We start from the raw sequence: 121,896 nt of genomic DNA on the forward strand, positions 1-121,896 counted from the left end.
ACAATTGGCAATCAGTAAGTAAGTTAATAGTGTTGTATTAAATATTAGTTTTCTGGTTTTGCTCATCTATTATAGTTTTATAAAATATAAATATTTGGGATGCTGGGTAAAAGACATGAGAATCTTTAAAACTCTTTTTATCTCCTTTTTTCTTTTATTGGCAGCACTGAGGACTGACTTTGCTAGTGAAGTACTCTATCACTTGAGCCACATGCCTAGCCTTTTTGCTTTAGATGTTTTTCAGTAGGTTTCTGCCCAGGACTAGTGATCCACCTATTTGTACTTCCTACATAGCTGCAATTATAGACATCAATTTCGCTATCTTTTTCTGCCCAGACTGGTCTCAAATGAAGATCCTTCGACTTTCTGTAGCTGCAATTATAGGCATGAGGTCATCTACTTAGAATCTTTTTATGAGCTCAAATTTTTTTTTTGAAAGGGCTGGGAATATGGCTTAGCAGTAGAGTTCTTGCCTTGTGTGCATGAAGCCCTAGGTTTGATTCCTCAGCACCACAGAAAAGGCCAGAAGTGGCGCTGTGGCTCAAGAAGCTCAGTGACAGTGTTCAGACCCTGAGTCCAAAAAAAAAATTTTTTTTTAAGATAAAAAGTTAAAAGTTTTCAAAAAAACACTATATACATTTGTTGACTTAGAAATAAATAGGAAGAAAGGAAGGAAGGAAGGAAGGGAGGGAGGAAGGGAGGAAGGGAGGAAGGGAGGAAGGGAGGAAGGGAGGAAGGAAGGGGGAGGGAGGGAGGGAGGGAGGGAGGGAGGGAGGGAGGGAGGGAGGGAGGGAGGGAGGGAGGGAGGGATTAGTATTTGCCTGCCTCAGGTCCTCAACTCCTCCCATTAACCCCCCAGATCCACCCACACCTAAACTCCCTGCCCTAGAGCTATAATGGGCCACTCCCACTCACCATTAAGACCAACCTACTGCCCCCTTTAGCCCCAGAGAAGCTACCACCTGGATAAGGTGCAGCCACCAGCCACCATGTTGCTCCCTCTCCCGTGGGAGATATGGCCCCGCTAATAAACCTCCTTATAAACCTTCCTGACCATGACTATCTCCACATGGTCCCCCGGGATGGCTGGGACATATTCTTTCAGAAGGAAAGAAGGAAGGGAGGGAAGGAGGGAGGGAGGGAGGGAGGGAGGGAGGGGGAAGGGATGTAAAGGAAAAGGAATATCAAAAAGGGATGGAAAAAGCTAGCCAGGTGCAAGTGACTCATACCTATAATGCTAGCTGGTCAGAAGGCTGAGATCTGAGTATTGGGGTTCAAAGCCAGCTCAGGCAGGAAAGTCGGTGAGATACTTACCAAGTAGCCAGAAGTAGATCTATGACTCAAGCAGTAGAAGACCAACCTTTAGTGAAAAAGCCAAGCTTGAGGCCCTGAATTCAAGGCTCAAAAAAAAGTTTTAAGAATATAATAAATTAAATTCATCAAATAAAAGTCAAGTCAGACTTTCAGGTTCCAGTTGAGTATGTAAGAGGCTTGAAAAATAATGACTTGTTAATGAGTATTTATGTGCTGAATGATATCCCATTATCTGGGTAAGTACTGTTACCAGGTAAATGTAAATTGAAGCAATGAGATAACCACCACATATCTATTAGAATAGTTGCAATCCAGAACACCAGAAGCTGGTAAGGTTATGGATAACAAGCACGTTCATCCTAGATGGACCCTGACACCTGTAATCCTAGCTATTTAGGAGGCTGAGATCTGAGGATCATGGTTCAAAGCCAGCCCTGGGAAGGAAAGTCCATGATACTCTTATCTCCAATTAATCACCAGAAAGCCAGAATTGGTGCTGTAACTCAAAGTGGTAGAGCACTAACCTTGAGCAAAGGAATCACCAGAACAGTGCCCAGGCCCAGAGTTCAAGCCCCATGACCAACCTTCCCCCCCCCCACAAAAAAAAGTCATCCATTTCTCATGACAATGAAAAATAGCAAAGCCATTTTGGAACACAGTTTAAAGGTTGCAAAACTTAATAGTCCAGTAATTATGCTTCTCGGTATTTCCCCAAAGCAATTAAAAATTAAATCCACACAAAACCTGCACATGGATATTCACAAAACCTTTATTACTGACCAAACGTGGAAACAACCAAATGTCTTTTAGTAGATGAGTGGATGTACAAACTTTGAAACATGCAAATAACCAATGAATAGGATATTCTTCACATACAAAAAAGTAAAATAAAATGAGCTGTCAAGCAATGAAAGAAAGTTAAATGTATATCAATAAATGCATTACTATATGGAATTATGGAAAAGGCAAACCATAGAGATAGCAATAAGATCAAGGATTGAAAGGAAGAAAGGGGGGACTAACACAATACAGAAGACTTTGGGGTGGTAAAACTACTCTGTATGATACTAGAATGAATATGGTATTATATATTCTATGAGTTAGTCCAAACTCATAGAATAGATAGCAGTAAAAGCATATTGAAATGTAAACTATAGCGTTTGGGTGATGGTGCCATTCTAGCATAGGTCCATTGGCTGCATAGATGCATCACAGCAGTAGGGAATGACAATGATAGAGGAAGCTGCAACATATGATGTAGATGGGAAATCTTTGTTCTTTCTACTGGGTTTTGCAATGAATCTAAAAAATGTATAATTTTTTAAAAATATATAAAACATTTTATAAAGTCTTAATCAGAGAAGACCTTAGATAACTGGTGGTAACCAGGAAGAAAATGTAGCTCAAAAATAATGAAAGACTAAATAAAAGAAAGCAAAGCCTGGTAACACCATTTTCAATGGAACAAATGCTGCAGATCCAATTCGTGCAGCTTTAACGCATTACATGAGTTTGGTCCTTTAGAATGGCTTCCAGCTCACCAAAGAGAGAGTACTTCTCTACATGCCAAATTAGAATGCTAAAGCAAGTTGGGGGAGAAATATAATCAACCATTTGTTGATTATTTATTTTTTAATCATGTCCTCAAACACCTACAGATGTAAGGAAGCATGTTGCCTCAAACTGAAGCTGTTTGCAAACAGCAGGATTGCCTGGCCTAAGAAATGATGCTTGCTGTGTGATGAAAGCTACCCCTTCTAAAACCATGTTTGGTTAGCACCTATGCCCTGCTGAAATTGGCAGAGCACATCCTCTGTGGGCATGCTGCCAGCCTAACAGATGGGCTTCAATGTAAGCCTGCCAGAGAATCAGTGTGTGCAATGAGTTCACAACTGTGGTTAGATTCCTTTCCAAGGATGCTGCATCTACTTAGGATGCCTGGCCAAAAAAGAAAAAAATTATGACTTTCATGTGTTCAAATGGCCTAATCAATATGTAAATAATTCTTTTTTATCAGTGCTTCTCAAAGTGTGGTTCCCTAGACCAGGAACACAGGTGTCATCTGGGAAATTATGAGAGATACAAATTCTCAGGCCTCACCCCTAATCTATGAATCAGAAATTCTGGGGTGGCACACAGCAGTGTACAGCTTAACAGTCCTAACGAATGACTCTAATGTGGTTACAGTATAAGAACTTCTGCTCAGTCGTTCCCAGATGTTACTTGAGAATTTTTTCAATACTGATGTCCAAGTCTCAACACCAGAGATTCTGGTTTAATCAGAGCAGGATGCAGCCTGAGCAGCCTATTTAAATCTCCCCAGGTCATCCTAATGTGCAGCAAAGTCTGAGAAGCACAAGTTTAAGTCATCAGAATATCTAGGACCAGCTTCCGGGATAAATGCCTTAGACCTTTTGTAAATATAGATGGGTGTCTATTGAAAGAAATTGTGTATGGATCTTTGCTCAAATAATTCTTCTAAGGCCTTAAGATGGAAGCTACTACTTCTGGCTTTCAGCAAAGCCTTGTGTGCTCTGCAAATCATTTTCCTCCAGCTCCCTCTTTCTCACAAGCACCATATTTAAGTTTCCATCTGATTTCACTGTACTTTTATAATCACATTGAACTGAACACCTTCCAATGTAAACTACTGTTCTCCTGGTGACTCACTCCTCTGTCTCTCAGGGACACCCACTTCACCCCCTTCCTAGCTTGGGAGAGCACTGATACCAGAAAAATTAAACTTCAAACAATCCAAACGGAAACAATGAAAAGCAAAAAAAAAAAAAAAAAAAAAGCTCTTTAGGACACAAAGTTAAGCGGAAGAGACTTCTGATCACCTTTAAAGGCAAGAGATCAAGAACTCATTTATCAGGTTCTCTGCTAGGAAGATCTGAATTGCTAAAAACACAGATACACAGATATAGTGATGAAATCTTAATATGATCCTATAGAAAATGAAGATTAAAAATAAATTTTCATTTCCTTTCACTTTTTCAGTAACTAATCAATTACAACATGGCAATGATGGCCATTTTTTATGCTACTAATACAACTTAACTTGCTAAGAAACAATGTGAGGACAGTTGTGACTAGATGGACATCCTAGCAATGGAAATCATTCAACTGGATCATTTTCCAGCTTTGTGGCCATATGCAAGTAATCTAGTTGTGCCTGGGACTATCTTCCCTAAATATAAAGCAGAGAAATGATAGTACCTGTCTCATAGACTTGATATAAAATTTAGATGGACTAATGTATAGGAGCGTAGTAAACCATACATGGCCACTATTCCCATTAACAGTGGTACACATAATCATGCTATTGAGTTAAACTTATTACTAGCTCACAGCCACTTTTCCTTGTCTCCATCTCCCCTGACCCCCTTACTGAAGAAATTGGCATTCAATCATTCTAATAGATAGAAAATGGCACAGAGAAGTCCAGGAAAGTTGGGAGGCACTATTTACCTTTGTCAAGGGACTTCAGGCTCAGTTTAGCACACTATCTCTAAGCTTGGAGGAGAGATGACTTTGGGTCTACTAGCTAAATGCTGAAGGGGATGAAAGGTGGAAGTTATATACCCATAGCCCATCTAGCAGCTAACAGAGGCTCATTTTAAAAGGATCTGGGCATTTCATCTGAGGAGTGGACAAAGTATGTAGAAGAATGAAACCTCAGTGATCAGTGCTATTCTCTTTGAGAGGAGGCTTATAAGTCAGACCACTCTTACCTGTATTTGAGCTCCCTCTAGTCTGATCTGTCTTATGAAAGGCAGGTTTATATGATACTGAAAAAAATCCACCCCAAGTACATGTGATAACCACATCCAGCATGAACTCATTTTCCATATCTTCTCTCCATGTGTTCTAGAATAATACTAGGCAAAGTCATAGCAATTACATCTGGTGGTGACATCACTGATATCATCTCTCACCAGAATCTCTACTCTCATGGGATGCTGATGATCCCATGGCTGACCTGGAGATGACATCAGCATCAATCCCAGCAGAAGCCTTCCTTGCTCTGGAGACCACCAACATATACCCTTATCAGAGAATGTCCTTCAGGTAGCAATAAAATGCAAGAGCAACTTGAAACATCTATCTTGGCCAGGCGCTAGTGGCTCCTGTCTGTAATCCTAGCTACTCAGGAGGCTGACACCTGAGGATTGCAACTTAAAGCAAGCCTGGGCAGGAAAGTCCATGAGACTCTTGTCTCCAATTAACCAGCAAAAAGCTGGACGTGGAACTATGGCTCAAATGTTAGAGTACAAGTCTTGAGCACAAAAAACCCAGGGACAGCGCCCAGGCCCTTAGTTCAAGCCCAGGTCTCTCTCTCTCTCTCTCTCTCTCTCTCTCACACACACACACACACACACACACACACACAGTCTCTCTCCTCTCTGTCTCTCTCTGTATGTCTGTCTGTCTCTCTCACTCTCTCTCTCTCTCTCACACACACACACACAAATACACACACACAACTACTTAGCTTGATTTCATGGCACCTTTCTTTCCCTTGTTGGCAAACTATTTTGCTCTTAATTATTGCACAAGTTAGACCCAAATTATTTGTAGTTCTTGATCATTAAAGCCTAACAACATACTTAACACTTTTGGCTTGTAGCAAAATGTACTAATTATTAATGTTTTGAGCAGTTAGTTACGTAATAGCTTGTTACATGGGCAGGAAACTAAGATATTCCTCAGACTTGGAGGTAGAGGGGAGCAACTCACTGAGACACGGGACCTGGGTGTGTAAGTCCTCTAGAGGAGACTGAACTGGTAGGCTGGCTTAACACCAGCTCTGTGGGGCCTGAAGCTTCAAGGCATAACAGGCTGAAAAGCTGCATTGTGGGTGCCCCCCAGTGGGTACACTTTGATGTGCATGCTGAGGATTTTCAGTCAGTACCTCTAGCATTAGGCCATGTTTACACAGTGTTCTTGAAAATGAGGAATAGCTAAAAACTTGTATGAGTTTTAGAGTGTACATTTCTCAATATCATATATTAACTAAAACAATATTTAAGGTCTCAGTTACTACAAATAATTTATTTTCTAGCAAATTTTTAACTGGAAGGGTTTTAAGTGAGGCTGCCTATGAACACAAGTAGAAAAAAAGATAAACATGGCTCTAAAAAAAATATAAAGCCTGCTTTAAACATTCATTTGAGAACTTATTAGTTGTATGATCTTGGGAAATCTACTTAACCTTTTTAGATGATTATCTAATTGCTCACTTTTTAATAAAGTAGCAATGTTATTATAGGATAATATTATTGTAGAAGACCCTAACTTGGTAATGATATACATTTATTTTTGTTTGATTCTTTTTAGTCAACTGGATAGGATTAAGGGTCTTCATCACATAAGGTTGTGGGGTTTTTTTGTTTTTTTTGTTTTTTTTTTGGTTTTTTTTGCCAGTCCTGGGGCCTGAGCACTGTCCATGGCTTCTTTTTGCTCAAGGCAAGAAATCTACCTCTTGAGCCACAGAGTCATTTCTGGCACTTTTTCTATTTATGTGGTGCTGAGGAATCAAACCCAGGGCTTCATGCATGCTAGGCAAGAATTCTGCTGCTAAGCCACATTCCCAGCTTCACATAAGGTGTTTATTAAAGCATATGTTAGTTGCACACAGGGACTTCACTGTGATGTTCCCATACATGCATTCAATGTACTCTATCAAACCCATCCCATATATCACCCCTCTGTACCCCATCCCCTTCTTAGAACAATGTCAGCAGGTTTCACTGTTTTATTTTCATATATGCATATCAAATACTTCAACTAAATTCATCTGTTCTTCTGTAATGTACTTAGGAATATCTCATGATGTTATATATTGTATGTGACAACATGTTTAATATAATAGGACAGCATCAAAAATATTACTAATGCTCAGTGAATATCAATAATGATTATTATTTGTAAGTAATACTGTTATACACATATATAAATCCCTACTCCTGGCACAAGTTTAATTTGTAAGATATCATCTCACAAAATAGCTAGCACAGATTTCTTTCAAAGGTGAAAAATGATGCAAATTCCATTAAGTAAAAATTGCCCACTGTTACTTTATGGGATGGATCTTTCTGTCATTTCCCGATGATTCAAAATTATATATCACTCACTTTGAAAACTGGTAAATAGAGAAAATAACCTGCAAGTTATCATGCCTTTTTCTGTTCTAGTGGTAATTATCAGGTAACATAACTAGTTAACAAGGGAAAATTCTTTGTGCAATAATTCCAGCTGATAAGTGAAAAAGACATGATAGAAAAAGAATATTGCAAAAGTTCCAAAACTATATGAAAACATGGTTTCTTCAACTAATGAATTCAAAAGTGTGATGAGGCATTCCTAGACCAGTTAGGCAAATGTCACTCCATCTTGCACCCCCAATCATGGGAATGAGTTTCCAATGTTTTGAGATTTCAAATGTACTACCACTATTCAAGGCTATATCTTGGCCTTGGTTCCTAAGTAACGGTCATGCTGCCCTGCCTCAAGACTATGTTTTGCTTCTGTAACTTCCCACTTGGCTTACATCTGCAGAAAAGAACCATATGCGGCTTTGGGTATATAAGGAGCCCTGAGAACTGGCTCAGGACTGCACCTAGGTGTCCTGAAAGCCTAGTGTAGTTGACCGGCTAATAGAGACTTTCCATTGGCTGTACTCTGTGTCTGTATGGTCTCTCCCGGTGGGTCACCTCATAATTAAGAGGAAGAAAAGAGAAACTATATATTAAAGGACAATTGAGGGGCTAGGAATATGGCCTAGTGGTAGAATGCTTGCCTTGCATACATGAAGCCCTGGGTTGGATTCCTCAGCACCACATATATAGAAAAGGCCAGAAGTGGCGCTGTGGCTCAAGAGGTAGTGTGCTAGTCTTGAGCAAAAAGAAGCTAGGAACAATGCTCAGGCCCTGAGTCCAAGCCCCAGGACTGGCAAAAAATAAAAATAAAAAATAAATTGAAAGACATATAAACCAAAAAAATAGGTTGTCCACACCTATAATCCTAGCTACTCAGAAAGTTGAAATCTGAAGATCGTGGTTCAAAGCCAGTCCTAGCAAGAAAGTCTGTGAGCTACTTACCTCCATCTAACCACCAAAAAATAAAGCTGAAAGTGGAGCTGGGGCTCAACTGGTAGAGCCCCAGCCTTGAGTGAAAAGTGCAGGGATGGTACCCAGGCCCCAAGTTAGCTATACGTTTACTGAGACTGAAAGTAGACCCTGAGTATCTGGGTATATGGTTCCAAGGAGACGCCTTGAGTAAAAATCACAAACTCTCAGTACAGTGTTGCTGTTGCTGATGTTTGATTCATTTTTTTCCCATCATGCCACCCAACTTCTACCAAAGACAAAAAGTCTGAAATTTTCACTATATCACTTATATGAAGTGCATTAATTTTATCTTGTTTTTGGAGCACCGTTTGCTTTTGGGGAGCTATATTTTTTACAAAATTAAGGGTCAAGGCTAGCTTCAAACAAGAATCCTCAGTTCTCAACCTCCTGATTTTTTTTAAAGATCTGAAGAGTGCCTGTTTGTTGGTTTGGAGTTGCTTTGTTTTGTTTTGTTACAGTTTGACTATGTTATCCAGGCTGGCTTCCAACTTCTGGTGGCTTGATGGTACACATTTGTAATTCTGGCTTCTTAGGAGGCAGAGACAGAAAGATTGCCAGATTTGAGCCTAGAAGGAGGAAAATTAAGACTGTGTCTCAAGAGACAAGAAAAAGGAAAGGAAAGGAAGGAAGGAAGGAAGAAGGAAGGAAGGAAGGAAGGAAGGAAGGAAGGAAGGAAGGAAGGAAGGAAGGAAGGAAGGAAGGAAGGAAGGAAGGAAGGAAGGAATCAAAGGCCTTTATAAAGTTTCGCTGGTACTTTAAGGATTTACTCTGACAGGAAATCTGTCTATGCTCCTATGCAGGTAGTTTTCTAGTAGAACATATTGAAAGAACTCCCTTAATCAGTCAAGAAGAGCAGAACAGACAGAATCTGACCAGAAACAACTGATAGAATCTGCAACTTGAAGAGTTAAAGTAAACCCCATTTTCAGGTAGCCCCCGTTTTGTTGTCTGTTTAAACTATGAGTAACCCAGGCCACCAATTATCCCGGCTAGCAGGACAAGCTTATTAGGGCCCAGCTGGTCAGGAAATTCCCTGCTTAACTCTAACCGCCCCGGAATGCCTCGAGCCCTGAGCCAATCAGATTTGTACCTGTATCCTAATCTTGCTTGAACACCTAAAATAGCTGTAACTTGGTTTTTTTGCCTTTATAAGCTTTGTGAAATCTCATCTCGGGCCTTCCTCCTAACCTCCACTGTGTCGATGGGTAGGACCGTGGCATGATCTGCAGCTCGCCTGAATAAAGCCTTGCTTTTGCATTATGGAACGTCTGGCTCTCGGTGGTCTTCTTGGTGGTCTTCTCGTAACTTGGGCATAACACAACTATCATGTGGTCACCCTGCATAAAGAACCACTCCCCTGAAATCATGACCTGCTGGCTAAAATTGTATGAGGCTGAGTAGAAGTATAACCTGATAGAACAAGCACTTTTCAGATGGTAATTTTCTTAACTCAGATCAAACCTGCTAAATTAAAGCCTTTAATTTCTAAATGTTTTCTTTGCTGTAGTTATTGATTGTGGATATTGCTCTGTTCATGTTTCTGCATCAAGCTCAAATATGTTTGTATACTTAAAACTTGCAGCATATTCTTAGTTCTAAACAAGGAAGGCAATCTCAGTACCACCTAATTTAGCCCATAAACAAAACTTAATGATTCCACTTACAGACCTTATTTTGTAGACTGATCCCTTTATTGCTTTACCTCCAAAAGCACATTTTCCTTAAAATTATCAGATAGCCATTATCACTTTAAGCCAAGTTAACTGGCTTGAGGACATGGCATAGGAATCTAGTCTAATTATTGAATTATTGAAGTCCATAGATCAGAGAATCTTATAAAGGTGAGATGAGTAAGGAAAGGTAGAATAAAATCAGTCACAGAAAACGGTAACAAGTGAGGCATGATTTGTGCTGTGTAACCATGTTTACTACTTTCCATGATGACCCAAAAGTGGATAATCACTTTTATAATGTGGAAACTCTAAAAATTCTCTAATTAATGTAGCAGCCTCATATATCATATAGCCCAAGGCCTCCAAACACAGCCCTCAAATACCTCACTGGGACTAATCCTGGGGGAAAAACTGGTATCAGAAGTGCTCTGAAATGTTTTTTTTACTGCTATAAAACTCCTTATCTCTTAGCCAGAAGTCATACTTACCATTGGTTAAATAATTTAACCAAAGGTTGCAAGCGATATCATATAGCCCAAGGCCTCCAAACACAGCCCTCAAATACCTCACTGGGACTAGTGTTGAGGGAAAAACTGGTATCAGGAGTGCTCTGAAATGTTTCTTTTTTACTGCTATAAAACTCCTTATCTCTTATCCAGAAGTCATACTTACCTTTGGATAACCAAAGGTTGCAAGCAAGGTTGCATTATAAATCTTATGCATTATTATGCATTACTAAAATGTTTCCACACATAATTTTTAGTAATATGCATTACTAAAACAATTCCACACACAATTATGTGTGTGCCAGTCCTGAGGCTTGAACTCAGGGCCTGGGCACTGCCCCTGAGCTTTTTTTTGCCCAAGGCTAGTGCTTTACCACTTGAGCCACAGCTCCACTTCTGGCTTTTTGTGGTAATTGAAGATGAGTCTAGCAGAATTTTCAACCATGATCCTTAGATCTCAGCCTCCTGATTAGCTAGGATTACAGGCATGAGCCAACAGCATCCACTTAAAATACTATTTCTTAAAATGTTCAATAATATGTACTTACTGTAATGCATCAAGTAATACAGTGGTGTTAGCAACTACTCCTTTCCTTCTCAAACCTCATTTCTGAGAAAATTATTGATTGCCTACAAAATAAATCCCTGTTCTCATGGACTAATAGTCTAATGTGAAAACCAACTAAATAATAAATAAATGATGCCCTGTAGCAATGAGAGCTATGAGGGGAGATAACAATGAGTAATGGAGCCACAACAGCCTCTCTCTTTTTGACATTTGAGCAAAGACCTGAATAATGTGGGTTGCCACCAAACTACCCAAGTAGACAGTTGGGGGGCAGGTTTTTAAGCTAAAAGAATAAAAGTACAGTTCTCTGAGTTGGAGTGTGGTTGGCATGTTTGAGGAATAGCAAAGAAGCAACTGTTGAGGCAGAATGAGCAGTTTTCTTTCTATACTTTTGTGCAAACTCTGCATTCTCTCTGTAGAATATGCTACCAACTGCATATGGTTAAATCCCTTTTTTTTGTACCAGTCCTGGGGCTTCAACTCAGGGCCTGGGCACCATATCCAGCTCTTTCTGTTTATGTCATACTGAGGAATCAAACCCAGGGTTTCATGCATACTAGAAAGCACTCTACCACTAAGTTACATTCCTAACCCCCTTTATTTTCAAGTTTTAGAGATTGTAAAGTTTTAGTTTCTTCCTTGTTCACTTGCCCTCAGCCTTAGAGAGTAGTTCTTCCCATAGTACTATGATTGTACCCATTAGAGTCTACTCTATGCCTTTTAATAGACACCTCTCAATGGTTAGCAATGTTTTATATCAAATTGCCCCTATTTTAATTTCAATGGTTTCTGTCTCTTGATTGGTCCCTATCACTGAAAAGGGAAGAATAATATAAAATAATATAGTTCTGTGGGGGATAGACCATTCCAGCTGTGATCACACCCCAAGACCAAACAGCTGCAAGGACAAAAACCTACAGAATTATTTGAATTTATATTTGGTTGCATATAACAGAACTGAGCTCAGAAGCTTAGCCAATAGAATATGTTTCATGTACTATTAAATCCATTAGTTTGAGCTGCTATAGCTACTCAAAAGGAAAAAGAGTTAAGACCTTTAGTTTCCAGCTTTTCCATACTTAGTGTGTGGCTATTGCCTTTGTAGTAGCAGAATTATTGTTTCACTTCCAATGTTTGGATCCATATTCCAGGTAGGAAAAAAGAAAGGGTAGTAGAAAAAATGTGCTCCATTTGAATCAATCTCCTTTATAACATTTCACCAAAGAATTCAACTCATATCATTTGCAATTTGTAAATGTTAAGGAATCTTAAAAGTTCAACATTTTTGAAGTGGGAATAGGACTCTATGTTAGTTACCTATTATTTTCTGACAAACTACCTTAAAAGTCACTTCAAACAACTCTTTCATTGCTCTTGATTCTTTTGATTCAGGAATCTAGGACAAGTTTACTAAAGATGGGATAATTCTGTTCCCATGTTATTGACTGGGAAGGCTTGAATAGAGCTAGAGACTCCAAGATGGCTTCACCAACACGTTTGAAATCCCAGCTTTCTTTTATGAGGCCTTTGTGAGATTTTTGTCCATTGTGGTTCCTTAACATTCAGCAATCTTACTCATAACTCTAAACATAGTGGCTGTATTACACAAAGGAAAGAATGAAAGCCATAAGACCTCTTGAGGCCTAGGCCTAGAGTTAACCTTGTCACTGCCAATGTAGCCTCTGGCTCAAAGCAAGTCACATGACCAGCCTAGCTCTAACGAGAAAAGAAATAGATTTTATTGCTTGATGAAATGAGTGGCAGAGACACATTGTAAAAAGGTATAATGGATAAAACAGACTGATGGAATTGTATTTGGAAGATATCAAACTTCTTTTTATTGAACCAATCTTTTCTTCTTTATGACATCATCATTTGGGCCTATCACATATTAACAAATTATGAGGTATCACAATTTATGACTGTCCGTATTGTCCAAGAAAAAAGAAACAGAAAATCAGATACTTCTCAGGCAGCCACCATGATCCTCAGCTCTCATACTACTGAGTAGCTAGGATTGCAGGTGCGAGTCATTGGCATTCAGCTAAAATTTATTTTTTCCAAGCACTGGTGGCTCATGCCTGTAATCCTAGCTACTCAGGAGGCTGATCTGAGGACCACAGTTTGAAGCTAGCTGAGACAGGAAAGTCCATGAGACTCTTATCTCCAATTAACCACTAGAAAACCAGAAGTGGCACTGTGGCTCAGTGTTAGAGTGCTAACCTTGAGCAAAAGAGCTCAGGAAGAGTGCCCAGGACCTGAGTCCTAGCCCCCTGACTACGCGTGCACACACACACACACACACACACAAACACACACACACATTTTTATTGTCTTTAAATAGCTGTGCAAACGGATTTTAATTCAACAAGTCGATTTATGAGTATAATTAATCTTGATCACTGTTACCTCTTCCGTCATTTTCCTTCCCCATCTATCCCACCCATCTACTGAAGTTATCTAGTTCCATTTCCACGTATGTACATATTCATTCATATATGTATATATTCATTCACCTATGTACATAAACTGCATTCATCCACCGTTCCTCTCTCCATTCATCTGCCCCTTCCCTTTAAGCCTACTTCCTTCAGATGACTGCTTTCTTCAAAATTTTTAGTGCACCTATCCACTCTCTAACAGCATGGGATGGTATCACTCCAAGATCCAGTAAGCATGCTAGTGAACCTATAAACCTAGCAAATGAGAGGCTACAGCAGAGGGATCTCAAGTTTGAGGCCAGTTTGGGCTATTCAGTGATATCCTGTCAAAAAAAAAAAAGAACAAACAAACTACTTAACGATACCATAACAGAAAGAGAAAAATCCACTCCCCACTTTCTAATAATGCAAATCTTAGAATTAAACCAAGCAAAGTTTTATTTAATCGATCGAGAACTGTACATGGAACCATGGTTCCATGTTCAAGGTTCTCAACATAACAAGTAAGCTGGGCTTCAGACCCCTAAATTGGTTCCTGTCAAAGGCATCTAGTCTATACTTAACCCGATGAGATCCAAGCTCTTTCCTGCCTTCTCAACAGTTATTGACTTTGTGCTGAAGATAGTAATGCCATTTAAACTAAGTCTGCACTCCAATGTAGAATAATTGAGAAGATCTATTGTTTAAGTATAAAGCCTAACTTCTATAGTAGACACCTTAGGATACTACATACTGTACATTTGAATTAAGTACTTGAGAAATTATGGTAATAATCTTTTGTCCAACTGTATGTGTGAATTATTTCTATTTTGTGGGCTATAGATTGTGTCTAAACTATTAGCATTGGGTGTTATTTTGAACCATTGCAGCTGAAGGTGGCTCAATAAAGTATTCTTTTTAAAATTTTTGTTCTAAAGGTTTCTCCCTAGGGTTGCTGCTAGATAATATTCTACCTTTGTGCTAACCAGGTAAGATCTTCTGGGCTGATGTTTTATACTAGTAAAACAACATTCTAGGTAAAGTTTAGCCTCCTACCATCTCCTGAGCTAGACATTCTGGATGTTTTCCTATTGTTTGGTTTCTTGTTTTTTGGCACTGGGGATCAAACATGAGTTGGAGAAGCATGTTGGTACATCTCAGGCAAGCATTCTACCACTGAGTTATATCCCCAGCCTTGGCATGCTTAATCTTTTGAGTTGACTTGTATCAAAGGAGTTATTTGTTAAAGCCACTCAATTCAATGTACAGCAGGATTTAAGAATATTTACAGGGTTCAATAAGAGCTATTTTTTTCCTGAGACATAACTGCAATTATCTGCAATAATGGTTTGTCCCAAATTAGCAAAAACAAAGTTGGGTAGGCTCTGCAAACACCCAGACATTTTTTTCAGTCTAACATTCTACATAAAAAATATTTACTTATATATTATCTTTAAGTAGTTGTACAAAGGAGTTGCCGTTTAACAAAGCAGTTAATCATTACAATCCATCTTGACCAGTGTCATTCCTTTCCACATTTTCACACCTCTCCCCTCCCCAATATAATACCGTAATTCTTCCAGTTCCAGAAGTGAATGAAAAGTTTACCAAGCTCACTTTGCCAAGAGACAAAGCTTAGATTTAGTCATTTGCTCATACTTCTGTCCTAGCACTTCCAGGTAAGGTCCTCATTTAGCTAAAAGGGCTAGTCATTATCATGACTCTTTTCCCGGTTGGTTCCTTAAAAGAAAACATGTTGGGGGTGCTAATTCTTGTCAAGTATTAAAGTCTGCCCTCCAATGATCAAGAAAGGGGCCGTCAGGTTAACAGCAGCGACAATCTAAAAGACCACAAATCACAAAGTGTGAAAATAAAGAAAACGGATCTCCATTGTCTAATCCAGCTCAGATATGAAAGGCGAAAGACACTCGCCCCGGCTTCCCCGCACCGGCTAGTCTGTCTGTCCGTGTCATCTCGGCAGGTTACCAATAAAGTTATTACAAAGTGACCTTGAGCGTCTTCGCAGCGTACTCAACACCCCGCCTTCTCCATCCGGGTGCTGCGGCGCGGATAAGAGCCGGACTGCGCTTGCGCGCCCAGCCCCTCTGCTTCGACCTCTGCCGCCGACGCTGCCGCCGCCATCTCCCAGGAAGGTAAGTGGAGGGCGCGAGAGTCGGGCCTGGCCGGGGCGGAGCAGCGGTCTAGAGGGACCATTCATTCGGCTGGCGTGTCGCTGGGCACGGGGCCCGGGCTGACGGGGCTTGCACGGGAGCCCTTGGGGCCTGGGTGGGAAGGACAGGCCCCTGGAGGGCACTTGACCTTAAGCCTCTTTACCTCCGCAGAGGGGAAGCGGGAGAGGAGCCCACGTTGCCTGTCACCCACATCCAGCCGCCGCGCCACCCGAGAGCCGAAGATGTTCGCCTGCGCCAAGCTCGCCTGCACCCCCGCTCTGGTGCGTGACCTGGGCCGGGCCTGGGGACTGAGGGCTGGGCCTCTGGGCCAAGGCGTCCACGTTGTTGAATGGGCCGCCAGAGAGCGGGCGGAGCGACCTGTCCTCTTTCGGGCCCGGCTCTCCCCTCACCCTTAGCCCATGCACTTTCCCTCCCTTTCTCCTAGTCCCGGGGCACCTCGGATCGCCCCTTTCCCCGCTTAGGCGGCAGAGTGCAGCCGAGGCCTAGCTGTCAGGCCCCAATCCGGTTGGACAAATCCTCCTCGCTCCTCAGCCGGAAGCGGCTCCTCCCCCACCTTATCTGTCAGAGCGTCTCATGGGTTGGGGGGGGGGGGTCGAAGCAAAGATTGGGGTGTTGGGTGAGAGGGAGAAGGCCGCTGAGGCCTAGTTCATTGCAGCTGTGCTCTCCATGGTCTATCTGTAGGTCAAACTCGCTGCTGCAGAGGGAGGGACTTTGGCTCATACGTGGGCGGAGGAAGATGGGGGAGCAGCCCCAGGCTTCTCCCCGTCTCTGGGGTATTGTTTCCATAACCATTTTTGGAGGGTTTAGGTGAACCTACATCTGGAGGATTTGTACTAGGAAATCAGATTTGGGTTCTGAAGGGATTTCCTGTGACCTTAGTGTAGTAGACACTCAAGGGCAGAGAAGCCACACTGGACTATGTCTTTATGAGAGTGTTTCACTGATAATTCTTAAATAGATGTACAATTGCTTAAGCTCCTTTTTAAATTTTATGATTAATGGGTTTAGAGGAAGATATGGGAATTCCTATTAACTGATGGGCCATTTTTAATGCAGTGTTCATATTGACATTCCTAATATACTTAATGATCCACAGTAACCAAAGTATGTGGGGTGACAAACTGCATTGTGGCACTACAGTAATTAAGATGTTAAGAGCAATATTGGTATGTGAATTTTTGTTCAGAGTATTACAAATAGTTTATAAAGCAAGCTTTGGATTTCATTAGAATGAAGCTTTATTAAAATTGCTTCATGTATTGAAAAAATGGCCAAACATGATTAAAGTTAATACGTAATAAGTCTCAGATCCATTTTTTGCTGCTTGCTGTTTTAGAGCTCATGGTACAAGAAAGGTTATTGAAGTGTTCTCTGTATTCTTAATACTCAAGAACGTTTTTTATTAATAGATCCGAGCTGGATCCAGAATGGCGTACAGACCAATTTCTGCATCGGTGTTAACTCGACCAGATACTAGGACTGGAGAGGTAAGAACCCCATAATAATAGAAATTAGGTAACACTAACCAGTACGTTTTACCACAATTTTGACTGGGGGAGAGGGAGTGGCTAGGAGCTCATTAGTAAATAGTTTCAGGGGAGTTTTCTCCACTCATTTGTAAAATAAAAATATGTAGAGAATGACTCAATGAGAGAAACATATACTCAAAACTTCAGCCGCCTGAGTAGTCCAATAAATAATTATTCTCAGTATTTAAGCTTATACTTTTGAGTTGCTTGTATTAAGATTAGAATAGCCAGTATTGAAAGCCCTACTCTATTGAAAAACATTTTTCTTCATTTTTAAGTCATACAAAATATACACACCATATACTGCAGAATCGAATTATTCTAAACTGATTTTTCTAGTATGTTGTTTAATTACCTATTCACACTCACCTATGATACAGAGTAGCTATTTTGACAGTACAGTCATTACAGTAGCTGTATTTGCTGATTTGACCTTTGCTTTTATTTCCTGTTCCCTAGGGCTCTACCGTATTTAATGGGGCCCAGAATGCTGTGTGCCATCTTATCTCAAGGGAATTTCAGACCAGTGCAATCAGCAGGGACATTGATACTGCTGCCAAATTTATTGGTGCAGGTGCTGCCACAGTAGGAGTTGCTGGTTCTGGTGCTGGTATTGGAACAGTCTTTGGCAGTCTTATCATTGGTTATGCCAGGTAATCACTTCCTGAGTAAGTTAAAGAAACAGTTGGCAATGGTGCTTATAATAATTGGAAACAGAAAACTATTGAAATAGCCATTTTGTATTAAGTGCCCCACTGTGCCTTGCATTGTATTTGGGGGGATTTATGTGCATTATCAATCAGCAATAAGAAGACTATCAGCAGGTATAGTAGTAAACCCCTGTAATCCTAGCTACCCAAAACACTTGACATGAGGACTACAAGTTTGAGGTCAGCCTTGAGGGAGGTCGGGACCTCTCAAAGTGGATGTAATGTAGATACATGTACATACAAGTACATACCAGGTAGCTCCCCACCTCAATTCCATATGGTTAGCAAGAGGTAAAAGCAAAAGAGATCTATGAAAATAATCTTCTAGTATACTTCCCAGTTTACAAAGATCCTACTAGTAATCTGGTTCTTTAACATTTACCAAAGAAGTTGAAATTATTTTAAAGTAACAGTCCTGTGTTATATCTTTTTTAGAAACCCTTCGCTGAAGCAGCAGCTGTTCTCATATGCTATCCTGGGATTTGCCTTGTCTGAAGCCATGGGGCTCTTTTGTTTGATGGTTGCTTTCTTGATCTTGTTTGCCATGTAATAGAAATTACTGTTTGAAATATTGGCATTCATGACAATTACGGATGTAATTCTGTGTATCTTACTGTGACTCCCAAAACTGTAGTGTTGGTGTCATGGAAATGTACGTTATTTCCAAAGTCATTTCATTAAAGATGAAAAGTTTAATTTTTTGCTGTGATTTGTGCTTGTCTAAATTTGGATCATCACAAAGACAATTCATTCAGGTAGATGCTGTCCAATTCAGATGACACTATAACAGTTGCCCTAGAACCTAATGTAATTCTCATGACAATTCTTTTTATGGTATTCTGCACATTGTAATTTCTGGGGCTTTTGTTTATTCTTATAGAATATTTTCATTCTGTAAAATATGATTTAAAACAGTTGCTCAAGATAGTTTGTGTTTTTAAGAATCAACATTAGAATACTTATAAATACCTTCCAGGTTGATTTGGCTGAGCTTACACAGCTGGATCCAAAAAATCATGTCAGCTTTTTAGGACTTGAGACCTTAAACTGAGAGGAAATGGGATTTGTTGTTTTTCAGTAAGTTGCATTAAGCAATTGTGTTTGCAATGAATTACCGTCTGTCTTCTAAGAATGGATTTACACTAACTGGCAGCTAGTTTCTTAAACTGAATTGGCTACATTTTTTTAAGTGAAAAGTTGTCCAAACAATGCTTATAGCTGCAGCTAACATATTTATAGTTGGAGTCTTAGGAATATGGTGGTTTGTTCAACAGTATTTCGTTCCTAATAGTGCATGTTGCTTCTTAGTCATATTTTTCCTTTTCTAAAGAAGAGAATGGTGCTAGAAAGATTGCATTTTTCCTCTAGCAAAAAGAAATTTTTTTAATGTACCATTAGGTTGTCACCTATGGTTAAGGTTTATAGGACAGTTAAGAGAATTAGGCATAGGACAATATGAACATTACATTTTTTACTCCTTTAGTGCTGCTGCCTCATTTACTTCAACTGAGAAAGAGTAACCATAAGAAAATCTGAAATCTAGTAAGAAGGCCACCTCAGTCAGAATCACTTACGAGCCAAATACCAATATGATTATAATCCTCGCTACTCAGAAGGCTGAGATATGAGAATCGAGGTTCAAAGCCAGCCAGCTGTTCTCATATGCTATCTTCAGCCCTGAGATTTCAGAATGTGCACTTCAACAAAGGTTTCCCAGGTGATTCTGCATAAGAGTTTGAGAATGACTACATATGTTGCTACTTTCTACAAAGTTCAAAAGAACTACAACTACTTTCAGTTAACTCTATAGTCTAAATCAAATATAAAACTCCTGTAGTGTAAATTATTTTCTTGAATACTACCCAGTATTAGAACAGCGAACTGTAATATTTAACCTAACAAATTCCATGCCAGGATATAAATGAAAGTATTCAAGGGGCTGGGAATATGGCCTAGTGATAGAGTGCTTCCCTTGTACACATGAGGCCCTGGGTTTGATTACTCAGCACTACATAAACAGAAATGGCACTGTGGCTCAAGTGGTAGAGTGCTAGCCTTGAGGAAAAAGAAGCCAGGGACAGTGCTTAGGCCCCGAGTCCAAGCCCCAGGACTGGCAAAAAAAAAAAAGGTAAGTAAACAAAAGCATATATACAAGCATTCATCACAGCACTGTTCATAGAAGCCAAAAGATGAAAACCCTCAAATGTCTAATGGAAAAGCAAAATGTGGTAGATCCATATGATGGACTATTACTGAGTCATAAAAGGGAATGAAGTACTAATACATGCTAAAGATGTGAATCTTGAGTAATGGAAGACACAAAGGCTAAATATGTCTCATTCCCTTTGTTAACTTACATAACCCAAAACAAGCAAAGCCAATTAGGGTTAGGAGGAAGGGGAAATGAGTGGATGTTTTATGGGTTTCATACTTAGTTCCGGAATTATGTAGTGGTGATGCTTGCACAACACTGCACATAACTGTCCAATCTAAAATGTTTAAAATGTTAAACTTGTATTTTACTACCATTGAAAATTGCCGTGCTGTGTAATAAAGTACATAGTAAAATCAGAACAAATTTTTAAAGTCATAGAGAAATACCTAGATTAACTAGTCTTCTGTTTTGGTTCACATTAAATAAAATCATTCTTCATAAAGACCTATTCCTAATATTGCTTTGGTTGAAAAAACCCTCAAAACATTTATTATGGAACAGGTTGCTTGCAGGAGATGCCCCCAATGAGAGTATGTTGATTATGAAAAAGTAATAATTAAATAGGACTCTAATCCTAGCTACACAGGAGGCTGAGATCTGAGGAGCATGGTTTGAAACCAGCTTGAGCAAACATCCACAACATTCAACTCCACAACCAGCAAAAAGCCAAAGAGGGGGCTGGGGATATGGCCTAGTGGCAAGAGCACTTGCCTCGTATACTTGAAGCCCTGGGTTTGATTCCCCAGCACCACATATACTGAAAATGGCCAGAAGTGGCGCTGTGACTCAAGTGGCAGAGTGCTAGCCTTGAGCAAAAAGAAGCCAGGGACAGTGCTCAGGCCCTGAGTCCAAGGCCCAGGACTGGCAAAAAAAAAAAAAAAAAAAAAAAAAAAGCCAAAGAGGAGGTATGGATCAAGTAGTACCAGCTTTGGACAAAAAAGTCAAGAACACAAACCCCTGAATTCTAGCCCAGGACAAACCGGAGATGGGGGAAAAGAAACACTGCAGCAAATTCTGGAATATATCATTCTGTTTTGTTTTTTATTTTTAACAGACTTCTGACATTGAAAGTATGCCACAAAAAAATGTATCAACTGTTGGCAGAAATGCTATTATGTTCCACTTTACCATTTTTATAGCAATTATCACCTTTAGTTTATGAGCTTTAAAAATAACGGTAGTAAATGGTTTTTGCTAAGTTACCTTCTGAACAGAGGCTCATAGAGATACACCAAGCAAATATGAAATGAGTTCTATTGATAGTAGTTGGCCTATTTAAAAACTTTACCAGGGACTGGTAATATGGCCTACTGGTAAAGTGTACATGAAGCCCTGGGTTCGATTCCTCAGCACCACATATATAGAAAAAGCCAGAAGTGGTGCTGTGGCTCAAGTGGTAGAGTGCTAGCCTTGAGCAAAAAAAAAAAGCCAGGGACAGTGTTCAGGCCCTGAGTTCAAGCCCCAGGACTGCCAAAAAACAAAACAAAAACTTTACCAGGCAAAAAAAAGTACCCTACAGCCATAAGTACTGATTCTACTATGTTTGAACATACTTCTAAATGTTAAGGTATTCCAGATTTCCAGGCATACTTTTTACTTGGCAGTATGTTTCCTTACTATGGAAATGATTTCTACCACCCTTTATCCCCCTAGAACTGAGGATCAAACCCAGGTCCTCATCCATGCTAGGCAAGTAGTGTATCAATGAGCTACATTGCCAGTCTAGAAATGGGATGTTTTTAAAGTTGCAGAGATTAACTCAAAATAGATTTGAATGTAAAATTATCGTTGAACTAATGAAAAGCTCTTGTCATCTCCTTACAAACACTAGATGTGTATGTGCATAATTCAAAACCAAATAATAAATTTCATGAGTTGCAAGCAGTAAGTTTTGCCAGACATGAATGTGGCAGCCATTCATAGTTCAAAGCTGTGGTTTAGAAAGATGAATATGAGACGAGCATGTAGGATGGAACATTGGCTACTATAATAGCTTTCCTAATGGATAAAAGGCCCAAATGGCAATGTGTACTTTAAAGAAGCTGCGAAAGAAGTGTCAGTGGGATTTGTTGCCACTATCTCAAGGACCAGCCAAGAGAGGAGAGAATGTGTACATCTAGTGAGTGCTATTCCTTATGCTAAAGGTTTCACATATAGTGCCATTTAGCCCTCATGACAAGCCTGCACAACTGGGACTTATTTCCAAGATGCAAAGGAAAGAAAGCCCAGAGAACAGAAACAGTTCCCAGAATTGCATTGCCAATTTTGACTCAAATTCAGATTTTCCTTACTTTAAAATCCATGCTTTGATTTCTAATGTGACTATGGTAGGGATACTAAGAGAAAAACTAATTTCAGGGAATGATGCATTTTGTTTTCTGTAAAGATTTAAATGTAAAAGGTATAATCTTCCAAGTGAGGTTGTAGAATTGTAATGAAGAGCCAGACACCAGTGGATCGCCCCCCCCCCCCCGCCCCAAATCTTACTCAGAGGGCTGAGACCTCTAGGATCATAGCTTGAAGCCAAACCAGGCAGAAGTTTGCAACACCCCATCTTCAGTTAACCAGCAAAATTCCAGGCTTGAGACATGACTCAAGTGGTACATCAGTAGCTGTGAGCAAGAAAGCCAGTGACCTTGAGTTCAAGCTCAGACACTGGCATCCACACACATGCACACACAAAAGGAAAGGAAAGGAAAGGAAGAAGGAAAAGAAAGGATGTGGTATACACTGTAAAGTACATGCAAATAAAAGTTCATAACAGCCATGTGCTGGTGACTCACACCTGTACTCCTAGCTACTCAGGCTGAGGTCTAAGGATCATGGTTTGAAGCCAGCCCTAGCAGAAAATAACTTTTCTGAACCTCTTATCTCCAATTTAGACAGCAAAAATGTAGAAGTGGAGCTATGGCTCAAGTGGCAGAGAACCATCCTTGAGCAATAAAGTGAAGTGATAGTGCCCAAACACTGAGTTCAAGCCCCAGTGCCAGCACACATACACAAAAAAATGTTCACAGCACTGGTAAGGATGCTGTTCTACATAATGACAAATCTGTATTGAACCTTACTAGTCTAGCTTTGTGATTTTCTGGCAGTGTTGTAAAGTTTGTTAACACAAACTGATAGAAGAAGCAGTTATCTGGGATGGGTACTAGCAAAAGGAGGTAACAGGTAGAAGAGACTGTAGTCAAAAAACAAACAAGTATATTGTTCAACAAATTGGTATAAAAGAGAAGAGTCAAATACCCAGAGTTCTCTGTAAGGTTCAAGACTCTTTCAAGAATGACATTGCCCCATTTGTAAGGAAATGGAAGGACTTGGAAAAAATTATACCAAGTGAAGTGAGCCAGACCCAAAGAAACATAGACTCTATGGTCTCCCTTATTGGGAATAATTAGCACAGGTTTAGGCAAGTCACAGCAGAGGATCATAAGAACCCAATAGCTATACCCTTATGATCACATAAGATGATGCTAAGTGAAATGAACTCCATGTTATGGAAACGATTGTTATATCACAGTTGTAACTACTTTCAACATCCCATGTGTATCTGTAGCTTCTACTATTGATGATGTTCTTGTATCACCTTCCTGTGGTTGTATCTACACTATCTCTGTAATCTTATCTGAGTATATTGGAAACCGTGTATACTGGTATTAGAACTAGGAAATTGAAAGGGAATACCAAAATTGAGAGACACAGGGTAAAAAAAAGACAAACAACTACAAAAGCAATACTTGCAAAACTGTTTGGTGTAAGTGAACTGAACACCTCATGGGGGGAAAGGGAAAGGGGGAGGAGAGAGGGGGGAATGAGGGATGAGGTAACAAACAGTACAAGAAATGTATCCAATGCCTAATGTATGAAACTGTAACCTCTCTGTACATCAGTTTGATAATAAAAATTTGGAAAAAAAAAAGAACTCTTTCAATAAGCTAAAATGTGACCAAAAAGTTCAAAGGATTTCAGAGTTGAAGATCTTAGACTTAATGTAAATTCAACAAAGGAGCACAATTTGTGGCCAAATTGATGTGGTACTAAAGCTGGGTATAAAAACATGTCATTTCAGTTCATCTTAATGAAGGATTGTATATAATATGGTTTGGTTTGGATATTAGGTGTTTCATACCAAAAAAAGTTAATTGTACGAAGCCTTTAAATATGTGATTGATACATAGGAAATTATAACAAACTGTTAAATTCTCTACATGATGAGCATAACAATTTGATAATTTCATGTTATTACTCTACTGGTAACATGATGTCCATAAGACCTAAAAACATGGTCCATTGATTACTTGTCCAATTCTTTACATTATTAAGGACAACCTTTCTTTTGTTTTTCAGATTTAATACCAGCCTCCTCTCCCTCAAGAAATGTCAGTTGCATTCTGTGTCTGCCACCAGCAACATTATTCCTTGGTTTGCTTTGATTTGAAGATAGTTGTAACAGCCAAACTTTGTCATAGTACAGTATTTAGGTTCTTTAAAATATATAATTTTAATAAAATTTTAGATAGTAGGCAACATGAGTTTATCCTCCTCTCTTTTCTTATGTATCCCTACTCTTCCTACCCTTTCACATGCTTACTATTCCACACCTCTACCCCCATTTCAGCCTCACTTCCACATTCTTCCTATTATGTAAATAGGAAATAACTTTTAAGAACAAAATATACTTTCGGTAATGTATATTTCATACTATACTAGAGATTACTAATCCAAGAAAGATCCATGAATTAGGAAGCATTGGCATCATTTGACAGCTTGCTAGAAATGCCAGTTTTAGAGCTTCATGCCAAATCTACTTACTCCATTTGAACAAAGATCTCAGAATTTTTGTATAGTTATTAAGCTTAGTGACATACTGTACTGGAATATTACTTCTCAGCATGCCATGACCCAGACTCCTCTCTTTCAGAACACAGTTAACTCATTCATGGGTAGATTTATTTTTCTTTTGCATTAGAATGTACTACTAGCCTAATGATGCTCAGACTAGAGTCTGATGACTTCTGGAGGCCTTAAGACCTTTTCAGAGGGTTCATGAGGCTCATTCTTTTCCACCTAAATAGATTGAATTATATACTTCAGAATATCATATCACAACAGATTTTAAACATAAGAGGAGCTACAACAAAAGCAACTATCTTCTAAGCATTATATAAAAACTTACAAAAATGGAAATGCCATTCTATTTTTGTTTTTAGAAAATATAGGTTTTTTAGAAAATATAGTTAAAATACGTTAAGGGGTCCAAGATCTCAAAATCAGTTGAGAACCATTATGAGAACCATATAGTTGAGAACCATTATGAGAAAATGGGCTCTAATATATGACATTTCACTTATAACTCCAGAGAAATGTCAATTTTGTAAACTAATGGTAACCTTAGCTCCCTAGTTCACATTCTTTAAAGTATCAATCTGTTAATACTCTCTAAAATTTGGCTCTACTTTCTAGCAAGATTTTATAATTTTTGTTCCTGAATGACGTAATGTTGCTGAGTGACATAAATAATGTAATATAGACTTTTTTTTCCTCCAGGGAACTTACTTATTGAAGAGAAGAATTGATGTAACACTGAGAAGGTCTGATAAATCCAAGGGCTCGGGCTGGGGATATGGCCTAGTGGCAAGAGAGCTTGCCTCGTATACATGAGGCCCTGGGTTCAATTCCCAGCACCACATATACAGAAAACAGCCAGAAGTGCCGCTGTGGCTCAAGTGGCAGAGTGTTAGCCTTGAGCAAAAGGAAGCCAGGGACAGTGCTCAGGCCCTGAGTCCAAGGCCCAGGACTGGCCAAAAAAACAGAAAAAAAACCAAAATAAATCCAAGGGCTCTTGATTGTTCCTTCTCTTTTCATAAGTTAACATCCTATAGCTAATCTTGTCAGAGAATCCTGGGAGGACCTGTGGTTGTTAGTAGTGGCTGCTTTTCATTTGGTCTGCACTTTCCAACCGTGGAGATTCCACTTGTTATAATTGAGTTCCAAAGTTTACTTTCTCAAATAGCTACATAGGTTGTCTGGGTTTCTCAGCTCCAACACAACTCAATATTATCTCTCAATATTTGTGTGTAAAGGACAGTGAACAAAATTTTCCCACCTCTCTAGAGTTATCTAAACTGTCTGCTATTCTCAAGCTCTGAAATAATATAAAAAGAGCAAGTGTTGTAACATTGCATGTTATCACATACCTGCTCTATTTTCACCATATCTGACACTATTTCAATTATCTTGTGGTTTATATAATTAGTGTATTCCCAAACCACTACCAAGTGTCTCTTTAAGGGACTTAGTCTTATAGTTGTAGCTTCAGAGCCAGGAACAATGCCTGAGATATTCATGCTTTATAAATATTGAAGCTTTATGAGTGGAGAGACATAAAATTGTGTGCAAATAAGAAGGAAAGTGTTAAGCGCAGTACAATAATCTAAGGACCTAGGAGGACCCAGTGGGACTGTTCTTGGTTTTCAACACACATGGCTTTGGTATTATGTGCATCTTAGGTTGACAACTTGACTTTTTATGGGTACCCAGGAAGAATAGAAACTGAAATGCTAGTAACAGTACTAGAAATTGTTCCATCTACTCATATTGATAAAAATATGTTGAGACTTTTACGAAAGGACTATACTACAATACTAGACACAGCCCAATAAAATACATTTGATGGACGTGTGTGTGTGTGTGTGTGTGTGTGTGTATGTATGTGTAGAACAGAATATAATGAAAATTTGTCTTTCTAGTGGGCTAAATGTAGCATCAGATGAGAGATTGGTATGAAAGGAAGAAGGATTAAGACAAGGCCCTTAATTTCCATTTTCTTTCTGGGGTGGTTTCATGAGCTAACTGATAGGATTTGAAACTAAACAAAGTCTTGTATTTTTTCCCACAATTTCACACACATTAATTATGAATTCTTAAGAGAAACCAAGAATTTAAGTTGCAGAATGGACATTCCTCTAACTTGAAATATTCTAAACAGAAATTTCCATAGTAAGAACAGGTGGTAAAAGATAAAACATTTCACTGATGTGTGGGATAACCCTGGAAAGTCAGAGGTTGGAAAAGAAGATGTGCTAAGATATACAAGCTATCCCAAACTCAACAGAAATGTCTGTTTTCATCTTTCAGATACCAGGAAAGTGATCATTCCTTCCTGTCTGCATTGCTTTTATATCACCCCTTTTATTCCCTTCTTGATTGCATCATTAAAGTCGTAGCTATTCCTGTTGAATTGGTCTGTATCTGGAATATAGCATAAAAATGGAAAGCTCTTTCCCTGAGCTTAAGACTACTTGTGCAAGGCAGACACAGTGGCTGTAGAGTTTTCCATGTTTACATACTTGTTTACACACATAAATTTTGTTTTACAATCAAATATTTCCCCTCCCGGGGCTGGGGATATGGCCTAGTGGCAAGAGTGCCTGCCTCATATACATGAGGCCCTGGGTTCGATTCCCCAGCACCACATATACAGAAAATGGCCAGAAGTGGCGCTGTGGCTCAAGTGGCAGAGTGCTAGCCTTGAGCAAAAAGAAGCCAGGGACAGTGCTCAGGCCCTGAGTCCAAGCCCCAGGACTGGCAAAAAAAAAAATATTTCCCCTCCCAATTATACATGAATTGATAGATAGATAATAGTTAAAGCAGGGTTTAGCTTTGCTAAACAAAGATGAAATACCACATTTCATGGCATTCAGGACCACTGGCACCTATAGCATTTAACAAGGAGCACTTTCAGGATAGTTTTCACATAGCTTAGTGTATCTAAGAAACCTATTTTTTCCTAATTTCTAATTTTTTAATTATCGAAGTCGTACAGTTTTTTTTATTTCAACATGTCAGTTAATGAGTACAATGCATGTTGCTCAATGTCACCCTTTCCTTCATTCTCCCCACATCTGTCCCAGCCCCATCCATCCCATCAATACGAAATTCTATTTTATTCAGAAGTCATGCTTTTTTTTTTTGTCCAATAAAACTTTTGTTGGCTATATACATTTTGTACTTAAGAGCAGGTATAAACTGACATCTGGAACATCTATCAGAAAAGAATGTTTCTGAGGCACTTAGACAAGAGGATATCAATATATACTTACACAATGATATTTTAAACAGATTTGTATCCTGATATCTAGCACCATATAAAACTAGAAAGCACCAGCAAAGAACACATGAAATAAAATTAAATGCATATGTACAGACTAACTACCATTCTATGTTGAGTTCTTAAAGGAGATTTACCAGACTGATTTTCCTATAAATAAATTGAGTATATCCATTTATGGAACAATAAGACAAGCTTAGAAAGGGTTCAAAAATTTCCTGCATTTGTAAAAAGAAAATTACTGAGAACTTTAGGACTGTTAGAGATACTAAGGAATGAAGAATGAAAACTGGAAATGACAGAATTGTATGTGGCTATGGATAGTGAGACTCAGGCTCACAGGATCAGAACTGAAAATATTACCTATATCCACTTAGTTTTTCCCATGTGTAGAATAATTATAACAAAGGATTTCTTGTAGAACAAGATGTACACAAAGTGAGAACTTTTCCTCACTGCCATGGCCAATGTGCACTGCAGTTTCCACCTGTTGTCCCCCCACATCCTACCTTATTAAGCCTTATTTTTTCTTTAAGAATGCATACCATCTGGATTTTCTTTAAATTTTTATTTTTAAATTGTTATTGTAAAGGTGGTGTACAGAGGGGTTACAGTTATATAAGTCAGGGAATGAGCACATTTCTTTTTGGACAATGTCACCCCTTCCCTAGCTCTCTCCCAGTTTTTCTCCCCTATTCCCACCCACAAGTTCTACAGTTCATTTTCAACATAGTATCTACTGAGTAACATTGCTGCATTTGTTCACCATTTGCTCCTTCATTTCTGTGCCTCTCCTTACCCTCCCAGAGACTGAAAATGTAACAAGACAAAAAGAAAACATCAACAAAGATAAAGCTCTTGTTTCTGTTTCTTGGAGTACATTTCAATAAATATTATTTTGTGGGATCAGAGGGCATACCTTCTGTTTTATAAGTTAGATAAAACTGTTTTTTTTTTCTCCAAAACAGATCAGAATACTACTCATGTTACTGCGTTCCTCTCCTATAAAAGCTCCTGAAACTTTAAAATAACGTGTTTCTCTATTATGCCCTGTAATTAACTACTTGACAGAAAATGTCAATACCAAAGGTATTGTCACTTAAGATGAAAACTGAATCAGCATGGAGGAAAGAATCTTGAGTTAAAAATATATAAGGAGAAAATTAGTTTTAATTTACTGTAATTGACTCAAAATTCTTATGAGCTGGCTCCTGGTGGCTCACACCTGTAATCCTAACTACTCAGGTGACTGAGATCTGAGGATCATGGTTCAAAGCCAGCTCAGGCAGGAAAGTTCACGAGGCTCTTATTTCCAATTAATCACCAGAAAACTGGAAGTGATACTGTTGCTCAAGTAGTAGAGTGCTAGCCTTGAGCTAAAGAGCTCAGGGACAGTGCCCAGGCCAGAGTTCAGGCCCCATGACCTATCCCCCCACCCCCAAATTCTTATGAAATGCCTTATATATTTATAGTTGTTTCTTTTCTTTTTTCTCTGTTAGTTGTGGTGCTTGAACTCAGGGCCTGGGCACTGTCCCTGAGCTCTTTTGCTGAAGGCTAGCACATTACCACTTTGAGCTATAACTACATATCTGGTTTTCTGATGGTTACTTGGAGATAAGAGTCTCATGGACTTTCTTCCCAGGCTGGCTTTGAACCATTATCATCAGATCTCAGCCTCCTGAGCAGCTAGGACTGTTGGCCTGAGCCACTGGTGCCTGGTCTGTAGTTTTTGGGGTTTTTTTGGGGTGTGTGTGTGTGTGTGTGTGTGTGTGCGCGCGCGCGCGTTGTCAGTTGTGGGGCTTGAATTTAGGGCCTGAGCACTGTTCCTGAACCTCGTTGTGCTCATGGCTAGATCTCTACCACTTGAACCACAGTGCCACTTCTTGTTTTTAAGTGGTTAATTGGAGATAAGAATCTCATGGGGACTATTCTGTCAGGGCTGACTGTGATTCTGGATCTTAGCCTCCAGAGTAGCTAGGATTACAGGCGGGAGCTACCCACCCCAGCCCGGGGTTGGTGTTATTTCTCAATCCCATTGTTGAAGGAGGGAAGCACCATTTCAACCTAACAGTTTGTGATATCTCAATCACACATTTTTGTCTATCACCATTTTAATCATCAGTAAATATGAGCAGCGGAAGTTTTGTTGATATCACTCATGTTACACTACATCAATGTTATTGATATCATAGGATGGCAACTTTCATTTTAACTTAAGAACTAGTGTTAATAATTTGGCTTATTTCAGGTTTCTCGAGTAATTAAAATAGGTTTTAAAAGAAGATTGAATTGGCTCAAATATTTGTATACTGGCCAGAAACCTATTAAAAGGTCCAGTACCATTACAATTTCACTTTCATGCCAGATGTCATTATTGATTGGCAGGTTAATTAACTGTCAAATGCCATGTTACATAATCTTCCACCAATTTCAGTTTCACTTTGGTGTGGAGAAAAAGAATGCATTTTATGCAAACACAAACTTTATTTCATTTGACAAATGGAAGTACATGTGGTATAGAAAAAAACTTGCTCTTTTTTGGGTAATTATTGTAAATTTCCCTTCTGAGCATATTTTCAAGTCATGCCTATTTATTTGGACAACACCCCTAAAATTAGTACTGAAATTCAGTTGTGCAGAGAATCATAAAACAAAATTACTAAAATTTTTAACACTGTACTTTTTTCCTTTTTATGTCTTTAGGGGTGCACTTGTGTCAACTGCACAGCTGCAAAGATGTTCTCTTTTCCCACATCAACCTGTTAGTAATTCTTGCTTCTCAGTTTTTAAAACTACTTTTCAAGCTTGGCAGACATTTCCCTAACAGTACAACCATAGTTCTAAGCAGCAGGATAGTATTGTAGGAATAGTACCATTTCGGTGCCATGTTCTAGTTTGGTGTTCTTTGGTTCTAAAATGTTAATATTGGGTTGTTGGAAGATTTATAGGATTGAAATGATTCCTCTGAAACGGATATTTTTTTCTTTATAACGGAATAACTGAAAAGCTAAATTAGGCTACAATATAGATGGTTTTCTCTCAGAAAACGAGTCGTGGAATTGTTTTTTACGGTGACATAGTGGAAGATACTGTATTTCCTACAATGCATGCACTCACTGTACTTAGCTGGGAAAATTAGTCCCAAAATACCAGTTTCCGTTTTAGCTTTGCAAAGTTGGAGGAAAGCTTAATTTATTTATATTCAGAACTGACTAGTCTTGCTTCCCCTCTTTGGGCGTGGAGCGGGAGAGGGGAGGGGAGGGCTGAGAAGTGCCGGCAAATCCTCGAGTCTCCCTCAAACCTTAATAAGAAACTCTGCATTGCGGGCTTCCGGGTGAATACAGGGTGGGCTTAGCAACGTTCCCCCGCCCCCACCCCTTTCAGGCTTCACCCACCTTCCACGAGAGGGCCGGGAAGTGACAGAAACGGAAATGCCCGACTCCCGGGGCCGTGCTCTAAGGAGCATCTGCTCTCAATACAGCCACTAGCGACTCGCCCACAGCTTGTCTCTCAGCCCTTTCTATCCCCCCCCTCCCGCACCTTTCACAGCCACCTGCTCCCGCGTCGCAGCACCTCCACCCGCCTCCAGCAGACTGCCAATCACAGTTTTCACGGCAACCTGGTTCTGGACAACTGTTGGTTGGTTGGTCCCGCCCCCTCCAAGACTACTTCCCGCCCTTCAGGCTCTTTTGTCCAATCACCAGTGCCTAAGTGCCCGTTGGTTCCCGCCCTCCCACGACCCGCCCCTTGAAGCCTGACGGAATCAGCTGACCCGGAGGCACTCCCTGTGAAGGCAGGCCAAGAAGGGGCGTGTGCGTGGAGGGGAGGAGCGCGAGGAGAAAGGAAGGATGCCGGGAGTGGGGCGGGGAAAAAGGTTGTCAGTCGGATCTCGCGAGAGAGGACGGAAGCCTGTGGGAGCCCGTGGCCTTTAAAGTACGGTTCAGCCCTTTCCTCCGGGGTAGTTTGTAAACACCGCTGCGAGCGGGGCTCGGGGGCGGCCGCCAGGATCCCGGATTAGTGACTAGGAAAGGTGAGTGGTGACGGGGAGAAGGCCTCAGGATTGAAGACTAGAGAGATACTGAGAACGAAGGCACTAACATGGCGACGCCGCTTACCACAGTCCCCACCCCCCGCCGCCCAGCCCCTCGGCTGTCGGACCGCAGACCCCAGCCCTGGGGGCGGCCCTGCTCCCTCGGTGGAGCCCCGTCGTAGGCTTCGGGGCCCGTCGGGCGCGGCGGGACCGTTAGGTAACCGGCTTCTGGTTCCGGCCCCTCCCTCGCGCGCTTTCTTAACCAAGAAAAAGGAATAACGGCTCCTGTCAGACCCCTCCTTCTGCTTTATTATCTCCTTCCGTGGTCGGTCACCCTAGAGGGACCCGCTCGGTACCCCGAGAGACCTTCCCTCAGTCCTTGGATGGGGCCGAAAGAGGGCCCACTCCGATCTTTCCATCTAGGGCTCAAGCAATTGAGGACTGTGTATTTGTGATGGTGGCGGGGAGGAGGATTGGGAAGCGCCACTGAAAACAGGGTCAGTGTCCCTGTCTTCGATGGAACCTGATGGAACGAATGGTATGAAGATGCTGGGAGCAAGAGGTCCCGGCCTTTTCTGTCCCTTCTGCCACCCTTACACCATCACCAGCTCCCCTCCCCGCCTTTCCAGGTGGGGCAGGGCTGAGGTGTGGGTGCAGATTGATTCTGGTATTTTCCTCATTTATTTTACCTCCCTAGGCAGACCGCAGACCTTCTATAGAGAAAGAATCTTTTTTTTTTTTTTTTAAATCAGTGCCCTAGCCACTAGAGCTGAGGATGTAAGTGTGTGTGTGTGTGTGTGTGTGTGTGTGTGTGTGTGTGTGTAGGCCCACTGGTTGAGCTGAATAGGAAAGAAGTAGGGAGTATTTTTACACCGCTGTGTAGGGTTGTCTTTCCGTAATTGGGGAGGCTAAAAATTGATGAGGCTACAGCAAAACTATCCGAATATAAGAGTAAGATGGAGTACTCCTGGTGATCTTAGGCCTATCGATTAATCCTAAATTATAATGTGAGATTTACAATTCTTAAGCCTCATAAATTATGGGGACAGTCACATACATTACATATATGTTATGCCTATGTTTGAAATCAGAATAAATACTGACTTCTTTTTAAAGCACTTTTTGTCCTACTTAAAGAAATCCTTAACCACTGGCCTTGCCAATGTCAGTAAAAGCTATTTGGAGAGTACTCTTAAAGACCAGATGGCCTTGGTCTGTTATTCCAAAATTGTGAAAGTAAGAGAATTACAAACAATTTACAAAGCTTGTTGAAGAGTCAGCCCTACAAGGTTATGTGTTCTGACTTAAAAACACAAGAGCAATTTTGTATTTAGATTTTTCACTCACTTGAATCTATCATAATAAATACATTTTCTCCAAAAAACTATAAGAACATCTTTGTAAGACATGATTTAAAAACCTGTGGGTCAAGAAAGAATTAAGACAGTACATGAATCTTTCAATCCATCTTTAAGCTTTTTTTATCAAGTAATTTGTTAAGAATCTTTGAAATTCCAAGTGATATATATATGCTGCTCTCCTAGACTATGTATAATTTTGCTTTGAGGATGCTGTTGCCATCAAGTTTTTAAAAAAATGTTTAAAATATAATATCATAATAAATGAGACTAGGTTGTTTTGTATCTTGTCAGAAAGGAGCTTCTAGAGACTTGTTCTGTGTGTTTAAGATACCTAATAGTTTCTGTAGATCTGATTGCATTTCCTGGAAAGGTATTTTAAAAATACTTTATTATGATGTTATTTTGTATTAGGTGCAGTATATTATGTATTAAATACATAGACCAGAAATTCATGCATTTGGTTTTGTATTTGGAGGATTTTCTTGTTTTAAACAAATAATAGAAATGGTGTGTTAACTCCTAAGTAATTGGAGGGGTACTTTTGATTTATATTCGGGATTTGGAAGTTAGATTTGAATGTTTTTTGAAAGCAATATGGTATCCACCAAACATCTTTATGTAATAACTAGCATAAAATCTAAAAAAAAAAAAGCCTCTACTTTTTTCTGCCTAATATCTTGTATTTAAGGAAAAACTTGGGTTTTAATGACTTAGATTTACTACATGAGCCAATTAAATTGCAAGATTAGGTAAACAATCCCATTACACATGCTGGTTATACTTATTTTGTCTTTGTGTTTTTCCTTCCAGTAAGAAATATGTCTACAAACTGGTATTCCTCTGTTATTCTTATTGAATAGGAAAGATAATGTAGTTAAGTCTTTTATTGCCTAAAACCAAATTTTCACCAGAACTTCCTGTTTAAATCTCCTGAAATAAGTTATTTCAATTTACCTTTATAAAAATGATGCATGTAGTATTTGTCTGTTCCCTGCTTCACTGTGCATTGTTATAATCAGTAGCCTAATTTAACATTCTTATGTTTATCTTGAATTCACATCATCCCTTAAAGCTAAGAACTTGTCTGAGATGCTTTGGGATGCAGCGTATGTGTGTATGTGTATGTTCTGGGGGATTGAAGCTACACCTTCACCCATGCTAGACAAGGACACTACCACTGAACTCTATCCTCTCATTTTCTCAGATACTGATTTTTAATGTTGAAGTAGTAGTGATAGTAATCATATATACAGATGTGTATATTTTTGCAGTGGGTTGTAAAGCATTTGAAAACATTTTAATAAGCCAGGGTCCTGGTAGCTCACAGCTGTAATCCTAGCTACTTGGGTGGCTGAGATCTGAGGATTGCTGTTCAAAGCCAGCACAGGCAAATAAGTCTGAGAGACTCTTAACTCTGATTAACCACCAGAAAGCCAGAAGTGGAGCTGTGGCTCAAAGCGGTAGAGTATTAGCCTTGAGCAAAAAGACCTAAGGGATAGTGCCCAGGTCCTGAGTTCAAATCTCAGTACTGACAAAAACAAAAGGAAAAGCTTTTTAATAGGATGCTTTGGAATCTAGATGAATTCACCATGTCTTTATCTTAAAGAGTGCTTCAACCATTTTCACTCCAAGGAATAGGAAATACTTATGATATAATACTTGCTTATTCTTAACATTAATTAATATAAAAAGAATGGCTATTGTATAATTGATAAAATACTAAATGGACTTTATTTTAGTACTGTATATTTACCTTCACTTAAATTTATAAATATGTTTCTCAACCTAGTTTACTTAATGGAGCCCACATTTTTGCATTCTAATTTTGTAGCTTTGTTCATCCAATTCTATAGTTGTTAGTTTTTTTTCTTCTAATTTTTACTTTTTGGATTTATTGTACGCTTATTTGAGAGGATTCAAGATCAACTAATTTTTCCATGCTAATAAATAAGAGTTCTCTTTTTTTTTTTCTTTCCAGTCTTGGGGCTTGAACTCAGGGCCTGGGCTCTGTCCCTGAGCCTCTCTGTGCTCAAGGCCAGCGCTCTACCACTTGAGCCATAGTGCCATCTCCAGCCTTTTCTGTTTATGTGATTCTGAGGAATCGAACCTAGGGCTTCATGCATGCTAAGCACTAAGCCACATTCCCAACCCTCTCATGATTTTCTAATTTGTGAATATATGCTATAATTTTTATAGAATTTTAATACATAGATAAATTTTGTTTTATGTTTCTAGCATTGTATTTTCTCAGGTCATATAGCCTGGTATTAGATGTTTATTTAACAATCAGATCACTTTTTAAGCTTCCTCAACTTTAAATGACCAAGGAAAATTATTATTTTTAAGTTTTGCCATTTGAGCATTGACTTGGATATTTCTGTGCACATACCTTTTTTCATTTGAGTTGATTCAATGGGATAATAATATCAAAAGTGTCTGAGTGTTTCTGTAGATGCCAGATTTTTGCTTCTCCCCAAAAAGTTTACTGTCACACAAGTATGAATGCAGTTGCTTTGCCATTATTTTGGAGTTTGTTATTGTTAGTAAACTTTGATTGATTGGGAATTATTAATGAGAATAAATCATATTATCTAGTAGTTTTAAAACTATTTAGTTGACCATACTTTGTATTTTTCTATCCGTGTGATAAGGCAATATTACATATTTTGTATTTTCTATCATTTCCTTGACTTTTTTCTCTTATAGTTTACTGAAACTTTTGGCAGTTCACTAACAATAAGCCTAGTTAATGCCATTTTACATACTTTGTTCACTGAATGTATTATGCTAGCTATTTTTTAATTTAAGACCTACTTTCTGAACTATAGCTTTCATTTTTGGTGAAATCTTGATGTGATTCATAATGACAAATTAATTTCCATATAGATAACTCTTCAAATTAAGAATATGTGTGTATTATAGCCAATTTGGTTAGTTTTTTCTTTGATATCTTCTGTCATATAATGTGTAATCAGTGTTTTAGGATAGTTATAAGGAATCATTTATGAGCTATATTTGTATCTTAGGCAAATTAGATGTCTTCTCTGTGTCTGTTTCCTTAAAGGACAATAACAATTTTACCTCATAACCTTGTTGTAAGGATTCAAAGAATGTTTATACTAACCTTAAAATTGTATCAGAAACTTAGTAAGCACTTGGCACCTGCTGTGGTAATTACTATTGTTAAAGTTCAGAAATAATAATCTAGCACAGGTCCTCGGCATATTTATGATGTGGCTGGAAGACAGTATAGCAGCTTTGGTAGCTTTAACAACGAAGTTGGGTTTTCCCTAGGAATTTGTAATTTATGGTAGAATTTACTACCTTAGAATTTTCATAAATCCATTTGAGATAACATCAGTTTTCTGTATGTGCCTGTTTTCTCCAACTCAGACTTTCTATTTCAGTCTATGTAGTATTATACATGTATACATGTCCATATGTTGAGATGATAAAATGATGATACTGTAGTAACGTTCAGTTACCATTTTTCTTCTTGGATTAAATCAAAATGCCACAATTCTTAATATGTGTTCTCTTGAAGTACAAATTATTTAATTAAAATGATTACATTATCAATTCTCAATCCCCGTGTTGAAAATTACTGATATCTTTTTGTTTGCATGAAGGGTTTTTGCTTGTTCTTTTTTTGTAGTATTGAGGTTTGAACATAGTACCTTGCACTTGGTAGGTAAGCCTTCTGCCGCTTGAGCCATATCCATAGGCCTTTTTTCTTCAGCCATTTTTCAGATAGGCTTTTTGCCCAGGTCTGTCCTAGCTATGTCCAGTCTAGGACCAAAGGCCTTCTACTTCCACCTCCTATAGAGTTTATATTAACAGGTGCACACCACCACACCAGGATTGAGATAGGTTCTTCCTAACTTCTTGGTCTATACTTGAACCACAACCCTCCTAACTCTGCAGGGACTATAGGCATAAGCCACAATGCTCAAACGTTAAATTTTAAAGATGGTTGAAATACAGAAGATAGATTAAAGGTTATTTCCTATAGTAATAATAGTTTGTTCTTTCACTTACTTGAACATCTCCATACTTTGTGAGGGGGAAAATAGGTGAGCTTACCAGTGTTGTAATAGGAATTATACTCTATAGTGGGGTAAGCTAATGTGATAAATAACTCTGTAGTTTATTTTATTTGTACCCTTTTTGTAATGAAAAGGTAGTGTTGTAATCATTATTATGTTTTTACTCTTATAAAAAAATTTTTTGTGAGGCAGCATTGAGTGTGTTTTACTTATCTACTTCGAACAGAAGTAATGCTGTTGTTTTATCTCATTATAGTTATCAACTCTAAAATGACTTTATTAGTAAAACTTACACTACCACTATTTTTTTTTTGCGGGGGCGGGGGGAATAGGTACTGGGTTTTAAACGCAAGCCTCATTGCTTTCACTTGGCTCTTCTGCTCACTGCTGGAACTCTACCACTTGAGTCACCCTTTCAGGCCAGCTTATTTGCTAGCTAATTTGAAAGTCTTGAGGACTTTTCTGCCATCACTGGGAAGAATGATAGTAAAATCATAGTATTTAAGTTTCCCTAATAAGAAACTCAAAAATATTTTATAAAGTGGTAAAATGTGATTAAGTCATGGCTATAGGTTTTCAAACTCATGGATTTAGCTTTGTCAATAGGACAATATTACTGTTCCCAAGATGAGTTCTAGGATTATTATTTGTATTTTATGGTACCTGACTAAGATATAAAAAGATATAAAAATTAAAACACAACAATTCTATTAGTTTCTGCTACCTTGTCCATCTTCCTGGTACTCAAAAATATTTGCTCACTATAATTATGTTCTGTTTCTTTCTCAGAGATTACCAAACTCATAGCATCTGGAGATAATATAAATTTATTATCACAGGATTTTGTTGTTTTGATTTTTTTGTAAGTCAGGTGGGTTCATCTTGAGTCTTCTGCTTGGGGCTTTGTATTTTTTTTTTCTAAGAACATGAAAATTGCATCTTGTGATGTATACATTGTGTCATTTAAAAATCAGATTAAACATCTCTGTCTCCTTGATCATTTATCATTTCTTCATATTGAAAACATTCAAAATCCTCCTATCTTTTTTGAAATATACAGTACATATTTGTTATCTATGGTTACTCCACTATGCAGTACCACACCAGAGCTGCTTACTTCTGACTGTAACTTAATACCTCTGATCAACCTTTTCCTCTCACCCCGCTCTTTCTAGTCTCTAGCAGTTAACAGTGCATTCTCACTTTCTGTGATTTCAGGTTGTTGTTTTTTTAACTTTACATATGAATAAGATCTTACAGTGCTTGTCTTTTTGTGCCTGGCTTATTTCAGTTAACATAACTGATCTCTAGTTCCATTCACATTTGCATGAGTAACAGTATTTCTTTTTGTGCTTAGGGTCTTAGAAAGGCAAAACCAATGTGTTGGTGGTACTGTACTCCTTTTTAGAATCTCTGGGGAAGAATCCACTTGCAAGTTCATTCAGGTTGTTGACTTTGTAGTTGTACAACTGGCATCCCTCTTCCCTTTGTCTTTATCATCCAAATGCTGCTTTTTGCTGTAGAATCTAAAATGCTTTCCCTGTGGCCACCTCTAGTAATGGAAGGTCAAGTCCTTCTCATGCTTTTGACCTGTCTGATTTTCTTTTCTGACTGAATCTCTGGCCCTGGTAGAGAAAGTACTGTGTTCTAGATTAAGCCTACCTGGTAGCCAGTGGTCTCCATTTTATGATCTGTATTCTTTGTACATCTAAAGAGTTTCACATGGAATGTTGCTTACCTATAAGTTCACAGGTTCCAAAAACTAGAGCACAGACATATTGAGAGGGACCATTCTACATACTTTCCTGAAAATAAACTTGGTAAACATTTTGCATGTTTCTAGTTGATGCCTAAATTTTCATCATAATTTTAAATAAGTAATATTTGGCTTTTCTAGCTCTGGATACTCTGTGTGTGTGTGTGTGTGTGTGTGTGTGTGTGTGTGTACTTATACATACAAATAAACTGCTTTCTAACAAATAAAAATTTAACTTTCCAAAATTTCTTCAGTCTCCTGGTACTCCCTCTTAGGACAGTATATTTTTAATACTATTTCAAGAATGAAAAAAACCATTATTGTCATTGTTCCTATAATCACACTGTACAGTATATCTGAATTCAAAACATTCTTGTACATAAAACAGACATTGTTAAAGTCAGGCTTTGTTTTTAGCAGAAACACAAAGAGAATTAACCTGAGGGTTAATGGCACCTTGATTAATGGAGAGCTTAAGATATTCTCTAGATCCTTTTGTTCTGTGAAAAATTTTGAAGCCTGAAACTACGCATTCAAGTAACATTTGGAATCCATGTAAAGTGAATGGAGCATGATAATGAGAACTCTAGGAAAGTAGATTATTTTTAGGAAAGCAAAGGAAAGTTGAAAACATAGATGCTCAAGTATCCCTTGGAAAGCCTTTGTGTATCTTCATTTCTACATACCTGTGTTTGCTGCCACTTCCTAAGTCTGTCCTACCTCTGCTGAGCTCCTGTTCTCTTTTAAGGACTGAGGCCAGTTTTTCTTAACTATACAGGATTGCCCTTCAGTGTGCTAGATGCTTCTGAGTTATGCCCAGGAAAGGATTGATTCCTAACAGAGATGCCTTTTGGACCTGTGGCACAACATTTGCCACTTCCCAGAATGCTTATATAGTGTGGACCCTCTGTAGAGGAAGCTCCTGCCCCTGCTATTGGGATAGTTAGGTCCATTATAAAAAATACACAGTGGGTAGTATAGTAGGGTAAAGGAGTGATTCCTTTCATTTGTGGCAAAAGTGTTTCCTAGTCTCTCTGTTAATTTTGGCCACGTGACTAAGTTCTAGCCCATAAAATGTGAGTAGAAGCTTTTTCTAAAGATTTCTGAAGTTTCCTTAAAGGGAGGCTGTTGCTAGTCTTTTCCTCTTGACATCTGGTCACCAGATATGTACACTACAGTTTGAGTTATTTTAAAATTTCCCATGAAAGGGAAGCTACCTGTTGCAAGTGAAAAACAACAAAATAGAAGGAAGAACCCTAGTTCTTAATGATCATTAAAGATCATAGATCTGAACTGCCCTTGTACACACATAAGAGTTAAACTTCTAAATAGTTCAGGCCATTGTTTCAGTTTTATGCCATTAACAGCAGAATCTAATCCTAACATATGCACATTAAAAAGTCAGGTAGGAGCCATGTGCCAATGGCTAATGCCTATAATCCTAGCTAGTCAGGAAGCTGAGATCTGAGGATTGTGGTTCAAAGCCAGTTTGAGCAGGAAAGTCCATGGGACTTTCTAAGCACACACACAAATAAAGACCAGGAGTGTAGCTGTGGCGTGACTGGTAGAGCACTAGCCTTACAAAAGCTCAAGTGCAAGCCCCAAGACCAGCACTAAAAAAAAAAGTCATGTAGGATTGGGTGTCTCTGTCTCTCATGGATTTTATTGTTCAGTACTAACACAGGAAAAACTGCTAGTCTTCACTCTGAAGATGCTTAGATTCAGTACTGCCATTTCACCTATTATCTATTCTTTCTGCCCTCAGGTTTATTACGATTTTTTAAGAAGCATTTTCTCATCTTCCATGGTTCTTGTTCTATTATGTCTGATATAGCAGTTTCAAGGGTGACCGTAGTAAGTGGCCACAGGATGAATGTCCCTGAAACCTTGAAGATTTGGGGGAAAAGAACTTGAGTTTTATATTGAATAATATTAATGGAAGGCAAAATTCAAATGGTATCTTTTAAGTGTAAAATAATTTTAAAAACTTTTGTATTCATTATCTGACTTATATAACTCCTCTGTAACTTTATAGTCACAATAAAACATTAAAGACATTTTTACTAGGAGTTGAACTGCATAAGGCTATTTTTTTTTTCAGATTCTACAGGGTAACAAATTCACTCTTTTCTGCTTCTCTTTTCCATAGGGTTACTAAATGGAAACTTGAAGTACTGTATACATGGTAAGAGCTGAGAGATACTTCGCAGCAGAGTGAATAAAGCACATGGCCCACAAGCTAGAAAGGTAAAGGTAAAAGATGATAAGCTTATAATGTAAAGTTTTGTTTTGTTTTGTTTTGTTTTGTTTTGACTGTTCCTCAGACATTACTTGTGAGAAACACACTCAACCTGTCCAAGCTCAATGAATGGACTTGGAGACATAAAATATAGCAAAAACGAGACTTTAATTGTTAATGATGATCTTGCAAGATCTGATGTCTAGTGGGCAGAGATACCCAGAGTAGTTACAGCATTCATTTTACCCTCCTAGTGCACAGGCTCCTTCTCTGATTATTCACTGGCTAAGTACTAGGTGACATCTTCCCAGAAGTCTTTCAAGTTTCATTATTTTCTACTAACTGATTTTAACATGCCTCTCTTAGGACTGGTTAAATTTTACCAAGCAGGCCTTGGTTACATCCACTTTTCTCCTGTAATAAGATACTGTGCAGGTAAAAGTATGCTTAGAACAGTCTTACTATATTGGTAACTTTAGCAGAGCATGTGTAGAGCATGGTAGGCCCCTTACATGTACCGGTGCTTAAAACAGCTTTGTGAAGTAGAGGGCATCCCATTTTATAAGGGGGAAATTGGAGTTTAATGAGATTTAGAACTTTGCACAAGATTTTATATCCCACAAGTGGCCCAGCCAAGCTTTGAACACATTTGGCTATGTTATGAACCTTCAGGATAGTAATGGAGCTTACATTTGCTAATCAAGCATTCAATTCAGTCCTCCTTTCCTTATAATCCTTAGGTAAGAATCAACATTATTGAATACAGTTACCCACCTTGGAAATGTTACTAGATTTAAGAGGTTTTATCTGACAGATAAAATTTTAGTTCCCTTTTCTCTCTAATCTCATCTCCTGTTAAAACCTACTGTGGGTGCTCTAAAACATAGCAATACAGAAAGCTTAGAAAAGATCATTTCAGTTTGGGTTGTGGGGAAACTGTCACAGAGGAAATACCATTTGAACTGGGCCCTAAATTGAACCTTAACTGTATAAAGAAGAAAGACATATTTGTGATATGCAAATTGAGGGTCTTTTCAAAGGATGGTATATAGCCTGATATTGTTAAATGGAGCATTGAAAGTAGCATTGAGCTCCATGAAGGCAGATACCTATTTAATTCATCACTGTTTGCATAGCATCTAGACTAATGCCAAGCACAAGATAAGTTTGCTTGTTCTCTCTCTCTCTCTCACTCTCTCTCTCATTTTTGTGAGTACATTTGTACATGTGTGCGTGTGCATACATGCTGATACGTGGCCTCACTTTTGCTAGGCTTTTGCTCTTACAGATGGTGCCTACCACTTGAGTTATGCCTTCAGTTGCTTTTTACTGATTAACTGGAGATGAGAATCTTGGGGATTTTTCTGCCCCTTGAACTGAGATCCTTAGATCTCAGCCAACTGAGTAACTATAATTATGGGTGTGAACCATTAGCTCCTGCCTCAAACTATTTTTTGTTAGAAGAAAAGGAAGAGCTTTGAAGCCACTAGACCATGAGAGAAAAGGATAACAGTGTTACAAGAGTTAGAGAGATACCAAAGAAGCTAACCCCTTAAGTTTTATCTAGAACCCTCACTGATGTTCCTTATGACAGTGATCTTCCTAGCTTGCCTCAGAGAGAGGTGTGGTTTCTATCTCTAGTCATGCACTTCTCCAATAACTTGTAGCATAACATAACCTTCTCGGCCACTGTTATAAAGCATATTTCCATCTTTGTTGTGAAAAGAACATTGTTGTGCCAAGTCGCAAGACCACCCCCAAGAAGACCACCGAGATTCAGACACTCCGAAATGCAAAAGCAAGGCAAGGTTTTATTTAACGAGCTGCCAACTCGGGCCTCGTCCTACCCACCGACACAGCGGAGGTTAGGAGGGAGCCTCGAGCTGTGATTACACAGGGCTTATAAAGGCAAAGAACAAGGTTACAACAATCAGCTGTGCAAGCAAGATTAGAACACAGGTACAAATCTGATTGGCTCAGGGTTCGATTCTAAAATGGGGTTCACGTGGTGGGGCCTGACTTCAAAGTCTGGCACCTCATTTCCCCCTTTTTCTTTTTGGTACCTTGGGAGCCAATCATGGCTCCATTCTGTCCATTTCAATGGCTTGCATGTCTAGGGGATGATACAGAGGTAAGGCATGGGCCAGTAGGGCCAAAAGTAGTATCCGAAAATAACTCTGGTCCCTCGGTTTTAAAGGGGGGTTGATGGGTGAAGATCATCCATCTTCTGTAATTTCTTCAGGCTGACTCAGGGGCGTTGACCTTACCTAGCCAGGAACCTATAACCTTAGTCTACTTTACCAAGGGACTGCAGGATTCACCTCACTTTGGAGTGAGCTGCCAAAATAACATTAACACTAGCCAGGGTAATAAGGAAAGAAGGCAAAAAGAAAATTATAACAATATTCAGTCTAACTTTCTTTTCTTGAGGCGAAGGTGAAGCGGCTGAGTTGGGTGCTTGGAGACCTCCCATGTTCCACCACAGTAGTTGTCATCCAGGGCAAAGGGGTCAGCTGGCCTGGCGTGGAAGCAATGAACCCAAGTGGCGATGCCGTCTAGGGTCCCTTCCACCGTGGTTCTAAGGAGTTTAGTCTCCTGGGTAGGATTTCTTTCAGGATCTTCTTAGCCACTACATTCGCAGTCTCATGCTTTGTTGGATAGACTTCAACCCATCCTGAAAAGGTGTCTACAAAAACTAGCAAATATTTGTAATTTCTGTCAAATCTACTTCCCAATACACGCCTGGCCTATTCCCACAGAGGCGAGCTCCTTTAGTAATCTGTTGATTGGGGGCATTGGTAAGCTGACAGATCTTGCAATTTTTAACAATATACCTTTGCAGGCCTTTAACAGATCTCAATAAGGACACAATCTCAGGTCTACAAGCTTTCTTTACTAAACAGATGTATGAGCTTAAAATTCTCACTGCCAGTCAGGGCTTTGAGTAAATGCGGGGGGTGAGATTTTAATCTATCCTCTCATTTGACAAACTTACCCTTACTAACCACTATCACAGATGACTGGCAAATTCCTGCCCAGTAGACAGACATGGGCATTGGAAAGGCATGCTTATGAACTATTCTTCTAGGACTTCCCGGCTTTAACTTTTGAAAGGCCAACAGTAGTGACTCTAGGATCTGACACCATCTCTGCCATCCAAGCAGTGGCTTACTGCCTCTGGATGCTCCATCACTTTTGTCCCAGGAGGAGTGACTTTCGACTTGGACTCAGGGCCTGAGTGCTGTCCCTCAGCTCTCCAGCTCAAGACTAGCACCGTACCACTTTTGAGCTCCACACTACTCCATTCCCAGCACTCTGCTGGCTGATTAGAGACAAGCCTCTCACAGGGACCTTTCTTTGCCCGGGCTGGCTTCGAACCACAGATTCAGATCAATGAGTCTTATAAGGGGCCACTTTACTCCAATTATAAGCAACAAGGTGGTCCACACAGAAGTAGTTTTTAAGCATGCTCTCTTACCTGGAACTTATTAAGGGTCAGTATTAGATCTTGACAAACTTGTAGGAATCACCTGTGCTTCTCTGTGGGCCTGCTGGAAACTGTTACAAAAAAACCTACAAAGAAGCTGGAATGGCAATTAAACATTTTGGTAGCCATAATTCTCCTTTTCTCACTTTGCAATAATTATTTAGGACAATTTTACTTCCAAATTTCTTCCAAAAGGCTACAAAAACAAAACAATTAATACAAAAGGAGGAAAACACACAGGCCTAAGAAAAGTTACGAGTTGGAGATCTCCCAAGCTGGCCCACAACCTCCTACAAGGGTGCAGAAGGAATGGACCCGAGTTGGCCCACAACCTCCTGTAAGAAGGAGTGGACCCGAGTTGGCCCACAACCTCCTGCAAGGGTGCAGAAGGAGTGGACCCGAGTTACGAGTTGGAGATCTCCCAAGTTGGCCCACAACCTCCTGCCAGGGTACGGGAGGAGTGGACCCAAGTTGGCCCACAACCTCCTGCCAGATAAGCAGAAGGAGCAGACCCAAGTACAAGGTGGGCGGGTTGAGTCTCGTTTAGGAGGTCCTCCTGGTCAGTTCCGGCCAAAAACCAAACTGACTCGCGCCCTACAAGCAAAAGCAAAACAGACAAATTACAGGACAAGACAAATGAACAGTGCTGTTTTCTTACCTTCGGAGTCTGGGATCTCGGGGTCTCTGGGGCTATCCCGGACGAGCCCCCAAATGTTGTGCCAAGTCGCAAGACCACCCCCAAGAAGACCACCGAGATTCAGACACTCCGAAATGCAAAAGCAAGGCAAGGTTTTATTTAACGAGCTGCCAACTCGGGCCTCGTCCTACCCACCGACACAGCGGAGGTTAGGAGGGAGCCTCGAGCTGTGATTACACAGGGCTTATAAAGGCAAAGAACAAGGTTACAACAATCAGCTGTGCAAGCAAGATTAGAACACAGGTACAAATCTGATTGGCTCAGGGTTCGATTCTAAAATGGGGTTCACGTGGTGGGGCCTGACTTCAAAGTCTGGCACCTCACATAATCCTGGATTTAGAGGCTTGAGCCTCAGTGAAATCATCAAATATTATTTTAACTTTATATTCTTAACTAATCTGATAGACTGAAAGTTTTTTAGGCACAGCCAAACAAGTACTTGTTACTACTTTTCACCTTTGTGTCTGTGTATAAATTTTTCTTGAACTAAACCTAGTGAGGGACTATTTTAGGTAGTTGAATTATCTCTAATAAGTTTCTTCCCCTCACTGAGCTCACATTCTACAGGCAATGTTAAAACATGATTTGTACAGATTTCCTTTAAATTATCTTAGTGTACTTTTCCCTCTCATCACAGGCAGCATTGAATAGTTGGATATAATGGAAAAATGGAATCCTTCCAGATGCAAGTTTGTATGAGCAAGGGAAGAAACTTTATTCTTCCTATCTCTTAAACAGTGGACTTTATTCTAAGGCTCAGAATTAGTTACACATTTCTGCACAGGAATCATCTAATTTTTCTAAGACATTCTTGAAAAGACATTTGTAAGTAAAAGTATGAAAAATACAACTTTTTTCTATTACCGTGTGCTTATTTGGATGAGAATACAGTTTACCACCAGATGGAATTTCAGTAAATACAAGGTAAAGTATTGGCAGAGTTTAAAAATAGCCCACTGGCCTTGCTGGTTTTAGTGTGCTGTATTTGTATTGTTCTTAAAATAATATCAAATAATCAAATTGTACAGTTAAAAAAGAAGTAGTTGTTTATTTACATTAAGTACATTCTGGAACCCATTAATTTTGATGAATTACGCTGAGATTCTGACCACCACTGAATTATAGTTAAAATATTTCTGAGCAGATCTTGGTTTTCTTTTAATCTGACCCTCCCCCCTGCCCCGACCTGGTTTTGCTATGTATCTCAAACTGGCCTCAACCAGGCTATGTAGCCTAGGCTGGCCTTTAATGAGAGTCCTCTTGCTTCAGCTTTCCTAGTGCTGGATTAGAGGTACTACACCATCTTCGATTTTGTTTCTCTTGTCTTCAAAGTAGAAACTTTTATTCCTTTAATGGTTTCTCTTAATTGTATCAGTAGGAAATAAATAAAATTTTTTGTCTTAACTATCATGGAGGTTTCATATTTTAGGAGCAATATACTACCATTATACCCCCTACTGGGGTATAATGGTAGAGCTGGGCACCAGTGGCTCATGTCTATTATCCTAGCTACTCAGGAGGCTGAGATCTAAGGATCATGAGGCAGCTAGCTGAGGCATGAAAGTCTCTGAGAGTTACCTCCATTTAACCACTAGAAACCCACAAGTGACATTCTGGTTCAAAGGGGTAGCAGTGCTAGCCTGTAGTGAAAAAGCTCAGGGACAGCACCCAGGCCCTGAGTTTAAGCCCCATGATCAACAACTACAAAAAATTCTTAGCAGTGACTCACACCTATAATTCCAGCTACCTGGGAGGCTAAGATCCATAGTTCTAGGCCAATGTGGGCCGAATATGTGCAAGACTCCATTCCCAAAATAAAATAAAATTGAGAGTTGGCTTTGTGGCTCAAGTAGTGGAACCAGCCAAGCAAACAAGCTGATGAAGCTTAAGGTCCTAATTTCAAAACCCCAGTACTGGCAAGACAAAAAAGTTAGTTCTTGTCGGGCTTAATTTTACATCCCCACTGGGGAGACGCCAAGCCTCCAATTGTGGGGGACAGTCAGCTCTTCGCACTTTTCCCGCCGGCAGGAGGACAGAGCATGTCCCTGTCAGGCTAAGCTGAGAAGAGTTAGGGCTGCCGAAATCCCCGTGTATCCCCAGCCCCCCTTAAGTTTAAGAGACGACACTCACACGGAGATCCCGGGGGAGCCGCCGGATGGTCTGCTGGCTTCCCAAGGATTTTATTCAAGGGAAGGGTTTATATAACAGTAATGGCGGCAGGAAGAGGAGGGACTAACTGGGTATTAACAATTGGCTAGTGAACTGTCCATCACGGTGATGTCATGGAACTTCCTCTATGGGTGGATACCACAGCCCCCCAAAGACCGGGCTTCTGGGGTGTCCTGCGCCATGGTGGCACACATGCTCGCAGAGAGGGTGGGGCTGGTTTGGCATCTCTTCCGGTTTTGGACCTGGAAGGAGATGGGAGGGGCTAGCAGCCAAGCAGCCCCTGGGTGGGAAAGGGGCCTGTCTCTTAGGTATAGGCAGACCCTCACAAGTTCTCAATAGTATCTGAAATTTTGGATATGGTAGTATCACAGCGTAATCTGAATGCTTTTATTTTATTTTATTTATTTTAAGAAGTGTTTTAAAGCTATTTTTAATGGTGTGAAACTTTGTTTTTCAGTGTCCTTGCCATGAAAAGGAGGACGTGATAAGTTGTTCAACTTATGAAATTAAAGTTACATGCGAATTCTGCCAGGTATGTAGACAGTAGTTGATATTTTTTAGCTTCTTTTATTTACATTTTATATAAAAGATGTCATAGGTTGTTTTACTAGATAAATACTGAATGTTTTCTCTTATAAATGACAGATCACATATTTGTTAATGTGTATTTAGCTGATACTGTTTTTTACATTATCAAGTTAAGAACATCAAAATATACTTAACTATGACAATAAGAAATGTGTTTTAGGGTTTTTATTTTTTTTTAAATACTAGTCCCACACAATGTCTTTCAAAGAAATAATGAAATAGAAAATAGCTGTGGTCAAAATGGCCTATTCTGGATGCTTTTCTAGACATTTAACAAGAGCATGTTACAGGCTCTTAAAAAGTTCTACCAAAACCTATACTTCAGTTTTTCCCATTACCACTATTATTTATTGCTCATAAGCCTTTTTACCCTGTTCCAGGGGCTTGAACTCTGGGCCTGTGTGCTGTCCCTGAGCTCCTTTTGCTCAAGGCTGGCACTTTACCACTTGAGCCACAATGTTACTTCCAGGTTTTTTTGTGATTAGTTGGAGGTAAGAAAGAGTCTTATAAAGCTAGAACTTATAGGCACAGGAAGGAACTTCCTGAATAGAGTCCCAGGGGCACAACAAATAGGGGAGAGACTCGACAAATGGGACTACTACAAATTAAAAAGTTTCTGCACAGCTAAGGACATAGCCACCAAACTAGAAAGACAGCCACCCGTATGGGAAAGGATCTTTACCAGCACAGCAACAGACAAAGGCCTAATATCTGTCATCTACAGAGAACTAAAAAAACTAAGCCCCTCCAAGCCCAGTAAACCAATTAGGAAATAAGCAAAGGAGCTAAAGAGAGACTTCACAAGAGAAGAGATAAAAATGGCAAAGAAACACATGAGGAAATGCTCAACATCCCTGGTAGTAAAGGAAATGCAAATAAAAACAACCCTGATATACCACCTGACTCCAGTTAGAATGGCCTATACTCTGAACTCAGGCAACAACAAATGCTGGAGGGGGTGCGGGGAAAGAGGAACCCTTCTCCATTGTTGGTGGGAGTGCAAATTAGTACAACCACTTTGGAGAACAGTATGGAGGTTTCTCAAAAAGCTCAATATAGACCTACCCTATGACCCAGCCATACCACTCGTAGGCATCTATCCTGAACAGCAGGTCCCAAGATGTCAAAAAGACATTTGTACTTCCATGTTTATCGCTGCACAATTCACAATAGCCAAAATATGGAAACAACCCAGATGCCCCTCCACAGATGAATGGATCTAAAAAATATGGTACCTATACACAATGGAATACTACATAGCGATTAGGAATGGTGAAATATTGTTATTCTCAGGGAAATAGTCAGAACTGGAACAAATAATGTTGAGCGAGACAAGCCTAGAACACAGAAAACAAAGGGGCATGATCTCCCTGATATATGACTGTTAAGAAGGGGTGACAGAGAGACAGTAGAGACCAGGTCTGTGAAACCAAAAACTGCTTGTCAAATGGTATTTCCCACAGGATTGGGGCAGCCACCCAACATTATGTAACTAAAACCAAACAACTGCTCAACATATGAAGGTCAAAATTGACCTCTCAGTGGAATACAATAGCTCAAAAACTATGTATGTATGTTCATATAAGACTACTGTCAACATATTGTCTAATATCGACATACATTTAAAGCCCTAGGCGAATTTTCTTGGGCGTAGGCCACGTGGTTACTGTATATGTTCTTGGTACATTGTGTATTGTATATATGTCTACCTGACCTAGAGAGGGAAAGAAAAACAGGGTGTAAGATATCACAAGAAATGTACACACTGCCCTAATATGTAACTGTACCCTTTTTGCACAACACCTTGTCAAAAAATTTGTGTTTAATAAATAAATTACAAAAAAAAAAGAGTCTTATAAACTTTCCTGCGTGGACTGGCTTCAAACCGGATACTCAGATCTCAGCCTCCGGAATAGCTAGGATTACAGTAGGGAGCCACTAGTGCCCAGCTTGATAAACTTTTTTTCTGTAATTAGATGTTACAAAATTATTACTTAAATCAGATGCTCAGTGTAAAGAAGGAGTTTTGTTATGTTTTTTGTTTTTGCCAGTCCTGGGGCTTGAACTCAGGGCCTGGGCACTGTCCCTGAGCTTCTTTTACTCAAGGCTAGCACTCTACCACTTGAGCCACCGCTCCACTTCTGGCCTTTTCTGTTTATGTGATACTGAGGAATTGAACCCAGGGTTTCATGTATGCAAAGGCAAGCATTCTACCACTAAGCCACATTCTCAGCTTGTGTTTTGTTTTTATTTCTTGTTTGCAGTGCTGAAGATCTAAATCAGGGCCTTGTACATGTTGAGCAAGTGCTCTTCTAATCTACATTCAGTGCTCTTTTTTTGCTTTTTTGTAGTGGTACTAAAAAACTCAGAACTCACTGCCCCATGCTTGCTCAGCTTGCCTGCTTAGCTGATAGTTTACCACTTGAGGTAGGCTTCTAGCCCTACTTCTTTTTTTTCTTTTTTGCTATTTTGGATACAGTCTCAAACTTTTCTGTTTCCACCAGCTTTAATTCATGATCCTCTGGATCAAAACTCCTGAGTAGCTAGATTAGAGGCATGAGTCAGTGGCTCTGATTCAGGGTTTCATGTAATGGGACACAGGAGTTAAGGATTTTTTTTAAACTTATTAATATTTACTTGGTATAGAATTTAAAGCTCTAAAAACTCCTACAAAAATAAAGTTCACATATTGCAGCATTTTCCATGAACACAGATAATCTTTTTTGTAATAACTACCAATATCTCTATAGAAAATGCTTTGTGAAACATTGTTCTAAAGAGTTGATTAGCCAATATTTTAAAGGGAATATGCTATAATTTATTAGTTGACAAATACTACTGCAAATACATTTTCTTTTTTATTAATTAATTTATTGTCAGAGTGATGTACACAGGGGTTACAGTTTCATATGTAAGGCAGTGAGTACATTTCTTTTTTTTTTTTTTTGGCCAGTCCTGGGCCTTGGACTCAGGGCCTGAGCACTGTCCCTGGCTTCTTCCCGCTCAAGGCTAGCACTCTGCCACTTGAGCCACAGCGCCGCTTCTGGCCGTTTTCTGTATATGTGGTGCTGGGGAATCGAACCTAGGGCCTCGTGTATCCGAGGCAGGCACTCTTGCCACTAGGCTATATCCCCAGCCCGTGTACATTTCTAATCAGACTTGTTGCCTCCTCCCTTGCAAATACATTTTTCTATTAATGGACAAATTCCTAGAGAACAAACTGACACAGAATATGTGTGTGCTAGTCGTACTGACACATGCTGGTAATCAATAAGGAAGATGAGGCAGGAGGATCAGGAATTACAGATCAACCTGGGATATATATATGTGTCAGAGAGAGACAAAAATACATGAGAGAATGAGAGGGATTTGGGTATTTATAATGTTTATTCTCTGAGCTTTCAGATTCTGTGATGTAATACTTTTCAGTATTTTTGAGAAATTCTCACATCCACTATTTCTTAAAATATTTTCTTCTGATATTCCCATTATGCATGGTATACTGCTTATCATTGTCCCACAATTCTTGCATATTCTAATCTATTACTTTTTTCATTTTTTGAATGTGTTGCATATCTTCATAATCATTGGTTTCTTCAGTCTTATGCAGTCTAATTAATTTTTGTTACAATATTTTTTATTTCCTTTTTATTCTTTGTAAAGGCTTTCATCTCTTGTGTTACTTATGTGTTCTTGACTGTTTTTTGTGAAGTTAGAGGGTCATATTATTTATAGTCATTTAAAATTTATAGTACATTTAAAATTTCCAATCTTCAGGTTTGTTTTCTGTTTAGTGTGTCTTTGTAATATTTTATTGAAAACTGAATATGATGTTTCATGCCTATTTGCCACTCACAAGGCTTAGATGTAAGGATCACTGTTTAAAGCTAGCCCAGTCAGTGAAGTCTGTGAAACTCTCTATCTCCAATTAGTAACCAAAAAGCTGGAAGTGGTGCTGTTATTCAAATGGTAGAGTGCTAATCTTGAGCACCCAGGGACAGAGTTCAAGCCCCAGTACTGGCACACATGCATGTACACACACACACACACACACACACACACACACACACACACACACTGTAGGCTTGGTACACACACACACACACACACACACACACACACACACCCCTTGTAGGCTTGGTATGATAAAATATACCTGTAATCTCAGCACTTGAGAGGCAGAGGCAGCAAGATTCTGAGTTTGCAGTCAGCCTGAGCCACACAATGAAATTACCTCAAAGTGTTTGTGATGTATAGTGTATTTTACACGGTACATATAATGTAAAGAATTTCACTCTTTGTATTTTATTATAGGCAATACAAGGACCTGTGGAATATGAGTGATGACAAACCCTTTCTATGCACTGCGCCTGGATGTGGCCAGGTAATATATTTGATACTTTAAAAATATCAATTACTTTAAATCATCCTGTGTTCCACTTATTATAATAAAGAAGGCAGAATGTTATAATTAAAAGGATTTTCTTACAATATTTTTTTAAGATTAAGCCTTAGAACCACACAAAACAAAACTTTTTAGAAGTTACTTTTCTTCAGTACAAACTAATGTAGGGTAGTAGAGGGAGGCTATTTTGTAACCAAAAGGTGGAAACCGTGATATAAAAAGATTCTAAGATTTAAAAGTGTATTTACTTTGACTGGTTATGGTTGAAAATCATTGGTAAATTGCCTGCTTTAAAATCAGAGATATATTATCTTAATATAAAGATTGTTTTACTTATTGAACTCATGTGAAAACTGTTATTTACCTGTAAGAGTATGTCACTAATGTATTAATGTTTGTAAGTCTAACATCTTTGATACAGAGCATGTATTGGAGCAGCTTCAGAAAAGTAGTATTGGACTTTTTAATAAGTCACTCAGCCATTAATCTTTGCTATTATCTTAAAATAGCTATACACACTAAAGAAAACAGTAAATTTAACATGTAAAATCATAAAGTTCTTAAATATGCAAATTATAAATATTAAAATATTTCATGGTTCTTATTTTAGTTGATATTTCAAAGTGAGATAATTGACATACCCTACACTATATTCTTATAGTATACTATTTAATGTTTTAAAACATTAAATAGTATACATATATAAAATGTTTATGTTATATATGTATCGCCACCTTATATAGGCTTATGAAACTCAGCACAGTCAAAAATGACATACAATATTGTCACATACTCATCTGTAATTCCTTTTACCCTTATCAGTCATTGATTCGCCTTTTATGACTAGTAGATTTGTTTATATTTTGTAGATTTTTATGTAAATGAAATAATACTAGATATTATACATTTGGTTTCTTTCACACCACATAGTATTATTTCTCAATGGACTTAGTCCATTTACTATTGCTATAACTAGAAAACATAGACTGGAGCTGGGAATATGGCCTAGTGGCAAGAGTGCTTGCCTATACATGAAGCCCTGGGTTCAATTCCCCAGCACCACATATATAGAAAATGGCCAGAGTGGTGCTGTGGCTCAAGTGGCAGAGTGCTAGAAGGCCCAGGATTGGCAAAAAAAGAAAGAAAGAAAACATTGACTGGGTAGGGGCTAGGTAATTTGTAAAGAAAAACAGTTTAGTTAGCTCACAGTTTTAGAAGCTGTAAGTCCCAAAGTTAAGGGGCCATATTGAGTAAGGGTTTTCTTCATAGGGGGAATCCTGCAGAAATCCCTACACAGGATTGAATATCACATAAGACAGAGCAAGCTTGCTAACTTGGGTCTCCTTCCTCCATTATAAAGCTACTAACTGCATCAAAGAAAGCCTACCCTCATAACCCCATCTAATGCCCCTCCTTCAAATACCATTAACATGACTTTCAGGATTAAGTTCCTAACACATGGATTACAGAGGACATCATTCATGTCATATGATCAGTAGATAATTCCTTTTCATTGCACTATTTTACATTTAGTTATCCGTTCATTCAGATTTTAGTTTATCACAAAGAAAGTGATAAGAATTCTTTGTATGAAATGTACAGAAATGATGTAATCATGTGACAGATCCATGTTTAACTTTTCAGGAAATTATCAAAATGCTTCCCAAATCAGATGTGTCATTTCGTATTCCCATCACTAATTTATGAGAGGTTTGATTATGCCATAGCCTTGTCAGTGTTGATGTTGATAGTCTTAAAATTTTTATCATCTTCATGTGTGGAGATCAGTATTTCTTTTGTTGTTGCTCACCTCTCATTTATTGATGTAATTAGTAACAGTACAGAAATACTTTGTATGGGTCTACTTAATTTCTTTTTTCTTTATTATTTTTATCTTTAGTTGTACAAAGGTGTTTTTATAATTGGCATTCGTTTACTTTCTCTTTTTAGTGTGTGTGCATACACATATGCACTCCACTTCTTGCTTTTTGGTGTTTAATTGGAGATTAAAGTCACACATAAAGTTCCACACTGTATAAGCTGGCTTCAAACCATGATACTCAGATCTTAGCCTCCTGATTAGCTAGGATTATAGGCATGAGCCTTCCACACCTGTACTTAATTTTTTTGTGAAGTATATTTTCAAATCTTTGTACTATTGTTGCTTGAATCAGCTCCCCACTCCCATCGTAATATCTTTGGATGAACAAATGTTTCTAATTTTAATAAAGTCTTTGACTTTTTTCTCTCACAGTTTTTGCATTCTGTGAGTTGCATAAGAAACTTTTACCTATGCTTACATAAAAAATGTTTGATTTTCTCTGAAAGCTTGTTTTTTTCATTTAGGTCTCTGTATCATCTTGCAATAATTTTTGTGTCTTTTTTTTTTTTTTTTTGCCAGTCCTGGGGCTTGGACTCAGGGCCTGAGCAGTGTCCCTGGCTTCTTTTTGCTCAAGGCTAGCACTCTGCCACTTGAGCCACAGCGCCACTTCTGGCCATTTTCAGTATATGTGGTGCTGGGGAATCGAACCCAGGGCCTCATGTATATGAGGCAGGCACTCTTGCCACTAGGCCATATCCCCAGCCCAGTGTGTCTTTCTTTACTAATATGGAAGTTGAGAGATTCTTCTTTGTCCATTGATTTACTTGCTTCCTTTCTGGAAAAATCAAATGTTTTTTACATGTTTCTGGGCTTTTGTATTCTGTTCCATTTACCAGTCTGGAAGCTCTTATGCTAGAGCCTTATTGTCTTGATCACTCTAGCTTTGCATTAAGCATCTCCCTCACAAAATACGTTTTCTGATGAGGTGACAGTTGAGCAAGGACATAAAGAAAACATGAGAACAAAACTTGCACTTATTTCTTTGTGGCTAGAACACACAATGATCAATAAGGAACAAGGCAAGAGATTAGTTGGAAAAGTAGAAAAAAAAAGAACCATCCTGTAGGACTCTGTAAGCTATGATAAGGTGTATAGGTGGGTTTTTTTTTTTCACAGAGCAGTGAAAAACCATTCCTGAGAAGCAATGGAAGCAGGAAGACTAATGTCTGTCAGTGGCGTAAATGTAGGCTGAAACAGGATAGTAACTGTGGACATAAGATAGAAAATACTGATTTGGAAATATAGTTAGTGTTCATTTTTCTGTGACATTGAAAAGTTAAAAGATGTATCATTTCTAAATTTCTTTAAAACTACAATTATAGGTATAATTTTAGGTTCCAACAATCAAATTTGTTATTTCTAATATGCAAGGTCATACTTTAGTTTCTTGAATTTGGTACTGAGTTAAATGGGGAAAAAGATTATACTACCGAATTTCTCCATTTTGCTAGTTTGAATTGAATAAACACATAAGACTATAATTCTGGGATTATAGCTGTTATTTACCTTCCTGTCACTTTAACAAAATACCTGAGATAATAAAATTAGAAAGAGGAAAGATTTATTTTAGTTCACAGGTTTGGAGGTTTCAGCATGATTGGTTACCCTGTTACTTTGGGCCTGATAGAGGGAAGTCCATCATGGTGGCCCGCAGGGGTTGGGGAACAGCTCATATTAGGTGCCAAGGAGTGAAGGGAACAGGAAAAAAGACTGGAAACCTTCAGTGCCTTTAGGGACATACCTCTAGTGACCAAAGAACAGCCCTCAGAAGATTCTTATCTCTCAAAAGATTCCACACCTCCTATAGAACTGTCATAGAGAACAAGCCTTTAACACATGGATTTTTGAGGGATATTCAAATGTAACAACTGCTAATAGAATGTTTCTGCATATTGACAGTTTTTCTATATTGTTCTAGGTGCTCTTGGAGACTTGGCCTCAATAAGCTCTTACATGATTCTTTTCTGCATAAAGTATTTAGAATAGATTCTGTTATCTTGTGATTAAATCTTTACTAATATAGTAGTATTCATTTTAATTAAAAATAAATACTTCACTTAAATAGATTATAAAATAGCCAGGCACCGGTGGTTCACACCTGTAATCCCAGCTACTCAAAGGAGGCTAAGATCTGAAAGGTCATGGTTCGAAGACAGCCTGGGCAGGAAAGTCCATGAGACTGTTTATCTCCAATAAACTACTTAGAAAAAGCCAGAAGTGGGCTATGGCTCAAGGGGTAGAGTGCTAACCTTGAGCAAAACAACTTTAGGGATAGCACCCAGGCCCTGAGGTCAAGCCCCAAGACCAGCACGCGTACGCGCGCATACACACACGAAGATAAACCAATTGCTGAACACTTTATATATGTATATGTGTATCATAAGAGATTGAATTCTTAAAATACTTAATATATGGAGAATATTAAAAAGTTAGAATTCTATTTTACATTCCCCAATATAAAAGAAAATGACATTCATTCTTCCCATTTCCATCTCTTCATATCTGTCTCTTTATTTTTGCAATAAAAATGTAATATTATATTACAAAAATAACTCCCTGTCTACATAGTTTTATTTTGATATTAAAATAGTAAATAGAACGTTGAGAGTGAAGAGAAGGATGAGAACAACACTTTTGGGCAGTCTTAGTATATAATAGCATGACAGGTTAAGATACAGCAGCCAGTGAGGAAAATTGAGTGCCAGAAGTTAAACATTAGTAAAGTGTCAGGAATAATTTGTGAAGGGAATAGGATGAAGAGAGAATGGAAAGAACTAAAAGTTGAGACATTGTAAGGTAGCACTGTCTTGGGCTGTAGCTTAAAGGAGCAGCAATGGCTGAAGTAGCTGGAGAAGGATATAAGATTGAAAATGGAGCTTTATTTATTTATTTATTTATTTATTTATTTATTTATTTATTTATTTATTGGCCCGTCCTGGATGGGCCTTGGACTCAGGGCCTGAACACTGTCCCTGGCTTCTTTTTTTGCTCAAGGCTAGCACTCTGCCACTTGCGCCACAGCGCCACTTCTGGCACTTTTCTGTATATGTGGTGCTGGGGAATTGAACCCAGGGCTTCATGTATACAAAGCAAGCATTCTTGCCACTAGGCCATATCCCCAGCCCGAAAATGGAGCTTTTTGGCTGCCCCAAGGACTGTCGCCAAAAAAGAGATTCATTTAATATTGTTACTCTATTTTGTTGGGAATATCTTTGCATTTGATGTCATTCTCATTGAAAATAATTTCTTTGGCAAAATAATTGGCCATTACAAGCTATTTCTGAGAGGTGATATAGATAAGTTTTAGCCTAAAGTCTCAGTAGACTTTGGACTGTGTGTGTCCCTGATATTTAATATAATTTTTCAACTAATTGAAAAATAGTAAAATACACTGTTGGTCTAAAGGCTTGACAACCTAATGATTCCTATTTAATACACTGGCTAGAAATAATAATTATTATAATCTGGATATCGGTGTAAAAGCAGAATGGTTTCTTAGGAAATTCTGGTAAGAGTAGCAGAAGTTTGCAGACAGATTTCTCAACTATCTAGGCTTACTTTAATGCTTACATTAATTTATTATGGAAACAACTAATTAACTTTGAACCCATCTGTCAGGTTATTCTTCCTTTTTAACCTTTTAAGTGAGATATGTTACTTGTAAATCTTCACTGTCTTTCCTTTTTTTTTTTCTTGGTTATATAAGGTCTTGTTTTTCTGCATATCTTTCTGTGTTTTGCTTTGGGGTTGCTTTTGGGTTTGCTTTAGCTTTTCATTGCCTAAAAGAAAGAAATTGTATGAATTTAATATGTTGATATTACTAATAATAATTTTTTATAAAACATGCTTGTTTAATGAACCTGTTAATTTTTTAAGCAAGAAGCATTTCATGTATATTCTGTTAAAAAATCTATTTTAGCATGTTCTTAGTCGCTTTATTAGTATTTGTTGAAAAACAAACACATATTGTGTGTATAACTATCCCTAGTGACTATAATTAACCAGATTCATCCTTACTTTTTAAGTTTCTTATTAAAAGTAAGCAGATTTTTTTCAGTTGATAATCAAGATCAAATCCACCTATATAAAGGGCCAATTTGAATATATTTTATCTTTCACATATAAGCAATATAATCAATTCCTTTTTTTTTTTTTTTTGGCCAGTCCTGGGGCTTGGACTCAGGGCCTGAGCACTGTCCCTGGCTTCTTCTTGCTCAAGGCTAGCACTCTGCCACTTGAGCCACAGTGCCACTTCTGGCCATTTTCTGTTTATGTGGTGCTGGGGAATTGATAATCAATTCCTTTTTAAAAAAAGAACATTTATGTAAATTTGATCTATGAATCCTGTATAAGAATGTATACTTGCTTTCATTCTTTCTTAGTATTTATATGATCCTAGATATTTATTATAGTCCTTTTAGCCATTTCTTTTCATTTAGGATGGTGGTTGGTATTATTTTTATGTTTTGTATAGAGTAAATATTCTTATACCACGGGTGTGTGTGTGTGTGTGTGTGTGTGTGTGTGTGTGTGTGTATTGGTACTGAGGCTTGAACTTTGGGCTTGGATCCTGCCCCTGAGCTCTTTTACTCAAGGCTAGCCCTCTACCATTTTGAGCTATAGCTCTACATCCAGCTTTTTGTGGTTAATTGCAGATAAGAGTCTCTTTGACTTTCCTTGCCAGGGGTTGCCTTCAAACCTTGATCCATAGATCTCAGCCTCCTGAGTATCTAGAATTAAATGTATGAGTCAGCAGCACCCAGATACAGGTAGTTTCGTTGTTCAAGGCATAAGACATTGTGCTCACTCAGCAAACATTCTACTACTGAGTTATACCACCAGCCCCTGTTGCTATTTGTTTTGAATATCTGTGGTCAAAATCCAAACAGAGAGGATACTAGTATAGTTTAATCCTAGAACTTTTTTGAAGTTCTTCTTATCTACTAATTTGTCAACTTTGCAAATTTTAAAATATGTAATCTATACCAAAATGAATTTATTTACTTACATTTAATGATTGCCTTCAGTGGAAACACCACATTGTAAGATTCTTTGGAATGTAAGTGAATCTTACCTTAAGATATTTTTATTTTGGAATGTAAAACATACCTTAAACATTTTAATATAAAATATAAGAAGCAGGGCTGGGAATATGACCTAGTGGCAGAGTGCTTACCTCGCATACATGAAAACCCTGGGTTTGGGCTGGGGATATAGCCTCGTGGCAAGAGTGCCTGCCTCGGATACACGAGGCCCTAGGTTCGATTCCCCAGCACCACATATACAGAAAACGGCCAGAAGCGGCGCTGTGGCTCAAGTGGCAGAGTGCTAGCCTTGAGCGGGAAGAAGCCAGGGACAGTGCTCAGGCCCTGAGTCCAAGGCCCAGGACTGGCCAAAAAAAAAAAAAAAAAAAAACCTGGGTTTGATTCCTCAGCACCACGTACATAGAAAAAGCCAGAAGTGGCACTGTGGCTCAAGTGGTAGAGTGATAGCCTTGATCAAAAAGAAGTCAGAAGGGGCTGGGGATATAGCCTAGTGGCAAGAGTGCCTGCCTCGGATACACGAGGCCCTAGGTTCGATTCCCCAGCACCACATATACAGAAAACGGCCAGAAGTGGCGCTGTGGCTCAAGTGGCAGAGTGCTAGCCTTGAGCGGGAAGAGGCCAGGGACAGTGCTCAGGCCAAGTCCAAGGCCCAGGACTGGCCAAAAAAAAAAAAAAAGTCAGAAGGGAAAGAAAAGGGAAGGGTAAGAAAAAGGAGGGTGTAAGATATCACAAGAAATGTACTCACTGCCTTATTATGTAACTGTACCCCTTTTGCACAACACTTTGTCAAAAAAAAAAAAGGAAGCCAGAGACAATGCTCAGGCCCTGAGTTCAAGACCCAGGACTGGCAAAAAAAAAAAAAAGTGGTAAGTAACCTTAAGTCTAGGTAAAAAATAGTACTTTCTTCAAAAGTTATTGCACCATGGAGTATATATTTTTTACTCTGATATTTTTTAAAGTCCATTTTTATTACCCATATAAAGTTTACATGAAGTTTCCTTATCTCAGGCTTTATTTCCTACTAAGTTATGAGATTTTAAGTAATATATTAGTATTACTTATTCTTTGGTACTGGGCCTCTGATTTACTTGAAATCTAGTGTGTTTATACCAACGGTAGACTTTTATAGTGTTCAAACTGCTATTTCACTGTTGATGGTGGTTTTACATGTTGTGGAAATGAATTTCCTTATCATTTTATTATTTGATTAAGTTGAAAATCTTAACTATATTTTAAAACTTTTTGCCACAGCGTTTTACCAACGAGGATCATTTGGCTGTCCATAAACATAAACATGAGATGACACTGAAATTTGGTCCAGCACGTAATGACAGTGTCATTGTGGCTGGTTAGTATATGCTTTTATTAATAGCTTATATACATATTTCACCTGCTATGTGCACAATTTTTGTGTATTCTTCATAAATATTATAGTCTGGTGATATTCCAGTGACATCATTTACAGTAAATGTTGGCAACATTACCCATCACATTTCCATGTTTCCTTCTGACCATTTTAATTTTTTGTGTGCTTTTCAAATACAGATTTCAATGCCAGTTTTATGTAAGTTAATTAGAACTCTTGGAACATTCATAGCATCTATAGATTTTATACTTAAGTGAGAACTGAAGTAATGTATTTAATGTTTCCTCAGCTGACTATATGGCTTTGTAAACAGAAAATGATTGAGCTTTTTCTGTTAGAGATAGAGCAATTAATAATATATATGTAAAAAGTATAGAAAAAGAGTTTTCATTTTAAAAGAGGTCTCAATTGAGTCAGTGGGTTTTTGTGTGTGTGTGTTGACTCGATGACCATACCATATCATGAGAAGCAGATGATTATTTTTCCATAAACGTGAAAAAGGAAACCTAATTCATGCATTGATTTGTCATTCCTTATTGTTTAGCTGTCTTGTATTTATATACATATACATACAACTATGTATATGTAAGTATATATATTAGGTATCATTTTGTATACTTACATATTTTCTAAGTATTATAAAAAGAATGCTTTATATTATTTTATGTAAAATTTAAATCTGTGTCCACCTAACTACAGATTTACGTATTATAAAGCATAACTCTGTAGATTGTTTTGTAAAACATAGGTTATGCTATTTGCAATTCTGGAATTATACCTGAATACTATTTTATATAATTGCTCATTATAAAGATCAAATTGTCATATGCAGTCCTTTGGGTAGACAGTAAGTCAGTTTTAGATGGTTCTTCCTATAGTTTCAGTGTTGAAATTTTTGTAATAAAGGAATTGGAAGTAATAAAAAGTTGGTAATTTACAGTTATGTAGGGGAACTTTCACCATGTCTTCAGTTCTGCAAATAAATGAGAGAAGAGTGAAGTATTCATATCTGTGCAGTATTGTAAATCAGATATTAAGCACTAAAACAAAACAAAGTAACAGACCTGGGAAACTTACTCTCCCCAGCATTAAAGTATTCCTCTTAGGCATGAAAGTCCTTGTTTCCTACATACTTACTTTCTTAAAGCATTTTCTCTGTAAACTTTCTTTTTTTTCTTTGTAACCTTTTAACTTAAAAAAATTTTTTTAATTGGGTTCCTGGAAATAACTTTCTGACCTTAACTACATTTAAGTTACAGTATAAAAACAAAATACATTCTAACAGCACTTGAGCATCTTTTACTAACATATATTGAGATGAATAGTATATGCTGTGTAAATAAAATGTATGTTTGTAGGATATATTTGATAATCAGTAATCATGCATTCTGCATGTTGAAACTTACACTTACATTGACTTCTCAAGTTTGATAATTTTGATAAATATCAATAAAAATATTTTTTGCTTGTGAATTTTATTTTTAAGGCTTTTCTCTCCCATTACATAATGTAACATATCATAACATAACATAACCATGAGATCCTTACAGTCTGATTTTAGAGATCATTGGGAGTTAGGGACCAAAAATAGAGCATGTGTTAAAGATTAATAGGTAAAGTTACAACAGTAGAATCCCTACAGTAATTCTGATATTACTAATAGTATCTGAGACAAGACAAACAGGCCAAAATTATGTCTAATATGTATGACAGATGTATCATTTTAATATAAACATGTTTTATATAATTATAATACTATATAGTGTACTTAGTATAGTATTTTTATTATAATAGTATTGTAGTATACTCTTATAGTATACCACTATAGTATAACAAAAATATAGTAAAATATGATTACTCGGGAGGAGGTAACAAATTGTACAAGAAGTATACCCACTGCCTTACGTATGAAACTGTAACCCTCTGTACATCACTTTAACAATAAATAAGTAATTATTCAAAAAACGTGATTACTCTGGGTATTACTATTAAATACGGAGGCAAAGAAAAAACTTATATTCACTAGGAACTCTATACTTAACAAATAGGTATTTTATCTTAAATAAGAAATCTTAATAGAGTACTTTTTATTTAGTTAAGACTAGATTACTGATATAACCTCTAAAATTGATTTCCTAAAATGTATAAAATGCAACCAAAATTTTAATGTACTACTAACATTAAATATGAACAAGAAGCCTTGAAAATATTGACTAAATGATCAAAACTTGTAAATTTGCTGTTTTCCTTTCAACATGGGCTTCAATTGGTGATTGTTCTGTAAATAATATGTGAATATATGTATTAATATACATGACATTTCAAGAATATTTTTAATACTTTAGGTCTTAGTTCAGTTGGCATTCTTTTAAAATAAATTATTCACATCATTATTTTGTGACTTATAAATTCTCCTGAGTAATCTTATAGACTAAAATAGACAACTTCAGTAGATAATAGTAAAGAATGTTTTGGGCTGTGAATATGGCCTAATGGTAAAGTGCTCATCTGGTATACACGAAGCCCGCCCTGGGTTTGATTCCTCAGCACCACGTATATAGAAAAAGCCAGAAGTGGCGCTTTGGCTCAAGTGGCAGAGTGCTAGCTTTGAGCAAAAGAAACCAAGGACAGTGCTCAGGCCCCGAGTTCAAGCCCCAGGACTGGCAAAAGAAAAAAAAAAAAAGGAATGTTTTGTTTTTATGGTTCATGTTTTAATTTTTCTTCCCTTTACTGTCTTAATATATCTACTAAAGGTTGTGTTGTATATTAAGCTTACTTCCAAATTAGATTATAAACAACTAACTAGTGAGCCACGTTTTTTAAAAAAAATACATGCTCTTAAACTTCCCCAAATTACATATATTTATTTAAACAACTGTATTTAGTAATGTAAATTAAGCAAGATGCCAGTGGCTCTGGCCTGTAATCCTTAGTACCCAGGAGGCTAAGATCTGAGGATTATGGTTCAAAGCCAGCTCAGGAAGGATAGTCCATGAGACGGTTACCTCAAATAACCACCAAAAAGCTGGAAGTGCATCAGTGGCTCACGTGGTAGAGCACCATCCTTCAGTGAAAAACTAAGGACAGCTCCCAGGCCCTGCATTCAAGCCCTAGTACCAGCCCAAAATAATAGTAATAATTTAAAATTTTTATAATCATGTTAGATCATGCAATTTATGCCACTCTATTCAGAAAGAAAGAGTAGACTAAGAGGCCCAAAAGGACCTCTTTATACTCATATTGTTCATGATATTGGAACAGAAATTTAACCAAGAATTGCTTGCTTTAAAGGAAAAGATCTTTTCAAAGAAATAATGACTGAACAGCTAGCTATACTTTAGAATCTTAAATTTAAGTCCATATGATTACTTCTCAAAATTTATTTCAGATCAGACTCCAACACCAACAAGATTCTTGAAAAACTGTGAAGAAGTGGGTTTGTTTAATGAGTTGGCAAGTCCATTTGAGAATGAATTCAAGAAGGCTTCAGAAGATGACATTAAAAAAGTATGTTGTTAATCATGAAATTAAACAAGAGGTTACTTCTGATGGAGAAGTAATAATAATTTATGATTTATGCTCTCTTTAATTTAAGCATTGTAATTGGCTGATTGTGAACTTTAACATTGTCTTTATTATTTACATTAGATGCCTCTAGATTTGTCCCCTCTTGCAACACCCATCATAAGAAGCAAAATTGAAGAACCTTCTGTTGTAGAAACAACTCACCAGGATAGTCCTTTACCTCACCCAGAGTCTACTACAAATGACGAGAAGGTTAGAAATGAATTTGTGTAGTAAGAATACAAATGGGGAAAATTAATATCCCAAGTAAAGTTTTAACAATTACATCACCATAACATGTTAATGTATACTATATATACTTAGTGTTAGCCTGTAATATTTTTATTATGTTTATTATTATTATTATGTTAAAAAAATCCTGTGAGTAGTCACATATTTCAGGAAGAGTCCACCTTTATAAACAGTATTTATTTTTTGTTTGTTTGTTGGTGCCAATACTGGGGTATGAACTCAGGGCCTTGGCACTGTCCCTTAACTCTACCATTTGATCACAGCTCTACTTCTGGCTTTTGGCTGGTTAACTGGAGATAAGACTTTTCTGTCTGGGCTTGTTTAACCATGATCCTCAGCCTTGTGAATAGCTAGGATTGTAAGCATAAGCAACAACATCCACTCCATTTCTTTGGTAACTTTTTATTTTCCAATAGCATCTTAGAACACCGGCACAGGTATACCTATACAAAAAAAATGTTCATGTGTATATTCTATCCTGTAATCTTTTTTTTTTCTTTTTTCTTTTTTTGGCCAGTCTTGGGGCTTGAACTAAGGTCCTAGGCACTGTTCCTGAGCTTCTTTTGCTCAAGGCTAGCATTCTACCACTTGAGCCACAGCGCCACTTACTTTTTATAATTTATTTACCTTTTTTCTTGTTAAACTTTTACAAGTACATTGATTAGCTTAGGGCTACATAGGATCAGAATCCTCAATATAGCTAGCTGTCTTCTACCTATACATCTTATTCCACTGGAATAACTTTAGGAGTAGTGACATGTACAGAGTTATTATCACTTATGGTAGCAATGATTACTTCTGAATCTCTACCAAAGGACCTGCCTGAGGCTCTTCTTGATGATGTCAGAATTTTCAGAATTTCCTGAGGTGTCTCCAAAAGCTTCTGCTAAACCCTGCACTGTGAATTGTCTATTTCTCTCTTCCTTCCTCTCTCCTTGCCTCTCTCTCTCTCTCTCTCTCTCTCTCTCTCTCTCTCTCTCTCTCTCTCTCTCTCTCTCTCTCTTCCTTTCCTTCTTTCCTTTGACAGGGTCTCACCATGTTTATAGCCCAGACTAGGTTGGAATTTTCTGTGTAATCCCAACTGGGCTTAAACTCAAGTTCTTAGCAGTTCCTTTTCATTTGCCTTTTCAGCTGTGTTCACTAGGCAATAGGAATTTTTCAGCTCCACTTACATTATACTCTTCGATGATCACCACCATTTTGAGGTCTGTACCAAAACTACTCACTGTGTAGCATGTGACTTCAGAAAAAGTAACTTCTTACTAAGAATAGACACATGGAATTTGTTGTTATTCATTTTATTTTCTTGATTATAAAAGTATAACTTATTCATGAAAACTTTTTTTGGCATTTAAAAAATGTACTGTCAAAAGTGATATACAGAGGGGTTACAGTTTCATAGGTAATGCAGGGCGTACATCAGTGTGTACCATTCTTATCCAACTTGTTTCCTCCTCCCTCATTCCCCTCCTGCCCACTCCCCATGAATTGTACAGTTATTTTACAGCATATAGTTTTGTAAGTATTGCTGTTGCATTGGTTTGTTTTTTATCCATTGTCTCTCCGTTTTGATATTCCCCTTCCCTTCCCTAGTTCCAATACATGTATATACAATATCCAGGGTGTACAGTGACATTAGGGGTAAAATCATGGGGAAGAAAGACACAAAAAAAGGCATGTTTTCACATGGTACGCTGAACATAACAACAACGATAAACCACTTATTTCTATAACTTAAAGTTCATTTCAACTAGCATCATCTTATGTGTTTATATGTACTGAGCTATTGAGCTATTGTGATCTGCTAGGATTATCCTAGATATGTATTAATTATTCCCACTGAGAGAAACCATAGTCTATGTTTCTTTGGGTCTGGCTCATTTCACTTAGTATGATTATTTTTTTTTCCAAGTCTTTCCATTTCTTTACAAATGGCAATGTCACTCTTCTATGAGGCATAGAATTCCATTGTGTATATGTACCACATTTTCTTGATCCATTCATCTACTGAGGGGCACCTCGGTTGGTTCCATATTTTAGCAATGACAAACTGTGCTAGGATTAACATAGTTATGCTGATGGCTTTAGTGTGGTCTTGCTTTCTTTGTGAAAACTTTTAAGAATCCTGATAAATGTGATTTCTTTCTCTCTCTCTCTCTCTCTCTCTTTTTTTTTGGCCAGTCCTGGACCTTGGACTCAGGGCCTGAGCACTGTCCCTGGCTTCTTTTTGCTCAAGGCTAGCACTTTACCACTTGAGCCACAGTACCACTTCTGGCCGTTTTCTATATAAAAGTGGTGCTGGGGAATCGAACCCAGGGCTTCATGTGTACAAGGCAAGCACTCTTGCCACTGGGCCATATTCCCAGCCCAATCCAGATAAATGTGAAAGAAACTGAAATTACCTCATAGCCCATAGTTGAATGATAAGCATTACCAACATTTTGAAACTTTTTTTCTAGATAAATACATACATTTTATACATATAAATATTTAAGTTATGTAGAAGGTTAGATTCATACAAAGAAAGCTCCTAGCTTGTTGTTAATGATACTACTTTTATTATTGTTCTAATGTTATTACAAATACTATTAAATTAAATCTGTTTTTATTTTTTATTTTCTTGTGCTGGTTCTGGGGCTTGAAATCAGGGCCTGGGTGTTGTCCCTGAGGTATTGTTGTTGTTTTGCATAAGGCTAGTGTTCTGTTTTTTACCTACAGTTCCATTTCTGAATTTTTTGTGTGTGATTAATTGGAGGTAAGAGTCTTACATACTTTATTGCCTGGCTGGCTTTAAACCAATATCCTCAGATCTCAGCTTCCTGAAAATAGCTAAGATTATAGGTGTGAGCTGCTGGCGCTTGGCTTAATTGTGTGTGTGTGTGTGTGTGTGTGTGTGTGTGTGTGTGTGTGTGAGAGAGAGAGAGAGAGAGAGAGAGAGAGAGAGAGAGAGAAATACTTGGGTTTGAACTCGGAACTTGTTAAGCGGGAACTCTTACTACTTACTGAGCCATAACTGCCCTCATTTTGCTTATTACTCAGAGATAAGGTCTTGTTTCCTGCCTGCACATGCACCTGAGTATAATCTACATATATTAGGCTTTCCAGTAGTTAGAATAATGGGTACATGCCATTAGGTTTACCTCTTGGTTGAGAAGAGGTCTGTTGAATATTTTTCTGTCCATGCTGGCCTCAAACCATGGTCTCAATAATTCCTGCCTCCTAACTAGCTACAATCTGTAGGCATGAATCTCTGGTGCTAGACTTTGAGGTAAATCTTTTTTTTTTTTTCTGTACAGCACTCCAGTTACTTCACTGTTGTAGGCTGCTTTATCATCAATTAAGGCTATTCCTTCTTACTGTATTCCTTATGCCAAATTGTAAAACATCAGTTCAAGGCTCCTTTCTTTGTTGTGATGTTCTTAAAATCTTATACCAACCCAAGTTTTCCTCTAGATCACATTTGTCATATATTTACTATTGAGTTTTTATTTACATGACATAGTCTAGTATAATCAGAGAAAAATTAGGCATTGCCTTCTGGATTCTGTGTTCTCCTGTCAATAAGAATGGATTGTATTTGTATGTTTTACTAAAATACTCATCAACCTAATTTATTTCTGAATTGAAAGGAAAACAAGTTACATTGAAAAAATACAGATTTTTAAAAAGTAAAATATTGAACATTGCAATTGAACCTTTACAACCACTTTTAAAATATTTCCTTCTCTCTCTCTCTTTATCTCTCTCTCTCTCTCTGAGACCTCTCTTTATCTCTCTCTGTCTATCTCTTTTTCTCAACAGTACTTGAACTCAAAGCCTGCTTGGCAATCACTCTACTACTTGGACCATGCTTCAAACCTTTAAAACCTTGTCTTAATTAATTTTACATTATATTTTACTTTTGCCTGTTAAGTATTATCCTCAAATGTCTTTAGGAAGATTACACTCTTTTCACTACAGTACATGAATTGATTTGTACTTTAAATACCACCATTTCTTTATCTCATTATTAAATAGGATGTACCATTGGCACAAACTGCACAGCCCACATCAGCTATTGTTCGTCCAGCATCTTTACAGGTTCCCAATGTGCTGCTCACAAGTTCTGACTCAAGTGTAATTATTCAGCAAGCAGTACCTTCACCAACCTCAAGTACTGTAATCACCCAGGCACCATCCTCCAACAGGCCAATTGTGTAAGTGATTGGGTCAGTCATTTATTCTATGGGAACTGATAAGTCTTTTAAGATTTTCCTAAGCTATTTAATTGTTGAAATTATGACCATGTATGTGTGTGTGTTTGTGTCTGTCTGTCTGTCTGTATGTATGTATGTATGTGTGTGTGTCTGATACCTGTGTGGTTTAATTTTGGGAACATGAGCATTTTTAAAATTATAAACATTACCCAATAGAGCGGGAAATAAATATCTAAAACTTAGTTAAGAACAAATTAACGTAGAATGTGAATTTAAGTTGGTATTTTTATGTTTTTTCACACACACAAAAGTTACTCCATCACAAGGTATTTCTTTCACCTCTTTCAAGTAGATCCTGAGACCTTTCTTTTTTGTCTTTGAGAAAGGATCTTGCTATGATTATTAGCCTACATCTCAGTGTAGCTCAGGTTGGCTACACTCACCTTGCTTCCAAGAGCTTTCTGATACGAATTCTCACTTTTTAAATTGGAGAGTGTTACAAGGAAATCTATAATTTTCCTTTTTAAAAAGATACATAGATTATGCATTTAAGATAAAATCAAAATTTTTAGCTTGTTTTATAGTGGCAAGTAGAAATGATTTTTAAATCATAATATGAGTAAGTATTTTTGAGAGATGATTGGTGTGGATCTATTCCTTTTTTTTTTTCTTAGCCCTGTGCCAGGCCCATTCCCTCTTCTATTACATCTTCCTAATGGACAAACCATGCCTGTTGCTATTCCTGCATCAATTACAAGTTCTAATGTGCATGTTCCAGCTGCAGTCCCAGTAAGTTGGAAATTTAGATAATTTAAGTCTTCATAGCAAAACTGGTTTTTGTAAAGTAAAGAGGAAATATAGGTAAAGCTACATGATTGACTTTTTCTGTTCGTTAAACTGAATTTAATGAAATGCTTATTAGTGCTAGGTAATAATGTATTGATATTTATGGTAATAGAATATACTGTTGAAAGCTGGGCACTGGTGGCTCACACCTGGAATCTTAGCTACTCAGGAAACTTAAGATCCGAGGATCGCAGTTGAGAGCCAGCCCCAGAAGGAAAGTCTCTGACTCTTATCTCCAGTAAATTACTCAGAAAAAGCTGAAAGTGGTACTGTGACCCAAGTGATAGAACACTAGCTTTGAACACAAAATCTCAGAGACAAATCCCCAGGCCCCGAGGTCAAGCAGAAAAAAAGAATGTACTATTGGTGGCAAACATATAGAAAATATTTTTAGGTGACTCACACCTGTAATCCTAGCTACTCAGGAGGCTGAGATCTGAGGATCACCATTGGAAGCCAGATCAGGCAGGAAAGTCCATGAGACTTGTCTCCAATTTACCGCTAAAAAAACAGAAGTGGAGCTGTGGCTCCAAGTGGTAGGGCGCTAGCCTTGAGCAAAAAGAGCTTAAGGACAATGCCCAAGCCCTGAATTCAAGCCCCATGACTGACCCAAAATTTTTTTTTCTACCCCACCTGTTTTCTGTATCTTTTGTACTAAGAAATACACTCTATTTGATTCATTGCAAATTGAATATATTTGTATAATTCAAATATTTCAGATGTCTGATTTTTTTTTTTTTTTTTTTTTTTGCCAGTCCTGAGGCTTGAACTCAGGGTCTCAGCACTACTGTCCTTGGTTTCTTTTTGCTCAAGGCAAGCACTCTACCACTGGAGCATAGCACCACTTCTGACTTTTTCTGTTTATGTGGTGCTAAGGGATCAAACACAGGGCTTCATGCATGCTAGGCAAGCACTCTACCGCTAAAACAATTTGCAGCCCAGATGTCTGATTTTTAAAAAGACATTTGTACTAGAATGCTATCAAAGAACCGGTTTGCTTTATTAAAATTAAGATTATTTTTAGCAAAACTAAGATTTGAATTCATGGATTCTTGTTTGGTAGACACTCTGTCACTTGAACCATGCCAGCTGTTAAAAATTCTTCATAAAAACCTTTTTAGTGAACCTTTGTGATCAGTTTTACAGTTGAGTTTGATGGACTAAGAAGCATGTTAAAGTCTAAATCATAGTCTTCTACTTTGTAATGAGAAGACCCAAAATGTTTTCTTGGAGGTCTGTTAAATAGAATGTTGGAAGACAGACAAAATAGTTAAATAACTACTAATGATATTTAATTTAAAAACATATGTAGACCAATGTACCATCCATAATTACTTTTTTCCAACTAAAACCAATAGATTTTTATCAGACCTATTTCTGGAATGTATGCTAAATCTTAACTTTTTTTAAAAATCTGTTTGAGTGTCACTAGTAAGTCATCATTATCTTTCATTTGTATTAACATTTTTTCTTTCAATGTTGGGAATTGGACCAAGGGCTTCATGTATAAACCCTACCACTGAGTTATATTCCTAGTCCCCTTTGTTTTCTTATAAGAGACAGGTCTTACTATGTTTCCCAAGTTGGCCTTAAATTCATAATTTGAGGCTGAGTCCTCAGTTTCCTAAATTGCTGGAATTACAGGTTTACAACGTCATGCCAGGCTATTATCTCTTTTTTACTAGGCTTTTATACTTATAACTCCATGAGTTTTACTACTGGAAATCTTATCTCAAGCATTAGATATACTCAAATAATAAAAAGGTGTTTTTTTTTCATCTTACAGACATATATTGCTGTTCCATATGCCAGCATTTTTGAAAGAAGAAATATTTCTTACCTTGTATTTGGTTGCTGTGTTAAATGTACTCATAATGAAAGTAACTATGAAGGAAGAGATAGTTTTTTGTATAATTGCTAAAGGCAAAAAACAAACTGGAAAAATATGTCCCAGATGATTATGAAAATTTTTTAGAAGTCATCAACTTGTTATTGTGCTGTATATTAATACACCAAGTGCAAAATGGAACTAGCAGATATGTAAGAATGTTTTCATCACCTTAAATATTATGAGTTTATCTAAGAGAGAACCATTTTAAAAGAAATTGTGAAAATGATAACTTATAGAAAGTTACAACTTTTGGGAGTCCTAGCTCAGGCAGGAAGGCCCTGAGTTCAAATACCCAGTACTAGGGGGGAAAAGACAATTTTTGAAGGTTAAAACAGGATGCAATACTAATAAAGGTTTGGTATAGAAATACGATCAACTGACTAAACATAATATTTTATTATTCTAAAGTTTCACATATTTATAATAGTCACTGCGCAAATAAAAAGAGAAATCTCATTTTGGAAATATTCTGTAGAAATTAATATTTTCAATATCTTTGTACAGCTTGTTCGTCCAGTCACCATGGTGCCTAGTGTCCCAGGAATCCCAGGTCCTTCCTCTCCTCAACCAGTACAGTCAGAGGCAAAAATGGTAAGCAAGATTTTATTCTATACATTTATTTTATTTTTCTTTTTTACCTTATTATTAAGTAGTTATACAAAGATGTTGTACAATTTGTAGTTGTACAAATTTCTTGTCAGATTATGAATACAAAGCTTCTTGATCAATGTCACCCCTTGCATCATTCTCCCCACTTTCCCCCTTTCCATCCCTGACTTCAAATTATTCATTTTTTTTACATAACGTCAAATATAATGACTATATTTCTCATGCTTCATCCTTCCAGTCTTGTGGCTCCCCCCCCCCAAAAAATAAAACACCAATGTTTTGAGGTGGTTTTTTCCCCATTAAAAACCTTACAACTGGGGCTGTGCAGATAGCCTAGTGGTAAAGTGCTTGCCTCGTATACATGAAGCCCTAGGTTCGATTTCCCCAGCACCACATATATACAAAAAGCCAGAAGTGGCGCTGTGGCTCAGGTGGTAGAGTGGCTAGCCTTGCGCAAAAAGAAGCCAGGGACAGTATTCATGCCCTGAGTTCAAGCCCCAGGACTGACAACAAAACAAAACAAAATCTTACAACTTAGATTACACTTTTTAAAAAAATAGATTTGGATTATGTTATACTATAGAAAAACAAGAAAATTTGGCAAAGGAAAGTTCTATTCGTGTTATTACTGATACTTTAAATGGATGCATTACTAAAGTTCTACTTCTAGGACTTGTCATTTGTCTAGTTTTAGCTGTGACCAATCATTTTTTTACAGAGCTCACATCAAATATAATAACTATATTATGTTTCATCCTTCCAGTCTGGTGGCTCCCCTTTTTGTCTCCCACCTCCTACTTTTATATAGTTTTGGATTATCTTATACTATAGAAGAACCAGAAAATTTGGCAAAGGAAAGTTCTATTAGTGTTGTCACTGATGCTGATACCTTAAATGGATGCATTACTAAAATTCTACTTCTAGGACTTGTCATTTGTCTAATTTTAGCCTGTGACTAATCAAACTGTCACTCTCCTCCCAGTGGTTGCTAGAAGTATTACTGCTGAAGATAGTAGAATGAATGGTTTTAAAGCCAATGGGACAGACTTATGTCTTCACTGGTCATTCAAGTGGGGCAAAATTCATACAAACTGAGTGTCTTGTAACCTGTCAGAGGAAACAAAATTGACTTCTAGAAAGTTGTACATGATTTTGGAATTAGCACTTGTAGTTTTTGTAACATAAAAGATTTCATATATTTTAAATTTTATTAGCTGTTAATGTGTCAGGCTGTCATTTTATCCCTGCTTAAAGTAGTTGTTCACTTCAAGGCCTTTTCTGGAGGATAAATTGTAAAGTAACCACACCATTATCTTATGGATTTATCCCAGAAAGAATAGTGTTAATAATTTATTAAATAAATGGAGCTGTTAAAATAAAAAAGAATTTTGAGATAGTATGCACATTAGCAAACATTGTATATGATACTTCAAAAGAGAATTATATTTTTCTATTCTTTAAAAAAATAGGCTAGAGATTAGTAGTTGGAACATTTGCGGGTATTTAGCTGCTGTGGGGTTTGAACTCAAGGCCTTGGTACTGTCCCTGAGCTTTTCTGTTCCAGGCTAGAGCTCTAACACTTTGAGTCACAGCTCCACTTCTGTTTTCTGGTGGTTAATTGGAGATGAGAGTTTCATAAACTTTCCTGCCCTGACTGGCCATTTATTACCCTTAGTCAAGCCACTTTTTTTCTGAGATTTGATTTTTTTCTCTATAAAGTGCAAACATTAAACTTTAATTTCAGTCTTACCCCACATTTCATAAACTAACTTTCTTTGTAGAAGACATGACATTTCTGTTTGTCTATCTCTCTTTCTTTCTCTCTCTCTTTTTCTGCCAGTCCTGGGGCTTGAACTCGGGGCCTAGGTTCTATCACTGAGCTTTTGTGCTCAAGGCTAAGTAAGTACCCTACCAGTTGAGCCACAGCTCTACTGCTATTTATTTTTGGTACTTTGTTGGAGATAAGAGTCTGACAGGCTTTCTTGCCCAGACCAGCTTTGAACCACAGTCCTCAGATCTCAGCCACCTGAATAGCTAGTATTACAGGCATTAGCCACTGACCTCCAGTTTCCTCCTGTTTTTAGAATTTGCTTATACTAATTATACAGAGGGCAATTTTATTGTTACATCTCTAGACATATTCATACTGTATTCCAACCAAACTTGCTCCTTTTATCCCTCTTTAAATCTGTATAATCTTCCCCCCTCTATGTTTAATATTATGCAAGACCATTTCTTACCATCTGTCAGTTAATGTATCCTAAGGAAATCAATATGTAGTAGCTAAGTTCTTGTTTAGGTACTATTTAGATACAAATTTTTACATGTAAAAAATGGAAGGCATAAGCTTTTTACTACTATTTTCCATTAGGAAAGATCTGAACATTATATAACCTTTTAAACAATAAAATTTACATACCATATGAATGAAAAACATAAAAATTAGCTTGTTTTATTGATTGTTATAAGAAAAGTATATAGTAGCTGGAGGGGGAAATTTTTTACATGACAACATATTCAGACCAGACTTTTGGAAATTTTAAGATGAATATTAACTTGTTAGCACAAGTACTTCACTGGGGATGTTTAAATACTTTCTATTTAAATATAGTGTTTTAATAAAAAAAATTAATTTGCCATACAGTAATAACTGAGTAGAATAAAAATAAGATAGGTTTATATAGTGGACTTTTTGTTTTGTCTCGGTTTTGTTTTCCTTTTTGGTGGTACTAGGGTTTAAACTCAGAGCACTGAGCTAACTAGGCTGATGCTTACTGCTTCATTATATTCTAGCTGATTATTTTTTAGAATCATCTATTTAGACCTGAACCGTAAAATACCTATTTTAGTCTTTGAACCGTTGGTGGGATGGCCTGTCTAGGCCATTGCCTCTATGTATGGGTTGAGATGGGTCTTGAGAACTTTTTTGCCTGACTGGTCACAAATCACAATCCGTTTATTGTTACCTTCTGCATTATCTACAGATACAGGCATGAGCCACAGATCTGGACTCAAAAATGAACAAATTCTATTTAAAGAATTTCTTTGGGCTATATTTCTCACAGCCATTAAATGTCACACTAACCTGAATAACTTTCTTTTAGGTCACTAGGAAATTAAATTTTAAAATAAAATTTTAAAATAAAATAAATTTTAAAATAGAGACATTTTAAACACTTGTATTTTAAAAACTGTCAAAACTATAACTTTCATAGGTTTACATATGAAAAATAATCATGTTTAAAACCCAAAAATAACATGAGGATCAGATTGTCCCACTTATTTAACATCCAATTAAATTTCTTACTAGAATTTTGCTAATGTTAAATAACATTTTTCATGATTGCCTAGTTTAATTGGAATAGCAAATAAGATTGATTTTTTATTAAATTAAAAGGTTGAGATTATTCTACTTCTTCCTTTTTTATCCTTCCATGATGAAAAATTTTAAACATAGACAAAGTATACAAGATAACAGTGAACTACTGTATCCCTATCACCTAGTTTCACTTACTGGTAATATATTGCCATTCTTATTTTATCTGAACCTCAGTCCAACCTCTATACCCGTTCAATTATTGTGCTAAGTATTAAGGTAAGAGTGGCATACATTGAGGGGCTGGGAATATGGCCTAGTGATAGAGTGCTTGCCTCATATACATGAAGCCCTGGGTTTGATTCCTGAGCACCACATATATAGAAAAAAAAGGCCAGAAGTGGCGCTGTGGTTCAAGTGGTAGAGTGCTAGCCTTGAGCAAAAAGAAGCCAGGGACATTACTCAGGCTCTGAGTTCAAGCACCAGGACTGGAAAAAAAAAGTCACATGCATTCAAATGAACCAATTCTTTTGGAGTTTTTTTAGTAGGTATGGGACTGGCTATTAAATTTAAGACCTTATACTTGTTAGGCAGGTATTCTACTACTTGCCCTGTGCCTCCAGTCCCCCCCCCTTTTTAAATTTAATTTTATTGTCAAGGTGATGTGTAGAAGGGTTACAGTTACATACATAAAGTAGTGAGTATATTTCTTACCATACTTGTTAACCCCTCCCTCAGTTTTCTCCCAACTTCCCTTTCCCCATCCCCCCCCCCCGAGTTGTGCAGTTAATTTCCAACATATTGTCTTGTGAGTATCACTACAGCCCCTTTTTGTTTTGATTATTTTCAAGGTAGAGTCTGGATTTATCCTTGGCCAACCTCATGCTCATGCTTTACCAGGTTGTTGGGAAAATGATGTGTACCATCATTCCCACTCTTTGTTTCAGCTAGTCTCATGAATTTTTTTATTCCTGGACTCATCTTGAACCAGGATATTCCAATCTCCATCCAGGTAGCTGATAGTCTTTAGCCACTATGCCTTACAGAACAAACCAATTTTTTTTTCTTATTACTTTCTTTTTTTTTTTTTTTCAAATTTTTATTGTCAAACTGATGTACAGAGAGGTTACAGTTTCATACCTTAGGCATTGGATACATTTCTTGTACTGTTTGTTACTTTGTCCCTCATACCCCCCTCCCTCCTCCCCCTTTCCCTCCCCCCCACCCAGGTGTTCAGTTCACTTACACCAAACAGTTTTGCAAGTATTGCTTTTGTAGTTGTTTGTCTTTTTTTACCCTGTGTCTCTCAAATTTGGTATTCCCTTTCAATTTCCTACTTCCAATACCAGTATACACGGTTTCCAATATATTCAGATAACATTACAGAGATAGTGTAGGTACAACCACAGGAAGGTGATACAAGAACATCATCAATAATAGAAGCTACAGATACACATAGGACGTTGAAAGTAGTTACAACTGTGATATAACAATCGTTTCCATAACATGGAGTTCATTTCACTTAGCATCATCTTATGTGTTCATAAGGATATAGCTATTGGTCCTTGTGATGCTCTGCTATGACTTGCCTAAACCTGTACTAATTATTCCCAATAAGGGAGACCATAGAGTCCATGTTTCTTTGGGTCTGGCTCACTTCACTTAGTATAATTTTTTCCAAGTCCTTCCATTTCCTTACAAATGGGACAATGTCATTCTTTCTGATAGAGGCCTAAAATTCATTGTGTATATGTACCACATTTTCCTGATCCATTCGTCTACTGAGGGGCATCTGGGTTGGTTCCAGATTCTCGCTATGACAAATTGTGCTGCGATGAACATTGTTGTGCTGGTGGCATTACTGTGATTTTGTTTGTGGTCCTTTGGATAGATACCCAAAAGTGGGGCTGCTGGGTCATAGGGGAGTTCTATATTTAGCCTTCTGAGGAATCTCCATACTGCTTGCCAGAGTGGCTGAACCAGTTTACATTCCCACCAACAATGAAGTAGGGTTCCCTTTTGGCCACATCCCCTCCAACAATTGTTATTGTTAGTTTTCTTGATATATGACATTCTTACTGGGGTGAGATGGAATCTCAATGTTGTTTTGATTTGCATTTCTTTTATGGCCAGTGATGTAGAGCATTTTTTCATATGTCTCTTGGCCATTCTCATTTCCTCATCAGAGAAGTCTCTTTGTAAGTCTTTAGCCCACTTGATGAGGGGGCTATTGGTTCTGTGCGGTTTTGTTTTGGAAGAAGGTAATTTTTAGAACGAACCAATTTTAAATGTGGTTTTGAGAAATAAATACATTCATTTCCCCACTTGTATTATGCTATAGAACATTAATATATACCCACAAAGTTTTTCTGTTATTCTTACCCATCAGTCCTCTTCCCTAGCTGTTCTACTGTTTGCCACCGTAAATTCTAAATTATATAAGTAGAATCAGTACTCTTTATTGCCCAGCTTAGCATTAGTCTATGTTGTTAAGTATATCATACTTTGCTTATTTTATTGTAGAGTATTATCCAATTGTATGAAATAAACCACAATTTTTTTGTTCATCTTCCATTAATGAACACTTGATTTCTAATGTTTAGCTACTATGCACATATTCCTTTTGCTTGGTGGTTTTGTTTTGTTTTGTTTCTTGGATTTATAATGTTAGGAATTATATATAGGTACCTGTGCATACTAGAGAATCCTACTACCACTGAGCTGTACTCCCAGCCCCCATTACTTAGTACATTCTTTTATATAGAAGTCTTTGTGGCCATATGTTCTTATTTTATTTGACAAATTAAAGACTGCAATTCCTAAATCAGAGGATAGATGCACATTTAATTTAGAAGAAATAGTTGAATTTTTCCAAGGGTTTTATATCTTCTAGTGTATGGAATTCTGTTTGTTTCCACATTCTTGCTAACATTTGCTTTTCTCTGTCTTTTTAAATTGTTACCATTCTATGAGTATGCCGTGATCTCTTGTGGTTTTCATTTATGTTCCTTTTTTGTCTAGACTTTGTGAAGTCTGTTAATTACACAGCTTTTATTTTACTAACATTCTGTAGAATTTCTTTGTATGTACTGGTTACAGTTTTTGCTAGTTGTATACGTATGTTTGATTTCCCATGTTGATTTCTATTTTTGACTATTGGATTATTTTGAAGTATATTATATAAGTTCCAAATACTTTTGAGGACTTTTCAATTTTATTTTCTTTTTGGTTTTTTCTTTTTTGGTCTGGGGATCGAATCCAGGACATTGCACTTGCTAGGCAAGTGCTTTGCCACGCTGTATCCCAGCCCTCAACCTTTATAAAAATTGTTTTATTTTAATTACATTGTGACTTAGAAATGTAATCATCTTTGGCATATTGTGCTTATCATCTTTGATTGCCAGGTTGTATTTACTCATAGATCATACTGGGGTGTTGGTTTTTCTTTCAGTATGGGATTTGAATTCAAGGTTCCTTCTTGCCCAGCTGTTTTGCTCATTGCTGGTGCTTTACCACTTGAGTCATACCTACAACTTGGCTTTTTTGCTGTTTAACTGAATATAGATAGAGTCCCTTGGTTTTTTTTTGCCCAAATTGGCTTTGAACTACAATCTAGATCTCAACCTCCTGAGTAGCTAGAATTACAGGGGGTGAGCTATAGCTATTTATTTTGCCTCATTTTGAGAACAGAACTGGCAGCTTTAAACGTCGATTACCTAGAGTTCAAGGGAATTCTGGTTAATGGACATTTTTTGTTGTATAACACATATTATTTTTTACTTCAATGTTAAGTGTATACTATGTTTATATACACACACAGCTAGATAGGTAAGTAGGTAGACAGATAGATAGTTCAGTCTATTAGAAGGAAATTGCACTGAGGATCAAACCCAGGGCTTCATGTGTGGCCAAGAAAAATGTACTATCACTGAGCTGTATCTATAGCCCTGTGTCCTCCGGAATCATTCTTTTAAGACTGTGTGTCAAACTGAGAAATATTTTTGTACACAGTGAGTAGCTATTAGATTTTCTACAAGGGGTTTCTACTGAGAGCTTACAGAGGGCATTTTGGCAAATGTTCAGAAACCTATATAATCTTGGTTGGGCCCTGCATGGAACCTCATGTTCAGCAGAATTCTTCTGACCTGCCTCTGCATGCCAGGCTAATCAGCAAACACCTAATGAGCCCACACCAAAGATACAGACCCTCTCCCAATCTACTTCATTTTCATATGTTCTCCAGGGGTGAGGAGACAAGACTTCATGAGGACTGATGATGCTGCAAAGATCACAATAATGATAATTAACTTGCTGAATTTAGAAGATTATGCTGTTAATTAGTTGCAAAATAAAGATAAGTAATAGAGCAGCAGATGGTAGGATAACACCCAGGAGAAGGAGGGTTATTACTCTGATGAGCTTTTGTGGCACATATGAAATATGGATCTGACTTTTTCATAAATTGTTCTAGAGAACATTATCTTTCTTTAAACAATGTTGGAATACTTTTTTTCCTACTAACTGACAAGTATAATATAATTTATTTTCTAGGGTGCAACATTAATGTGGAACTTGAATAATTGATTATTTTGAGCAATTTCTCCTAAAAATGAATTGATTTAGATTGGTCAGAACAAGAACCCATTAATTGTTTTCTAAGAAAAAAGCTTTCAATATAGTAAACTTTACCTTTAACTCTAAACATTAAAACAGTACTCTACCTCCAAAATATAACTATAAAGATATTTTAGTTTTCTACCAGTGCACGTCTTTTAACTTAAATTATGTCTTTCTTTTATTGTACATTTTAGAAATTACCAGCCTTTTAAGTCTTATTAAAATTTTCTTGAGTGCTTAATATTTATTTTACTGAATTCTCAAGTTTTATTTACTTGAATTAAATTTTTCTACTAGAGAAATTTTGTTCTCAGGATGGGATAACCAGTATTGGATATTCAACTTAATTGATTTCTTATGTACTTAGGACATTTAATATTAAGATAAAGCTATTTTGGCAAATCTTTTGTTTAAAATATTTTCAGTGGACTGGAAGTCAACAGAATTTTTGTTCTTATCTCTTCTGCTAACTCAGTTCATGGTTTGGGGAAGTAACTTGACTTTTTAGAAATTTCATTTTCTGTAAGATGGTTACTTGATTTCCAGTATCTCTGCTAGCTCCAAAATTTTGTTTGTAAAATAAATGTCCATTTATATTTGTTTTCATTAATTTTCAAACCAAAATATTTGCTTTCTCCTGATAAATATATAGGAGAGGATTTGTGTATCCTTATATTAAGGATATTAATGACTGCTTTCTTTACCTGACTCTAATTTCTTTTATACACATATTTTTGTTGTGTATTTTTAAAATTTGGCAATTCAGAACAATGTTAATTAACCCTTTAAGTCTCTCATTTTTACATTTTATACCCAGTGGCACACTTTCCAAGTCAGACCCACTGTAATCAGTGTAACAGCATGGAGCAAACATTAGTGCTTCCTCACTGGATGAGTACTGTATACCCTAGGGCAGTCAAGGGAGGATAATGAGTGAATACTGATGTTGCTTTTAAGTGTTCTATAAGGTAGTAACTTGCCCTACTAAAGATTATTCAAGAGAGTGATGTTTATGTACTTCAGACTCCCCTATGTGCAGTTACTGTATTTCATTAATTCTAAGAGTTAAGCTCTTCGCTATAAAACTTTAAATGCTCTTCAATTCTGTGTTTTCTGCCTAAGGACTTAAAATGTTTTACCAACACAAGCCTCACAGCTCTTCCTCTAGTTATGTTCATACATATTTTATAGCCAGAAATGGAAGCCCAAACTTAGATCTATAGATTAAGTTCTGTTCATTGCATTTTGATATCTAGCATTCTGTATATAAAAGATACAAATTATTCAGACTAATTATACAGACTAAATTAGACTAATCACCACCCTAACTTCACACCTTTGTTTCATGTATAGGACCTACACTTTCCCAAATTTTTATTTTTCTAATTTCAGTTGTTATTTTCCTAAGCATTCCTGACTGATTATAGTGGTTTGGCCACTCATCTAATTTTAATTTTAATCAATATTTCATTATTATCCCTTCAGTTAGCTGGTAGTATATTTGCTTTTAGTAGCTTTAAAAAGGAAGGGAAATAACTAGTTTATCTAGAATCTGAAAGATGCAGTGTATAGTGTAGTCTTGAACATATTTTACTTATAAATTATGGAGCTAAACCAATGCTTAAAATGACATTTTAAAAATACAAAGGTAGTCCTTTATAGATAAGTGGATGGACCTGTACCAAATCATGTTAAATAAGGTAAGCCAAGAAGCCAGTGGCACATGTGTTCTCTCATATGTGGAAGCTAGATCTAAAATGTAATTGTACATGATAGCCCATATACAATTCTAGGCATTCACACATTGTCTAACCAGAGGAAGATACTAGTGGTGGAGGAACCCAAAGGCATAACTGTCCTGAACATGTAAAATACTATTTATTGAAATAGATTCCAGGAAAAGGAAACATGGGTTATTTATGTTGTTTGTGGTAGTGGTATTGGGGAGAGTTGATTTTGTTTTTCTTTTTCTGCTTCTTAGGGGACAAAAGGAGGGCACAGTAAAGGAAGGAAGAAAGGTGAACAAGTGTAATCATGGTATTCAGTATACACTATGTGCAAGATGAACTATGCAACTTGTGGGCAGAGAGGGGGAAACTGGGGGAAAGCAAAGGAAGAGGTGACATTGTCCAAAAGAAAAAATATACATTATCTGAATTGTGAAATAGTAACCCCTCTGTAACTTTAAAATAATAATAAAAAATACATTTTTATGGTACATTGGGTGATAGAACTTTTGGTCAGTAAAAGTCCTTCTGAAAAAAAAAATAACAAAAGTATAGAAACTTCAGATTCTTCATCACCATCCCAACCCTATGCTAAGAAAATAGAGGCCTGAAAGCTATTTTTGAAGAAATAAACTGTCTTTGAGAAATCCTTTTAAGAATATATATATATAGGGCTGGGAATGTGGCTTAGTGGTAAAGTGCTTGCCTTGCATGCATGAAGCCCTGGATTTGATTCCTCAGTACCATATAAACAGAAAAAGCCGGAAGTGGCACTGTGGCTCAAGTGGTAGAATGCTAGCCTTGAGCAAAAAAAACAAAGTAAGGGACAGTGCTCAGGCCCTGAATCCAAGCCCCAGAAAGAATATATATATTCATAGAGAATATATATTCATATATATAGACTCATTTTTACATTTTATACCCAGTGGCACACTTTCCGTGTGTGTATATATACACACATATATAGTGTGTATTTGTATGTTTGTATATATACATATGAATATATAAAATAATTTATATACATATAAATATAAGATATATATATATACACACTATCTGTATGTAACTTTTGCTTCAAGCCCTGCAAGTCAGATAACCAATATTCTTAGTTTTATAGACAAAGAATCCAAGACTCAAAGTTTAATGATTTGTTCAAGTTGCAAACATACCTTTTCAATTGGATACATCATAGCACATTGTATATACTAATCAGTGAAGATAGAAGACTTTACAGATACTGTGCTTTTTATAATTCATAATGTCTGCCAGAAAAAAAAAACAGGGAAGGACATGTCTGATCCTGAATAGTTGACATTCTCAATCCATCATGGCTGTCTTTTCCATCATTAATGCATGTGGTCTCAGATTATCTTCCTTGCTTTCTTCCTGTGTTTTCGGATAGTGCCAGGGATAAGTTATGCCACATCATGTCATAACTAAATTGTACACATAGGAATAAAGAGTTCAGGTTCAATTCAGTGTTTGAACTAGTTTAATGGCTTTATGACTTCAAGCAAGTAATCATTAATTTCCTAATCTATAAAATGAAGATTCAATCCAATTAAAAGCACATTTGGAAGATGATTGATAATACAATGAAAGAATTCTGAGTGCATTATGCTAAGAATATACAGTGTTATAATGTCCCAATTAATATGTTATTCTGGCAAAAGTTTTGGGATTAGATAACCAATTGGTAGTTTCCATCAGCCAAGGATGGATAAGGAGAATAACAAGAGAGAATATGAGGACATTTTAGGGATAGAACTAATTTTTTACCCTGATTTTGGAAGAAGTAGCATGAATATCTATGCTTCTTGAAAGTCAGAACTGTATTCTAATGAGTATGTGTGTAACCTAACCCTCTACAAAAGGTTTTTCATGACTTTATTTTAAAACTAAATCTAGGGAGGAGGTAACAAGTTGAACAGAAATGTACTCACTGCCTTACATATGAAACTATAACCCCTCTGTAATTCACTTTCACAATAAAGGGAAAAAGCTAAACTCCATAAGGATTAACATTAGAAAGACCATGTCCACCAATACTTAGGTATTATTAGGTATTGTTGATGTTCACTAATACTTGTGTATTACTAATTAGGTATTAATGTCTAGTAGTACATGAATATTATTCATTGTTGCCTCAGGTAAAACCCATTGATCTTTTTCTTATATGCTTTAGTTTCTGAGAGATTGGGATCACCTGTAATACATAATAAGAAAAGCATAGATGAAAATTTGAAAGTTGCTAATTTTTTAATAGATGTAAAAATGTGTAAATTATTTAGTTAGAATAAATTGAAGCAATAGTACTAGACTCATTTAGTGGTCTTTTTTCCAAAGCTCTTTTCTTCTGCTTAATTGTCTATATACTAAGGAAGGAAGGAAAGCTACCAAAGAATCTGTTTCCATCATCCAGTTAATTGATTCTGTGAAGTTTGGGAAACACTCTAATAGACTATAACACAGTTCTTAAGTGCACACATACACACACATGCAGTGCAGGGGGAGTTTTTGAAAGTAGACTTCTTCCTCCAGATACACAGCTGAGTATATGTATCTTAAGAAAATGTAGAGGTTGGGGATGTGGCTCAGTGGTAGAGTGTTTATATAGTATGTGCAAGGACCTAGGTTCAATTTCCAGCATTATAATCATTCAATCAGTATGTAAATAAATTTTTAAATAAATGTAATGGATGTCTTTCTGACTCAGATATTTGCAGTAATACTTACATGAGGCTTTAGGGCTACATCTCAGTTATTATAAGCAATGTCATCAGTAGTAGTCCCAAATCTTTAGGGTCCCTAAAGTCATTTCACTGCTGAAATATTACAGTATGATTACTTTGTGCTAATTTTTTTTTGGTTGTTTTTTTTTTTTTTGGCCAGTCCTGGGACCTGGGCTCAGGGCCCGAGCACTGTCCCTGGCTTCTTTTTGCTCAAGGCTAGCACTCCGCCACTTGAGCCACAGCGCCACTTCTGGCCATTTTCTGTATATGTGGTACTGGGGAATTGAACCCAGGGCCTCATGTATAGGAGGCAAGCACTCTTGCCACTAGGCCGTATCCCCAGCCCCTGTGCTAATTGTTTCATATTTACAGATCATAACAAAATTAAAGATAAGTACCTGCTTTCACTAAGAAATAAAATATTATCTATTTGCAAATGTGCTTGTTGTATTGATCAAGGAACAGTTGCTAAAAAGAATACAAAGAAATATAAGACAATATCTACTCTTGCTGAAGGAGCAGTACTGTGGGGCTTGAACTTAGAGCTTCATGACTCCTTGGCCAGCACTTTACCACTTGAGCCATGCTTCCAGCCCTGCTTTTTGTCCTGGTTATTTTGGAGATAGAGTTTCTCAGACATTGATGCTTAAGCTAGCCTTGAACCATGATCCTCCAGCTCTCAGCCTTCTGAGTAGTTAGGATCACAGGCATGAGCTATGTGTTACATACAGCTAAGACAGTCTTTTCTTAAATAGCTTGATATTTGAAGCCAGATGCCATTGGCTTATACCTGTAATCCTAGTTACTCAAGAGGCTAAGATTTGAGGATCACAGTTTGGTGCTACCCAAGCAGATATCATTGAGACTGTTATCTCCAGTTAACTAGCAAAATACCAGAAGTGAAGATGTGGCTCAAGTTGTCATGCACATGCCTTAAGGAGATGGGGTCAACTTACTGAAGCCTAAGCTTCAATGTAAGCCATAAATATCAAGGGTCTTATTCTAATTAGATCTGTTATACTATGAAAGTCTTTCAGATCTCAGTTCAGTTTAACTGCAAAATAGAACATATTAGAAAAAAAATCAGTCTACCTACTGGGTTTTTTGTTTTGTTTTGTTTTTTTGTTTTTGTTTGCTAGTCCTGGTGCTTGAACTCAGGGCCTGAGCACTGTGCCTGGCTTCTTTTTGCTCAACGCTAGCACTCTGCCACTTGAGCCACAGCACTACTTCTGGTTTTTTCTATATATATGGTGCTGAGGAATCGAACCCAGGGCTTCATATATATGATATGAGCACTTTACCACTAGGCCATATTCCCAGCACCTCCTACTGGGGAAAGGAGAGACCTTTAGGTGATAAACTCAACTAGCTGTAAGTTCTGAAAGTAAGTTTGGTCTGGTCTTAACAACTGCAACATCAGGTCGTTGTCAAAGTAAATACTGCATCACACTTGGAATCAGACATCAGATGGGCCCATACCGAAAAGTACAGTAACGAGGTAGAAGAGAACAGGTGATAGTGTATGTAATAATTGTGTTACAGGTTTTAATTGAGCAAAGCTAGTAACTTTCCGCATTTTTTTTAGCTCTTTTCTAGGAATTTATTTAGGACAACAAAGTATAGAATCCTCTAGTGGTACTACACAAAAACTCAAAGAAGCTTTCTAAAGGTGCTTTTTATTATCATATTTATATTTCTAATAATGCAATACAGTATAACAAATGAAATCTGAATTTCAAGCCAAATGTGTTTTCATGTGTTCCTTAGCAAGTACTATATTTTGGATTAACTCAAAGAGTATGTTGAGAGTTAAATGTAAAACAGAAAACTTTTTTATAATGGTGTTTTCATTTCAGAGATTAAAAGCTGCTTTGACTCAGCAACATCCTCCAGTTACCAATGGTGATACTGTCAAAGGTCATGGTAGTGGATTGGTTAGGACTCAGTCAGAAGAATCTCGCCCACAATCATTACAGCAACCTGCCACATCTACTACAGAAACCCCGGTATGTATGCTTTATCATTCATCACCCTGTTATCCTTAGTAAACAAATGCAGTGCCATCTGTATGTCTTCTTTATATACTTAAAAACAATACTTCTAGTCATAATATTTCAATACTAAGAGAAAGTAGATTAGGATATAAAGGTATAAGTATTTGGTACAAAAGTAAAACTAACAGATGAATTGTTATTGTTTAGAGCACCCTATATTTATGCATTCATTTAAAAAATATTTGTATTCATATATATTAATTGTACCCATGGGGTTTTTAATTGTGATATTTCCATACATGTAATATACTTTGATCAAATTCACCTCCTCTGTTATTGTTCATATCTTCCTGTTAGCCTACTTTTTAATTTTCTAACAGGTTTCATTTCTCCTATTTCATACATGAGTATAGAATACTTAAATTAAGTCAGACACCCGTGAGTCACTCATGTAATACTACCTACTCAGGAGGCTGAGATATGAGGATTGTGGTTCAAAGCCAGCCTGGGCAGGAAAATCTGTGAGACTCTTATCTTCAGTTAACTACCAGAAAGCTAGAAATGGTACTGTGACTCAAGTGATAGAGTGCTAACCATAAGCAAAAAAGCTCAGGGACAGTACAACAACGAGAAAAAAAAAAAGCCCAGGGACAGCATCCAGGCCTTGAGTTTAAGCCCCACAAATGAATGACCAAAAACAAAACCAAACAAAAAAATGCAGCTTATATTCACACTCTCTCTCTCTCTCTCTTTTTTTTTTTGGCCAGTCCTGGGCCTTAGACTCAGGGCCTGAGCACTGCCCCTGGCTTCTTTTTGCTCAAGGCTAGCACTCTGCCGCTTGAGCCACAACGCCACTTCTGGCCGTTTTCTATACATGTGGTGCTGGGGAATCGAACCCAGGGCTTCATGTATACAAGGCAAGCACTCTTGCCACTAGGCCATATTCCCAGCCCTTTTTTTTTTTTAAAGTTTTCAAGCATGAGCTTACCTAGAACTTTTTTTTTTTTAATTTTTATTGTCAAACTGATGTACAGAGAGGTTACAGTTTCATACGTTAGGTATTGGATACATTTCTTGTACTGTTTGTTACCTCCTCCCTCATTCCCCCCTCCCCTTTTCCCTCCCCCCCCCCATGAGTTGTTCAGTTCATTTATACCAAACAGTTTTGCAAGTATTGCTTTTGTAGTCGTTTGTCTTTTTTACCCTGTGTCTCTCGATTTTGGTATTCCCTTTCAGTTTCCTAGTTCTAATACCGGTATACACAGTTTCCACTGTACTCAGGTAAGATACAGAGATAGTGCAGGTACACCACAGGAAGGGGATAGAAGAAGATCATCAATAATAGAAGCTACGGTTACACATAGCACGTTGAAAGTAGTTATTTATCGGTCCCGGGTCTTAAACTCTGGGTCTGGGCTCTGTCCCTGAGCTCTTTAGCTCAAGGCTAACAGTCTACCACTTGAACCACAGTGCCACTTCTGTTTTTCTGGTGGTTAATTGGGGATGAGTCTCAGACTGGCTTTGAACCACAATCCTCAGATCTCAGCCTCCTTAGTAGCTAAGGATTATAGGTATGAGCCACTGGCGCCTGACAATAGTTTCGATTTTTAATGAAGAGGATTTTCTTTTTTTAATTACTGTCACTAGTAGACTTCTTATGAAAAGAATGTTTATTCACATTAAACATTTTCACCACTGCAAGATTTGATTTAAACTGTGCCCTGATAACTTGAGTATTTAAATTATAAACTAATTTAGTATGTAACATTTTGTAAATATTATAGACAATAAAAACTTCTGTGATGTTGTTGTGGAATATAGTATTCAGAAATATATGCAAATTCATTGGAGTAGCACATCTCAAACCTATGAAGAATCTTCTTGGATCTCTTTTTTAAAATTATCATTGATTTCTCTATTTCCTAAGATGCCACGTATTCATAATTAAAAGGTATATCATGTTGTGATAATCACTTCTGTAAACATTTAAGTGGAGAGAGCTATTAACTACTTCCCAAATGGTTAAGATGCAGATTTTTTTCCCCTCTAGTCATTCTTGTTTCTGTCTTCAGTATTTGTTCATTCATTGTAAAGTATCTTTTACTTATGTAAGTACTTTTACCTTTAAGGAAATCAAAAGTCTTTTCAAGAAATATGTAGAGTATGCATGTATACATACAACATAAATGTTTCTTGAATTAAAACTTAGAGAATCATCATCAAAGGAGCAACTATACTATGTGATAACTATTTTACTAGGGATCCTTCTCAAGAATCGTAGTTTGTAACTCCTGTCATGTCTGATATTTCTTTTTCTTTTTTCTTTTCTTTTGCCAGTCCTGGGCTTGAACTCAGGGCTTGAGCACTGTCCCTGGCTTCTTTTTGCTCAAGGCTTGAGCACTCTACTACTTGAGCCACAGCGCCCCTTCTGGCCTTTTCTATATATGTGGTGTTGAGGAATCGAACCCAGGGCTTCATGTATACGAGGCGAGCACTTTACCACTAGGCCATATTCCCAGCCCATGTCTGATTTTTTTTTTTTAATATTGTTTATACATGAAGTTTAACAAACAGTACTGGAGATTAGCTTTTTGTTGTTGTTGTTGTTGTTTGTTTTTGGCCAGTTCTGGGCCTTGGAATCAGGGCCTGAGCACTGTCCCTGGCTTCCTTTTGCTCAAGGCTAGCACTCTGCCACTTGAGCCACAGCGCCACTTCTGGCCGTTTTCTATATATGTGGTGCTGGGGAATTGAACCCTGGGCTTCATGTATACGAGGCAAGCACTCTTGCCACTAGGCCATATCCCCAGCCCCCATGTCTAATATTTCTATCGACAGAATATTTCTGCACTAAAGGATGTGATATTTCTGTTAAGTGTTTCCAAACTATTTAGCTCTTCTGTATTCGTTATTGGAAAAATATTAGCACTGACACTAAAAACAAGTTTCTAATTAAAGAAACACAGGTAAACAGCAAGTTTTAAATTGCCATCTAAATACAGGTATTAACTACATTTTATTCGTAAAACATAAGATAGAATGGATTATAGTGGTGGTTGTCACCTACTAAACAGTTTTACACAGGAGCCAAGTGAAAAGTGAGTATTATGTATCTTTTAGTATTACATATAATCCAGGGATTAGAGAACAGCTTCATTGCCCAAAGCCTTTTGCTTTTTCATATGCTCTATAAATGTAAGGATTTTTTACACTTTAAAAGTCTTTTTTTAAAGAAATGAGTATGTGTTTTTTTGTATACTAACTGTAGTTTCTCTGGATTTATAACTTTCAACATGAAAATTATTGTATTAGATAGAAGCTCAGTAGGGCAGGACTTTATCAATTTGTTCATCATTGTATTGCTAGATCTTAGAATAATTCCTGTAAATGATTTCTAAATGAAATGGAATGAGTAGCTCAATGGAATTGAGAAGACACAGTACACACACTTACATAACTTCAAACCCTTGTTAGATACAAAATAAGGTGATCTTAGCAAGATGATTAGTATTTCCTGTAATGAGTTAAATCAATTAAAAATACAAACCAAGAAAAAACAAACCCTGTATCTTGTTTCCAATAAGAAAGTTGAAAATTTATATTCCCTGATATAATAAAAATTTATGATAAGCTCAAGGTAAGGTCTATAAGTAACTTATCATTTATTTCTCCACCTACAGGAAAAATATTTTCAGTTTGCAGTTCATGAAAACAGTTATAGAAATATTTTTCCTAAATAAGCATTCTACCGAAGAGCTAAATTCCCAGCCCTAACTCTGTGTGTGTGTGTGTGTGTGTGTGTGTGTGTGTGTGTGTGTGTGTGTGTGTGTATGTGTACATGCGTGCGTGTGTGCACATGTGCTGGTTCTGGAGCTTTAATTCATGGCCTAGGTGCAGTCCTTGAGCCTTTTTGCTTAAAGCTAGCACTCTATAATTTGAGCCTCAGCTCCACTTCCAGCTTTTTATTAGTTAATTGGAGATAAGAGTCTTATGGGCTTCCCTGTCCAGCTTTGAACCACAGTCCTCAGATCTCAGCCTCCTGAGTAGTTAGAGTTACAGATACAAGCTACCAGCCCAAAGTGAAGCCCTCTTAATTTTTAACTAATGATTTGTACAAAAGAATTAATAATTTTTATCTTGTGAGTTTATGTAGTGAGAAATAACTGAGTGATTTACCTACAGAACTTAACCTGAGCTCATATATGACTTCATTATACTAATTAAGGGAATAGAAATTTCATTTTTCACACTATTTTGCAGTTTTATTAATTACACGTAAAGTATTGTTTTCAGTTTTCTCCTTTAGTTCCTGAGCAGGGACCAGGAAGTGATCTTTTCTCTGCATATTCTGCAGAGAATTTTCCTGATATTTTCCTATCTCCCATATTCAAATATTCTGTGGCACAGTTTTGAGGTTTCTAAGAGGCATAGTGATGTCTAATATTCTTTTTGTTTGTGTTTTGTACAGTACTGAGCTTGAACTTGAGACTTAGGCACTGTCCCTTTGCTCTTTTGCTCAAAGCTTGCACTTTATCATTTGAGCCACATGTCAACTTCCAATTTTTTACTAGTTCATTGTTGGTAAAAGTCTCACAGAACTGTGATTCTCAGATCTCCGCTTCATGAACCACAGGTACCTAATGTTCTATAGTCCTATGTTCCAAACTGATTAGTTACTGAATCACAATTTTTATCTCTTACTGATTAGCGATGGTCAAGTTGATCCATTATCATGCAGTGAGACTAATGGAAATGATAATCAGAGCTCCTATGGTACTAGGAAAAGTATAAGAATCTGAGCCTGAGAAAAAGGTTTAAGTAGTAGAGCACTGGCCTTGAGCAAAAGAAACTCAGGGACAGAGTCCAGGTCCTAGGTTCAAGTCCCAAAACTGGCCAAAAAAAAAAAAAAAAAAAAGACTGACCATAAATCTCAAAACAAATAACTAACCCAAAATACATACATACTTTGACTATTTTAGAAAAACCAATATTTAAAGAAATGGACAAGTTTAATATGAGGTAGATTTTATTTTAAAAAATAACATTGAAAATGTGGTTTCCTGTTATGAATTTAAATAGAAAGTTACTGAGTTTTTTGTTTCATAACTTATAATTAACAATTTTTAAAGAACTGAATAGAATAAAATTTGCTTTAAAGTACATTTAGAAAAAAGTAAAATCAATGTATATTTGTATTGTAATTTCAAGGTTTCATACTATTTCTACATTAATGAAAATGCTGTACATACTTTAGAGAAAACATTTTCTGTGAGATTATATTAGTGAGAATTTTTTCTGTAGGATGGTTTATTTCAAGGAAGAAATTTAACTACAGATTATCACATTGTTTAAAACTTCCTATGTTTTCAACAAGACTTAGAAAATAAAGTTAGAGTAATAGCTGTCCTGTTTGTGGTGCCCTATCCTGCTAGGTTAACTTTAAACACAAATATAACAAAGTTTATCTGTGTTTAATAGGCTTCTCCAGCTCATACAACTCCACAGACCCAAAATACAAGTGGTCGTCGAAGAAGAGCTGCTAATGAAGATCCTGATGAAAAAAGGAGGAAGTTTCTGGAGCGAAATAGAGCAGCAGCCTCAAGATGCCGACAAAAAAGGAAAGTCTGGGTTCAGTCCTTAGAGAAGAAAGCAGAAGATTTGAGTTCATTAAATGGACAACTGCAGGTAGGGTACATACATTGATTTCTAATAGTTGTGAATGTAGCTTCTCTCTCTGCCTTCATGTATGTCTCTCTCCTCTCTTGGTCTCTCTTCTTTTCTCTCTCCTGTCTGTCTCTCTCTTACTTCCCTTTTTCCCTTTCCTTTCCTTGCTGCCTCTCCCCTTTCTTTCTCCCTTCATCTCCTTTTCTCTCTCTTCCTCCTTTGCTCTCCCTCCCTCTTTTCCCTCTCTCTTTATCCCTCTCTCCCTCTCTCATAATTGACCAGACATTTTAGGACATTGTACTGGATAAATGTGGGTTCTACCCAATATGGAGTCATAGTTTTGTAAACCTTTTTGAGTGCTAAAATGACATAAAATAGAACTTTCAGTACAGACACAATACGAAAATTGAAAATATAAATGTTTATTTGTGTAGTGCACAAATACCTAAACTATCTTGAAATTTATAAAGTTGTGATAGGAATTCCAAGAATTAAAAAATTTTACAAGTATCACTGGTATTCACTTTTGTTGCTTAATTTTTGGTTTGTATCATAACCATAAACTTTCAACAAGTTTTTATTTTTAAATTCTTTCATTTGAATTACAATTTTATTTTGTTTTGTTTTATTTTAAGTGAATGTAGTGCTCGTGAAAGGTGCCAGATTGACAGCTTTGGAAACTGAAGGACTCTAATTATCCACAGAACAGGTACAATATGGCCAGTGGCAGTGCAAATCATTTCATACTGCCCTGCCAGTGTGCCTCAAATACATTTTAGGACCTCATATGGCATAAAAGTTCTGAGGCTTCCTCTCTGTTCAGTCTTTGGTAAGATGTCTAATGACCATATCAGGCAGTGCCAAATGTATTTCCGTCTGTTTTTTTTCCTCCCTTTTGTTTTCATTATTTTGTTTTTAACATTGTAAATATTCTACGCTAAAATCTTCTGAACTACCAATTAACAAATATCTAGTAGAAATCAATGTTAATGAGTTGTAATTGTTACTAATATAAGTCAGTCTAGTTTTTGTTTGTTTGTTTTCTTGGAGATTGAACCCAGGGCCTTGCTTATTATGGTAAGCAAGCTTGCTACCATTGAGCTACAATGCAGATTTTTTTTTAAATCATAATTATTTTTGTCTTGAAATACTGTTTTACTAAGTTGCCTCAAACTTGTAATCCTCCTACCTCAGCCTCTGGAGTAGCTAGAATCACAGACCTGTCCCACCAAGCCCATCTAGGTCAAGGATTTCACTTATATATTTCCAATTAAAATTGAATCTTCTGATATAGTTATATTTTTTTGCTGACTTTAAAATGTTCTTTAAAAAATTAGTTGCTTTTTATCCGACTATACAATTTCTTAGGCAATGGAATATAATGGAATTGATAGACAGACCTCTATTTCTTAACTCTGTCTGTAAAATACAACTTTAAAAATACCATCATCACTCAATTTTTAATAGTTAAAAATATTATTAGCTGGTTGTTTACACCTGTAATCCTAGCTACTTGAGAGTCAGACATCTAGAGAATCATGCATGGTTCAAGTCCAGCCTGGTCAATAAAGTCCAGGAAACTATATCCAAAATAATCAGCAAAATCCAAGGCTGGAGGTAAAGGTAAGAATGATAAGAGCACCAGCTGAGAAAGCAACCAAATAAGCATGAGGCCCTGAGTTCAAACTCAAGTTACTACCACAAAAAAATAATAAAAATAAAGATTATAAGTACTAATTTATGACTGGTACAAAAATAACTGTTCTTAGCCATGCCCTGGAAAGCTCACGCCTATAATCCTATCCTGGAGGCTCGATGAGGATCACGGTTCATAGCCAGCCAGGGCAGGAAAGGCCATAAGACTCTTTTTTTTCATAAGACTTTTTACCTCTGATTAACCACCACAAAGCTGAAAGTGGAGCTGTTGTTCAAGTGGTAGAGTACTAGTCTGGAGCAAAAAAATTTCAGGGACAGCACCTAGGCCCTGACTTCAAGCCTGAGGATTGGCGCTCACATATGTGTGGACGCACACACACACAAAGCAAAAGGAAAAAAAAAAATCAATTTAGTTATAACATAATATTGATGTTATATTAACAAAGTTACTTAAACAGATCTTTGTTGTTTTTAACTTACAAAATTTTCTGAGTAACTTGGTTGTTTTAAAATTGTGTTATATCAGACTAGTGTCCAATAGTCTCAGTTGTCTTACCTGTAGATACTTTCTGGTCCTACTTCTCTAGATTGTTATATAAATGAGTCAAAGTTAAATGAAGTCTTTTTCTAAAGGTAAATTTAATTTTCAAGACAAATTTATAGCATTTTTCTTTCTAATTTGGCTTATTCCCTAGGAAATTAAAGTATTTGAAAATTAAATGGTACAATATCATTTATGAGTAATTTAGGTGGGCCCAGTTTTCTGTCTGACTCAAGTAGTAGCAGAATTAAATTGTTTAGATGAGTACTGTTATTGCCTGAATTATGCTGCAGTACTCTTCAGTACTTATTGTCAGTTGAAGAAAATACTGTGAAATTCACTATTCAAAATAATTAAAAGTCTTTATTTGTTTGGAGGGGTTGTTTGTTTTTAATTCCTTTTTAAGTAGTTCTACAAAGGGGCTTCACTTTCACACATCAGATTATGAGTACCATGCATCTTGATCAGTGTCACCCCTTCCATCATTCTCCCTATCTTTGTTTTTTTTTCCTACAGTGTAAAAATATCATTACTATAACTGTGCCTTTTCATATTTTCTAATTTGTGTAAAAGTTTCTTGATGGGTAAATCAAAGGCCAATATCATCTAGGGAGAAGTTAGCTGACACATAATTTTTGAAGCATGAGACTTTAATGAAGGCAAATTTAGAACATCACTAAAATAAGCTGTACAATTGAACTGTCAAATTACAAACAATATATAAAATCCTTTTCTTTTTCTTTTCTTTTTTTGTGGTGCTAAAGTTTGAACTCAGAACCTCATGGTTGCTCAGCTTGCTTCACCAGCATTCTTCCACTTGAGCTATACCTCTAGCATTGCCTTTTTGATGGTTATTTTAGAGATCAAATCTTGAAGACTTTTCTGCCTGGACTGACTTCATACCTTGCTCCACTAAATCTCAGCTTCCTCATTAGCTATAATTACAAGCATGAGCCACCAGCATCCAGCTAAAGTAATCTTTTCAATCATTAAAAATTGAATGATGATACTATCCCTTTAGAACTCATTTAGCACATCATTTATACAAAGTACTCTAAAATGCACGAAGTAAAATAGTAGAGATTTGATTCAAAATATTTCCCCCAAAATATTTTAAGGCGCTGGGAATGTGGCTTAGTGGTAGTGTTTACCTAGCATGCATGAAGCCTTGGGTTTGATTCCTCTGTCATATAAACAGAAAAGGCCAGAAGTGTTACTCAAGTGGTATAGTGCTAGCCTTGAGCAAAAGAAGCTCAGGGACAATGCCGAGGCCCTGAGTTCAAGCTCCAAAACTGCCCCCCCCCCCAATTTTTTTTAATAGATTCACTTCTCTATTAGCATTCTTTCATGGTTAAAAGCTGCTGGAAACAGCCTAAATGCCCATAAGGGATGAACAGATAAATAATGTTTACATACATACTTTAGAATATTATCCACTCAAAAAGAGAAATGAAGTATATATTACATCATGGATAAAACTTCAGAACATTATGGTTGGTGAGAGGAACCAGAAGAAAACGTTTGCTGGCTTTGCAACAGTATGAATGTACTATATACCACTTTAAAGTAGCTGTTTATAGTAGTGAATTTTATCTCAAATTACTAAAATGTTATGTACTTAAAGATATGTACTAGTATGTGTTATGTATTTTAAGATACATGCTAAGGGTTTATACATAGATAAATATACAGATGTGCAGGGGGGTATAAAAGTGACTCCCTGAATATACATAGAATTTTATGAATGACATGTACCAGGATATAAACAATGGTAAGGAGAGGACTGAAAAGCATAGATAGTTTGTGAAAAAAGTGAACTTTAATTATGAAATTCTACAGTTGCTCTAAGTCAATATATGGCTGTTACTTTTTGCCATTTTTTTAAATTGTCAAATAAAATATCAGGTTTGCTTTTTTAAGTGAAAGATTGTAGTTTTTGGAATATAAAGAGTTAACATTGAATAGATTTAGAGAGCAAAAATTTCTTCCAAACTGTCAACAGCAAAACTATCAATTGTGGGGCTGGGAATATGGCTTAATGGTAAAGTGCTCGTCTCATATACATGAAGCCCTGGGTTCAATTCCTCAGCACCATATATATAGAAAAAGCCAGAAGTAGCACTTTGGCGCAAGTTGTAGAGTGCTAGCCTTGAGCAAAAAGAAGCCAGGGACGGTGTTTAGGCCCTGAATTCAAGGCCCCAGTACTGTCAAAAAAAACAAAACTAAACAAAACCATCAACTGTGAAGAACAGAATGACTTGTAAAGAAACTCGAATGTCTAAGGTATAATTGAACTCTATTTGAGAACATTAGTCAATTCTGTATGTCTTTTGTAATCCTTCATATGACTGACTATAAGCTTAGCAAATCAATGTAGTGGGCAGAATGACCCATGGTTACTTATATACACTTAAAAGTTTGACAAATATTGAGATAATTATTCAACCTTTTTGCCCCATTTACTGCATTAGTAAAGCTTGAGTAAAACTTGAAAAGATTCTTAGTGTGGATTTTACTTTTTAAAACTTTAGAACATGGCTCAAGTAAAGTGTCTGAATAGCAAGCATGAGCACTGAATTCATTATGCCAAAAGAGAAATTCTCTTAAATACTTTCATGTCCTTTACACCATTTCATCTTCAGAATGTCCCAGGAAGATAAATAACATATTCTGCAAGTACTGACTCACCAATAGTAGATAATACAACCAGGAGGGAGGGCCTTGTAGTCTGAATAATTAATGTAGTCTAAAATAATCCAGAGTAGGTGATAAAGGTGTAAATATTTCTTTTACAGTTAATATTAAATTTGTTTATAGCTAGCATCCCCTCATGTTTATTTTGTCTTAAGCAAAGAGAAAGAATAAAAACTTTCTATTTTTACCTAATATCTGTGTATAGGAGTCTTCATATAATATTTGTTATATAGCAATCTCTCCTTTTTGCCTGTCTTCTAATCTTTATAGAAATTTTTCATAATTAAACTAATGACTTACATTATCCAAATATTAATATAGTAGTACTTATATTTTACAAAATATGTCCTCCTTGAATTGTATATGAGACAGTTCTTGAATTTATTGAAAGTGTTTTTTTTATAAATGACTTAGAAATCAGTAGCCTCTTCTGACTGATTCTGTTATAAAGTTTATTTGCATGATCTTGCTGTTTCAACCTCTGCTTACCAGGTCTTGACTTCCACAGTTAGACATTACAGTTAGCACATTCAAGATCTACTAAATTCTCTTCCTTCAAGGCGTGGCCCATCTCATGCCTAACCTGTACTCCAACTGTGTTTGCATTGTAGTGTTTTAGTCCCAGTACTTAGCCAGAAACTGTGACTCGTTATTCTACTTTCAATTTAGATCTAATACTTCAAAAATCAGTTATTAGGGAACAATTATTTGTAATGCAAAATATATCTAGTTTATAGTTTTTCACTCACTTTTCAGCTCAGAACCATTATTAAGAAAGTCTGTTAACATTTTTAAAGTGTAGAATACAATGATATAAAAGATTGGACTGTGTTTGTAATACACCTTGAAATTAATGGGGTTTTTTTCTATTTTTTCTGTCATGTAAAAGGTGCCAGAAAAAAATAGGTTATATGAATTTTAGGTAAATATAACTTAAAGTGTATTTATTTACTCTGTCCTGGAAATATGTGTAAATTTATATTCTGGGGCTTGGACTTAGGTCCTGAGCACTATCTCTGGCTTCTTTTTTGCTCAAGGCTAGCACTCTACCTCTTGAGCCACAGCACCACTTCTGGCTTTTTCTGTTTATGTGGTGCTGAGGAATCGAACCCAGGGCTTCGTGCATGCTAGGCAAGCACTGTACTGCTAAGCTACATTCCCAGCCCATGTAAACTTATATTAACATACAGATATGTGTGCATTTGTAGTGTGTATTTTTATATGGCGTATGTGTGTGTATATATATAAATATTACATATGCACATGTAAGGTTTATCTTTAATTTCTCCCTTTCCCCATTGATTATTCCAAGTATAACTCCAATTAAAATTCAATGAGAATAAATATACATTGCAGTAAGAATAAAGTGCCTTATCTCTTAAGTCCTTAGTGTTCATTACCCATTTTGAGATCTTCACAATTGTTTCCTTGTTAATGGACCAGGTAATTTAATTAGATCAACAGCCACACTGCCACCTGGTAAATTTGAAATGTAGACATTAGCCTCCTATTCATCAATTTTGAATGAATTCATTTATTTTTATTTGATTGTATAGGAATATTAAGTTTTATTAATTGCAGTTGGTTGGTTGGTTAGGGTTTTTTATTTTTCATGTTTCAATTTTTATTTCATTTTAAATTTTATCATAAAAGTGATATACAGAGGGGTTACATAATTCAGGTAATGAGTACATTTTGTTTTGAGTGGTATCACCCCATCCCTGGTTTTCTCATAGTTTTTCTCCTCCATTTTTTAAAAAGTCAGTAACTATTGAGCAAATTGATTACTTTTTATATTTGAATTTTTCATACCACAATCGCATACTAGTTGACTCTGTCTCCCAAATTAAAAGAGAACATTAAAAAAAAACAAACAACACTGTTAAATCTCATCCTAATGAAGCCCTTTGCTTGAGGATTGAAAGACTAGATCAGCAATTCCACCATGAGAATGTGCCCAGAGCCCTATAAAACTCACCTGTGATTCCTAACCTCCTAACCCCTTACATCTGTTGTTGCTGAAGGTAATGCTGAGTAAAGAAGCATCCATAAACTTTGTTGCTTAAAACAATACTTTATACATTGTTGTGGTTTTCCATAGATGTACTAGAAGCCATTTACATTCTATTGATCCTCTGCCAGTACTGTGAGAGAAATTCTCCAGCTAGCATACTCTTCCACAGAATTTATGGAACAAGTCTAGACCCACAAATGGTTAGGGTTTTGAGACAGGGTTTTGCTGTCTACCCTAGGCTGGCTTTAAACTCCCTGATCCTTCCATTTCAGGCTTCCCAAGTGGTTGGCTTACAGGTATACATGGCCAGCAATATTTTTAATCCTCATAGGATACTTAAATCATGTATTTTTATCAGTCCGCTCAATTACTTTCACTGAGTTTCACATACTGCATTTTGTTTCATAATTTGGTTTGTGATAAATGCTTTAAAAAATATGATGACAGTTGTGACTTTGAAATTTTTGTACCTTAAAAGATTTCATAGAATGTGCCAGTTTTCTTTTCATAACTGAGAACACTAACAATGTAACTATAATGGTGGTGGTGGTATAAATAACAAAATTAGAACTTCAGACTAATATGTAATGCTATTTTATTTCACCTCTTTGGTAGTTTGTATTGCCTGAATATAGAATTACTGTCTTCACTAAAATATAACATCTATTCCGCCTACAGTAGACTTTATTATACTCTGCTCCAGGGATACTTAGAGAATGATACTCTGTCTCCAAGAAATTCCCAATCTAGTAGATGGAGCAAACTGGTACACCAAAAATTGTAATCTAGAGTGATAAATATTGAATCAACTAGCTTTTTTCTAAATAATATACACATGTATATGTCTGTAGTAACACAGATTGGAGGCCTAACTTCTTGACACACATTGCTAGTGTTTTAGTATGGCTAAGGACTAGTGATTTGAAAGAGCAATAAGCTGAAAACAATATGGACACCAGATTATCAATTATGGCATATGTCTATAATCCTAGATACTTTAGAGAATCACAGTTTTAGTCAAAAAAGTTTGTGAGAACATATCTCAACTAATAAGCTGGGTGTGATGATTCATACCTCTCATTCCAACTACAAAGGGTTAGATAGGATCATATTCAGACAGGCAAAAATAGGAGATGCTACTTAAAAATAACTAAAGTGAAAATGAACTGGAGGTGTGGCTCAAGTGAAACAGCACTGGCTTAGCCCATGCAAGACTCTGATTTCAGACCCCAGTATTGTGCATATGTGTGTGTAATATATGTGTATGTGGTATGTGTGTATATGCACACATACACATTCTTAACCAAAAGTAAATATCTACCCCATTTCATATTATAGACGTAAATGTGAGAAACAGACATCAGTGATAATGTGGGAAGTAGGGAAGCTTGGATAATATGTATTGCATTATTTACACCATGGTTTCTCATCAGTTATGTCACCAATGAGGTATATTAACAGTATTCATACCAGTAGTTGCAATATTACATGGAAATTAATTTTTTAAATAACTGCTTATTTTTTAAAATAAAGTCCCTTAAGTTTTACCTTTGCCTTGATCGCTGTCTACCTATTCTTAACTAAAATATTCTCAATGTAACCCTTTATTAAGAGTTATATTTGGAGTTATATTTCTTTAGTTATATATTAAGAATTTTATTTGGAATTATGCGTATCAGGTTTTTTTTTTCCTGTGCTTTAGTAGACTATTGTATTTCATTGTTGTTGGAATGTGATACATTATTTGATCAAACAGCTTTTAGATTGTGTGACTTTTATTGTTTTGGTGTTTATGTTTCTGTCACTTAAGGAGACCCAATAAGCCTAGCCTGCTAAACTATTTTGCATTCACCTTTCTGGTTGATATCAGATGGAAAATGGCATGCCTAAGCTTTTATCTATACTTGGTTTCCATATATCCTGATTTACCTTGAAGTTTATTGGTGAAATCTAAACAGTTAAAGAGAAAAGTCCAAATGCATAGAAAAGCTTGTAAATAAAGATTTTCATAAATGTTCCCAGATTACAAAATTCATTTTATTTCTAACTCTCGGTTATTGGTAGTGATTTATACATTTGTAGTATTTGAAGGTAATGTATTAAAATTAGTTGGACTCAGTTTGGAACTTTTGTACAGAACTTACAAATTAATGCATCCCCCAAAAAAAGGTCCAAGAATTCATTCCATTGTAAGGAATAGAACAAATTACTACTGACTTTTTATTTATACTTAAATTCAGGTGTATATAAATTGCCAAGATTAATGATGGCTAAGCCTTTTGCTTCTGGTACAGTACACAGCACAATGTCTTGCAATGAATTTTAGATGTCCATGATTCTTTGTTACTGAATTTTCCCTTGTGGAACATTTCCTTACTTCTAGGGAACTAGAAACTTGCCAAATTGAATTCCTGGGTTGAAGTTTTAATTTTCAGGTGGATGGAATCAGTAAAAATTCATCTTGACTCTGTTGACATTTTCAACTTTTCACTACTCAAAAGAGCATGTAACATGTAAAAATAAAAATATCTTAACCAGGTAACTTGTAATATATAAGGAGTCACAAGGCAATGGTAATGTAAAACCTTTGAAATATGCTGCCCATTTTAACATCTTAATATTTTTATATAGATTACAGTTTTTCTGTAAATGCTAACATAAAAACTGATATGTACTGATTAGACATTTACTATTCTGTGAAAGATGTCCAATTTTCATGTCTAAATCCTTGCTTGTTTTAAATGGTAAAAAAAAATACATTTAGTCTAATGCTGGTAAGGTATATGAGTTGTTTCTTCTCCAGAGCGAAGTCACCCTGCTGAGAAATGAAGTGGCACAGCTGAAACAGCTTCTTCTGGCTCATAAAGATTGCCCTGTAACCGCCATGCAGAAGAAATCTGGCTATCATAGTGAGTAATGTTCCATTACCCACAGCCTTAGGCTACATCAGTGAAATACTGCCAGAGTGAGCAGAGGCACCATTTTATAAAAAGTAGATACTGTAGTTCTAATATTTAAGATTAAATATCAGAATTGCTGCACAGTTATGGAATGGAGTAGGTGTGGTATAGTTTTCAGAATCTGAAGTTTTTGAATGTGGGATAGGGATATAGTTATTAACATCTAGAGGATTTTTAATTTTTTCCCTCATCATTAGGATTACTAACATTTAAATACACTGTGAAGTACCAATTATATATTTTTTTATCCTCAAAGAATAACCCAGTCCTAGACTGACAAGGAAAAAATACTACTTCCTTTTTAGTCCTCATTCATTAATGATGAGGTTTTCTTTTTAATTAGCTATCTTCAGTTACCAAAAATGTAATAATCATTTATAGTAAAGGTCCTTTGCTCTCTCTTCGCTAATATCAGCATTGTGTACTATTTTTATTGCCATGAAACTTTATGTGGAACAGTCTCATAATTTTTAGTCATAAAAATTATCTGCCTTTCTTCCCAAATGTTTTCCCCCCAAAAATGAGATTTTTGTTTTGGCATTTCACTGGTTCTGTTTTTCCCTTTTTTTTGATAAGATGCGCAATGTTGGAACCAGCTGTTACTCTTGAACAAATGGCCAATTTTGTCCATTGTACACAAATCTGTAACAAATGACAGCTAGGGATGCATTAGGCAACATTCATAATATATAACCCACAGCTTTTGCTTTTATGATTTAGTGATATTTCAGGATATTTGTAAATGTGAAGATGGTTTATACCATATGTATCCACTTCGTTTTAATTTGCTAGTGTCAGTAATTCAAAAGAAGGAAACATTTTGTATTGGATACAAACAGTTCCTCAGGTGCTCATGATAAAACTTAATGGCTACCAGCTTTACTTGTAGTCATTGTAAGCAGTTTCATCAGAATGGGCAATATTTTTTAATTTAAAAGATTCAGTAGATTTAGCAACTCTCAATGGCCATATACTTAGAGCACTGACTTTTGTTAGTGTTGAATATATAAATATCAGTTATTTGATATCTCATCTTTGTGACAGGACAAGGAACTACATTGTAGAGTAAATTGGAACTATATAGAAATATGTTTGGGATTTATATTAACAATGATTGCTGCAGGGATGTGGCCATTATAATTCCCATCTGACTTAACAATATAATTTCCTGTAGAAGCAACTGAGTTCAGCATTATGCATAAATGACTTTCTTCAAGAAGAAAAATGTCTTGAATTTTGATAGTTTAAAAGTACAAACGGGGGCTGGGAATATAGCCTAGTGGCAAGAGTGCCTGCCTCGGATACATGAGGCCCTAGGTTCGATTCCCCAGCACCACATATACAGAAAACAGCCAGAAGCGGCGCTGTGGCTCAAGTGGCAGAGTGCTAGCCTTGAGCGGGAAGAAGCCAGGGACAGTGCTCAGGCCCTGAGTCCAAGGCCCACGACTGGCCAAAAAAAAAAAAAGTACAAACGGGGTGTTTCTATACATTAAAAGGACATTAACTCTTATCTCAAGTTGCATTTAATTCAAAATATCTATTATTTTTTATCTTTAATCATTTATTGTATAATCCCAGCAGTTTTAACTAATACCCAGACAGTATGTGTTCAATAAATCCAAACTAATTATTCATTTTAATAGTAGTTTTTAAAGATACTTTAAATATTTTGACATGAGTTTATTTGCTGTTAATTACTAAAATCTAGATTAATAACTTCTTATTGAGTATATTGTACTGGCTTTTGACAATGAAAGAAATGGATATGTTTATTTGTTTATTTATGTATTTATAGTATTAATTTTGCAGTCCTGGGGCTTGAACTCAGGGCCTAGGGGTTGTTGTTTAGATTTCTTGCTCGACTTGCTCTCTACCACTTGAGCCCACAGCTCTACTTACTGCCTGGGCTGGCTTCAAACTGTGATCCTCAAATCTCAGTATCCTGAATAGGTAGTAATACTGGTACCCAGCGAGGTTTGGGGGGGGGGGGGGGCTTGGAGGGAGAGGGGACAGTCCTGAGGCTTGAACTCAGGGCCTGGGCACTCTCCCTGAGCCTTTCTGTGCTCAAGGCTAGAGCTCTACCACTTGATCCACAGCCCCCACTTCCAGCTTTTTCTGTTTATGTGGTACTGGGGAATTGAACCCAGGACTTCATGCACTCTACCACTAAGCCACATTTTCAGCCCAAGTTATTTTTATTGTTTAGAAATAGACTTAAGTTTGTTCCTGTCTAGGTCATTTAGCTGAATTCACTGAAGTAAATTAATTCTCTTCGCTTTTTATGAGATACTTGGAATCTTTAGAAACTTAAGAGTAATTTTAATTTATAAATTTGTAACGTTTGAAATTTGAATTCTAATCTGTTAAGTGAATAAATCTCCAAGAAATTCACAAATGTCATATTCTTGATGATATTCTAGCATATAACATTTGTTGGTGAGCTATACTGCTAGCTAAATCCTTCAAAATGTGTGAAAGAAAACAGCTTTAGTAGAAATTGAAGAATTTTACAGTCTTGTAGGTAAACGTGACCATACCTCATCACAGCTCTAAGATGTTAATTTTAACGCCATGCAGCCCAGTTTCAACTCTGAAAGCCCTATACCCCACAGTAGGAAACACCTCAGTCTTGGGAAAACAGTGACTATTGGTCACCCAAAATGCTGAGTAATATAAAACTGGAATAAAAATAGAATTACATTTTTAGTACTTGCCATGAGTTTATAATCTCAGATTTGAACATGCATAATCAAAGTTATATTATTGTCTCTGTAATTGTAAAAGAAAGCTTTGTAGTCCCCACCTAACTACTAGTAATTTCATTATTTGAAATACATGTGAACATAGGTAGGAAATTGAATTGTCAAACATCTGATTTCTTTTAGTTTAAGTAGGTGTATTTTAAACTAGAAGTTCTTTGAATGTAATATGACACTACCATTTATGTGATTCTGATAATACTGGTTCTTTTTCTCCCATCGCTTTCTAGAACAAGGGGAGTATAAATATATCACATCATAAAGGTAATTTAAAAGTGACCACTAATGGTTTGTACTCCCACAGTTCACCTTACCCTTTCAAAAAAGCAGCCTAAAAGTCAATGCTATCATTGCAATTAATTTTCCATGAGTATATTTCATTAATAAAATAATTATTTAAAATTCATTATCTCTATACTCTGGGCTTTTTCTGAAGGATCAAAACATGGATAGCAATCTTAAATATGCTTCATTTGCATAAGGACTAAATTGAGCTCCAGGCAGTTGAAACTCAGTTATAGAAAGTGTTCTCTGCATGGTTTTATGCCTGCCCTGTGAGGAAACAAACTTCTGCTCAGCATGTAGCAGAGAGGGAAGAATTACTGTTATCATTGAGAACAGAGCCAACACCAAGACAAGTCTGTGTTGACAGACCTTAATGAGATTGTGCCTCTCTTTCATGACTTCACTCATATGTTTCTATACTTCTCCTTTTTTTTTTAAATGGTGGAAAAAATGTATATTTATAATTAGCCAGCTGGACTCAGTTTAGATGATTCCAATTTTGTTGGCAACATCTAAGGCATCATAATCAGGAGCCAGTCGAACATATGCTTTCTTCTCTCCATCAGGTCTGATCAGGGTATTGACCTTAGCTACATCAATGTCATAGAGCTTCTTCACAGCCTGTTTGATCTGATGCTTGTTGGCCTTGACATCCACAATGAACACAAGTGTGTTGTTGTCTTCTATCTTCTTCATGGCTGACTCAGTGGTCAGGGGGAACTTGATGATAGCATAGTGATCAAGCTTGTTTCTCCTCGGGGCACTCTTCCGAGGGTATTTGGGCTGTCTCCGGAGCCACAGCGTCTTGGGCCGCCGGAAGGTGGGTGAAGTGCGTATCTTCTTCTTTTTGTGGCTGTGGACACCTTTCAGCACTGCCTTCTTGGCCTTCAAAGCCTTTTCCTTGGCTTCGGCTTTAGGAGGGGCCAGAGCTCCCTTCTTTTTGGTGAAAAGCGTTTCTATACTTCTTACTCAAAGCCAGTTAAAAGGAAAAAGAAAACACATACTTAGTTGAAACATCTTAATTTTTTCCCCTAGGTTCATTTTAAAGTTATCTTGCAAGGTTAACACACAGGAGACTTCCTTATGTTGGCTTAGTTAACTGGAGCTTATTCTGTAATTGATTATTGTGAATTTATCTCACAGTTGATTATATGACACTATGCTACAGCAACTCCATTCTGCTTTGGTCAGCCCTAAAACTGGCTAACAAGCTTAAACTCTTTTCCTTCTTTTATTACAATGTAGACAAGTCCTCTATTTTCTGTGCCTATAAATATTAACACAAATTATTAATTTTTCCCTTAAAAAGGAAAATTTTACTTAATTTTGAAAGTTTGCAGATAGCACTTTTTCATTGCACTGCTTATTTTGAGCCATTGTTTCCAGAATATATTTGTATTTTATATTATGCGTGCCAACTGGCATCTTTGTGAAAGCTGATACTTCTGTAGGACTTAGCATTCAGGAAAAGGTCAGCTTGTTGTTCTATTGAAGAGTAGTGGTGAAATAAACAAATAGTATGGTCTTTGTTTTCTCTTCACTTAAACTGTCACTGCCTGTTTACTTTTCTTTGAACATATAACTATTGTATTGGCTATTTAACTGACTTATAAATGTTTGTTAATATTATTGCTTAGTCAGAAAAGTATTCTTTCCGTTTTACATAATTTTTAAGGATTTCTAATTATGATTTTTTAAAATCATATGTTATGGTCAGGTTTGATGCATTTATTTTGTTTGTTATTTATTTTTCTTTTGTTGCCAGTCCTGGGGCGTGGACTCATGGCCTGAGCACTATCCCTGGCTTCTTTTTGCTCAAGGCTAGCACTCTATCACTTGAGCCACAGCGCCACTTCTGGCTTTTTTTCTATATGTGTGGTGCTGAGGAATGGAACCCAGGGCTTCATGTATACCAGGCGAGCACTCTACCACTAGGCCATATTCCCAGCCCAGGTTTGATCCATTTATAGTATATTATAGAAGAGGTGAGATTTAATCTCATATATATTTGTTTGTTTTGTTTATATATAATATATTTGTTTATTTGTTTTGTTTTGGGAGGGTTTTTTTGCCAGTCTTCTTTTTGTTCAAGGCTAGCACTCTATCACTTGAGCCACAGCGCCACCTCTGGCTTTTTCTATATGTGTGGTGCTGAGGAATTGAAGCCAGGGCTTCATGTATATAAGGCAAGCACTCTACCACTAGGCCATATTCCCAGCCCCTCATTAATATATTTTTAAAACTGCTTTGCAGAAGTACACAGATTTGAGATGGTAAGTCTAAATTCAGTAAAAAACGACTTGTATTTCAGAAAACACTCAAAATGGGGAATTCTATTTGAGCCCAAGTTTTGCTCATTAGGTAACTTCCACTTCTACTATAATTACCTGTCATTAAATAAGTTGTTATTATTGATATTTTAAAGTAGAATCTTTCTTACAAAAGTAAATAAAACTTTTTTAAATTAAAGAATGCCATGGCTCAAAGTGGTAGAGCACTAGCCTTGAGCAAAAAAGCCTGAGGGCAGTGCCCAGGCCCCAAGGCAAGCCCCATGACCAGAGGAAAAAAAGTCTATGTAGCTTAGGCTGACCTGGAACTTACTGTGTAGCCTAGGCTGGGCACAAATTTGTGTTCCTCCTGCCTGTGCCTTCTAAATGCTTGTATAAATACAAATTATTAATGCTAAGTGAGAAGTCAGGCTCAAGAATATGTTTGATATGGTAATTTTTTATAATGTTTAAAAGGAAAGCTGGATAATAATGGCTCACACCTGTAATCCTAGCTGCTGAGATGAGGATTATGGTTCCCTACCAGCTCAGGCAGAAAAGGCCTTGAGACTCTTCAGTTAGCCAGCAAAAAGCCAAAAGTAGAGATATGGTTTTTCAAGTGGTAGAGCTCCAGCCTGGAGCGTGAAAAACAAGTGAGAGCAGGAGGCACTCATTCTGGCACATACGCACTCACACAAACATAAACAAAGCTAAAATACATTTTGGGGGATATATTAAATCTACAAAGTAAAGACAAGGAGCTAGTCGAAGAAATTCCAGAATGGTTATGTCCTGTCACAGAGAAACAGTCCTGGAAGGAGCAGTATCATTGGCAATGCTCTTGCGATGTCCATTGTATCGGGACTTACAGATTTTATGAATATTTGTGTGTGTTACATTAACAAATCTTTCAATAAATAAAACTACTGAGTTATAGTCTGCTAAAATAAGGAAAATTGCAACGATTTGGGTCTGAATATTGGAGATTTATTTTCATAAAAACTTAGAATGCCCTTTCCTAAATAGCCTTTCAATTGCAATACTTAGAATTTTGTATGGATTTCATTTGAATCACAATTAATTCATGCAACTCTAGCAGCTGGTGGCATTTAGACTCTAACTATTGTTTATTCTCATGTGTATGCACTATTAGAATCAGGTGTTGTAATCACCCATGGCTGCAGGATACAAAGTCAGCCAGAATGAATAGTTTTGGAGAATGCAAAATAATTTGAAAATATAATTTATATGTAAAATCCGTTTTGTTTTTGCATGCAGTTATAAATTCTTTTTTATGTTTAATAAGAATGACATGTAGGCAAAACAGTGGTTTTGTTAAATATGTCGCTTGATAAATGTTTGATTGTATCCACAGAGGCTATCTCCCCAACTCCTACCTCATTTTCCTTAACACTGTTTAACAAATGTTTTTCCGTTCTATTTTGGGAGATACTGAGCATCCAGAGCTTCCCCTATGCGTGGTTGTCCCTTTGTTTGACCTGTTTCATGTACAGTTGCCTGCTTTTCATGACTAATACTCAATTTTACTTGCTCAATTCCAGTCATACCATCATGTCTTAACCAAACAATTTTGTGTAACACTTTCTAACTTTTTACTGTATGCATTGACTTGGTTGATTGATACTTTTTTTACTTTATGAAAATGAATAATTTTTCTTTTTTTTCCACGTAGCTGCTGATAAAGATGATAGTTCAGAAGACCTTTCAGTGCCAAGTAGTCCACATGCAGAAGCTATACAGCACAGTTCTGTCAGTACATCCAATGGAGTCAGTTCAACCTCAAAGGCAGAAGCTGTGGCCACTTCAGTCCTCTCCCAGATGGCAGACCAGAGTACAGAGCCTGCACTTTCTCAGATCGTCATGGCTCCTTCCTCCCAGTCACAGCCCTCGGGAAGTTGATTAAAAGTCTTCAGTACAACACTTCTAGATACTCATTAGTGACTTCAAGGGAAAATCAAGGAAAGACCAGTTTCCATTTATGCGAAATCTGTGGTTGTAAATTTTTTTTTTTACTTGAAATTAAATTTGGCTCTAAAGTTGGTGTAGCAACAGTAGACGATCAATCTGAACAGCAGTTTCTAGTCTCTGAAAAAAAGACTGATTTTGCTTTTCTTTTTTATAATGTTAGATTTATTATTTTTCCTGTGCTCAATGTGTAAATTGCATCATAATTCATTGTGGTTTATTTCACTTTTAATTTGATGTTTTTAATAAATGGGGGTGTTACTGAATCTCTCTTCCCACTTCCATTTCTTTTGCCCACTCTTGAGCCCTCAACTGTGATGGTAGTGTTATCATTTATACCAAAGTTCTGCATAGTCCCTATTGGCTTTGCAATGTGAACAAAGTCGTAAAGCACTAGGCAAGAGAAAGATAGAAATTTGATTTTAATCATTTTGCCTTTTATTTTGCACATTATTGCAAAAGGAAGAATATTAGAGAACACTTTTTTTTAAGTGAGTGAGAACATAGTAAAGAGTGCTTTTATGCACATTCTTTAATCAAGGTCATTCATAATACTGCATTTTTTTTAAGATTTTAAGTAGACAAAAATTGTGGACTCTTCAGCATTTCAAAAATGACTTTATTTTTTAAGTCTTTAAGCTCAGTATTTTAAACCTATGTTTTGAGGCTGAAAAATATGGAATTATGTAATATACGATACAGGGTTATCAGATATCTAGTGATTTTTGAAATTAGCTCTTGTTATTTTTTGAGGGGGTTGGTGGGGTTTGTTTTGTTTTGTTTTGTTTTTCCAGATTTCAGGTTACAAACTGAGAAGTTTGTGCATAATAAAGTATGGTATGGTTGCCAGAAAAGCCTAAAATTACTACTTAGAAATTTTCAGACTGTTTACCCCCATTGTCTTGTACTTGCGAGCTAACTTGTACTGATTCTTGTGAAAGCACTGTCATCTTTTAGTAGCAGATTTTGATAATGTTTCTTGTGGGGAAAAAAATCAGTATCTATCTCTAGAACAATGTAATTATAAAGTGGAAATATGAATGAGTGAGAGAGTGTGTGTGTGTGTGTTTGTGTGTGTGTGTCTTTCAATAGTTTAAGCCAGCAATCTTTGCTTGAATGTTTAATGATGCCTTCTGTGTGATGCTGGCCAATATGATTGCAGTTTAAAATGTCATTACTGTGCAGGCTTGGATAACTAACATTCCATGATGTAGCTTGTTTCTGATGAGATGATTGTAGGTACACGTTCCTCATTATCCAGTCATCTGTGGGAACTGAGTTTTCTAATGTGCCATTACCTATTTTTATTCTGCAATTATGTTCAAGATACAGTACAATATTTTAAATAGACTAAATTGTTAAACATAAAAATTTACAAGTAGTAAGTGTGCATAAGAAACCTTTGTAAAATAGTTGAGTCTTACCCAGTAGCAACTTCTGGCATTCAAACAGGATTCAATTATGTAAATATCTGTAATGCATTTATAATAAGTTGTGCAGTTTGTTCTGCATCCATACCACATTCTTTGCTAAAGTCTCAGTGCCATCTCCTAATGAGACTGACATTTTAAAAGCCTGTGTGAAATACACTTGGTAATTCAAGAAAATATCCCACCTGCCTAAGTTCCAAACTGGGAAAGATGCAAATTATACAAACGACATTTCAGGATTTTTAAGTATGAAGATAATAGGATATTTTTACTGTTTGGCCTGTTAAAATTGAAAAAAATTAGTTGGTAATTCTAACTTTATTTATAACTGATTTCATAGTTTTAAAGTAATCAGTTTTTAATCCTGATTTTGCCATAGTTATGCTAAGGAGTTGATCTCAAAGGCACAAAATACAAGAATACAAAATTTTTCAAGAAGGCTATTTTTTATTATAATTCAGCCTCAATTTTCACTCTCCTAAGTCCTTCAGTCCATTTTCTTTCATCTTATTATTTATGCAAATTCAAGTTCTTTGTTAACAGAATTCTTGCAACTGTAAAATAAAAGTACATAGATGTAAGAAGTCATGTAAACGGTTAATGAGCTTATTACCAAGGTTAGCAAAATTTTCATTGTAAATCAGTCTGTAATCAACAAATAAAAACCATTATTAGTTGCATAAACACGAATTCCATTTTGACCTTCAGGATGTCACACTACTTCTGTACCTAGCATTTCAAGTCCCTATATTTGCAATGTTACACAAACTGTACTATTTTCTTTCTGTGCAGTTTGCATGATTAAACCATCAGAGAATAAATTCTATCTTTAAATTATGTTCATAATCTGCTTGTTTTTACCTGTCTTTTATGGTGTTATCTATAATGATTTTCCCTGTAAAAATCTTGAGATGCTTTCTTCTTTTCATTTCTGTGACCATATTCATTCCCTCTGGAAGACCTTTTAACCGTATTGTGTTCAGACCTTGTTCCTCTTGTCTGATTCACTTCAATACCCATTCATATACAGTGACCTTTTAACTTAAGTCCCCAGCCTGGGACACTCACTGGATTTCAACCTCATACTCACCTGTCCACTATCTCTAACATTCTAGTTTTTTTTTTAATGAGATTTAAATTTTGAATTACTTTCTCCAGTAACTGGGAAATGATTACTGTGTTCAAACTTGTTCCAAGGAATATATTAAACGCAAGTTAACAAAAATAGAAGCAGGGAAAAGTATTATAATCAAGGCAAAGGCCAAGGAGACTGTAATAGAGGTGAGAACAGTATATAGTCTTTTAGAAAGCTGCTGCAAGAGCCTTGTGGTGGCTTAAGCCTGTAATCACAGTGATCTGGAAAGCATAGATTAAAGGATTTCAATCCAAGGCTATCCCAAGGGAAAAAAACTCCATCTCAACCAGTGGCTGGGTGCAATGATACTCCCCTGTTATCACAGCTTCAGAAGTACAGAGGCTGGGGACAGTGGAGGGTGCCTGTCATCCTCAGTGGCATGGGGAAGCAAAAGTAGGGAACTAAAGCCCAGGTCAGGCTAGAGAAAAAGTAAGACCTTATCTTGAAAATTACCAAGGTAAAAGAGCTAGAGACACAGTTTTAAGTGGTAGAACACCTGCCCAACAAGTGTGAGGCCTGGAGTTCAATAACAAGAACCATGAAAAAGCCATGAACATCTGAGGAAGAATAGGCAAGCCATTGGCCCATTATTGAACATCTGGCTTGGTTGCTATGATAGGCTCAAGACATTTTTTTTGTTTTTGAAGTTTCTAAAGTCAATCTCAACACTTTGCCTCTATGAACACCCATGATATATATATATATATATATATATATGTATATATATACACATATATGTTACTAATAATTGGAAAGATCCATAATTTTTAAAACATAGGGAAAAATCACTTGTATTTTTGTAAGTTTAAAGAAAATTATTCTGTGGTCAGGATAATCTAGAAATAGCAGTTTTGTTTGTTTGCTTGCTTAAACTCAGTGCCTGGGCAATGTCTGTGCCCAGTGTCAGTGCTCTACCATCTGAGCCACAGTTCTGCTTCTGGCGCGCGCACACGCACTCGCGCACGTGTGTGTGTGTGTGTGTGTGTGTGTGTGTGTGAGATTTTCCAGCGATAAGAGTCTTACAGACTTTCCTGCCCAGGCTGACTAATCCTCAGGTCTCAGCCTACTGAGTAGCTAGGGGTTACAGGAGTGAAACACTGGTGCCCTGCTAGAAATAGCAGATTTTAAAACTTAAGCTCAGTGGCTCAAGAGACTAAGCCAGCCTTCATCTGAAGAGCACAATTTGAAACCAGCCTAGACAAGAAAGTCTGTAAGACTCTTTATCACCAACTAAGCAGCAGAAAGCCAGAAGTGGAGTTGTGGCTCAAGTAGTAGAGTACTAGCCCTGAGCAAAAGAAGCCCTGGTTCAAGAGCCAGAACTGGCTTAGATTTCTTCTCTATCTTTTACAGGTGAAAATACTGTAGAAATACTTTTACAGGTGAAATCATTGGCCCACTAAGTAACATGGACATACTTTATTAAATACCCATTCTGCCTAGTTGTGCCAAGATATTAAATCCTACAGTAAAAATAAAGATCAAGACTCCCCCTTCAAGTGGAATCTATTTGAAAAGACATCATAGTTGTTACACTTTTCACAGGAAAACAATTATAGTCTAGCAACTTAGGAAACGGGTTTTCTTAGTTTAGAAAACTTAGAGATAACTATTTGATTTAGAACTTCTGAAATTACAGATAAAATTTGGAGAAAAGGAAACACAAAGGCAAAAGTTTGGATTTTTAAAAAATGTGTTATATTCATAGGACAGTTGGGGAAAACAGCATTTTAGTGGTGAAAATGAAGTTGTATAGGGGCCTTGGAAGCCTTTTAGATTAGAAATATGGTAGCCCATTGACTTACAGAAAAAGCAATGAAAAAATTAGTGTCTAAGTAACAGACATTGCATAGCCTGCATGGAAACCAGCTAACAGCTTGTTACAGTGTGCCAAGCTGAGTTCTAATCAAGATGCTTTAGTCAGTTTGGGCTGTTAGAAAATGCCATCCGCCATCCATTGGGTGAGAAGAGGCGAGTACAAAACAAAAGGAAATTTCTTACAGTCTGGAAATTAGGAATTCTGTATAGCTCGGTAGCAGAGTGCTCCTTACCTACCATGTTTGTCAAGGCCCCTGGTTTCCTTTCCAACACTGCAAAAAGAAATTTAAAGGTAGGGGTACAGGGATGTAAAGATTTAATTGAATTGCTACTTAATTTAGCAAATAAGGAAATCTTTCATGATCTTTAGGAACATGTTGAGTGGGTAATGATTGGTACTGGTGACAATAACTTCTAGTACTTAAATCTTATTTCCCCTGTGGAGATGGGAAAAACGCCTAGAAATCATGGGGCTTCTGAATTTGGAGCTCTCCAACATTAAACTGACACTCTAGAAAAGTCACACCCACAAAGAAATACAAAAGGAAGCCAATCTGTTCCTTCCTAAGGTCTAAAGAAAGCCTGTCCCTACCTAAGTTTAAAAAAGAGGGGTGGGGGGGGGCTGGGAATATGGCCTAGTGGTAGAGTGCTTGCCTGGTATACATGAAGCCCTGGATTCAATTCCTCAGTACCACATATGTATAGAAAAAGCCAGAAGGGGCACTGTGGCTCAAGTGGTGGAGTGCTATCCTTGAGCAAAAAGAAGCCAGGGACAATGCTCAGGCCCTGAGTTCAAGCGCCGGGACTGACAAAAAAACAAACGACAACAAAAAAAAGTGGACCTCCACCCCCACTATCCTGTTCAGTTGAGCCTCAAATGTGCACGTCACAATGAAACCATATATAGAGAATGAGAGATTTTTTGCCAGTCTTGGTGCTTGAACTCAGCCTGGGCGCTGACCCTGAGCCTCTTTGGTGCTCAAGGCTAGTGCTCTACCACTTGAGCCACAGCACCACTTCTGGCTTTTTCTGAGTAGTTTATTTTTGGAGATAAAAGTCTCATGGACTTTCATGCCCAGGCTGGCTTTAAACTGTGATCCTCAGATCTCAACTTCCTGAGAAGCTAGGATTATAGACATGAGCTTCTGGCACCCAGCAAAACCATATATATATATATATATATATATATATATATATATATATATATATATATATCCATATATATATATTTTACAATTAATGTACACGAATGCAACAACATACCAAGTATGACAATCTCTGTAAGTGAACATTTACACAATCCCATTAGCAAAAAATCCCCACTAAAGATGGGGAAATGTTTAGAAAGGAAAAAAGAGGAGTCCATAGTAAACGAAGGCAATCCAAAATAAATATTTTAAGTTGATTATCTCAGGTATTCAGTAGTTACAGTGATGGAAAGCAGACACGTAGCAATCAGGTTTTTGTTGCTCAAAGAGGTAAAGACCAGAGAGGCCAAGGGCTGTCTCTATAGCCAGATTTCATACAAGTGGTGTTTGTGGTAGAAGTTAAGTATTGATTTAGAAGAGTTCTTCAGGAAAAGCAGCTGTGGGGTGCACAGGAGGAAAAGCCTCGCCTAAACTTGCAGTCTCATCAAAGAAGCCCTGGGGGGAATTGTGCTCAGAGTCCTTTGGTTTGTTTCTTGCCAACTGTTCCCAAATTATCCACTCCTCCAACTTCCACTGGTGGGATCTGAAGGATGTTAATGGCAGTAGGTATGGAGTAGGTAAGCAGTTAGTACAGATGGGGGTGCAGGAGGTCATTTTATGCCTTTGCTGATTCCTATAGTTTCTCCCAAGTGTCATGAAATGAGACAGCTTTGTCTCCTGGAGATCAAGAAGGATCTGAGGAACACAGGCTGAGTTGTCGTGGTGCTCCAAGCAGAGCCAGTGGGAACTGGGGAGCTGAGAAGTTGGACAACAGGAAATGACAGACAATGGCTGCTCACTGGGCTTCAGGAAGCAATAACTGTGGGCCGGTGGAAGGCTATGGGATCCCTGCCCTGTGTCCCTCTCTCCACCCTTCACATCACAAAGTGCTGCATGTGTTCAGAATTCTGAGAACAACTGGGAAGGCATGGCACTTCCCTTCTGGGTGTGAATCAAGTTTGAACTAAGGCCTACATTCAGGAGTGGCAGAAAAAAATGAATATAGATCCTGAAAGTTGTGTTCAAGCCAAACCTCACCAAAATATTGAGAGGAGCTCAGAGGTCCTGTATAATAAATACCCTATGATATTTCTTGTGGTGGCTGGAAAATTAGCTTTGTGTTTGGCTTGCTGGAACCCAGCAGGAAAAAGATGCCACATTTAAATTAGCATCCGCCTTTCGTGTCTTGCTTTTTCCTTGTGGATATCCCTTTCCTTTCCATAGTCCATCACAAATTGAAGCAGTGTGAGACTCACCAGAAGCACCAAGGGGATTCAGGACTTTCCAGTCTCTGGAATAATGAGAGCAAATAAATCTGTTTCCTTTATAAAATATCAGGTATTCTGTTCTAGTGGTAGTATATTTGGGGTTTACATCCAGGTTGAACATAGAAGGAAAGAAAGGCTGTGAGTTACCCCCTAAAATCCTGCTTTGCCTCTGTAATGAGAGGAAATCGTTATTTTACTGAAAGAGTAGTTAGTTTAAACAGAGTGCTTTCCTAAGTGATCCATAATTAGGTAGTTGATTTTGTTTTATGAATTTTTTTTTGTAATGAACTTGCAGCAGAAACTATTAAATAAAGGTTGAACTATTAAAAAGAAAAGTATCTTCTGTTAAAAAGAAGAAGAATTAGAGCCAGGCCCTGGTGGCAAAAGGCTTTTCAAAAGGCTAAGACCTAGAGGGTTATCCTATCAGGGCAGAAAAGTCTCCATAACAAAATGCTAGACTGGAAGTCTGGCTCAAGTAGTAAAGGCCCAGATGTGAACAAGGAAGTCAAGTGAGAGTACAAGGTTCTGAGTTCAAGCCTCGAGAGTGGCACCAAAGTAAATGACTTTTTAAGCTGTTTTTATTTCAAAATAATAATTATTTCAAAATATTCTCTCAGGCAGGTAGATATACTTTCCTGATGTGAGATTTGTCTTTTACACCATTCCATTCTGCTGGTCTTTCTAGAGAGAGAAACACAGGGCTAGAAATATAGCTCAAGCAGGAGTCTGAATTCCAACCTTCATACCACCATAAGAAAGAGAACCACATACACATTTCCATTTCCAGACAGAACAATGTATAGAACTTGAGAAGATTGAAGCCTTCATTTATTCTGTGGCTGACCCTAGAAAATTGAAAGGAGTCAGAAAATTAAAAGACAAAACTACAGCCAGTTGTATGTCTACTTTTCAGTATATTTCCTTTCAAACCAGAAATCAAAAAGAAACTTACTATTGAATTCATTGAACAAAACACCACCTAGTGGTAGTTGAAAATTCTTTTAAGTGAAGAAAACATTTTTTTCTTGTAGAAATTTGGTGATCAGTTTCACTCTCTGTTATTTTACCAGGTCACTGTAGTCTAATATTAAAGGTCTCCCTATTTGGGGATCGTTGGTTTTGGTGTTTTGGGTATCATTGTAAAGAACAGTGCATATTCATTTATGTGTGAGTGTCAATACCATATAGATAACCAGTGGGATACATACAGGCTCAATTTTGAAGTCTCCAAGACTACTTTTCCAGATTTGACTTTTTAAAAAACATTTTTTTCAGAATGAGAATATGGTGCACCAGTGAGCCCCACAGAACCTTTATCTGTGTAGCATAATAGTCATCTCCACTCTTTATAATTTTTTATGCCAGTACAAGGGCTTGAACTCAGAGCCTCAGCTGGTGTTCTACCACTTGAACCACAACTCCAGTCCAGCTTCTTTGCTAGTTACTTGAAGATAGCATTTCTTGAAGTTTTCTCCTCAGGCTGGTTTTGTACCACAATCCTCCAGATATCAGCCTCGTGAGTAGCTAGGATTAAAGGCGTTAGCCACTGGCACCTTGCTCATCTCCGTTCTTGCAAAATTTATAGCCAGGTTTTTCAGCTCCCTGATATTGCACAGAGAAAAGAGGTGGGCCCAGATGGGCCCCCCCCCCACCTCAGCTTCCTGCTCCTAAATCTGTATGCTAACCTGCACCTGCACCTCACCCACCTTCTCTTGTCCCTTCCTGGTAAGCAGAAGAGGTTTGTTCTTCTACTGAAGAAGCTAGAGCCCAGTGCTTCTATCTGAGGCTGGGCATCCCCAGGCCTCCTCAGGAGACGCTCTCTGGGCTCCTTCTGTAGAGCCCCAAATTCTCCATCTCCCTCTTTGCCTTCCTCCTGACTCGTTTCTAACTTTCAAAAACTGGTTTATCTCTCCAAGGAGCAGACAAACCTCAAATTTACACAGTGTCTCCCTCTACCTTTAGCCCTGTTGTCTTTAACATCCAGGCTTTAAAAAAAAAGTCTGCACTTGTCCCCAGTCCTTCTCACCTGATAGTGGGGTTTGAACTCAGAGTCGCTGAGCTTGCTAGGCAGGCTCTTTTCCACTTGAACCACACTCCTTGCTCTTTTTGCTTTGGTTATTTTTCAGGTAGTCATCTGACCTTCACCTACACTCTTCCACTGAACTTGGCATTGCCAAGATTTCTGACCACCTTCATATTGCCAAATCTAGTAAACATTTTTTGTATTTATTGCATTTGGCATATTGGAAGTCGTTTTTATTTTGGGGGGCTTAAATATTTTTAACTTTATCATCTTTATTAGTAGGAAAACCAAGACATTTCATGAAAAAATTAATTCACCATATGACACATAATTTAGCCAAAGATCTTAAAAGAGAATCAGTCAGTACATTCATGTCATTTCCCATCTTTTCTTCGATAACAAAATTATTCCAAAGCCAGATACCAGTTGTAGGTTCACACCTATAACTTTATTTTTGGCTTTAATTGAAATTTACTAGCAAAAGACAAATGTGGCAACAAAATAATTCAAGCTGTCTTTCTACTCCAAGGCAAAGAGGCAGATTCTCATGACCTCTTCATATTAGGTAAAAACTTTGCAAGCAAAGAGTCAATCAGAATTCTTTCTTTCTTTCCTTTTTTTGTTTAACTCTGGCATCTCCACCCTTGTGGCTACCATTGCATATACAGGGCTTTAACATAAAGCCCTTTAGCTATGCCAGTGCAGTTATTCCCTTCTCTTAAAAATAATTTTCTTATCTTTAAATAGTTGTACGAAGGATTGACCATTAAACAAAGCAGTTTATGAGTAGGATGCATCTTGATCAATAGGCCCCTGTTAGGATATTTTATACCACTAGCCTTCCTTCCTTTTTAAGGCAACCTCTTCCTTTGATTATTTTTTTTTGCCAGTCCTGGGGCTTGAACTCAGGGCCTGAGCACTGTCCCTAAGCTTCTTTTGCTCAAGGCTCAAGGCATTCTACCACTGGATCCACAGTGCTACTTCTGGCTTTTTCTCTTTGTGTGATACTGAAGAATCAACCCAGGGCTTCATGCATGCTAGGCAAGCACTCTACTGCTAAGCCACATTCCCAGCTCTCTTCTATTGATTTCTTGGTCACTATACTCTCCTATTTATCTTCTATTTGCCTCAGTCTCCTTGCCAGTCTTGCAGTTTTATCTTATATTCCCAAAGTAACTTTTAAGGTATTTCTCCTCCTCCCTCTCCTGCTCCTCTTCCTCTTCTTCTTCCTCCTTTTCCTCCTCCTTGTGCCTTCTTCCTTCTTCCTTTCATCTTTCCCACTCCTCTTCCTTCTGCCTCCTATTCTTCCTCTTCTTTTTCTCTTCCTCCTCTTCATTGTAAACACCCTTCCTCCCTCTTGGTATGGGTTCCCATGCCCAAAGACTGGAATTCGTACCCTGGATCTCTTTCCTGAACTCCAGGCCAGATGAGCAGCTGTGTGATGAACATCTCCCTTCAAGTTATGCTTATCAACGGAACCCCAGAAGGTCTGCCCTGCTCTTTCTCCCATTGCAGCGATGGCATTCCATGGGCGATGACATGGGGATAGACTACTTAGCTTTGTAGCCAAATTCCAATACCCTCTAGCTAGTAAGTTTTTTAGGCTAGTTAATTAATTTCTTTGTGTCTTACCTCCTAAATTCCTAAAATGTAAATAATATACTTCCTCCTCTAGAGGAGTGTGGTGAATTTAAATGGGAGATGTATTCTTGTATAGTGAAACACTTAAAAATAATACCTGACATTTACATTCTCAGCAAGTCTTAGCTATTGGTATACTTGGCCCTGGAAGGGGCCGAGGACTCAGTCAGGCACTGGTAGCTCATACCTATAATCCTAGCTACTCCGAAGGCTGAGATCTGAGGAGCACAACTCAAAGCCAGACAGGGCAAGAAAGTCTGTGAGGGGCTGGGAATATGGCCTAGTGGCAAGAGTGCTTGCCTCGTATACATGAAGCCCTAGGTTTGATTCCCCAGCAGCACATATATAGAAAACGGCCAGAAGTGGCGCTGTGGCTCAAGTGGCCGAGTGTTAGCCTTGAGCAAAAAGAAGCCAGGGACAGTGCTCAGGCCCTGAGTTCAAAGCCCAGGACTGGCAAAAAAAAAAAAAAAAAAGAAAGTCTGTGAAACTCTTGTCTACAATTAATCACCAGGAAGCTGAAAGTGGAGTTGTGATTCAAGTTATAGGATACTAGCCTTGTGCAAAAAAGTTCAGGAACATGCCCAGGCCCTGAATTCAAGCCCCAGTTTACCCTGCTCTCAGAAATAGAATTAAAAAGCAAACAGAAGGATTTCCTTTTCTGGTGGGACATGCAGAACTGGGGTGTGTATATATAAGTATTACATATATACATATAAAACACTTAAAAATCAATTTCCCTGACATAATTTTTTAATCTGTGTCAAAATATGTTTTAAAGAAAATTTTTCTTTTATACTCTAAAACAAAAAGGCCAAGAAGGGCACTAGTGGCTCACACCTATAACCCTCACTACTCAGGATGCTGAGATCTGGAGAAGCATGGTTCAAAGCCAGCCCAGGCAGACAAGTCTGGACTGTAAAGATACAGCTCAATAATGCTCAATGCCTTTGATTCATAATCACAGGAAAAAGTCTGATCCATTCCACATAGAAGTCACAGATAAACCATGCAGCATGCCAGATACAATGCAACATGCACAAAAATACAATAAAAGGGGATGGATGACATGTTACAGATCTATGCCTTCACTGTATCTTTAACATGGCCTTAAGCAGTTGTTCCCAAATAGAGGGATTTTCCCCTCTATCTCTCTCCCCTCCATTCCCCCCCACCCCCGCAACCCAGTTTATGTATAGGCACATTTTTGATTGTCACATTTGGGAAAGGGGCATGCTGACACCTGGTAGGTGGAAGTCAGGGCTGTTACTAAATGCAGAACAGCTTCCACCCTGAAGTAGCCACCTAATGCTGTTAAGAAAATGGCATAAAGTATGCCTTGCTCAGTTCTTTTTCCCCTCCATTGCTGTTATAATGTTTCATTTTTTTTTA

The 121,896-nt window shown here is 37.2% G+C and overlaps 3 protein-coding genes and 1 long non-coding RNA gene across 4 annotated transcripts in view; 3 read left to right on the forward strand and 1 right to left on the reverse strand.

Annotated features, from left to right (window-relative positions):
- The window catches only part of LOC125349976, a 9,821-nt gene extending 7,280 nt beyond the window's left edge, over positions 1 to 2,541 (forward strand). The window contains exon 3 of the long non-coding RNA XR_007210663.1: positions 2,530 to 2,541. This is a non-coding gene — a long non-coding RNA (uncharacterized LOC125349976). The remainder of the gene's footprint in view (positions 1 to 2,529) is intronic.
- A 13,104-nt stretch (positions 2,542 to 15,645) lies between these two features.
- On the forward strand, positions 15,646 to 18,746 carry Atp5mc3 (ATP synthase membrane subunit c locus 3). Its single transcript, XM_048345210.1, has 5 exons — positions 15,646 to 15,767; positions 15,957 to 16,066; positions 17,216 to 17,293; positions 17,795 to 17,988; positions 18,481 to 18,746. Exons 2-5 carry the CDS (start codon positions 16,028 to 16,030, stop codon positions 18,593 to 18,595), a joined length of 426 nt encoding a protein of 141 aa, XP_048201167.1. The 5' UTR covers positions 15,646 to 15,767; positions 15,957 to 16,027; the 3' UTR covers positions 18,596 to 18,746.
- A 13,510-nt stretch (positions 18,747 to 32,256) lies between these two features.
- Atf2 (activating transcription factor 2) lies at positions 32,257 to 112,284 on the forward strand. Its single transcript, XM_048345211.1, is given in 15 exon segments — positions 32,257 to 32,400; positions 41,713 to 41,816; positions 48,613 to 48,687; positions 53,058 to 53,127; positions 61,327 to 61,423; positions 64,830 to 64,948; positions 65,090 to 65,218; positions 69,275 to 69,453; positions 70,128 to 70,242; positions 72,695 to 72,781; positions 87,048 to 87,197; positions 92,661 to 92,867; positions 102,555 to 102,660; positions 109,716 to 109,921; positions 109,923 to 112,284. Coding segments are annotated over 13 exon segments (1,521 nt in total). The 5' UTR covers positions 32,257 to 32,400; positions 41,713 to 41,816; positions 48,613 to 48,655; the 3' UTR covers positions 109,947 to 112,284.
- Positions 106,195 to 106,715, reverse strand: LOC125350068 (60S ribosomal protein L23a-like; the record flags this gene model as incomplete). The annotated part of the gene is made up of 1 exon (XM_048344312.1): positions 106,195 to 106,715. A coding segment is annotated over one exon (477 nt), but the record flags the coding sequence as incomplete, so codon positions are not given.
- Positions 112,285 to 121,896: the final 9,612 nt, after the last annotated feature.

This window comes from Perognathus longimembris, chromosome 4, assembly GCF_023159225.1.
Source record: "Perognathus longimembris pacificus isolate PPM17 chromosome 4, ASM2315922v1, whole genome shotgun sequence".
In the NCBI taxonomy this organism is placed as follows: domain Eukaryota; kingdom Metazoa; phylum Chordata; class Mammalia; order Rodentia; family Heteromyidae; genus Perognathus; species Perognathus longimembris.

Excerpts from the sequence above, each read along its gene's own strand:
- Atp5mc3 (XM_048345210.1), top strand. The coding sequence starts at position 16,028 with ATGTTCGCCTGCGCCAAGCTCGCCTGCACCCCCGCTCTG. Across the intron at positions 16,067-17,215 it reads TCGCCTGCACCCCCGCTCTG|ATCCGAGCTGGATCCAGAAT; the intron begins GTGCGTGACCTG and ends TTTTATTAATAG. Across the intron at positions 17,294-17,794 it reads CAGATACTAGGACTGGAGAG|GGCTCTACCGTATTTAATGG; the intron begins GTAAGAACCCCA and ends CCTGTTCCCTAG.